At 38.2% G+C, this 126,943-nt stretch overlaps 2 protein-coding genes across 6 annotated transcripts; both read right to left on the reverse strand.

Annotated features, from left to right (window-relative positions):
• Positions 1-619: 619 nt before the first annotated feature.
• tpo (thyroid peroxidase) lies at positions 620-25,540 on the reverse strand. The gene is made up of 13 exons (XM_071471213.1): positions 25,141-25,540; positions 23,688-23,772; positions 23,429-23,589; positions 22,982-23,105; positions 21,253-21,382; positions 20,202-20,402; positions 19,099-19,590; positions 11,551-11,809; positions 7,670-7,840; positions 6,259-6,496; positions 5,937-6,145; positions 5,633-5,806; positions 620-3,769 (listed from the first exon to the last, which is right to left on the reverse strand). The coding sequence occupies exons 1-13, from the start codon at positions 25,229-25,231 to the stop codon at positions 3,756-3,758; spliced, it is 2,349 nt and encodes a 782-aa protein (XP_071327314.1). The 5' UTR covers positions 25,232-25,540; the 3' UTR covers positions 620-3,755.
• Positions 25,541-26,674: 1,134 nt separating this feature from the next.
• On the reverse strand, positions 26,675-120,827 carry sntg2 (syntrophin, gamma 2). Of its 5 annotated transcripts, none has more exons than XM_071471215.1 (17): positions 119,429-120,822; positions 94,250-94,387; positions 94,078-94,134; positions 93,865-93,922; positions 91,885-91,928; positions 90,289-90,330; positions 88,721-88,808; positions 85,091-85,179; positions 67,858-67,982; positions 58,585-58,714; positions 56,299-56,337; positions 55,220-55,336; positions 48,441-48,512; positions 47,947-48,156; positions 32,304-32,396; positions 31,702-31,812; positions 26,675-31,423 (listed from the first exon to the last, which is right to left on the reverse strand). In XM_071471215.1, exons 1-17 carry the CDS (start codon positions 119,495-119,497, stop codon positions 31,295-31,297), a joined length of 1,611 nt encoding a protein of 536 aa, XP_071327316.1. In that variant the 5' UTR covers positions 119,498-120,822; the 3' UTR covers positions 26,675-31,294. The 5 variants fall into 5 exon arrangements, with proteins under 5 accessions (XP_071327316.1, XP_071327318.1, XP_071327321.1 ...); XM_071471217.1 differs by having other exon boundaries at positions 93,869-93,922; positions 94,078-94,129; positions 119,429-120,820; XM_071471220.1 differs by lacking the exon at positions 55,220-55,336 and having other exon boundaries at positions 119,429-120,827.
• Positions 120,828-126,943: the final 6,116 nt, after the last annotated feature.

The following is a 126,943-nucleotide window of genomic DNA, read 5'->3' on the forward strand; positions in this document are numbered from 1 at the left end:
ATTGACCCTAGACATCAGAGTAAATGTGCAACAGAATGACTTCAGACAAAGAAAACTCACCTTTGGGTTTTTTTTCCCTTTGATTTTTAATATGTTGTTCATAATTGGGTCTAAATTAAAGTCCAAAGACAAGCATCTCCTGTAAACCTGGGGATAAAAGCAATTGGTCTGTCTATGTGTTAGCCCTGCAGTGGACTGATTTCCTGTTCAGAATGTTTGCCTGCTGTTTCCCAATGCATGATGTGAATGCAAATGTGAATATAGACGACTGCAAAATTGATACAGTCAGACACTGACACTGTCACTGAGGGGTTCAACAAGATGACTCATCGCCTGTTGAAATACAATCTCAGTTTAAATACCAAAAATTGGTGCACTCACAGAGAGTCATACAAATACAAATTTTCCAAACACAGACATCACACATGCACATGTACAAACATGTGCACATACACAATAAAACATAAGGTGGGAGGAGCACACATGTTTTCACCCTTAACAGCATTCCTGTGCAGGGATGTCCACACTTCTGGCCATTTTCCAAAACCGTGGATTTTCCAGAAACCCAGATATCTTCTTATCTTCTCCATAATGTAATGTGTTTCTTTATTTAACTTCTTGGCTGTAGAGCTTGTCCTATTAAAAAATAGGTTTTTCCAACGGCTGAAAAACTATCAGGGTTGGGTTTGCAGCCAGCACCAAGGTAGAACTACCTTGATCAGGCTAACTAAATTGTATGTGCAATTTAAATTCTATTTCAGATGCACTACTGTATCATCAATTACGTGAGAAAGTAGCGACTTTAAAATGAAATTTTACAACTTCAGAAGGTTCGCTTTTTTCTGGCATCATTGGCCATTCCATGTCATCTGGAGTCCCACAATGTCTTATGAATGAATTCCTTAAGTCCCATAGAAAATGAATGGGGACAAATTTCACTATTAGTCAGGTACAAATGAGCTGCTCCTCTACTCACTTTTAGATTAGATTACTAAAAAATATTGCTGCCATTGTCCTGTGTTTTGGCATCTGATAAGCATTTGAATACATTTATCTGTTACCAAACTGGACTTCCTAGAATTTTTTTTTTCTCATTGTACTTTTAGCAAAAAGCTGCCACCAATACAGCCCTCTGCACTGCTTTAATACAGGGCTGTTATCCATCTGAATTTACCCTTAGAATATGGGACATGGATCCTTGCAATGTCATCTAAGTTTAAACTATACAGACTCCTGGAAAGCAAGATAAAGAGACAGAGGGCCAACTATAGAGAAAAATGAAACTGAACTGCACCTTAAACAAAGCCATCGTTTTAAATCTTGTATCTAATTTTTACCTAGTCTGTAATTATTCCATGGAAATGCAAACAGGAATGCACAAAATGACTCTTTGTTAGAGAGTTAGTTCCTGAGTTTAGTTAACAGATCTTCAGTGTTCTGGTTTAATCTGAATAAGCATCCATCAAGTTTACTGTCTAAAAGGGGACATGCTGTGTTGCCTAGGTTAATTGACTCTCAGGTAACACTGCAAGGCAAACTGGTAAGTCAGTCATGTTCTCAGCAATGTAGATGTCTTTTATTGGGTGTATTCAGTAACAGGAGGCATGTATGACTCATTCTGAAAAGAAAGGCAGTTTATTGTTAGGGGTTAACCATCATGTCACACTGCTGGTACTTCGTTAAGAATACCTTTCTGAAGTACACAAAACTTACTGCACAATACTTGCTCACGTAAGAACTATCCAACTCTGTCTTCTAGCAATTACATTTTTGAGTAAATTGCACCATTTTCACTTAAGGTACTAATTAAATGTTTTATGTTTAGGTGTTCAAAGCACTTAGTTAAGACTAGGGAAATATTGTTGTCTGGTTGAATATAGGAAAGGTTCATAGTGACTTCAGACATAATATGTTTATTTACATTTAACCACAGTCTTTCCCTTATATTTACCAAGTGGTTTCATTGCCTAAACCTAAACACAGATGGGACTGTGGGTGTGAGCCCTGGTCTCTGACTTGACAACTGTGCACTTTATACACCTGCCATCCACCTTAACCACCACCTCACATGCTGTTAATAAATTTAGCACTTAATTAAAAAACATTGCCTCTGAATGTAATCCAGCCAGCAATAGCATTGCTACCATAATGTAAACAGTTTAGTATAATATGAATGTAATTTCTAAGACACTATCACAATATATTCGTGATTTATTAATTTGACAGATAGGAAATGGAATGAGAGAGGTGTATGATAAGCTAGAAAGGTCCCTGTACTGTACTACAAAGCAGGATTTGAGGTAACTTCAAGTGTAACCCTGGGATTTTTAAGTCCTTGGATGGTGGTTCACTTCTTACCGGGCTAAATCACCACAGTAACTAATCCTAACCTGCTGGACAGGTTAACTTCAGAGGATCAGCTCAAAACTTGTCAACAGCCCAAATACTGACCAATCAGATGTCTGAAAAAACTCCTCATTCCTACAAGATCCCGATGGGATGAAAAGAGTTTACAATTAAGTGACAAATAATACTGAGCAGTAGACATTTTTAGAAATCAGTCAAATAAATGATTTTGCTGTTCCAGTCCTTGCATGTGTCTACTCTGGTTTTAAACCAAAGCTTCTGACAAATGCATTCACAGTATATCACACTAAAATACATATGCAATACATAGTACATAAACTACTATGGCATCAGTTTAATTGAATATTTGAACAAAGATTATTTAATCCTGACAGAACTCCTGACAGTATTGATGCTTCTTCCATCACTGCAGCTCTGAATAACTTTATGACAGTAACTGGAAATAAAAATTAAACCCTCTGATGACTTTTATTAGAAAAATTATCCACACACTGTTTAATATTTCCCATGATTATGAATGAATATTTCAGTCAGATTGACATCAGCTACTTTTCTTCTCTTCTCTCCTATCTGCTTTGGCAGAAGCAACAGTCTGACATTACTAAACACATTAATTTTTATCTGCATCACATATTCATAATAGTTTGTTCATCATCAGACAAAAGAGCCAAAATACTCACTCAGCAAGAAACTTAATGATAATTCATGCAATTATTTACATTATATCCTCAGCCTGATTTTAGTAATAAAAAATATTTTTTGTATTTCTTTCATGTACGGTATTCATATTGTTTACATTTGACCCTTTATAACCTATAACCAAAATTGACAACAGGTATCACTGTTTCTTCTCATATCATATTAAGAGCTTTATTCATTGTTCTGATGATGTTGCTTATAATCTAAAAAAAAAAAAAATAGATATCCTAGCTATGTTGAACTTGCTTTGTAGTACAGGCTTAAGGAGTCCAACCGTATATATTGTGGCTCTATGGTATTGGTTTTAACCATGAGGCCGTGGTACAGGTTGTTCTTTGTTTTTGTTGTTGTTGTGTTTTCGGAAGCTAATGTCAGTGTTCCATCAAGAAGAATATTGACAAGTTCAGAGCGGTAAAAGCTGGACTGAAAAAACTATTTTTTCCTTTTTTTCAAATTTATTTCACCAGTTAGTGTGTATATTTTATTGAATAAAGTCTACCAAATTTTTAACGAATTACAGGATATTGGCAGTTATCATTACATTTCTTCACATTTAAAACATGTCTATATCCCATGTTTCTAAAAACACAACAAAATCATGAATTATTAGTAAACAGCAAGATAAAACAATGTTTGGTCACAAGTCTGGTCATAAAACTATGAAGCATTTCTGGATCCGCTGCAACGACTCAGTGATGATTCCCTGGAGAAAAAAACACAGTGCGGTTATTTAAATCTCACATGTCATACTAATGACAACAGTAGCAATCAACCAAGCCATACCATGAATATCTTCCTCACCTTACCATGCATACTTGTAACTAACAAAGTCTGACATGTGCCATTGTAGTGTTAATACCCAGCTTACATGAGTACACTGAAGAATACATGGTGTTCTCGTCCGCCTCTGAAACATACTGTATTTCTTAAGATTTCTGGACGTGCTCACTGACAAACTGTATTTAGAAGGTAGGCAAATTATGGCCTATTGATGACATACTGTACACACAAATCATAGGGGGGAGGTGGAGATCAACCATATAGAAAGATTACTGTTTGCTGATTTAGTATTGATTCGCGTAAACGTGCATGTGAGGAGATTCAGTAACAGTGGTTCCAATTCCCAAAATTAAATCTACTAGGTTGTACCAAATCAAATTGCCATTGTCATGGTCGTTACAGAAAACTGACTGGAGGGTTTATTCAAACATCTCAATGACAAGTAAAATTACCATCACATTTAAAGACCGAAGTGTGAGTTTAAAGGGGTATACTAATGAAATATACTGTATTGAAATTAAGCTATTCTTCATTTTAGTGGACCCAGTTTGGAACCACTTCAAATAAAGCAATAGTTTGACAGTTTGTAAAATATGGGAATTTGTTTTCCAACTGAGAGTCAGATGAGAAGCTTGATATCACTCTATAATCTGTCTGGTAAATATAAGGCTATGGCCAGCAGCTGGTTAACTGAGCACAAGGACAGCAAAACGCACGATACAGCTAGCCGGACTCTGTCCAAAGGTAACAAAATCCACCCATCAGCACTTCTAAACCTCACTAATTGACACATTATAGCTAGTTTATTAAATCTGTACAAAAAAAGTATAAAAATGAATTTTGTCCCATAAGTCTCCAGTTACTGCTCTTGGTCGAGACAAAACCTACAGCCAAAGCTGTTTACAGTCTTTGTAGCTAATCAGCTGCTCATTGTGGCTTTATACCTACCCAACAGACATGAGAGCAGTATCATTCCTCTGTTCTAACTCTTGGCAAGAAAGTAAATTTGTTGAGGCCTAATTCCCAAAATGTCACAATCGCTTTCTTCCACATTTAAAAGAATTAACTTGACATTTTTACTCTTCAAACCAGAAATCTTACTTAGAATTATGAGAGAGACTGAGATTGTCATAATAATGAGATGAACAACAACAGGAACTATACTAGGAGCTATTAATAGCTATTATTAGTATTTGTTGTGAAATGACTGCTAGAACAATCATAGTTAAATCAAAAGGAGCTTGTGTGCGTGCTTGAACAATTTGAATGACTGAAGATTAGCATCAATCATCAATGACAATGCCACAAGACAGATGTACAGGCCAATCAAATCAGGATTTGTGATCATAGTCAAAATCGGTTTAGGGTTTGGGTTGGCATCTAACTTTGTGCTTTTTGATGCAGGTGGGAACAGCATGCAAATTTACACACACAACTCTGCACAAAGGGCCCTATCCCCAATATATTTCCTATTGGAACATTTCCTTTACACCATTAGCACCAGCAGATAGCAGTAAAGCACCAGCCAGACGAGAGTACAGCAAACAGCATATACTTATAACTGTACAGTATGTGCTCAGGCATGTCTGTGGTGCTGAACCATATCTTACAGAGGATAACCTACAGTATGCAGCATAAATATGAAGCAGTTCATACAAGGAAGGCAGACTATTAACCAGCTAACAGTAGAACCCCCTTTTCTTGTTAAACTACTCAACATTGACAGCATGGCATCACTGCAAGCAAATGCTATCAAACAAAAACATGTCAAATAGAGTTCACATACCTGTGCATTGTGGAGGTTGATCACGCCACTGATTTCCTTCACAAAGTATTGCAGCGGCACCCTTTAATTTGAAACCATGGTAACAGGAGTACAGAGCAACCAGTTTGCCAGATGTAGAGGACAATATGAAATCCCCATTCTTTATCTTTGCTGGAGAGCCACACTGCTTTAAGTCTGGAATTAAGTGATAAAAGTTTTTCATGTTAATGTGCAGCAGAATGATAAAATTCAAAGGAATGTGTATGATTTTTTATTTTTTATTTTTTTTAGGACTAGGAATAGTACAACAGTCTCTCAAGCCCACCTTCACTCCTCTCTTCTCTCCAAGCTTCCAGATTCATCAGTGGTATATTATTGCAAGAGACATAATCAGAGGGATATTTCCCAAATCTGAAAGAATCATAGGGGACTTCCTTTATGTCGGAGTTGTCACAGATGACCCGAGACAGAGAACCTTTTAAAAGCTCAGTCCTCTGTTGCTGGGTGAACATGCCCTCAGCCTCCCACCAAAACCTGAAAAAGAAAAACGGTTGATCTCAGCATTTAATATTAAACTTGTCAGTAAATATGTTTAACTAAAGTCTTGATTTCTATTAATTTTTAAAATCAAGTAAATATTAATGTGCCTATCTCCATCGCGAAGCGCTTTCATCTGTTTTCCAATCAGGCAAGCAAAGAGGGGACCAGTTCTTGAGCCTGGCAACAAATCTTCAACAAGTCCTCCGAGCCATACATCGATATTGTCAGGATGTTTGTATAATTTCTGTATCTTCTCAGCAACCCTGTAGTTTCCCACAACCTCACTGAGCTCATCCAGTGTCTTAATGCGCTTCAGTCCACAGAATGCTCTCCAATCATTGTATCCTGAAAAGTAATTTCAGCACAATGTAAATAATAATAATAATAAACATATTTATTCATATCTTGCTTTCTTGTCAGGTGTTAGATGAGAAGACTAACCCCTCTCGTGTCTGTAAGATACATACAAAGCTAGAGCTAAGAGGTGGTTAGCTTAGCTTAGTTGGAAATGGCTGGAAGTAAGGAGCTAGCTGTCCATAGGTAACAAAATGCACCTACCAGCAGCTCTGAAAAGCTCTGAAACTGAAATGAACATGTTAAGTTTATAGTGTTTCACAGGGGGTTATGTGCAAGATAAGATATACCAGCTGTTTCCCACCTGTTTCCAGTTATTATGTAAAGAGTACTGTACTGACTCAGTATTGCACTCATTGTCGGACTCACATTGGACAGTTTTTCTTTAAATGTGCAATTCAGAAATAGGTAGCTTGACTGCTGATCAATTCAGGTGTTTTATGCTAGTAGCCTCCAATATAGCCACAAATTGCTTGCCTCAATTGTTTTTTTATTTTCCTTGTAGTCTTCAGCCCCAGTTGGGATTGCCCCATATGAGGCAGCTTATCAGATTTTGCATAGCTCCCTCTGGAGCCACCAAAAGCTTAATACAACTTTTAACACACATGAAGCTCTCGCTAACAACTGGGAGTTGACTTTGTTGCGAAAAACTGGTGGAGTTCCCCTCAAGCTAAGTTAGACTGAGCAGTTGCTGGCTATAGCTTCATATGAACACATGGAAGTGGTATTGAGCTTCTCTTGGACGTCTTTCAGCAAGCAAGTGAAAAACTGTATTTCCCTAAACACAAAACCATTCTTTAGAGCAGTATTGATAGCTTTACAGAGTCAGTAAAATGGTTTGTGGTAGTTGTGCACTTCTCGTGGTCATCACTGTGATGGACTAGGAAGCAACAAGTTTCAGAGACCAGCTAATAGGACTTGATGTTGTCTTCTCAATGGCTGTAAACATCACCTTTATTGTGAATGGTTTGACAGAGAGCTTATTGGAAACTTACTGACACAAAGTGCTTAAGTGTTTTGACAAAGGGTGTGACAAAGGAACTGGAGTGACAGGGAACTAGTTTTTAAGCTGACAAGGCATTGATTATTGGCTGTCACTCTGATTTGGCAAGCTAAGTGAATGCTGCTGAACCACTAAACAATGACTCTCAGTCCAGGTCTTACCTGGAAGAGCATGATCTCGCCCTCTCTGCAGGTTAATTGAAGCCAGGTCCATGTGCTGTTCTATATTAAGAATGACCAGCCTCTCTGTTGTCTCCTCTGCCATCAGCATGTTTGGGCTAACAGCAGTTGCTGCAGTTCCAATTGTACCTCTCAGGATTGGTTCAATTCCACCTAGAGAAAAAAAACAGTCTTGCTTAATTAATCAATTAATATAAAACATAGCTTTTTTTTCCTGTGCAATGCAATAATATTCTAAATGCACACATCAAAAATAATATGTTTTCTATTACCATTTATTTTGAAAGAATATGGACAGCAATCCAGTCTGTGTCTAATCAAAAATTAAATCAAAAAGATAAGATAAGAGTTTATGAGTAAATTTTTCTTTGGATGGAGCCCTCTCCCTGTGCTGTTCAGAAAACAGGTTTGTGTATCACTCCTAAGCTTGGATCTGGATCATTACAACACATAGTTTCATAACTTGTGCTGTGTATTAAAATCACTGACCACTGCATCACTGCAGTAAAATAAGACCTTTCAGCCACTGGAGGTCAGCAAAATGTGTTCAGTTACTATTTACAGTAAAGTAATAATAATCCACTCTAATGTTCAGAATTACAGGCATTTAGCTTTTTCTCTTCAGGGGCAGATAATGTTCACCTAGGATTTCTAAATCAGTGTTTGCCCTGGCCCTAACAATTATTTTATTTTTACACATTACACATTTTACAGTTAGTTTAGTTCAGCTGCTAGAGTTAATCTTTATAATTGGAAAGGCCAAGTCAGACCTGAATGTGCTGACTGGGTTAATGTAATGACAGAGAATGTATCATGCAAACTTGCATAACCGTAAAGAATAGTTTTTGTCTTTCATGAAAAAGGAATACATGTCTCTGGGGTTAAACATTACAGTCTTGACATTATTAAATTGCTTTTTTGACATTCCTTTCATTTAATTGCATTTATTTCTGTATGAATTAACATAACAACAGAATGAGAAGGCTCATGTATCTTTGATTGTACCACAGTTCTCTTCTCTGCATTTTTTTTTCTTTTTTCTGTTTGTTGTTTGTGGGTCACTTGTTAACTCAGTCACAGACTGGTGTTGTGCTAATAAACTTAACTGACATGGTTAATATGAAGCTGCCACTTTTTTGTGCTGTTTTTATGTTTATTTCTTGTGTTTTGTATCTGGTTAATTGTTTTTGAATATTAAAAAATATATAAATAAAAATATTAAAAACTTAAATAAATAAATTAATGTTTTATTCAGAGAGAGAGGAGTGAAATAGAAAGTAGGATCATTGTGTGTATGTGGTGACACCTTCAATCTGTCCTGTTCATAATCTCAAGAATATGTGACCTGAGTTACTGAAACTGTGTGATTGCACTGCATACACAAAGAGGCTCACTCTTATAGCATTGTGCTATGCAATGGAGCGTTTGGAGCATATTGTGCTTTTTGTGTAAACAGCGCTTCCATGAATTTCATCAGACTGTGACCTCTAATGTGCACAGAAGTGAAATGCAGCTGACACACACAGGATGAGAAGCTCCTCAAAGACCAGTGGCTCTCTCAGAGAAAAATGTGGATTGGTCCATGTGTGTTTAGATATTTGGCAGCTCCTTCATGTGTGATTGACTGTGGATTAGCAGGAGTGACTGTTGTAATGCAGAGGGACTGTGAAGTGATGAAGTAAGAGCTGAGCTGAGCAGGCTAGACTTTTCTATGGTCATGTGCTTATGGCAGTGAAAAGAACCTCTTAATTGGTGAGGTAATGATATTCTTCAATTTTCAGCTACACTAATTTAGACTGATAAAAATTATGGTATACAGCTTTCTAATGGTTTTATAAAATACGAGAAGGGCACTCAGAGAACACACACCTTCGCCAATGCAAATGTCAAACAAAATACTCAAAACTTCAGAGCAATACAAAAAAAAAAAAAAAATCATAGTAAATAATCTGGCTGTGCCCCAATATTTAATGGGATCTTCCAGACCCATGCCCCATCCTTCCACCAAGTTCTGTGAAAATTGGTCAAGTACTTTTTGTGTAATCCTGCAGACAAATAAACAGATATGAGTGAAAGCATGACCTCCTTGGCAAAGGTAAGGGTGCGTATTGAAGTTTTAAAGCAGCTATAATGAAATTTTTTTAATTACAATATGAAAACAATGTGATAAAGTCAGGAACATATAGATAATGGTAAAGATGGATATAACAGTGTCTAACAGCCTGGCTCCTAACTTTATTGTTTTGGTTCACTCTCACCAGTCTCAGGGTGATTTTAAGCAGCTGTTTTTAGAAAAAAAAGAAAAACCTACTGTGTACATCCTGCTTGGAAACAAAGAGCAGACAGACACATTTAGAGACTAGCTGGTAAACATAGTGGAGCATTTAGCAGCTAAAGACCCAAAAAGAGCTATAAGAGAGGAAATACTTTTTACAATACAATTTTATGGCCAAAAAATGACTCCAAATGAAAGATCATGTTGCTCTGTATCTGCTGGATATGTAAATGCAGATATGTAAACTGGGACTGTATGTCATACCCCTTTCTCTCTGCCTTTGTGTCCTGTCTTGCTGTAGACTGTAAACTGTTCAATGGATGCACCAATTATTGTCAATTATTTACATTTTTTAGCACTGACATATTTCTTCTTTTGAGCAGTTTAACAGTAAAGAAAAGATAAGAGGGATGAGGGAGAGATGTAAATGGGATGAGAAAAAGTTGTTCAGTTACCTATAAGTTTCCTGGAAGTAGATCTCTATCTTTTTTTCTGCAGTAGCTAATCTAGCACAATCATTTCTGCATTTTCTTTGTCTGATTCAGTGACAAAAATTTGAAATGGTTTATACAAAATTTAAAAACCCTCTGGACATGTTTTTAGACAGTTTTTTTTTAACCTTTTAAAAATGTCATCTGTTTCTTATATTTTTCATTTTAAACACTTAACTGAGGGACACTGGAGATTTCAGGTCTCCACATCACACTTATATCAGTTGCACAGTGAACCATGACTGACCTTCAAATTAGTTGCGATGTCACAAAATCCTGCTTGTAAGCTACCTTAAGTCAGATTTAAAGTGAGCACAAAGAAACTTTCCACTTCAATGGGGTGAATGTGAAAACGGCCTCCTAGTATTGAACTGCACATACATCATTCTGCACAGTGAAGGTGAAACATCCAAGTGAAGCAACAATAACCAAAACACACATGCTGAAAGGGGGGATTTTATTAGCAAGTGGAAGTTATTCCAAGAGCTTTAGGGCGTTCAAACTGCTTGCCATGATATACGCTGCTTTGCTGCAGTTCATTTTAACTGAATCACCACAAGAGAGGTGGGGAGTGCAAAGTTAGCGTGACCCATAATCGGAGTGGTCACAATGAGAATTAGACCCAGGTTGAAAAATATAAGAAATAGTTAGCTAGAAGTACACATTTAAGAGTGTGTTTCCTTCATATGATAGTTAAAGTATTATCCTATGCATAAGTAAGAAAATAATGTAGATATATAAATAAATAATGCAATGATAATTAGTTGAAAATGTTCCTACTGTGTAAAATGGATTCTTGCACCTTCTGAAATGAATATCCAGTAACTGGGACACTGTGTGGCTCATGTACTTGGTCTGATATATTGCTTGGTTTTCATAGTCAATGGATAAATATATGTCTATTCAGTGGTCTAATATATGTGAGTCAGTAGAATTCCATGTAACTAATTGTTACACAATGATAGACTTTGAATATTGCAGCTGACCTAAATAGGGTACTTTTTCATTCCTTCCACATTCCGTCTCTTTACGGTGTGTTTAGTGCGCTTGCAGGATATGTTATTAGTTCCAATAGGCAACTTCATAAGTGTACCGACCTTCTTTGACTATTCTCCATGGACTGAAGAAAGTGTCATGTAGTCTCAAGTGGCGTAAGTGCTCATGTTCCTGGAAGCTCTCGTTCAGTCTCCTGAGGATTGGAGAGATGGTAGCGTGGCCGAACCTGAATGCAGCTGTGGCAAACACATTGGAGGCTGAGGGGTTCGTAGCTGGATCATATCCCCCATAGGGTCCAATGTAATGTTCAAAAGACTCTGCGCCAATGATTTTTGGAACATAATCTCTCATGGTTATGATCTGGGAAAAAAGAGAGGGGTGGATCACAAAGAATTACAAAATAATCTCTTTCATAGCCATAAAAGAAAATCTAAAATCTAAGGACAGTGTGCATCACTTGCATGCTATAAAGCCACACATTGTACCTCATGGAGTTTAAATAAGAATATCACTTAACAGATAACCACAACATATCCACTTACAATATATAATATCTTGTGAATGTGTATACAGCTTGAACAAATGAATGCACATTTGTTCCCTTACAGGTTGCTGCAGAGAATTTAAGCTGTCCTCATCACTAATTATAAAGGCCTCGGTTGACCACCTGAATCTTAACACATACAGTACCACACATACACATATGCACACATGCACATGCACAGATTCAGATACATACACATTAATAGGAAGCATTTGGTGTCAGTTTTCAAGTTCTAAAACTAAGATCTAAAATCCAACAGAAATCACTTTTTGTTGCTCTAAAGATAACTTTGAACATATGAAACAGAGCTGCCTCTAATCTGGTGCCAAGGCAGTCTATTTAAGATTAACGTGGTAAGGTAAGAATGATGGCAAAGACTGGATAACTTAACTTCATTAGCTAAAATGACTCACTGACTAGTAAGTCTCAGACTGCAATCTGACTGATCTGAGTGGAGACTTACATCAATCAGCCAAAAAAAAAAAAAAAAAAATTGACAGCCGTACGAATTGGAACCTACGAAGAGAATTAAAATTAAGTGTTTTAGATGTGCTTATTATGTGTTAGTGATCTGTAAGCAGAAATCTGCACAAACTGAAACTGATGCAGACCATGTCAACTGTGACAGGAGAACACAGCTGAGACTGTATCATCTTTAGACAGTGCTGCTTCACATAGTTCTGGTCCCATATGGGGAGCAGTCACCAGACTGCAGTGTGAGGGTGGCAGTCGTGGAAAGAAACTAAGTACATTTACTCTAAAAAAAAAAAAAAAAGTGAAAAACCCTTTTGTCTCTGTTTTGGATTGTGTTAAAAATAAGGGGTGTTGAGTTTGAAAGATGTGGGCACATATCAGGCTGGGAGGGTTGAATGCAAAATATTATCCAGTTGCATCACTGGAAGTGTGGGATACAGAGTTTTGGGGGCATGATGTACACTACAAAAAGTTGAGCTATCTCAACCTCTGCTGCTTCAATTTAGATAATTTTTTTTAATTTTCACAAGCCCCCAAACTTAAGAAGAAGAGGTTCAATACCCAATTGCTGGAGTACCCCTTTACTACAAGAAATTAGCACATTCTTTTTTACAATGTCACAACATAAGGATATTGCCCCTCCACACTACATAGCAGAGGGGCAAGTAAAGTTCATCTTTAGTAGGCCTGTTATTTTTATTATTCCTGTCTTTATAACATACTAGTTATATTACTGCAATGCAGTCTATTCCACAGATATAGACAGTTAAAGCTGACATACACAGTAGCATGTGTATAGCAGGTGCACATCCCCTGGCATCCACCTCACAGCACCAACCTTAGAGCACTTTTAACTTGAATGGTTCATTTCCTGGCTAATTGCACACTACCCTTGGTCTGGAAGTGTTTTTCTTTTGGTTAGTATTTACTGCCACAGTTCCTATTTTAATGCATAAAAGTTGTGCTTTTACAGTGACTTGTCAAGAATAATGCAATATGAAAACAGCATCCTACATTACATTCGCTTTGTGTGAGCTTGTTTGCTGGGAACAGCTGCTGGAGGATTTAAATAGGGGGGCTTGGTGAGAGCTGTTGGGATTCAACCATATGGACTGACAAACCCCCACAATGAGCTGAAGGCTGCTGAAGGCTGCAAAGGGCAGCAGAGTTACATGCTTTTTTTCTCAGTAGGGTTGGATAACTAGCACAGTTTTTACATTATAGGCAGAAATTTCAATACTTATATAAAAAATTATATTCAGTAGCACTATTGCATTATACTGAGCATTAATTTATATCTTAATAGTTTGTTAGGTTTATAAATGAATAGTAGTTGAGAGTTTGTTTTGCTATGAATCACATTAGATGGAATGACTTAACTGTCTCTGGCCAAACCGCTGCAGTGCTGGACTCTAAACATAAACTTGCAACAACAAGTGCTTCAGCTTTAAAACTCAGATGCCACAACTAGCACCACTGCCTTACAAATGTTTTTTGTAACTGGAATTAAACATGAGATTGTTAATCAAGTAAAGCTCAAGATATGATGGAAACTGTAATGCCACCACCATCAAATGGTGATTAGACAACATTGGCTGTGCGGTTAGTATAAATATAATTTAGCTTTGTGGGTGACAACCACATGCTATTGAATCCTTAATGGCAACAGACCTTTTTCACAGCAGACATTTTGGTGAGCTAGTTTCAGAGCCATGGTAAGGTGCAGGCTGGCTCACTGTCATGGCTCACTGTGATACTTCATGGCAGCTTAATGGCAGACTCACTGGTGAGGGATCAAAGGATCTCTAACAAATGAAATTATGGTTGTGGCTCAGTGATTCTTTCGTTTTGCTTTCATTAATCTTTGTACAGCACATAAGCCTATGTCTAGGCTGCCGATCTGTTGTCTTTTGTTGCAGGAAGTCATGCTGAGCATGTGCTGACATGTATAACTAGTGTGATTGTTGACTATTTACTGTTATTTATATAAACTAGAGCTTGTCTGTAGTAATCATCTACTGGTAGCTGGGCAATAAAGTACAAATTTTTTGTAAAATTCTACATTATTTTCCTGAGAAACACAAACAGAGAGCTTTCTTTATTCTTCATCTCAGCTTTGAGATTTTTTTTCTGTAAAAAAATAGATATGGTTACAGTCTGTCGCTTTGCAGCCTGGTCAGACCAGATAGCCCCTCACTTTTCACTCCACTTCCAATACAAGGATTTTCCAAGCTGGTCATGGTTATAGCTACAGTATGTAAATCCCCTACAGCACCTGCCTTTTATGCTTATTTAAAGAACCCCTCCACCTTAGACCCATCTCTTTTTAATATTGTAAATCTCCTTCCTCGGGTATTGTCCCTGAGTCAACTGAAAATAGCAGTTGTTAATCCAGTGCTATAGTAAAATGTCAGCCACCTCAAAAATCTGAAAGATTACAGAATATTTTCCCTTTGCTCAAAAACGCTGTACAAACTTTAAAAGCCTAGAACCAGAGTGACTGGTCCCCTACAGAAGCAATGGATCATTTACATTAAAACATATTCTGTTCATTATATTTTATGAAGAATGTATGCATACAACATCATCATTAATAATGATCTCAGCCTGCAGGTAATAGAAATAGCTGCTGTCAACAATCAGTCCAGTCGGTCATTACTGCCTGTCATCCATCACTACTAAGACAACAAAGAAGGTAACAGCAGCAACAAAGCCTTGTTTTGCACATTCAAAAAAATACAGCCAGTAACAAAACAGACAGAGGAATCTATGTGTCTGCTAACTGGCATGAAGTGTGAGTGTTTTCTTTGCACAGAGACTGTTATATGATGAAGGATTATGACTTGTCAGTCTTTTCCACTTGGCTCTGAAGCCCGCCCTGCTATGAAGAGCCTTATGTCATATGAGCATACAGAAATCTGTCTAGGACTCGTGCTGAGCAAAGCCATATTAGCAGCTCTCTGGTTCAAACAGATATTAGCTAAGAAGAAGAGGCCATTCAAACTGATTAATATGAAACACAGAGGAAGTTGTTTCTGATCTTTTTTTAAAAAAAGAAAAGAATAAAAAAACAAAAAAACAAAAACAAGGTTAATATCTAAGTGATACAAACCATTGTTTGATACCCTTAAGCAAGAATCTATAGGGCAGGAATGAAATGTTGCCTAGCTTGTGGGAAAACTCTACACAATTTAAAATGCATGGTTTTGATAACTGCTATAGAATTCAGCGTTATAATTATTATCATTATTATTATAATTAGTAGTAGTAGTAGTAGTAGTAGTAGTGGTATTATAAAATATATTTTGATTAAACCTGCAGTTCTTCAGCCACTTGGGTGCAGAGGAAACAAGAAATAAACATAGCACTAACATACTTTTATCCTAAAAGTTGATGTGGACCAAGTGTTAGGATACAGATGCTTTTTTTTATATAACCAGTAGATATTTTATGGCCTAACATTCACATTCATTGAAAGTTGTGTTTCTCCAAACCTCCCATAGTCATTGTCCTTTAGTTCTACTTTTGGTCTTTACCAACTCCTGAGGGAAATATTTGGCTCTTTAGTTGCTAAATGCTACACCAGCTAAGGCTTTGTCTGTCTGCCATATGGTGAAGGGTAGTTGGTTTTTACAGCACTTTCACTGACTGCAGCAGCCTGCTAAGGCCAAAAACAAAGCTTTGAGCTTGAACCAAAACATTAAAGTTGCAATGAGCTGAAAAGATATTAAAAGATGGTGAAAGATGGGTAATCATTCTTTTTACCTTCATCAGAACAAGCAATATCTTTCACATATAAGTATTCATGTAATCAGTTGTTGGTATGAAAGCAGTGATTGTAGTTCTTTGAACACAGGCTTAGAGGGGTTGTTGGGAGCCAACTTTGACTCCAGTTTTGGGAACTGCACCATCACCATTTAGGTGATTTGTAAAAGATCCTTCTGCTGAGACTTTTGCAACGACAGCAAAGCAGAGGATTCCACGGCTGGTTGATTCTTACAGTCATCAGACTTAAAACAGCAGCTGTCAGGGTCATACAAGTTCTGAATCAATTAAATCAGAAGAAAACTTCCCATATAGAAGAAGTTTTTCACAATTTAGCTTTATCTTGTCTTGCCTGACTTACATTTCAGACATCACATAAATGCTACTTAAAGAAACAGTCATACCACACTGACTATAACCAGCATCTTTGTCAGTGTCAGTTCACTATGAGTGCATCTTTGTTACTCCTTTAACATCCAAACTATGCATCTTACATCACATGTTTTAAAATAACTGAGGTTCACTATAAGGTCCTGTTCTGCTTTTGATCATATGACATGATCTTCATCAGCAGATGGAGTTTGCACAGTTATTGTAGTAGCTGCTTAAATTTTCATTCAGTACTTCTTATCCGGGTCGGCTCAAAAGTTTAGATTCATATCTACTATTTCACGGCATGGAAGATCATATGACATCATCAAAAGCTATGGACCTTGTGGTGAGATTGTTTTCTCAACTGTTTTCTGATACATTATGCTTTGGCACTTTTCTATGTGAATATGTGAAATATTCATTTTGTGCTCATTTAATGGAGTCTAGCTGCTGTTATTCAAATTTGTTGAAATCACTGATGCCGTGTTTAATGATTCAATTATTCACTCAAAATGGTCTAAATTAGTTTTTATAAATACAAAAGCTAAACTGTCAAACAGAAGCAAAAATGCTGCTCTGAGTTAATGCATTGAGGCTAAAGCCTATACTTAGAATTGCATTATGTATTTTCATTTTTAAAAAGGGGAATCACAAAATGGTCAATATAACATTTTGGTGATGTAATATGTTAATTACCTGACCCCTATTCAAAACAAGTTGAATAGCCTTTATAAATTGAACAGATTGCTGCACAGTGTAACACAGTTTGTAAATCGAGTTTCAAAATTCTAATTGAATTTGTCTTGTTATTGATTTTGTAAAGCTCTACTGTATTTCTATCATTGCTATGCAGCACACAATTACCACAATAAATACAAGAATTCTATTTTCAAAGCTCCAGTCAAGGCTTATTTTTCTCTGTATTGTGAAAAACTGTGGTGACCCTGAGTCATAATTTGCTTCATAATAGAAAGAACCAACAATACATCAACAACACTCCTCCTTACTTCATATCAGTTTGCCCTTCCTTAATAACATGTCATTTTAAGTGACATATGTAGATTATAAAATCACCATAATCATGAAGGCTAGAATAGTTTGTTCCCCCTCAGGGCATCAGTTGTGTTCCTCTAAAGAAACTTTATAGCTTCATAGCGAGCAAGATTTATCTTCATCACATAGCTGTGTCTCTGGTACAAATATAAACAGTCCTCAACTTCTTCATGGGATTCACTCAAAATGTGAGTCTTGACCCACTGCCAAGCAGAGCATGACCTCCATTTGATTTCTCATCGTTGTCACTCTGACACTGTTGTAGTAAATGGTAAGTATGACCTGTTCTTATGTATGTAGTCCAACAAAATCTGTTCATGGTTAAACTCATTGCTGCATAGTGACTACAGACTGTAGAAAAAATATGTACCAGCAATGTCGTTGGTCAGTAATAACAGTGGTTGCAGCAGGAAGTATTGCTACAGCTGGCCACAGTAATATAACAATAATTAATTATTGATATGCCATCCCTATGAATATGACTATACAAGCAGGTTAAATAACAAACAAAAGTGTTCTGTGATAATTTGACGTGATTGTTTCTGGAAAGTCTGCAAGTTCATAATTTCATTCATTCAAAACATTCAGGGCACTCACCTGAAACCTGAAGAATTGAATTACAGTACAGAAGCTGTTCAGAAACAATTGGCTGAAGTAAATGCCACATTTTAACATTTTTGCACTTAATGTGAGACCTCAGTGAGGTTCTGACAAAGACGGATGAATATTTGATCTTACAGATGTTACAGATGTGACACTTTGCACCAGCTGTATAAGGTCAAACATTTTTGGCACGGGGCACAAGATGGAGAAGTGGTTGCTACTCTGCATGGCAGAAAACATGACTGGTTATTTTAAATTGTCAAACAGTGGGCTACAACATTTCTAGCACTGCTCAATGAACTGTTAAATAGAGCTGGAACAAGTTGCTGATTGACAGAATATTAATCAGCAACAATTTTCATACCCAATTATTAATTAAAGTCATTTTAAAGACAAAAAAGGTTACAGCTTATTTAATGTGAATATTAAGGGTTGGATGATAAATATCACTCTCACCAGAAATGTAAAAACAATGATTTGTTGATTTGAGTTACGTGCTTGATCTATTTAATTAAAAATATTTGGAGGTTTTGATGAGAGGATTTTTTTAAACTTTGGGACAGAGCCATGGTAACTCTTTTGCTCTGCTTCAGGTCTTTATGCTAAGCTAAGCTAACAATCTCCTGAACTTGTATTTAATGTACAGACGTGGGAGTTGTATTAATCTTCTCATATAAGTCTCAGCAAGAACACAAATGAGCTACTTGAAATGTAAATTTTTTCATTAAATGTTTCAACTGGGAAATGTTTGTGGCATGTCAGCCCAGTACAGTTTTCAGTCAGTTTAAACTGGTTTTAATTTTGGCATACTGAAACAATTTATTTACTAGTCACATACCTGGTGCAAAGCTCCAATGATCTTGCGGGTTTCTTGGTATATAGTCTCTGGGCTCCAGTGAAAATTAATGCGTTTCAATGCCTCTGCAATTCGATTGTGTTCCCTAAGCCACAATATATGCAAAGAGGTCAGGGGTACACCCTCATTGACCCGAGTGTCTCCAGCACTGAAACACTCCACTCTCTCCCCCTGTGGGTCCTGGAGGCACTCTGATGGCAGACTACCTATGAAAGGAAGGTAGGGTCTTCCTTTTGGATCCTTGAACTGTTTGTTGACAGCAAGTTTCCCATTATGGCCAGAGAGATCACGGAGGAAGCTCTCCATCTTTGGAGTGTGGCCATACACAACTGAAGCATCTATGAATGATGAGATGGCATTCATCTGTTGTCGCTGCAAGGCTTGGCCAATATCTGACACACAATTGACGAAGCAGACTGATGCGGAGCGATGAAAAGGCATGCAGCCTTGTGCAGTGGAGAGCATATCATGAGTCTGTAGAGAAGACAAAATAATTTGAAACAAGCTGCTTCAATAGCATTTAGAGCCATCTATCAGATTTATATGTTGTTGTGATCATGGAGTGCAAGGAATGGTTCAACATTTTTAGAATTTGCTTTCTTGCCTACTTAGATGAGAAGATTGACCAGTCAGATGTCTGACCCTAATGTCCCCCCTAGCTTAGCTTAGCATAAAGATTGTAAACAAGGGGACAGAGCCTGCCTGGCTTTGTGCAATGGTAACAGAACCTACTTACAAACACCTCTAATAAATGTATCATATTCCATTTGTTTTATCCATACAAAAACTAAAGTGCAGAAGCAATTTGTGGTTTTACAGACAGTTACCATGTGGGAGATCACAAAGTCCAGCAAATCAGTCTTGCACAATGCTAATCTAAGTTAACCAGTTGCTGGCTCTAGCTTTATATTGAATGGGCGGACATGAGAGTGGTATGAATCTTCTCATCTAACTCTCAACAAGAGAGGAAATAAGCAAACTTCTCAAAATGTGGAACAATTTCTTTCAAACACAGGACTGTGACAAGAGAGCAATCGAAATACAAGTAAGCAAAATGTAGAGAGACTGCTGTTCTTTCAGTTTACCTTAATGGGAAAGCATGGATGCACATTTTCACACGTGTTCAAACAGTCCGTGAAAGTCACAGAAGCAGCTCGGCTGGTGCTTTGAGGTGTAAAGGTTATGTCATGGTCAGCGTACTGCCCCCACTCCACCAGCAGTTGAGAATAGATGTCATCTCTACTTTTAGAAGTGCTCTTCATTATTTTCTTGCTGACTTCATATGGCTGTTGACACAGTAGGATTTGTTATTTTGGAAGACAGTGAGTACCACGTTTACACCATTTATCAGTCAGTGTCATTAATGAAGATGAACACATATTCTCGGGAAGGCCTTTTGTGTTCAGGTCAGGGGTTATGATGGATGATAGTGTTCTTGTTTGTGTGAACTAGTTCATTCTTTGATTCATTAACTTATGTTATAAATAGATAAATGACTTAAGCTCAGCAAACAGGCTGTGATATGGCAAGCTTCCTTTTTTTCATATCCTAATTTATCCAACTTTGGCAACTGATTAAAAAATGAGTTATTCAATACATTAAGCATCCAAGATATGATTTACTTGATCCCTCTTTATAAGAAATGGGAACGTTAGGATCAAAGATTATTAAATATCTAAAAGACTAGTAAATTACAGCTCTTATATGTGGAGGTAAACTGCACACTGGATACAACTAATGCATATTTCATGAGTTCTTCCACTAAAAGACCTCATTCTCACTGTGTAATGAGTGCATAAATTAAAACTGAAATTCAATGCAAATATCATCGTAACACTTTCATTTGCCTTTTGAGAGAATGTTTATCTACATGACTAGAAACCAACTCCTTTCAAGCTACTGGAATAGTGTCTTTTAAAGCACAGGCCATAACCTTCAAATACAGTTGTAATCTGTGTCATCTCATACACACTTCTGCTGTCCCTAAATTGCTATGGACTTTATCTGCTGTAAAACAGGTTAGAAAAATAAATGGAATGCAACATTAATGCCATGGGTTTGCAGGGTAAGCTTGCTTCATTTCTAATTTCTCCACCAAGACCTTTGTGTCCATCCGGCCAGCATTTTGTAGATTACCAGGGGAAGTTGGAATCCATTATGGAGCCGTCCTTGGTTCCAACCCTTGGGTTCACTCTCTCCGTCTTCATATTCAGCTGGAAGCCATCTGACCAAGGGAGTGTTGGCTGCTCCCCAGAGAGGATTTTGCCTGACAAAAAGAATCATGAAGCGTGTCCAAAAATGCAGTAGTGCAAAACAGTATATGCCATCACTGGATGCAACAGCATTTGTTCTCCTCCAAATAAACAGCAAGAGTGTGAAATACTACGTTTCTACCAACATCAAATCAATATCAACTTCTTATGCCAGGCTAGGTAATTGAGAGATTTGCTAAATATTAGTGATTTAAGTGTAGGTTCAGTCAGTGTTTTTGCTGTTGTGAATGTCCTTCAGCAAACCATTACTGTTTATGAAGCAACAGCAGTGGTTGACTGAAATAAATATAACAAAGAAGAAGCCACAGTCTGCATTGAAAAAGTACACAACTTGTTTAGCTCTGAGTTATATGACTATGGACAGTTACAAAAGAAAAAGGTCAGAAACACATTGTATTTTTTTTTTCCACACTTTCATTTTCCTTGTAAAAACAAGGTGACTACATTACCCACAATGCTAGTAGTGACTAACATAAACTTGCGCTGCTAGCCTCAAGCAGAGATGAGTAGAGGACTGGACTTCTTCAGAATTGTTGTCTTCAGCCCGAGCTGACACTGACTCCCCATTGGAGGCTTCTTACAGCTTTTAAAGTATATACAACAGTATTGCCCAACACCTATAAACGTACTTTGATGTATGAAATCATCAATTGTCATTATGAAAAGACTGAATTTGACTGCGTTTTGGTTGAAATAGACTGTGTTTTGGGTTGAATCTCAGTAAAGGAAACGTGGACTTTTTCAGTATTAAATCAAACCCATGGTCTTGTCCTTACTTTAACCTGTAGTTGCTAAGAGTGGGTATTAAAGGAAAACAAATGCTGTGAGTGAATATTTTATGAAGTACAGTATAAACATTTTCCAACTTGCCAGATACATTGATTAACAGCATTTCCTCATTATGTTGATTGGGAACAAGATGTTGGCGCCTTTATGTTTTCACCAAAACATACAGGAATTTTCTGTTGTAAATCTGTTCTGTATATATGTATTCTCTAAGATACAGGGCTGGGTAAAAACAGCATAGACTACAGTATACAAACAATATAATTTCAACTGCCAATCTTAAATGAAATCCTTCATTAAAATAATATTTTACTTGCTCTTTGTAATGAAAGGGCAAATAAAAGTGGAGCACAATCAAAATGTAATTTAAAAATACAAGTTTTATTTCTATTTTCAAGTTTGAAACTGCACCATTACTGCTCAAACTGAATTAAAAAGGAAACTCCAGTGACATATAATCTTTATTGTACACAAATGTAGCCCCATGCTATGATAAAAATGAAACTGAATGTGATATGGATGTCTCATTTTCAATTTGGTAGAAAATGTGCAACCTACGGTTTGAAATTTAAAAAGGGAAACTGGGTGTTTGCAATTCAATTTTTGAGCAGCATCAAGGTGTGGTGGTTGGGATTAACAAAACCATGAGAAGTGGCTTTTACCTCACTCACTTACCTAAACGTTCGACACCAGTTCTTATACCTTCTTATATTATAGTACCTTTTACTGTATAACAATATGGTTATGCTTCTTTGACTTTCTACTTCTTGAACTCTGACTCAATAAGTAAGAGATCCGTTAGCTACCTGTTATTGCAGATGCCAGATATGGAGCGATACTTTGAGTTGAAATGGCAGATGGATGGATGTGTTGGAGGAGGACACTGAGACAGCTCTGCGATCAGCTCCACATCGTCCCATGACAACAACTCTAGCATAGTGACAATGGAAAGGTTACACAAAAAAATAAAAAATAAAAAAATCAATGAAATTCAATCTTTTAATGCATTACAAGCATACAAAATCTGATAGACACTCCCTATCAAATGAGAAACAATAACAATAAATTGTCCTACTTTTGTCTTTTTAAATTTTCTTTATGAGTTCTTTAGTTATAGCCCATATCCAGTGGCAGTGGACCTGTTAGAAATTTTGTCTGTGTCAAACTTGCCTTGACCCCATGGTGTCCAACTGTCTCTTAAGTTTTGTGGGACATTGAGATCCTCTGGATTTAATAAAAGAAAGCCATTCTACCTGGAGCCGTGACATCCCTTTTGTATCTCTGTCTTGCACTTCTCTTTAGGACTTTCAGAGTTGTTTGAAAAACCTCTGCAGCTCGGGCAATCTCCAGGGTCTCAGGCTCAGTTTGCCGAAGGAATCTGAACATATGGGTGGAAGACGAGGGTGTGCTCCGTCTGTGCACAGAAATCAACAGGTTCTTTTTGTCCTTTTTTGGGAAGGTTGTTTTAGTTACAACAGAGACAGATGGTGAATATTAATTCATGTTTATTACCGTTGTCTAGAGTGGAGCAAGGCCTCATCTACAATTTGAAGGCTTTCTTGATATGATGAGATAAGCAGTTCTCTGACAGATGAGGCTGTAAGATACACGGTACATAACAAAAGAGCACAAAAATCTGTTAAAATGGCATGGAATGCTCTCAGTCTGTACCAAAATATAAACTATATACTGCAAGTGGCCGAAAGTAAAAAGTAACTAAGTTTTAAGTATTTACTACATTTCTTTAGTTTTGAAGTAATTGCGAAGAGCTAGTACTTTGAATATTCACATTTAATGCTATTTTCTACTCAACATTTTAGACAAAAACATTTTAGAGATTAAGATTTTATATCAAACCAGTTTTTGGCTCATGACCCATGACTTTTCGCTCTATGTCTTTTGCCACATGTTTCAGAAGTCTATCAAGTGTTAGCAGTTCCACTGCAGTGATTTCCACTTAAACCTCTCAGATGGTTTCATTCATTAAAAAACTGTGTGAGGCTGGGGTAGAGAGGTAAAACTGTCCAATATCATATAATATACAGTATATATAATACCTTTATATTATATAACTATAATATATCCAAAAAAAGATAGGACACATGAACACAAATTTGTGTAGCAGATTTATAATCAGACTACTAATCATTTCATGGCCCTTCATATCTACCTGGCGACCCTTTGGAGGGGGTAACTCCAAAGTAAAAATGTAACTTATCCATTAATGTATACGCAATGAAAATAATATCATATATAATGTGTCACACACGTGGAACATTTTTCTTCAGAACCAGTACTTCTACTTTGATATTTCAAGTACATTTGATTATAATTCTTATATGCTTTCACTTAAGCTGGGTTTTGAACAATGGATGTTTGCCTGTAAGAGGGCACATATATCTACACTGTGATATTAGTAGCTTTATTTACCATGATCTAAGCCTCTCTTTTACCACTGACTGTCATGTATCAAAGTGTTACAACAAGTGATACATGTAGCATTTTACTGTGAGTAAATAATTCGTATTCTAATGTAATTGAGGCATCATTACATCAATACACAAAGCCAAGAGTGAATGTTTCCCCCAACCTTGTATGCAGCATTTTCACTTCCATGTCAGTGTGTCAGTTTTGGTAGTAAATCTGCTGACTTGCTTTTAAACAGCAATACAAAATTTCAATACAAAACAAGAACAACATACCTTTTTTAAATGAGATATATAGAGACAAAAACTTCAAGGACACATAAAAAACATTGATGATCCTGCTATTTTTTCCATTAGTTTATCTCCTTTCTCCAGTTCCAGTACATATTTACCTTAGGAAAGAGTGTAAAGCTCATTATGTTTTAATAGTGGTTATTTATTATTAGTATAACTATATGCTCTGTCTTGCTACTCTGTCACCACACATTTTAGATTCAAGCAGATTTCAGCAAAAGTGTTTATAAAAAAGATTTACTTACAATTGAAATGCTTGACTTCATCAGTTGAAAAACTTGGGAGAACAAGGCAAACCAACATTGCCTGGAAAATTAAACTGAAAAAACAAACCATTTTGGTGGGCAGTTTGTAGAAGAGTCAAAGATTTTCACAGAAATAATGAAGAGTTATCCTAGTGCTGTGTGCCCTGTTGAACCTGTCCTTATATATTCAGATAAAACAGGGAGTCCATTGCCAAGGTTAAAGAAACCAGCCCTCACTGGCGTAACTCAGAGATTCAGTGTTTCTCTTGTCCTTGGTTGACTGATTCGAAAAAGTACTTTTTTTTCACTCCATTATCTCAGCCACTTGGATGTTTGGTCGGTCCTGAAACTGTTTAACTATTCCAGAGAAAACATGAGATAATACTGACGTAGTACATTGTTTGTCTTGCATATAGACTGATAGCTCATGTGGGCTTAATTCATCCATGTCTGTACGATGTAGGGGATTAAAAGGTGGCAAAGACATTTCCAGCAAAATTTTTACTCTATCACCTTCCTATCAATTGTTATAAGCGTTTAAAATCTGTCCAATCAGAATCAAGCAAATGGATGTCAGAAAGTGTTTAGGAGCACGTTTCAAGCCATTTGGAGTGGATTGGGATAGGTCTGAAAGTGTGTTTTTGTCAGGGTTACTTGCATGTCCTGTTGTCAGAAGTTGCTATAGTCTGCAGATTCCAGCAGGACCTGACAAGGTTAGGTGAGGTTTGGGGTTTGGCAGGTAGAGGTAGGTTACCTATTTACTGTTTAAATCTGTATATTCGCGGTATAGACTATGGCTCCTCAGTGAGTGGTCACATCTGCTGTCATCCAATCCCTCTATCATAGCTGTTTAATAATGACACCATTAATGAAAAAGTAACATGCATTCATATTATTGTAGCCCTTGATGAATACCGTAGTCCTTGCTTACATTGTCTTACACAGATATTGCTGTAAAAATGACACTTTGAAGCACAATTACTTACTGGATAGAACTTGTCACTGCCTTTCTATCAAACTTAACTTCAAGGACATACTTTGTGAAATAAAAGAACACAGGATCAGCAGCAGTCATTGCAGCCTTTAATGGGTTCATGGTACTGCTTGCTTCACTGTGCCTCCATCCCGCGCCAATTTTCTAAGTTTTAGATGGAGACTGTAGGGATTACTGACAGTGAGAAAGGCCACGTCAGCCATCCTGAAACTTCTCCTCATCACAAATACTTCAGTTAGCGTTCAGGGTCCAATGCCACCAGTGGAGTCAACTGTGAGAGTCACGGCCCATTGATAGTTGAGCAGTGTACTTGAAATTCATGCTTGACATGGTGCTGATGCAACTTCATGATGCTGTGTGTGTGGCAGCAGCCGGCAGCACCCTCAGCAGTGGGCTAAAGATCATCTCAGTTGTGACTGTCTGTGCTCTCTTGTTGTCACAGTGACTGCTTTAACTTCAACACAAAACTGTTTAAAGCCAAACTTCTCAACAAATGAAATCCCAGAGTTTGTTGAGAATGAAGCGAGTGACATCCAAAGAAATACTTGTGGCATATATCTGAATATTTTGTCCTCACTGTGGCGTCAGGCAGACCATTATGAGCTACTTTGACTATGTTTAATTATTGTTGTACACAGTTCAGGATAGACTAAATATCTGACACCTGTAAAATATAGTGCAATCCAAAACTACTATCCAAAACTAAGTGCAATAAATTCGACCTTTCTCAAGTTTAGTAATGCTCAGTTTTTCACTGTCAGCAGGTGTTGAATCCACTCCGTGGTAATTTCTGCCACTGTAGTCTGTTGTGTTGTTACTCAAATATCCCATTAAATATACGTCAGTCAGTTTTGGTGACAGTCTCTCTCTGATCGCTTTTAGCCAACACTTTTCCAATTTATAAAAATAATGGCCCAGCAATAAGCAACAGGTCTCCGGTCTCTTTTTATTTATTCATTAATTTTTTTCCCTCAAAGCTGCCTAAAAATGTGAAGAGATCACTTATAGAGGGTACCTCTCAAAGCTGAAACATGTGGTAATCAGTTGACAAAGCTAAGGGTTACTGATGGGCAGTGAAATTATGTTTTTCATGCAGGTCTGTCTAATAAGTGAACTCCTCTAATAACATCATCATAACCCAGAAAGAAATTAATCAATTTAATCTACTGTATAATCAATTTCAATTTTTATTTCTTATGCACAAAGAAATTTGATTTGTTAAATAACCTGCTTTACATGTTAAATAGAAAAAATGTCCCAATATATCCAAAAGTTCCTTAATTCTAAGATTATATCATATCATAGTCAGTGAGCTGCATAATCATATAATTTATCATAGTGATGAAGCTCAGTTGTAAAGTGATGTTTTACTGATCTAAAACAACATACACTTCAGAAAGGTAATTCAACCCTTCAGGAAAATGAAGGTACACTATTTAATACATGAGGGTATGACAGGTGTGGCATTTGCCCGACAGGGCAGTAGCTACCACTGAGGACACCAAGGTCATACACTCAGTATTGTTGCAACGGTTCAAAATGATTTGAAGGAGAGTTTACATTCTACACTAATAAGTAATTACATATGTTGATTCATCTATATATTTTTTAGATATTCTTAGATTTGACTGTCTTTAGGCAGAAAAATGTAGTTACAATACAGGCATTTACATTGTGAAAATGGCTTTAAAAACCATACACAATCATGAGGAAGAAGTCAGAGAAAATATATCTTAACAACTATATGTAAATGAAAATATAAAATGTGGAAAAACATTACAAACTTCAGATTTCATTGGTGTAGTGCACTAGAAAAACTTTGACATCCAAGTTAAGAGGTTCTTGGCCACAAAACCAGGTGATATTCTAAACTCTGCAGGTAGATCTCACTCAATGTGTCTCCTGCATCATAGAACATGAGGCATCCAAATACTCCATTTTAAAATCAGAAAACAATGACGTCAAGTCATATCACATCAACTACATCTCTGTGATACTCAGTGATCACAGATTAAGGTCTTAACCTTGTATCCTCTGATGCTCACTGATGTAAAGTAAACTTGAATGGCGCTCAGTAGGGCCAAACAATCCTAAACAAGTCTTTGAGATCCAGATTATTATCTGGATCTGCATTAAATTTACAAAGTCAGAGAGCCATACATTTTTTCCTGAGAAATGTATAGGAATCTCACAATGTATAGGAAAGTGATTTGACAAATTCCTGAATCCACCCTTTCAACCAGATAGACACCAAAATTTTATGTGTCTGTCCCTGGCCCACGCCCAATTGCTCACACAGGTTTGGTGCAATTCCTTACTTTTTTGTGTAATCCTGCTGACAAACAAACAAACCAACAAACACACAGGTGAAAACATAACCAACTTGATGGAGGTAATTACTTTAGTCATCTTAATGTATTGACAACCAAAGATATTGAAGGTTCCCAGGCTGGCCAAGCCCAGTGTTACTGGATAGGGCAGGTACCTCTAATGATAACTGACAACCATTGTCCTGTTGTTATTGGATTAAACAACACACCAGATATAGAACAGATTTTTATAACCACTTGGTTGCTATGCTAATGCAATCAACAAACCACAACAATCTAAAACCAGCTATGTTTTGTTAGGAGGTGAGTAATGTCATCTATCGGGCAGGTTTGTCTAGGACTGATCCAGTATCATGAACAATCTTTTGAGCTAACTCATCTTTCATAATAATGTATGACCTCCGGGCTCATGTGTTTTGTTGCTGCTATTATTACTATTACTCCATATTAGGGCATTTATGCAATTTGAGAGCAATAATTCGGCAGTCTCACTGAAAAATTGCTGCTTCTGACACTCATTGAATATTTTTACAGTCTTATTCCTATCACACTCTGCTCACTTTATACTTTATGCTTTTATTCATATATATTTATTCTCATTTTTATTTTTAATGGTGTTTTACTGTGTGCTTTCTTCTTGATTTTATGGGTGCTATTACCTGAATCAGGACCTGAGTACGTCATTTCGTTCCCTCTCATGTAGAACTCTGGAATGATAAAAAACATCCTTGATCTTGTCCTTATCCTTGTGTGACAAAAGACAATGAAACAGCACTGACAGTGCGATTGTCTTGAATGTTTCTCAACTATGTATCGCTAATTTAACATAATGTGTTACATGGTACTGCATTTTAAATTGACTATTTGATACGGTCTCTTCCTGATATTTGAGCCAATGGTTTTTCCAGTATTCATTGCTGGTGGTTATTTGTGCCCAATATTCAAATATACTGAAACATTTATGCATGAAATGCAAAAATCACTACAGAAAACCAGGGTTCAGTTTCCTGCAGCAATGCCTCGAGCTTGGCTGGGTGCCCATCAGACAAAACATGTCATCACTCACCGGTAGGAAACCAGTGAGGGATCATGTCCTTCATGGTGCACTAGCAACACATACTAATGGATTAGTCTGTTTGTTTGGAGCGGAGTCCTTTTCCAGTCAAACCGGTTGAGAGCATGTGCGGCAAAACCAGCCGACTACCTGTTGGCTCCTTGCACAAATAAATTGGGATAAAAATAATTTAATCCTTTCACATCCCAGCTCCCTTCCTGTGGGCTTTGGTTTATTCTGGGTTATTTGTAGTTTCTGCTAGTTGCCCGGCAACATCAAGAAAACTGGACGTCGAGAAAGTTATTTTACTCATCTAAGAAATAGTCCAGCACATAAATATTCCCTTAGAATAATCTTCTGTTTACTTTAATATCATATGCTGAATCTCATGATATCATGTGGATGACAGAACCAATTAGCTGAATGAGTGCTATGCAGCCTAGCCCATTTATACCAAATTACACATGATGGCTGGGGCAGCCTCATCCAGCAAAAACAGACAATCTCTTGCAAACATATCCCTTTTAGAAAAGAAAGTCATCATATATTTTGCCTTCCTCCCCCAATGTCAGCTGGGATTGGCTCCAGCTCCCCGTGACCCTTAAAGGATAAGCGGTACAGCAAATGGATGGATAGCCAAACAGGCTACTGAGATAAAGCTAAGCAGAAGATAAGCAGTTTAGTGCCTGGGTTAGCAGATACTAAAGTTACATCCACTGCCACCCTGTCACTTTCAAAGTTGACATACAAACCCACAGGGAGCTGCAACATGTCTCGTATAATAGGCAGTTGTGCTTTATGAGCAGTTTATTGAAAAGACAGCAAATATGTATATTAACAATGAAACCATTACATAAAGCAACTCAAGACATAGTTTTCTTACTGAATTAAAATGAGAGCTGATAAAAGTGGGTCTTTAACATACTTTGAAGCTGCAATGCCACATTTCATTAGAATGTCCTCATTAGCCAGAGAGACTTGGAACTCAGGTATTTTGGCTTTATTAGATACAAAAGATGGGCACAATAGCACAAACATCATACAATTTAACCCAGGCCAATGAAGTATCCCTACAGTAAATCCTGCTTGTGTGAAGCTTCTTATATTTTATTTTAGTTGGAACCATATCAGGGGTGTTGATTCAGTTCAGTGGTTATTTGGAGGCTCACTGGACTGCATCGTATTGTAGGATGTTTGAGTTATTTTTCTCTCCCTCTTCACAGACATGACAAAAGAAAACTGCAGTGCTCAAATGTGAACCTAAATGAATAAGTCTGTGGCAAATGTGAATACTTTCCATGATAGTAAGTAAGCCAGCATCAGATGTACTTCCTCACTAGATCAAAATTCTTCATTGACTTTCTATTAAACACAGTGGCAGTTTCTATATTTGGCAATCTGTGTCATATTGTCAAATTTATGGCAGTCATACACCATATGGTCACATGGATGCTACCTTTCAAAGTGACAGATTAGACAAGTAACCTGCTATCAGGATCACTGTTCATAATGTACGGTAATGAAAGGAAAAACTGAAATAAATGGAAGAACTGAGAATCTGTTTAGATTGGGTTTTTTCCACTTTGTCAAAATTTAAATAACATCTTCTTTCCACCATTAATTTCTACATTATCTACATCTACTGTCTTTTACAAATATTTCTTTTTCAGTAGTTCATACAAAAATAGCAAGAACAAGATATACATATCAATTGGCTCTGTGCATAAAATACTGCTGATTTGCCTCAGGTGCACATGACGATGAGGACGTGTCTTCTTAACTGTTCATGTAATTTCCAGGGAAACTTTGACTGCACATAAAGAGAGGGTCCATGGAGGCCACTTTAGCAGCAATAAAAGAATGTATGCAGTGGAGAACGGCTGTCAGATTAGCAAACTCTAGTTCCTGTGGGGAGAGGAAGTCAGAGACAGAGAGAAGTCAGTCTTTGTAAGATGTTCATATTGACAATACAATATTTTCAAACTTGAGATCTCTGAAAAACTGAAATTCAGTGAGCTGTGCTAATTCAAAAGACGCTTGTCGGAAAAGGTTCCTAACAAGTTATTCAATAAATTTACCTGCTAGTTCGCTGGTACCAGTGAGTAATAACCAGTGTAAAATAACCCAACAAAAATTCCGCATGTAACTGTATATCTTAATTTTGATGAAAAAAATGACATCACCTTCATTTCTATTTGCTTGCTTTCAGCATTCTTGAAAAGGAGTTTTACCCTGGTTTTTCCATCATCAGAGGAGCCTTTAAGTTGAGAGAACTTATATCGCCACAGTATGGTCTACAAGGGAAGGGATTATAAAACACAGCAGCATAGGGATTTCAGTAATGAGCACAGCATTTAAATACCATGTCTTACTACAGAGAGACCTGCATGATCAATAACTGACATTTTAATGTGCAATAGTACTTTGAGGAAACATATAATTTTTTAACAAAGAACGTTAGTACTTTGGAACTGGGTGCTGTACCATTCAATGAGCATAAAATTTACCCACTGCAGGGCTGACTCAACACTTAGCAATGCTGCCAAAATAATCTCACAATGTACCTTTCATAACAATAGCATACCATCTGGGGAGTCCATTGTACAAAACTAATGACATTTGAAAGACTATGTTTATGCTGTTTTCAAATATGATAGAAATGAGAACGAGAACATGGTGTATAAAAACAGGAAATAATGACGTCAAACTGCAGTCTCAAGAGCAAGGTAAGAGCAGCACACGAGTGAGGATGTCAGTGACAATTGTGAACTCAGTGACACTTTACCTTTGAAGTGCCTTCAGAGCAGATGAAGCCCAATCCAAAATCTATGGTGAAGCACAGTACATTCCCTTGGCTGCTGCACATGTAGCTTTTGGACTGTTGAGAGAGAATTGACACCCATGATTTTGTTGCTTTACTATCTTTGTAATGACACACTGTGCAAATAGTGGTGTGGTATATTTTTTTTTTGTATGAGCATCCATGAACACAGCAATTCATAAAGACCACAGAAACATGTTACATTATAGTTTATACTTATGGCCGTACTATATATTTTCCCCCAGATTTCTGACAGGTAATGCAGCCCACCACTACCAGGAGATGTATAAATGACTCACTTAGTATTCATCATACATCATCACTGTCTTCTTTAAGATCGGATAAACAGGCTTTTACCCAGCAATATTTGAGATGTAATAGTTCAAAAACCACAGGTGTCACTAATGTAATTAACAATGGCTCTGGTCTATTTAGGTATGTTAATAAAAAATGTCAGTGAATTCACAACAGAAGAACCTAGAACTGGCACACTTGTCGGGAATGCAGCCATTTTTATTGCAATTAGTTGAACCTGTATTAAACTGGTCAGAATGTCCATGGTAAGAAAGGATATATTTCACTATATATCACTGAGTAATCAGCCTGTGACCACTCAGGTCTAATATAATGACACTTGGTGTAATTGAGGTTTAAATCACCGATTTAACCACCATCCAAATTTCTTTGTGAAATCAACTCATTTAAATGAAATCAACTTGCAGACAAATTTGCGCAATTGCTATCAAACGATCTTAACAGTCCTGACCTTACAGGGAAGTTGGACAGTCCAAAACAGGTTAAGATATTGTATCTTATAAGCTGTGTTGCTCCAGTCACTTGTATTTGACCTCGTCTGTCAGTGTAAAGTTCTCCACAAGAGAGACTAAGTAAATTATGTGAACTTATTTTACCTTAAAACGTATTTAGTTGTGCTTATGAGCTTGGTAGCTGAACCTGCTGACAGTTAGCTTGTTAGTAGAGTCTAATTCTTCTGTCAGTGTTGAATATTCTTTTCCCACAGAAAATGAGGAGCTGTGTGTAAATATGCTCAAAGCTACAGGAAATCAGAGTCAAGCTCTTTGAATGCTTAAACATACTTGGCCAGCAGTGGTAATTCAGATAATTTCTTCTCTTGTCCTTTTGGTGTACTGCAATTATGACTCATCATAAACATGACAGGTTGGCACCCATGAAGCAGCAAGTAATAGGATCAATCCAAGTTATAAGAGTTTTTATTATTGATGTTTGACATTTTTAATACTTTCCTCTTACTGCTATACATTATTTGATCGTTACAATGATAAAAACATGTTTTGCTATACAGATGTGTTTTACCCAGCTCTCAGCTTGCTATATGCTTTGTGCTTTTTTCTTACGTTTTCTAATTTCCTAAATATTCTCCAGACAGCTATTACTAGTTACATTGGCACAAACAACAACATCTATAGTTGAACTTTTGGCACATGGGACAGTTACAGAGCCTTGACTTGGTTGTTTATCTAGTCTACCATACAAAGCTTCTTTGACCGTCCAAAGGCAACATAAAAAGCTATGTCTCAAAACCCAGCAAAAATGGTGAGCTGCACCTAACTGTCAATAATAGAGAGAATGCAGTAAGAAGATTGAAACACTGCATCAAATATGAGTGATTGGGCAATTCACTGACTCTGTAGCAGCTACTTTATGATGGACCGAGCCACCAAATGCTAATGGACAGGCACAGATTTTTATATACGGGATGGCATCAAATGTACAGCATCCCGTCATGAACTCGGCTGACACAGTCCCCTGGATGTGTCCGAACGCCTCAGGATTAGCTGTGGAGGCTCCCAAACCAAGCCTTCCCTAATGAATCTTCTTACTGCCACAGCACCGGCACTAGACTAAACACATCAGCTCTTGACAGGACTTGGTCTGAAGTCATCTGCCAAAGCAGCAAATCCAGCAAGAAATCAAATAAAAGAACAACAAACTGGCTCTGAGATCTTGAAAAAAAAAAAAAAAAATTTCTCATTATCACAGCATGTATTCATGGCTGACATTGGCATGGGATAAAAGTTGTTGTTGTTGACAATTTCAATATCTTTTGGAACAGTAAAAACCACTTTAAACCAGATAGGATTCATCCAAACATCACTGGATCCAGACTGTTTGGTGCCAACCTGGGTCATGATCTTGAGTTGCCTTGTGTGTAGATAAGCATGACAGACAGCGCACACAGACAGATAGCCAGTATCACTTTCCTTTCACCTGAACCTCTGCTCCACACCCCTCACCAATCAAGGAGTTAGTTGAAACTGCAAAACTGAAGCTCAATCAAATTGATGAACTATAAAACAGCAATAACCACAGACATCATCCCTCAGGTGTCTAGCAGAGATGAGACACACCCTATGCTGCTTCTTTATACATAGCAGTGATATCAAACAGCCACTGGCATGGTCAAACACATTGTAGCAATCACAGACCATCTGGTACTTGTCTAAATAATCTTACATTTTTAAGTGCTCAGTCTCCTTTGCTGTCACAGAATCCCTAGAGCTGAAGTGATCTTTTTAATGTCAGATCCTTGGCTTGCAGATCCTTTTTGGTTAAAGATCTGATAACTGAAAATAATTTGCATTGTATGTTTTTAGTTGAGGCTTGGCGCACCACTGACGTAGGCAACACTGATAGAGGCCTGTCCTCTAAATTTTATCAGTCAGTCAGACAAAATAGGAAAGGAGGAGGTATTACAGCCATTTTCTCAACACAGTTTGTGTGTAATGACATTGAGCTGGGTGAATTCACATCATTTGAATATCTTGCTCTTGAGCTCAAAGCAGTATTATCTGTGCTCATCATTACATTATATGGCCACCAAGATATTCATCAGGAATTCTCAGAGCTGATTTCACTTGGTATGATATGATACATTAATCCTGAATGAAGACCTGAGTACTCATATTCAGCAGAGGTTGCTGACAGTGATCGACCTTTGTTGTCATACCCATACAGAATGACTCCAGCCATGGATCATGTGAATTTACTGGCCAGCTTTGAACTCATCCAATGTGTAAATGAGGCCACTTATCAGCGTGGTAACTCTCTAGACTACAGGGTTAAACACTGATAATGTTTCAGTCTTTGAATTACCTATTTCTGACCATTACTATGTGATTTTTGATGCCAACCTAATCTTCACAAAGATTAAATTGGAATTTTTGGTTCAAAAATGATTCCTGATGATGAGGCAGAGGCAAAAGTTCTCTGATATTTTGAGCTGATTTGAACCATACAGCTATAAACAACATGGTTGAAAATTCTAACAATACCCTGTCACTTGCTTTAAATACTGCTGCTTTTAAAGTGGGTGTTTGACAGCGTTTTAAGTTTCCTATAGATTTCTCTTCAAACAGGCATCTTCCCCAATGCCTTCGAAACGGCTGTTGTAAAACGCTTCCTAAAGAAACCCAACCTTGATGGTAATGCACTGACCAGCTATAGGCTGATATGCCACCTTCCATTTATTAGTAAGATACTTGAAAAGATCTCAGGTGCAAACAAATCCTTAAAGAAAACAGTATGTAAGTATAATTTCCAAATCACATTTTGATAAAGGAAAAATGTGTCACAACATTGTTGTGCATTGTTAATACCATAAGTGTTGTGGTGCTACAGAGATGCCCTGCCCTACAAATCATATTCTGCTTGTTTGGTACAAGCCCCAACAAAAATCACATCATCATAATTTAAAAAAAAAAAAAAAAATTCAGAGAAAATGAAATGCAAAAAATGATTACTCCAACTGAAATTGTGACTTATATCACACTTGCAATGTCATGTTTTTTTGCATATAGTTCAGCCCAACCTGGAGGATTTGGAACATACCACAGGACTGAAACTGCTCCTACCAAAATAATCAGTGACCTCAAATTAAGCTCTGATGAAAATATGTTCTTAGTACTTCTCCTTAGCGATTGATATGATTGACCATCATATCCTAACCAATTGTCTTGATTGGCCTTTACATCAAAGGGATAAAGTTTTACATCAGTCTTTGAGATCATATGTAAGAGAAACATTACATCTGCACTGGGGTTGCACAAAGGAGCTGCCTAGGTCCAACATTATTATGACTGATTATATATGCTGCCACTTGTTGACTTTGAAAGAGAGCACCATGTATGTTTCCATAGTTATGTAGATGACATACAACTACTGACACACAACTAAAACTGCAACTACATCTCTGATGAATCAAATGATGATGCTCATTTGGCAATAAATAAATGGATCAAAAATTATTTCTTAGAGTTAAATGAGGACAAAACTGAAATCCTGCTGGTCAGCCCCAAAATAAAAAGAGAGATACTGTTTAATAATCTGGGGAAATTAACTCCCTGGATTGAATCAGATTTTACAAGTCTTGCTGTTATCTTAAATTCACATCTAAGATTCAGGTCCCACATCAACCTTTCGATGAAAGAATCAATTTTACACCTTAGAAGGAAAGAAGAACCCTTTATAGATCAAAAGGATGGTAAGAAACTGAGTCGACTCAATTGCTATGATGCACTTTTCACTGGCAGACTATGAACTAAAACCAAGAGGTGAGAGCACATTAGTCCAGTTTTAGCTGCTGTGCACTGGCTTCCTGTTACATTTAGAATTGATTTTAAGGTCCTTCTCCTTATATACAAATGGCCTGGACCAAGAGGTGGGTGGCATACTGAGTCAGGTAAGGCCTGATTGTCTTTATGATGTATAAAGCAAAGCGTTACGATTGAAATACGAGCGGATAATTGCACTAAAGGAGGTGGTGTATATAGCAAAGGGGAGGGGTCCCAGAACCAATCCTTGGGGCACTCCTATTGGGAGGCGATAGGCTAAGGACACTTTCCCTTGCCATGTCACAGTGAAGGAGTGCCCAGAAAGACAGGATTCAAACCAAGAAAGGGCTTTACCCATGATACCCATATTGGAGAGTATGGATAGCAATATGCGGTGGTTCAATGTATGGAAGGCTGCTGAGAGACCAGCAAGATAAGAACTGAGGATTGACCTGCCGCTATGGCTGCCCTTTGGGCTTCTGTCACAGAAAACAAGGCCATTTCAGTGGAGTGGCCACTTTTAGAGCCAGATTGGTTTGGCAAACACAACTATTTGCCTTCAAGAACACTGGAAATCTGCTGTTGGTCAACAGCCGTTAGAAAATCTGCAGTCTTTGTCTATTATGCCCTAAAGCTATGGAACACACTACCTATAGATATCAAGGAAGTTAGCTCGCTAAATATTTTTAAAGGAAAGCGAAAAATATACCCCCTAACTTTAGCCTTTAACTAGCTATGGCTTTTCTGATGCAGGCCTGACATTATTTTCTGCAGTTTGCTTTGCACTTATGTACTGCCTCATTGCTTTATATATTATATGTATTCTATTTTTAACTTTATTTTTTATTTTATTATTTTCATTAGACAGTGTGTTTTATTTTCCACCTTATGTTACATTAATAATGGCATTCCTGTTTTTATGTCCATTCTGTCTATTTTAATGTGAAGCACTTTTAGCAGCATTTCTGTGAAAAATGTGCTACATAAATTAAGTGTATTATTATTTTTACTCTGTTTATACTCGCAATGTTACTTTTTTAATACCCTATATTTCACATATTGACAGCTCTCGTTAAAGTGCCAGTCTGACACATCAGGTTTGGACGATCTGATAACAAGAGCAAATTAGATTTCTTTCTTTTTTTTTTTTTCTTTTTTGTCCTGCATGAGTTATTGGCAAAAAGCAGCATCCTGTGTAGCTTCCTGATAGTGTCAGGACACATGACAGAGGAAATCCATTTTGGATGCCATAAATATTTAATGTTCATTTTGCCACTGCAACACAAACAAGCACCTGTCTCAATTCTTTTCACAGGTGAGGTCACAGATTTTGAAAGCACTGATGAGTAAGCGTTCTGCTCTCCATGGAATTACATCCTCTGAAGGCTATTATTGCTACATCACTTCATTTTTTTGTGTTTTCCATTCAACAGCAATACCATGAAAGAAGTGTATTCCGATTTTCTGTTTGCTATATTTACCTTTATTTCCACTCCTTTTTGTTCTTTCAGTTGAAAATACTGTGGGGACATGATGATTTTAATTATAGAGTGCAGTGTGCAGTGAATATGGCATGGGACTATACAGTCCTTTTACTTATACCTCAAACCGCCTGTCTTTAGTGGTGTTGTGAATTCAGCTGTGACGCAGATTTTAAAAAAACAAAACAGAGGCACGCCAGCTGCTAAGTTTTTGCTGTCACCACATTTAAGACTGTGTTGTGACATAGTGAGCAGTGACTACACTTTACTAATTGGAAAGGATTTTTCTGTGGGAATTAGCAACATGTAATGCAACATGAAATATTTTTTAAAAGAAAATCTCCTTAGCCAAGTCTGACAGAAAACCGCATATGTGAGGGATTTAATAAAAGAGAGGACAGGTGTGAGAGAAATACTAGCAAGAGTGTGTAGTGTTACACTTAAAGAATGAGACAAGATGAGGAGAAGGTTTGAGTCCGGGATGTGGGACATACAGTCATATCCTTTGAAATTAGCAATGAATTCAATAGAACAACAACAGAGTAAGCTGAAAGGCAACGTCTCCCTGACCTCTACTGGTTAAAACTATTCAGTCCCTTGCACCTCTGATAACACCTGCTGGGTGCGGTTTTGCATGTCAAAAGTTCTGTCAAAGAGTGCCACACCTGTTAACCACACCCAACAGTGATGTAAATATGTACTGAGCACACTCTGTACACATCACAGCAACAAGATAAAAATTTCAACAATTCAACTTCAACAATTCAACTCCTCCTAAAAGGTCAGAGAGCCTATTTTTGCACTGTTTAAAACTAAACAGGTTGGACTGGTGTGAACACCCATGACTTTTTATCTAGTGCCATCAAAAGGTAATATTTTCAGATTGCCCATTATTTGGTTCATGACCAAAAACCTCAAAAACAAATGCGTTCACATTAGCCTCAGTTTTAATTTGTTAAGCGCTAATTAGCAAATATCATCATGCAAACATGCTAAACTATAATGGTAAACATGGTAAAAACAACTGTGGTATGTTAGCATGCTAACATTAGCATTTAACTAAAGATACTGCTATACCCCATACACATTAAAGAGATCAAACAAAGCTCTGACACAGTATTTAATCATTGTATGCAAATATTGAAGCAAGAGATCACTCAAACTCTGTTTTTGTAACAAAAGTGGTGACGGCATGTGCTTATATATGTTTTTCTTGTGAATATGAAGCCATTTTGTTGCTGTACACTGACGGAAATTCATGGTGAAATGTGAGCACAAGCTGTTTTTTTTCTGATCACGTAAATGCGGCTTTAGTCTTGTATATCTTAAAGAAGCTCTTACAGTGAAATATAAACTACAAGTAATATTTAATAATAAAAATGCAATGCAAATTACTGAAGAAATTATATAAAGTATAGCTGTTTAAAAAATGTAACTGATGCAAAGTGCCTGAAACCAGGACCAGCCATTATCATCCAACTGCAAGTAAGTAACAACAGCAGATGGAATTTAAACAGATGTATAAATATGTCGAGGTGTCCCATTTAGAGGTAAAAAAAAAGTAGCAGCTTCTGCTACGGTTTTTCATTTGGTACAGACTTTTTTTTTTTTTTGGTACAGACTTTGTCTGTTTTATGCATGTGTATGTTTGTAGTTAATCTTAAACTGGCAAAATTATGAGAATGTTTATTCCTATAGCTCAGAGCGCCCTCTGTCCAGCAGGACTGGTTACTTTGAGGATAAAAGGAAAAGAAAAAAGAGAACAAGCAAGCTGAATAAGTTGTGTCTTTGATACTGAATATTATGACTTTGACCTTAGGTGTTATTGAAGGAGAATATCACAAACTCGCATAGCATGTTTGTTTGCCATTAATGCCAAAAGTGAAATATGATACAACTTGATGTCTTGCTGTGAGCTAAAAGACCTCATCAATGCCATGTTGGGTTTCATCATCTTCAAAAAAGGAAAAAAATAGACAGAGGGAAATGCAACCTGGACAATTTTGTCTGTTATACCCCCTACATCTAACCCATCAGCAATGCTTATGTAATGCACACATCCAGTCAGTCTGCAGGCTACATCGGACTCTGCTGGGTGCTACTGAGAAAACACAGGAGGCTGGCCTAATTGGCTGGAGAACAGAGAATCACAAGCAAATTGAAATCCTTCATCACTTTCATTGGTTTCCCAAAGGACGCTGTCCCACATTTGCATCATTAAAGACTGAAAAAATGCTACATTATCATTCATCCTGTTTGCTTTTATACTGATATTGGGGAAAACTGCCCATGCAGCCCTGACTTCAAACTCCAGAGTCACTTAGAGAATTCTCTCATTAAATATCCACTTCACTGTTGTTATCGTAGGTGTTGGTCTATCTTGAATGCTGTCTTTATCTACATATATACATCATTCAGTCCATCCAGACGAAGATTACACAGTTTAAGATGTGTGTCAGTCAAACTGGATTTCAAACTGTCCTTAATGTCACTTGCAAGTCGACAGTTGACACTGATGTCACATCCAGAGTGGATCCAGCCCAATTAGCTGGCTAAGAGCTAACTGTGTGGCTGCAGCATCAAACACCCCTGCAAATGATCATTCCCCTTTGAAGCTAATGTTGCCTAGTGCAGCAGAGGAGTTCTGCATTAGGACTTGATATTGTTACAGCAAAAAGAAAAAGGGTAACATGTCCATTCTTCATTAACCCTGCAGATGATTTTTGCTTTTGTGCTGAAAAAAGCACCTATAGTTAATGTACTATATGTCCACACCTTTGTTGTTGGCAGCAAGTGACCCAAGTACATTAACATCAACTTAACACACATGATCCAAACACTTCACCTGGACTTTCTTACTGCCGTTCTGCTTTCACACAGGATTCTTGGTGAGTGCTGAAACCATTGCTCCTGTACCTCTTTATTATCTTACTGAACTGGTTGCATCTATCAGATAGCAAGGTGAATAGAAGAGACTAATTCTGGACAATCTAAGTAATGTTCAGTTTCTTCAGAAAGCTGCCAATATGTAATCTTAATATGGCACTACTGAAAATGATACATTTCACCGACAAACCCTGTGTCTTTAATAATTTTCATTATTCTCATTAATGATAACATACTATTATTTCTGTTATTCTATGGGAACTTGAATAGTGTCTGACCGTCAAGTTACTGTGTGGTCACCACCCAACCCCAACTTAGCACATGCTTCTTTGTACAAATTCTTTCTATCTTTTTAAAATAATGGTTTCCAGATTCAGAGAAAGGAAGACAAAGCAGGGTTCTCCTTTCTAGTCATAAACTGTCAATTTTGCCAGCTGAAATTACCTCTGTGGCTGGCAGATTTTATCTTGCCAGTTATAACATAAGCTCCTTTAGTCATTTAAAAACTACATCTCCCACTGATGTTTTACTGTTTCTAGCTGACTTTTACTAGAATGAGACCAAACAGGCTATTGTGATAAAAGGGTTAGCATCCTCACCATTAGGTGATCCATGAAATGAAAGCGCTACAGGGCGCAAGAGCTAATAACAGCTAATGTTATCCTACACTCTGCAGCCAAAAGCTGCAGAGGCAGGACTGAAATGTGAGAAATTTCTGTTCATAGCAAGTAATTACTTTATTTGTGTTTTTAGTTTTGGAAGAGCTAAAAACGAAAGAAGGACACCACTCTTTAAAAGTAATGCTGTGTTGCTCTTCTTAGACCTGTTGCATCTGATATGATCACAGTTGCTTCATAAACCGTTTTTTAGGAGTTTTACAGAACCTGTAACAGAACCCTTCCAAAAATGTGGAACAGCTCTTGAATACCTAATCGCTTGGAGATTCTTTGCTAACAAAAATGTATAATAGCTGTCACCATCTCACATTATTTCTGTATATTTTCACTGTTTAATTACTTTTAATGTGACAGAGTGCTGCACTGCCTTTGAAGCATCTGAAAACATAATGTTACAAATAGACAATCAGCAAAGTGGGATGCTTTAATTTCACCACATCAAAATGCTTTTGAACACTATCATAAGTGTACAGAAAAATATACATTCTGAGCATAAAAGACATGTTGAAGGCCTCTAATGGTTACTGTCATGAGTGAAATCATGTGACATGATTTATTCAAACATTAAGCGCATATGGAGTTATTACCAAAGCTTTATGAAATGTCTTACATATAAAATCTGAATTTAAAGCCATAGAGGAGCCAGTCTGTGCTCCTTCCTTGGTTGGTTTATTCTTTTTCTCGATGCACAGTGTTTAGGGAAATTACAGTATGCACTGCTTGGATAGTGCAGTGCTCACATAGCCTTGCATGAAGGAATTACAATATGTTCTGATTTTCTTTCTGTAGGTGTTAAGTGAACACATGGATTAACTATTTTGTTCACTGAGTCTCATTGTTGCAATGACAGTGTGCTACCACATCATGTTGATGGTCACAGGTGGAGTGTTTTAAGTCAAAATGTGTTGTCACTCATTCCAGTCATGTACATGTGCGCACTTTAATGATAATATTGATCCTGCTGATTTTGAGCAGTTAATTGTTAACTGGATAATTATTTGCTGAAGGCATGAGGCCAATGTGAGGACAATATATTTAGTCCTGTTATTATCCTTTCTTTGTGAGTCATTACACTACATTTAGGGTGTTTACCTCTATGGGCATTACACTGGATCTTCCTTAGCCTTGTTTGGGATTGTCTCATCCATTGTACTGAAGACAGATCTGGTTGTTTCCCTTTGAAAAGCTTAGGGAAGCAGCTTTATGTGCTGTTCAGAGATGGGGATGCTAACCCTACATGCATGTGCAACCATTTTGTCCTCATCCTTTAAGTTCATCTCCTGTAAAGCTGAAATATCTTATTTTAACATGAGCATAATCCCTCTTTTATGTGGCTTGTCCAAGGCCAGTTTCAGACCATCATGCAAGAAGTAATAGCTTGCTTAAGGCTGTGCAAAGAATGAAGAGCATCACATAACCAAGATGATATGGACTACATTATAATGTACATGTAAATAATGAAAATATTCATTTTCTATCACGGCACTCCTCTCTTCTGCCAGCTTTTAAAGGGAATGGGAGATGGCGCTCTGATGGTTTAATGTATGTATGTATGTATGTCATGAATAATTATTAAGTACACCCGGTGCCGTGACCATTTCTTCAACTGTTAAAATAGCAAAAGTGAAATGGACATGCCCTAAATGCCCTTGTGCCATGCGCTGGACCATTAAAATACAGGCCATTGTGTTTTGGTAAGGTTGGTATTGCCACTGTGTGTCTGGTTAACTTTCCCACTCTGAAAAAGAGCAACATACAGCTTCTTCTCTAGTCTTTTTTAGTGGAAAGCAATCAGTAAAGTCCACCACACTGCATGAGACAAAGAGGACTAGTCTACCTTAAATTTTAATATTGTACTTATCTATTTATTTTTTTCATAATTTCTTATTTATTTTGCACTCAATATTGTACTTGCTAGTGGCTTTCTCATTCTAAAGGGTACCACTTCCATCAATAATGAATGCATCATGGGATGCAGTTGGTCCAATCACACGTCCAATCAAGGAGCCCCACAGAGATATTTGTAATTTCATCTACATGTGTTTAGTTTCACTTGTGCACTAATATAAATGTCATGTTGTTGTATATAAAACATACATATCCCCTCTGCATTTAATCTTTAGGAATAAGAACATGCAGAATTAACTGGAGAACATAATTGAGTGTGGTGAAATTACGACTCTAAACTCTGAGTGACCACATGAGCCCTGCGAACATAAAGGGATTATACATGGTCCCTAAGACTTTTACATTGATGGTTTTAGCTTAAGAGCCAGGGTCCCGTGCCAGAGTCAGCCATGCTGCTTGCTGGTGTAATACCCACATCTTCTGCCCTAAAGGACAACTGGTGAAGTAGGGAGCCATTTAATTATATCTGGTTCCCATGCTGACCCGGAAAGGATTTCAGTTTGCTAGTGATTCAAATATCATCTGACAGGTGCTCTGCTTTGTAATATTTATAAATGTCCCTACTTAAGGGTCCTGGGCACCAAAGCCCTCCGGCTTCGTAGCGTTTTTAGCCTTTATCTTTGGCTGGCTGCACTTGAGGGGTGAAAGGGTGGGAATGGGGTAAAATTATAAAAGGCACCAATGGCCATTTCATGAAGAGTCTGACCTGACATGTGGCATACTTTCTTAATTCCTGAATACACTGTGTGATTATGGCTATGTGGAGGCTTTAAAAGCTCAATGAGAAAATGATGATACTACAGACTCAGATAGAAGACCCATGAATGATTACAGTAGTGCTTTAAGCAAGGAACCTAATATCTGTGCTTATAATTAACTTTACTTATCAAAGGAGACTCTTGATTCAAAAAGTAAGAGTCCTGCTCTTTTCATCTTTGTCTCAGTTCATTAATACTGGTTAGATGGAAAAAGAATTAAGGAAAGAATGAGGCAGTGCTGGCCAAACAGAGGTGTGTGTTGAATTGTCTGTTATCTGATGTCTCAGACTTGGTGTCTCTTAAAGATACTTTGCTCTCATCTGACAATGCTACTTCAAATTATTCAGTTGTGCATTAATGTGACATGAATGCATGTATGAACACATGCTACATGTTACAGTTAAGTTTTTTTCATTTAGGCCATTTTATTCTGCTTCTGTATTGAAAATGAATAACTGGCCTGATACGACTTCTATTTCTGTGGTGCAAGGAATGTTTTAAGAACTGTTGAGCACTTCACCATGAAAATCTGTTTATGAAATTTGTTATAGTGTTTCCAGGTTTTGTGAAATACATGCTCAATATTGGATTTATATGATGTAATACCTTGTCATTTTAATAATTCAGGTAATTCAATAGTGCAGAAAATATTAAATGTGTGACACGCAGAGAGGAGAAAAGAGTTTTCTTCTGGATTTTTTTATTGATCGTGTACTACACATATTAATCAGCCTCTATTTGGCCAGAACCTGCAAATTTTTCTGCTCACAGTGTACAGATCAATTAACCATGGACAGGATGGAGCTCACACAGAATGTAAGCATAGTAAATTATATATATGTTAGATCATATATTATATATATGTTAGATATACATATACATACATAAAGTAGAGTCAAGTCACACATCCTTGCCTTAGGTCATTCATGGGGACGCATCATTGACATTACGTATTCCCTAGCTCCGACTGTAAACTTAGCTGTCACAAATGAATGCCTAACCCTAACCCAATTCTAACCCTAACCCAAGCGAGGTACAGCATTGTGGTCCCTAAAAAGCTGTCAAACCAAACAAGTGTGGTAAATCAAGGTCACACATGTTTCTGTAATTTACCCTACCCTCTGATGTAAACGGGCTGGACCAAACAATAAAAACATACAGTATGTGTGTATGACAGGTGAAAATTTCAACATAAAAAGCAATTGAAACACGAGGACACACAGACCACAGTGAAACATTTTCTTGATACCTGTGGCTGAATGGTTCCCACCACGTCAGTTATAATGCACAGTTAAGTATTTCTATCTCCCTCATTCTTACTTGCTGTCAGTTTTCTGCTGTATTCAGGTGTGAAAATATACAAACACATAGCTCAGCAGTTATTTCTTGCTCATCTCGCGCACAACTGATTATGTTATTGTGACTTAATATTTAATACATCGTCTTGTCGCTGGATTCCCTACTGTGTTTACACTTGTGTTAACATACCTCCTCAATTAATAATGCCTGGTGAGCACAGTGGAGACTTAAAGAAAACAAAACAAACAAACAAACAAACAAAAAAACACACTGCACATGGGTAGCAAGCAATCATGTCATCAAGTTGTATGTAGCCGTATTGAGCAGCAGGGAAAAGTGTTGTGTTTTTCGGATCCAGCTGGCCCTGCATGTGTGTGCATGCATGTGTTCTGGACAGTAAGTGGAAGTATAGTGAAGTAAGTAATAAAAGTTTAAACACAAATGGAACATGAAGACGGCAAAAACTGGAAAAATAAGAGCTGGACTCATCCTCTGTCTGTAAATTTTCCAAGAATGTTAAGGTTAGAGCCTCCTGACAGACATGAGACACCAGCTACTGAGAATTGCTGAACAATGCACTCTCCGCAAGAGCTGATCGCCTTTACACTTGACACATATTTGCTTAAGAAGCAATTTAATGGCTCATTGAGGTGAGGACTAATTCTTTAGGTTACTCACACTAAATGCATTTAAAGTAACAATAACATTTATGGAAAAACAGAGTGGTGCCCAAATTCCAATTTTAAATTCAATTAATTTCTTAATAAGAGAAATTCAAAAAGAGCCCATGACCCACATTGTGTCAACAGAAAACACTTTCCATCACGTGCAATCGTTTGTCACTGCTGAAGCATTAAATTAGTGGACAGCAGGGATTAAAAAACAATGTGAGCAGTTCACCAAATTTAATATCAAAGTCTTTTACGCTAATGTAGTGCCTGGCAGTGCCACTGACTAAAGTGAGAGTGAATCATCAGCATTTCAGGGACAGCCCTGCTGACATGGGAGAGGGTCGTGCTGTAATCAACAGGTGATCGAACATTTGACAGAAGTTAAGAGTTTAATAATTGTCTCAGTTGTTGGTTTTATGCCATCTTAATTACTGCCAAGATGAACGGTGGAGTGCTCCAGACAGAACAAAGCAGCCTGTATGGTGCTTTAGTGCATTAAGATCAAATGTAATGGAGTTGCATGAAAATCTGACTTAATGTTGAAAGCAGGTTACTGTATTCTTTACTTGTTTTTCAGAAATATCATAATCACAAGACCCCACACATTTAGTATAAAAATATAACTTTTTGTAATGACACTATTTCACTCTTCTGCAGGAGGTCAGGTTATATTGACCAAAACTAGAACAAACTTGTACATGCACATATCAGATAATGTATGAATGGAATTAACTCCCTCAAGAAATATTTATACAAATCTTTCGAAAACATAACTTAAATCTTCACCTTTACTCTCTTTAATTATTATAGTTCTGATTATTATAGTGCAGAAAATTTTCTGTCTCTTATGTTGTCTCTAATATATATAATGTGATATCATGTATATATTACAAATATGTAATTCTGTTTTGTTAAGTTAATGTTTATATGAGTGTAGCTGATGTGCATTGTAATGTCATGATAATTAAATAGATTTGACACAATATGGAAACACTTACAGCACAGCTAAATGCAATTCAATACAATAGCTCTGGCATAAATAGCTTTTAATGTTCCGTGTCGAGACCTCACACTTGGTTTTCCACAGAATACACATTGTTGCTGTAATCTACGGCTGTTGATGTCACTTATCTGCCTTCTGGCTCTAAAAACCAAACTAAAGGCACACAAAGCACTGTGGTCTTAATTTCAACATCAAATACTTCATGCTGTCCTTTGAGGTTGGGAAAAGGTGTTGTGAGAGGCTTTGAGAACTCCTTTAATCCAAGCAGCATTCGGGAAATTTTAGGCGCTTTAGTAACAGAAAAAAAAATTGTCATATGTGGAAATACTCACTCGTATTCGCTGCACTTCCAAGAAGACAGCTCTTTGGAAGGACTTCTCCCAGATAGCAAGGTCGGTGGCCAGCTCTACCCTGAAGGTGTGGCTCTGGCCATGGCCGACCAGAATGCTGAAGCACAGGGACTCATTGTCCTGCTGCTCAGGTGAATGCTCCAACCCTAAGTAGAGCCTCGCCTGGAGCCAGCAGTCCTCCGCCATCCACAGCTGTAACACAAAGCCTTCATTATTACATGCTTAGAAAAAAGGCTTTGCTGAAAAGAAATGGTAAATGACTTAATTCTCACTTTAAATGAAAAACGTTTTACATATCTTGGTGTCCGGATCAGAAATATCACCAGATCAAGAGAGCCTTGTTTAGCTTGCTTCCTAAGACACTTTTCTATCAGCTCAGAAAGAATAAAACAGCCAATCTATACTGAGATGAGAACTGCAGTGATCAAACTCTGAACTGCCCTGATGCACATCACAGCACCTTGCTCTTTACATACCTTGTGAACCTTGAAAAGAACCTCATAGAGGTTATATGTTGTTTCAGCTTGTCCCCAGTCAGCGGCACTGATCTGAGAAATAAACATCAAAGAGTGTGAGATGAAGAAGTGGCATATCAAGAAGAAAAGCCAGTTAAAGTAAGGCAGGTAGCTTAGTTGTATGAATGCTTGGATGACTGCCACTGTCAGGGAACAAAATGGATTCATCCTGCTGTACTCAGCACATATACAAAATAAGCACTACGACTACAGTATCCCAGTGGTATAACAAGTACTGAAATACACAGACCGGCAGCACAAATACTACTGTAGTGACACAAAAATCAGGCTGGGCAGGAGAGCAGCTCAAGGGAAAAAAATCTGAAGATCCCCAATCACATATTTATAACATATATATATATTTTAACTTTACAGAGCCAATTTCCAGGTTTTGTTCCAGAAGTAAAAAAAAAAAAAAATCAGTCAAACTTACAATGACATTTGTAATTACACAGTTTTTGAAGAATCTATTGGTGTAACATGATCTTAATAGTCAAGTCATTCACATTTTGTGCAAGTTAGGGATGTTTATGTTCCATGCTTTATGTCCTGATTTATTTGCTTTCAAGTGAATTTCCATCATAGTTTACCTTATTTTGATTTTATCAATACATCATCTCTTCCACCTCAACCAGGTGCCAAAATTTTCTGCTTTTCCACTCAGGTTTTTTAATGTGCAAACCGAAAAAGTCCATAAAGACAGCTGGATTGACTGGACTATGTACAGTATGCCAAGCAGTTAATTTGTGCAGGGATGGTGAGTGTATTAAAAACTGTTTGTTTTTAATTGTTTATTTAAAACTTCTGCTGTCAGCAGCCTTTAATGGACACTGTTACTAGCTCTAGGCCCCTACAGATTTAGCCAGCAGAACAGAAGAGATCTTTTTCAAAGAAGACGATGTCACAGTAGCAAAAGCACAAGCAGAAATAACCAAATTAATGATGGCTGTATTCCATTTACAGTATAAAGGTCCTTGGATTGTGCATGCTGGCTCACTATCATGGTTTACCAGGGTACTTGAATAGAACAGTGACACTGTTAATGTTATTAATAATTACAAAAAGTTGAGCAGCTGAAGCTGGTTCCAGCACTGAAGATGTTTTTGAATAGACAACAGATAACCGCTAATCAGTTTGTAAAATTTTAGGTCAACAATGGCTGATATTATGGATGTCATGAATATGGAAGAAAGCAAGTTGCAATGACTTAAGTACATGTGCTTCAAAGCTGGTAAATTGTAATGGGAGCTGTAGTTCTTTTTAATCCTAACTATTAATATTTATTGATATTAATATGCTAACAAAATTATTTTTGTTTTACTTTGCAAAGATCAGAAAGGTTCAACTCCTAATATAAGTGCTGTAGTAGATACTCATATTGTAGAATACGACTGGAAACATATTTAACATTTTCAGAAAGGACAATGAAAGAAATGCTCAGCAAGAGATAATAATAATAACAATAATAATAATAGTGATAATAAACCTTATTTGTATATCACTTTTCTTGAAGTTACAAAGTGCTTAACAGAAACAAAAGGGGACATCAAAAAACATGAATTAAAAACAAAAGAAAAGCAAAAACATCATGAAACAGAGGTAAGAAATATAAATATAGTCTACATAGTGGGAAAATAAAACACAACAACATATGAAATATTCAGCTTTCCGATAAAAGAATGTTTTAAGAAGAGTCTTAAAAGACACTAATGATGCTGCCTGTCTGATCTCAATACACCAACTGCTGCACAGTTTGGGGGCTTTGACAGCCTGTATCTATGGAGGGATGCTGAGAACACAGCTCAACAACGGTTGCACATGTAATGGCTTAGTCCTTATTAACCACTATGAGCAGCAGTCACTGTTTTCATATGCATATCAACAAGACCAGAGTCTATGGTAACTCTGTAGGAATGTTTGTAAAGTAAAAATCTGAACATAACTCTCTGGCTCGATTTAGCCAGTTGTTAACATCCATTAAGTGATGACACCTCACACAAGCGGCTGATTACACTGTGGTTCACATTGACGTCAACATCAAATACTATCTGAAACCAAATATGACTACAATCTTGACAATAATATGATAGCAACAAGGTTTCACTTATTGGTCTCTGTGGTAGCCAACACAAAGCCTGATGAGGATTATTTGATACTGTTTATCACCAAAACCATGATCGGGTTTTATGTAGGTAGGAGTTTGGTAACTTTATCATTACATAACCCAGTTTTCATATCTAAACCTCCACCCTGACATTCTCTCCACATCTTGTTGGGTCATCAAAACAATTTCCCTCTAATGGAAGCATGGAGTCGATGATGTTCCTTATTTCTTATATTAAACAAATCCTATTAAAAAACAAAGTACTCCTAACAGCTTGTGATGCTAAGACAATAATAATAATAATAATAACAACAACAACAACAACAACAACAACAACAACAATAATAATAATAATAATAATAATAATAATAATAATAATAATAATAATACAAATCTCATCACTGACACTGTTGGTGACACAGTGCAATGTTCATTCATTACAATGAACACACAGACTGTAGTTTATTTTGAATCAATCCCACATAAATTGTCCTGATGATGTACATACTCACTTAATGTGGCGGCAAATGTTTATTAATCCGCAGCTCAAAATAGTCCCCCGACAAACACCACTATCTGCTCCTGTTTATATAATGTTTGCTAAAAACTATAATGCGCAGATGATGATGAATTATTTTTTAAATATGAAAATATTTATTCATGACCTATTTATAAAGATTTATGAATGGTCTTGAAAGGCTGGGGAAGTTACAAAGTTTTGGGAAGTGCATTGTTAGTTTGGGTCTTTTCATAGGATTTGCAGATATTAGAATATCACCAGCTTTATCCTTTATGTATTTGCTGTCTTTGGAAACCTTTGCATGTGGAATAAAGTAATGTGGGTGTTGAAGGGGTGACCACAGCTTACTATAGTAACCATTTTGAAAACAAGGTCTTGAGCAGGGTTGTATATCTGGGTCAGATAACTCATCTTGACTCTTTCACACCACTAGCAGACACGGGTTTTCTCCCTATGTCATTATTTGAGTTATCAGATTGGTGCTTCAAATATCCCTTGGTTAAATGAATGGCTATGGAAACAGTGTGCAACATGCTACACTGTGCACTGAGCACATTTTTTACATGCCATGCACACTAACTGAGACTGACATGGAGCTTCTCAGTAAATTAGTTTCATTAAAGCACATGCATTAATTCTATCCTAATGCAATCCAGGACATACCTTATTCAAACCCTCGACCTCAGGGATATTGGCTACAGCAATATTTCTACAAAAGCCAGAGGGCAGATCTGGCATTTCACAACCCACCAGCTGCATACAGTAATTTCAAAGCCTCACCTATAAATCCATTATGTTTAAAGCAATCTGTAAAAATCATGGTTTACGTCTCTCACTAACACCTCGTCTACATGATTTGTTGGTCCAAATTGATCAACGTAAAAAATAATTTTTATATATGCATTCAGGTAACAGTTAATGTAGGTGTCACCTGCTCCCACACTGCAGTTATTTTCATTTTCTTTTTTTTCTTAAAATGTATTTTTTTGTTCACCTGAACTTCAGACAGACCTTTGACTCTGCATTAGAAAAACCCTTGCATTCTTTGCCTATGGCAAGTTCTGTGTAAAGGAAATATCAGTGACATTTCCTGCAGCATTTAGACAACTTTTGGACCATGTATGGTTCATTAAAGGCCATTCCCTTGCGTTAATGAGTCTCTCTGCAGAGGTTCGATGAGAATGAGGAACATTATATAAGTAAATTACTTCCAGCTGACAACATTACTAATCTTTGTGAACCAGTGACCTTTTAAATGTAACAAGAGTCTGGAAACTTTTGTACAGAACATTGGTAAGTGAGATCCCCAGAGAAAATTCAGACATCACCCACAGTGATAGTTCTCTTGCTGTGGTGATACCCCTAGCAGAACGAAAGAGTGTCCAACCCCACACAGGCCTGTTTGATGGTATCAACAAGCCCAGTTTGAGAGTCTCAGATTAAACAAGGACAGACTCTTGTCCCTGCCATGGAAACAAGCAGCTGGAGTGACCATCTCTAATCTTACACACGACATCAATGCAGAGAGGGAATTGCCAATATGTGCCGTTCAGACAGGCGTGTAATATGCTACAGAAAGGGGGTCTTCTGTGGGGCTGTGGTGGAGACTGGTGCAGACTGGAGTGGACAGACCTTGAGATGAAATGCACTGGTCTCCAGCAGGCACGTAATCCACGGTGACCTACATTACGCATAGATACGCCAGTGGAATAAAGCATCCACATTATCCTGGCCACATGAAGCACTTCATTTCCACCAAATGAAATGAAAGTGTCAGCGGCATGTCAAAGGGCAGGGTTGGCAGAATCCTCAAGAGGGAACTGGTTGAGAAACAGCTAGCCAACCCTCTGAGCACTTTGTCACAATGTTCATGGAGAAAGGCTGTGTCTCATCTTAAAAGCAATAGTTTGCCTATTTGCTTTTCATGCTGAGAGTGAAATAAAAAGATTGACACTGGACGACCCAGTGGCTGAATGGTTGGGGCGCAAATGCTGCTGAGTGGTGAGTCCCCAGTTCGACTCCTGGCCGGCCTGACTTTTTGCTGCATGTCATTCCCCACTCTCTTTGTCCCATTTCCTGTCGCTCTCCACTGTCCTATAAATAAAGGCTTACAAATGCCCCAAAAAATATGATACCACCCTTGTGTCTGTACAGTAAATATGAAGCTACAGACAGCAGCTGCTTTGCTTAGCTTAAAATCAATTAATTTTTAAGTATAAAAACGGCAAGTTGTGGCTTTTATGGAAGGTCATGTGCTGGACTGTTTTTTTGGCTAGGTGGCTTCCTGTCACTGTGCCTGGCTAGCAGTTCCCCCCTGTTTTCAGTCTTAATCCAAAGATTAATGTAAAGATATACTAAAGTTAAGCTAACTGTTGTGAGGTCCTTCATGAGAGGTCCTCAAAATGTAACATTTTATACAACTACACAAAGTGTGATAGGAAACACTTGGGTATTTAAAAAGGCCACAAAGGCCACAAAAACAGGGCTGAAGTTTGTCCTCAGTGTGCAGCTTAGAACATGATTGAAAACCTGTCACAGCTGGTTAAATTTAGAAGAGAAAAACACAAACACCAGCGTCTTCCTGGAAATCTTCTACGCAGAGAAGGTGAGCCACAATAGCTTGTCAAACAGTGTTAACGGGTGATGAAAGCTCTCTCAACCTTACAGACGACAGGCCAAGAGAGACTGAACAACTCATAAATGTGCACACACTCCGCCTTGGCACCACGAATCACAGAGTCCAGAGAGTAACTGCGATTAACCTGCTGAAACTCTTGCCAAATGAAGTAAGAAGATGAAAGAGGCACATTTTGGGCAACAGTGGTTTTTATACTAATGGGAGAACAGAGCATTTGTCATATCGCAAACAAACAGAGCGCAAAGGGATACATCCTGTTCACTGCTCCTGGCAGCCACGGGGACATTTTAAGTTACTAGTAGACCAAATGAATTACGGGGAGTTTTTCTGACAGTGAATATATACATTTGACAAGATTAGAATAATATTGAGGTAATTAATGACTGTCACTATGGCTACTCTGATAATGCTGATGAGCTGCATCCAGTGCCTGTGAAGTCTTTAATTGCATTACTCTGTTAATCAGACTAAACTTGATTTTATTTCATTGTCTCACCAGCACCTTAAACAACACAACCTTACCAACAAAGCAGTTGTTAGAGTGCAAATGGCCACTAAGGGTAGAATTCGTATCAATGGTGAATGGCTACATTTTTACCTTAAGTGTCTCATTTACATTTACACACTTACACACTAATGGCAGCCATACAAGGCGCTGGCCTGACCTCCTGGAGCAGTCTGTGGTTCAGTGTCTTGCCCAAACACACTTAAACATGTGGGCTGGGGATCAAAGCACTAACTGTGATTGGTGAACGACCTGCACTACCTGAGCTGCAGTTTGGCTTTAAATTTCTAACTCCATAATGCACTTTATATGGCAGTCAAAATGTAAGACAATGTTATTTCAGTTTTAGTCTGTGACTGAATGAAGGTGTGCTTAACACTTGTGGAAGAATTGGCAGGTAGCAGGCAGATTTCCAGTTAACCAAACCAAACAAACAATAAGAGTCCTAAAATCCCTAATGTGGATAACCAATACATTAGGGGCCATACATAAAAATGAAAATAACCAATAATCATTAAAATAATCATTTTGTAGTATGTATTAATCTCTTGTTTTGCTGCCGCCTAAAATTGAGCCATAGCAACAACAAATATAAATTCATCAGCAGTTTCTGCAGGCCTGTCTCCTCTTATTCAATTATAACTGAAGCATACAGTATTTTGCAGATGCTGCCAACTTGTTTCAAAACAGAAAACAACAGAAAGCACAGTGGGGGGGCAATCGCAGGTCAGTGAGCGGCAGCAGGAAATCATCACATTTCTTAAACAACACATCAGAACAAATTCCAATGTTGAGCCAAATCAGTGGAAGTAATGAATTATTTGTACCTGACTGTAAGTCATGTGGGCCAGTGTGCTCTGCGTCAGACATGCTTTTGGACAAAACCATTTCAAATGAGCTTAAAATGAAACCATGCTGTTTCTTTTGAAGTGAAAAGTGAACAACACAGGAACAACGATGAAAGACTAATTACCGGAGGACTTCTGAAGATATAAAAATATGGTCCTCTCAGTGCCAGGAACTTGAATGATGCAGTTCGACCAGCAGAGCTGCCCTCGGAGCTTTCACATGCCCAGCCCATGTAAACAATCTGAGAAGATGGAGAGGATGACATGTAAACAATTTCACCATTTGATTGAAAAAAAAAAAAAAAGTGCACTCTCAAAGCAAATGAATTAAACAAGATCTACAGTGATGCAGCTTTTAAATTAAAAAAGACTCCCCTCTGTACAGTAGTACTGCAGTCTGCAGCTGCACTGCAACATTTTACTTTTGCTCTACAGCAAATTGACTTGGGATGTTTCTCTGCTCTCCTTTAAGCAGCATATCTGCACTGTATGTACTGTACTGCTTCATCTGCTACACTCCTTCCACAAAATACCATCTCACTTATGATCTGCTGTTTTGCTTAAAGTGATGAACTGTGTGACACAGTTATGCCTGTGGATGCGTCACTGATGAAGATGTGTGTACTGGCTTGAATAATTGTATTTATTTGGCACATTACCTCATAGATTCAGAGCCCCTACAAGAGCTACACTTGTATGCAGAGGGCAAACATTTCCTGCAGAGAGGGGTTGCCTAAACAGGCATCACCACTAACTAGACATCTGAGGAGACAAATGGAAACCCTCAAACTGTAAGACCATGATATTCTCAAGGATCTGCACTTCAGTGGTCACCAGATAGCGTCTACTAAAGACCTCAACGTCTGTCAATTAACAAAACTGTCATTATCTCCATCAGGACAGGTCATCAAGAGCTGAACCACATTCTATCAGTCCTAGGTCTACAGTGTCACAGAGTATAATACCAAACTAGATGAGTGCTCCACCTTTATACCAACCATACCCTTTCCTAACTCTTACAGTAAAGATGCACACTCACAGACGTGACCTAGTGGTTTAACAGGATATAAAACCCTGACATTTTCACTATCAGTTAAAGGTGCACTTATAACTGTCAGTGCTGTGATGAGATTTGACAAATATCAGTCTGTTTCCAAAGAGATGTGTTGGACTGGTGTGTTGCATCAGGCCTGTGTCAGCATACCTGATCATCTGAGGCGCAGTACTTGTTGATGATCTTTATCTACAGAAGAAATACAAATTAAACAACAATCAGTGACATATATCTAACTACTAAAAACAGGGAAATATATTTTTATTCATAAAGGTACCCTGAGCCCTGAAAACAAATGCGAATGAAAATATGAAGCAGAGCAGATATGACAGTTTTAAGTTTTCTTTTGAATTTCCAGAGGTTGTGTACATTCTGTGTATCCAGTTCATTTAGCTTTGAGTTTTAGATAACTTGTTCAAGTTACTATCATTATTTTTATTTCAGTTTCTTTTTTTTTTCTCCAAAAAAGGGGCTATTTGTAAGTTTTCTCTGCCACTGAACGTAGTTGCTGGGAGGTGGCAATTGTCACTTGGCCCTTTGTTGTGTTGTTGCTATTGGAAAGTGACGAGACTAATTGGTTAGCTTGCTAACTTCAGTAGAAGAAAAGATGTGACAGAGAGGAAGAGTCAACATTGGCGTGTCTCTCTACCACTGAAGACAACTTACAACTAGTCTTCTAGACTGGTAAATAAACAGCTGTTAATGCTAACTTTAGCGATGTAGAAATAGCAAAACTTACAAATACCACCTTAAAATATAATTTATTTGTTTTCTCAAGTAAACAATTGTCTCAAGTAATAAATTGTATTTGATAACATTTCACAACTTAGACCACAGATGTTAAGAGTCATCTATCTACACAGTAGCTGCTGTTAAATTTCCTCACTTACAGCCTAATATTGGACATGCACAAATAATAGCTAAATATATATAGTATATATCACTTTATAAATTTAAAGGCTTAAAGTTAACAGCAAGCTAAAAAAAGCCCGGGAGATAGTTTGCAATATCCTGTCAGATTCCAGCCAGGATGTCCAACATAATAATGTAATGTAGCGTTAGACATCAGGTTGTCCTAGCTAGCTATCAAGCAGAACTCAACAGTGTTGAGGATATCGTAAGGTGCTTTATGATACAGGACCATTAAAGGTTACATAGAATCTGAAAGGAAATATTAAGTTCAATTCTCAATAACCTCTCCTGATGTGTGCCTTGTAGGTGATTTTTTTTGTTCCATCAAAAGTTTATATAAAGGCCTAAAATAGGGGCATGACACACCCACTAAGGAACATCTCTCAAATACTGTTTTGGAATGTACTTTTCCTTTGAAGGAAACATTATCAGAAAAATGCTGCAAACCAATGCTAAACATTTTCATGTTGAATGCATCCCTGGTGTGTCAGCATATCACACTCAGCATGTCAGTTGCTCCTGTTTGTCTCACCCCAGTTACAAACAGAAGGTACACTGTCACTCGAAATCCCTATATTATTATTAGGCACTAACAAGCTGCCCAATTCTTTCTGTTTTAGTGCCTCTAAAAGAACATCAAACAAACAACATCAAATAATCCTCCGCCGAGCCAGATGACACATCCACATGAAAAACACATGAGGGACCCCAAGGGTGTCAGAGTCTATTTAAAGGTTGTAGGTCATTAAAACAAAAGTTCCGCTCTCTCCAAAGCAGGCACACAATTACATCCTGATTGGCCATTTAGCAATCACACCCCACGTCCGTAATTAGGTGATGCAGGCATGAATTAATCACACTTTTTTTTTTTTTAAAAAAGGCAGCTGCGCAATCGACAAGCACGGGCGTACAGTACGTCTGCATCCTCACCAAAAATGCTTCGCATCATCAGTGTGATAATCAAAGTGAAATAGGAGGAAATGAGAGAGAGACAAGTGCACATGCTGAATGTCTACTTAGCAGTCATTAATTAGGTATGAGAGAGCCTCAGAGAGGGAGAGGTGATACTACGACTCAATGAGCGCTTGTCAGGGAAGGTCTATTAAAACCATGCTACACTGTAGTCTGTGTTTGGGGGGAAAAACATAACAAAAATGGGCAAAACATATTCATTACTTGTTACAATGTTTTCTTTATAAAGATGGTGTTATCTTCTAAGTGGATGATAAAAATTTCTCTGGCTGAAATTTTGTGATTCCATAAACCACATAAATTTAATGAGATGATATGAAATACCAGATTCTTAGCATGAAAAATAAAAACTGATAAATCTGACAAAAATCTACTGCATTAGATGATGTCATGCCAAGAAACATACTCAGATGTAAGAGTTCATTCACGTCTTCACATATTTTAAATGATCACAAACACCCCATAATCACTGGTTTTCTTTTCACCTTCAGTTTCAATAAAGACTCACAGAAAGATCCAACCAGAGCCTCGAATGTTTAGAGATGGACTTACGTTCTCCTGCGTCAAGTCATTGATATTTGTAGATATTGCTTGGAGCCAGTCTGTGCTTTCTGCTGCAGTGCAAAATTGAAGAATATTGGTGCTGACTCCATCCACGGCGAAGACTTCAAAACAGTTGGACCTGGAGAAACGCAGAGGTCAAAATTAGAGGAACTGCAGACAACTGAAGGAAAAGTCGGAGCAGTCCGTGATTTCTGCTATACTTAAGCTGTGAGACTTGCTTTATTCATTATATACAGTAGAGCTTCTTTCATGAGCCTGATGGGCTATTGACACCTAATTATAAAAAATTTCTCCACAACAGATGCTCTGGAGAGGCACTTCATGAGTCCTTACATATCTTGTGCAATGCTGGTCGTATTTGTGACAATATTTCTCTAATTACATGTGGTAGGGTTATAAATTTTCTTTTAATTAAATTAAATGCCTCTACAAGATAAAAAGCAGAGCCCAGCTAATGGCCCTAATTAAAAATGAGACATGGACTGAAGTCCTAAGTGTTTCGCAGTGTTTGAGTGCACATGAATATAAGTTGTGGTTGAAATACAATGTTTAAAGGAATAGTTTGATATTTTTGGAAATACAAATTAAAATTAAATAACTGATACCACCCACGCCAGCAGCACGTTAGCTTACTTTAGCATAAACACTGGAATCAGAGGGAAATAGCTAGAGACAACGTACCTCATTTGTTTAATCTGTCCAAGAATCAAAGTGTAAAAAAAAATTCAACCTTTTATAGGGAGTTACGTGCCAATCTATTTCTTGGCTTGCAGCTGTAACTTTGTTTGGAGGGGGCCAGGTTACCTGCTTCCCCTTTTCTTCAGGCGTTATGCTAAGCTAAGCTAACAGGTTGCTAGCTGTACACCTTTATATTTATACCAATCTTCTCATCTAACTTTCCTCCAGAAAGAAAATTTCCCAACATGTCAAACTCCTCCTTTTACAGGAAAACCCATTAACTCGCATTTCAGGAAGTGCCCCAAAAAAATTAGCCAGCGGTGAAATATTTTTAAAAATATTTTGATGAAAATTTGTGTTATAGAAGAAAAAAGGAAAAAAAAAAAAAGAAAACAAAAAACAACAAATAAGTAACACAATTATGGAGAGCCCTCTGCATGATGTCCCCAGCCTGGCTTAGATGTGACAAAATAATACACCTTACACATCAGAATGGAAATTATCCATCAAAAAGCATTTACAGGGAGAAATGAGGATGAAATTTTTTTAACAGCACAAAGTTATTTTCTATTTTGCATCTTTTGGTAACATCATCCTCTTAGAGTGCCTTGAGGTTAAACACACTGCTTTACTAACACAATTACATTTTTCTGTTGATGGGGTGTTGATGTGGTCATGAAAGAGAGATCGCACTCATCAGCAAAATGTGATACTTTCTGACATTTAATTTCACCGCAGTCTCACGCTGCTGACACGTTTATCCTCAGAGACAGTTGTCACGAAACATGGAAGCAGTTTTGTGTGATGGTTAAGCAGTTTCCACATTGTAAAGGCTTGAACAAAAACGTTGCATGAGAAGCGTTGAGATGTTGTGGAGCTACGTGAGTTGAAGCCTGATAACCACAGAGAAACAATAGAAAGGTGTTGGATGCACAGTATGAAGAGAGAAATCTTCTAAGACAGCTCCTAAGCCAAAGAGTTCTCCCTAACTCATACACACAGCAGTTCCTCGAGGTTAGATGTTACAAAGTCAGCATTCCTAACAAATCCTCTGGTGAGCATGACTTCTGCTATAAGCTTGTTAAAATCTTATGTTCCGCTGCCTGTGTACTGACCCAGTGACTCTCCAGTGGTGATTTTCACTGGACTTAAATGTTTTTTTTGTTTTTCAAACAAGGGTGCAAACTCTTTGTCTCAGTGTGCCTGACTCCAATTAGCTTCATTCTATGATTTGGACAAATGCTTTGTCTTGCAAACCTAGTTACAGCTAAATATTTAAAAAGTGAGTAACTGATGGTACAGAGTCTACAGTATATCGGTTAGATGCCTTTCAATTTATGCAGAACCTTTGAGACTGTGCAGTAATGGGGGAAATGCAAGAAGGGATGAAAGTGCAATGAATGAAGAGCTCCAAACCAAGAGATTAATCAAAGGAACGGACAGCTGGCGGATCAATGTCAGGAGAACACAACCCTGTCAGGAGGAGCTGCTAAAACCCGTCCACCTCCACTGAGCAGGACAGAAATCCTCACAGACAGATCGGATCTAGGGAGCGTGATTCTTTCATACATCTGCTACATTCCCAACGGCACAAATTATTGTGCCTTGCCTGCTGACTAGGCAGTAATAAATCCACTGAGACAAAGCAGAGCCATGGCACCCAGTCAACATGCAGGATGATACATGAAGAATATATGGTGGGGGGAGAGTGTTTCTGAGAGGACTCCAGCTGTTAGTTATGATACAAATGGCAACAAGGAGGAAAGTGTCCACCAATTAGTGAGTGAAACAGGCTGGATTTGAGGCATTTCGTTTCCAGCCTAATTAATGAAAGAAATATATTTGCGTTTGATTTTCTCCCAAGAAATGCATAGATGTAAGTTCCACTTTGAATCTGTCACACTGATCAAACCAGCAACATACAGCTGAAATAAAAACATGAGACTAGATCAAGTGTAATATTATTCCTGTCATGAGAATTATATTCCTTAAGATTTCATGAAATCAAACCCTATTTCTGATACTACTTGTGCTGAGTATTTTTTCTGCAACAGCCATTCAATGTATACTGAAAAAATACTGAAACGCAACACTTTTGTTTTTTCTCCAATTTTTCTCCTTACACCATATCAGAGCTCTATTAAGTCTCTGAGAATGTTTCACATCTCAACAAGGCTTTTATTGTGAAGCAGTTACAGGAAAACCAGGAAAAGAGGAAAATTTGTTTGGCTGTACTGTAAACAGATACACCACTTGCTTCTTTTGCATTCCTGACAAATTAGCTGCTTATGATGAGTTTGTCCAAGTCTGAAAGTTATTTTGCTTTGGGCTTTTCATGTCTTAATTAGATATTGACAGTTGAGATAGACAGGAAATGCAGGGAGAGAGTAGGGGAGTAACACGCCCAGAGTCGAACCAAGGACTTGCTGAGCCTATGGGGTAGGCACCCTACCCATTCGGCTATCAGCTCACCCCTAGACTAAAGTCGTAAAGACTTTTAGTGATTTATATACAACTGATAGCTAACACTGTATGCAAAGGACTGCTCGCTTTCTAATAAGAAACCAACCAGTAACACAGAGTGTGACAGACAAAGCCCTGTTAATTTGCAAGGTTCCTTCCCTTTTAAATATATCTGTTTTGACAGCTTCAACAAAAGGCTAAGAATACCTCAGTAGCTGCTCTGGCACCTTAGTTTATTGAATAAAATCTGTACAAAGGAAAGAAACAAGGCCTGCTCTCTGCTTCTTCACTGTCAGCTATCCACCTGGCCTTGGTTTCAGACTCCATTTTTTAACACAAGAATAATTCCCCAGTTTCCCTCAAGGAGTGGATTTCAATTGGGTAATTGACAGAAAAACTTTGAGAAAATATTTCTGTCACACCAACTGGGAGTATATGTACTAGCAAGGAACATTCCAGATACTACAACAACACAAGTCCACATCAACATTAGACGAGAACATGAGAGTCAACAACACCTTCTCTTCAACACTAATGGGAACTCTTCCTGCTGAAACAAGGAGTGAAGGCACTGGCCAACCTCAACACCTTTAACAGGGAATGGATTTATAGGTGGTGTGCTTCCTGTTTGTCAGTACCCCAGTGACTAATATGTTCAGAAAGTTTTTTGAATGATTTAATCTTCTGACATTCCAGAAATCAATAAACAAAAAAGAAAAATACAGACACACAAAGCTTCTCTGGCCTATCCAAACCCCAGCCCCATATCAGCTACTGTGGCTGCTACTGTGAAAAAACTTAAATGAAAATTATTTTCAAATACTGACTGCAGTTGATGATGTGAAGTATAATCACTGTTGTCCTTCATAATGCTTATTGGAAATAGTTGGCACCACAGTTTAAAGATTCCCTCCAGACATGTTTAAAGCTAAATATAAAAATACCATAGTTGTAATAATTTGTTGTGTTGCGTAGGGATTTTTACAAAAAGGTTTCTGCACACAGTTATACTTGACCATGATTTTCTCCAAACTAGCTGTAGTGTCACAAAATCATGCTTGAAGCGTGAGCACAGAGAAACTTTCCCTCCTTCAGCAGATGACTGTGAAAACAGCCTTTGAGTTTCAAACTCTACACACATTCTGCACAGTCAAGCTCAAACATCACAGCGAAGAAACAACAAAGAAAACACATTTTTCAGTTTTCCAGGGGGACTTTAAGTTGAGGTCTAGGTAACAGATTCTAACAGGAGCACAAGATGTTCTGACTTTCTTTGAGGTTTCTTATGAACCAATTTGAGATAAACTATTTGATAATATTAGCACATTTAATTGTGTATACCATTCTGATATCAATTTTGGATAAACAATCTAAATCCGTTATCAAAGATCTTGCGTATGGTCGGAGATCTTTCTTGAATTCTACTGACTAACATCACTGATGTTTAAGTATAACCACTGGTTACGTTTCAGCAGCCTTGAAAAGAACAATCGAAACAAAGGTAAGCAGCAGTCTCAGGTTCCAACCCTTCCCCAACACCTCGTATCCTCAGTATAGGATCCATGAAACACTTTAAATGTGAAAATGCTTTATTCAGTGTTTTTACCGATTATAATCACAAGGTGTGTTTGATATGGAGAGGAGGAGGAGACCTCTGTAGATAATTTGGCTCCCTGTAAAAACCTCCTTCAGGATTGTCACTGAAGGAATCCAAACCAGGAGAAGCTGATGCCAATGGTGGGGAAGACAACAACTGCCATGATCCCACACTATTTCACCATGTCACCCAATGCTGCCATTTGTTATTGTTTTGATTGAGACACACAGCGACATACTGTGCATAACTTTCATAACCATAACGGGTCGCAGGGGGCTAGAGCCAAACCTGGAGCCATTGGACGAGGGTGGGGTACAACCTGGACAGGTCGCCAGTCTGTCATAGGGCTGACACATAGACATACTCTCATTCATACCTATAGGCAATTTAGCGTGCATTTCTTTGGACTGTGGTAGGAAGCCAAATACAAGCCAGAGTACCCAGAGGGAACCCACGGAGAGAACATGCAAGGAGAACATGCAAACTCCACACATAAATGTCCCAGTCTGGGACCCCAGGCCCAGGGTTCAAACCTAGAACCTTCTTGCTGTGAGGAGACAGCACTAACCACTGCACCACCATGCCGCCCGCATAACTTTCAGTATTGATATATTTAAATCCAAACTTTCATGGTAAAGTTGGATTACCAGGTTATATAATAGTTAGAAACCAGGGTACAGATGGTTAATGGTGTGGTGATGGAATAACAGGATGTGATTCAGACTTGTGTATTACTTGTGTGTGTCAGTTAATACCCAATTAATCTGGTTTTTATTTACAATGGAAATCAGACCAGAAAAAAGTTGTTCTGGATGAACTTCAAAATTGTAGTTTGTAGTTTGTAACTCTTCTAATAAAGCGACAAATTACAGATCGTAAGATTAGAACGGTAGTCACAGATCATAACAGTAATAGTTTAAATTCAGAAAAGGATTACTGTAAATTATCTAACCTAACAAATGTAAGTCTGACCATATACCTTTGAGATCAAGTCAGAGATTCTCAGCTGTTTACTCCTGTTACCATCCACATTGATCCGCTCAGCCATGTTTTGCAGAGTAAACTCTGATATTGACATGCTCTCTGCCTGCACGGCTCCTTATTGACTGAACCATGCTATTCCTGATTCAGCACTGGGTTATTATGTTTAGTGTGACTAAGCTCCAAATCTCCTCAATATACTTCTTCAATATTTCACTCACATTTAGCAGTCATTAAACTGGTGATTGGTCTAAACCTCTGACAGAATTTGTATTGCAGGATTGTTGCTTCATCCAAATAAAGCCATGAGGTGAAGAGCAATTCCTTACTGAGGTACAGTATGTGAACACTCAGCAGACTCTGGATAGGTGAGGATGCATTAGTAGACAAATAAGTATATTTACTTATATTATCTTAAAGATAAATATTTCATTTCTACTTCATGTTGAGATATTTTTTATGATTATTCAACAATATGTAAGATTGTTATGAATCCATGTGCATTCATATTAGAGATAGAGATGTTGTGAAAAACCGCATTTTTGATGGTTTAAAAAAAATACATGTATATAGATTTTGAGACTGTGACATTGGGCTCTTCTTCATTCATTTATTTATGCATATGTAATTGTGTTAATGACTGAATGATAAAAGTCCTTTTATTTAGCACTACATATACATACATATACTACATACATACACTACACACACACACACATATATATATATATATATATATATATATATATATATATATGTGTGGACTCATCATTGGACTCATCTCTGATGGCGATGAGTCTGCCTACAGGTGGGAGACTGAGCGTCTGGTGACCTGGTGCAGGCAGAACAACCTAGAGCTAAACGCTCTGAAGACAGTGGAAATGATAGTGGACTTCAGGAAGAGCCCAGCCCCACCCACCCCCATCTCCCTGTGTGACTCCCCCGTGGCTACCGTGGAGCATTTTCGCTTCTTGGGAACCACCATCACACAGGATCTCAAATGGGAGCTAAACATCAGCTCCCTCATCAAAAAATCTCAGCAGAGGATGTATTTCCTGAGGCAATTGAAGAAGTTCAACTTGCCAAGGACTATGATGGTGAACTTCTGCACCTCCATCATTGAGTCCATCCTCACCTCCTCCATCACCATCTGGTACGCTGCTGCCACGGAGAGGGACAATAACAGACTGCAGCGTATCATCCACTCTGCTGAGAAGGTGATTGGCTGCAATCTTCCGTCCCTCCAGGACCTGTATGCCTCAAGGACTCTGAGGCGTGCAGGGAAGATTGTAGCTGACTCCTCCCACCCTGGACACAAACTCTTTGTGACACTCCCCTCTGGCAGGAGGCTGCGGTCCTTCAGGACCAAAACCTCTCGCCACAAAAATAGCTTCTTCCCATCTGCTATTAGCCTTATCAACAAGGCTAGAGAGCCCCACTGTTGCTGATCAATTGCACCAATCACCAGAAAAAATTCCTTGTATGTGAAAACATACTTGGCAATAAAACTGATTCTGATATATATATATATATATATATATATATATATATATATGTATATATGTGTATGTGTGTGTGTGTGTGTGTGTGTGTGTGTGTGTGTGTGTGTGTGTGTGTGTATGTATGTATGTATGTATGTATGTATGTATGTATGTATGTATGTATGTATATACACCTCTGTGGTTACACTGGATGTTTGAAATGAATTATTTTTGAATTATTTATTATATTTGAATTATTATTATTATTGTTGTTGTTATTGTTATTGTTATTATTGTTGTTATATTTGATCTCAATATCATATTACATAGAGTAGAAAGTGTTGGACCTTATCAAACCACAGTATTTTACTGTATTGTTTTTTTTTTTTGGTGGAAGAAGTATTCAAATCATTTACTTAAGTAAAAGTAGCAATTTGTTCAGTACAAGTCCTTTACATGTAAAAAGTCCTACATTCAGTTTCATTTACATAATTATTAGACTCATAAAATAAAAGTACTAATACAGAGAATGACTATTTATATCATTATGTTATTGGATCATTATTATAAATGTATTCATCAGTTCTGTAATGTTGTCATTGTTCATCATTAATCTTTAAAATGTCTTAGAATATGATCACATTACATGGATATAAAATATTAGCCTGAAAAGTAACTAGTAAGTGTCAACAAATTGGTGCAGTAAAAAAATAAAATGTGCTATATTTCCTTCTGAAATGTAGTGGAGTGAAACAATAAAGTAGCATAATGAAAATACTCAGGTAAAGTATGAGTTTGTCAAAATTAAAAGTTAACTTATCTGAACATAGGTGACTGTTTGAAAAGTTAAATACAAGTTACAAAACCACAATTACAATTACTTATTTTGTGCTGGATAAAATGATGATGAAGAAAAATATTATTACAAATTATTACCATTCTCTCTTGTATTCTACAGATTAACTTGGTGATTGGAAAAAATAAGTTTTAGTTTTAGTATAAGTTTTGTATTGGAGAAATCAACCCAACTCAAGTGTTGCTGAACTACAGATGCTGTGTTGTAACTGACCACCACCTTCAACCTCTGTGGATTCATCATCCAAATGATTAGAGCATCTTTATACAAGTTTCTTATCTTTGGCAGCTGCCCAGGGCCTGAAATTGGAGAATACTCAATAATGTGTCCAATAAACAAGTTAAACAAACATATTTAATTAACTGTAGAGAGCAGACTTCCATTATTTATCGATCATTATAGACTTGCATTTTCTGAATTATGCAACAAGACATGACATAAGTAAGGAGCTTCTGCTTTGACTATAGCAGAGTGCAAGAAATGATTCAAATTTGGAATTTGAATGAAAGGGACTTAGAAAAGATTACATTAGATGTTTCATTAAGCTCCTTGTTTGCAAAATCAGCAACTAAAATCCTTTTACTTTAACTAAAACCAAAATTATATTATATGATCAAATTATATACATACATACATACATACATATATACATATACACACACACACACACACACACACATATATATATACACACATACATACAGACACATACATACATGATAATTATGTAAAGATATTAACACTCTCTTCTTGTCAAACTTGATAAAAAATTCTCAAAAACATTCAAACCTAAATGGTTGACGATGTGATGATGGAATACCTGAATATGATTCAGACCTGTGTATTAGCATTCTGTGTGTCAGATATGACTGACAAATGTTAGACAATGTTAAACAAACCCCTTTTTATTAGTGAGAGAGTGAAAAAGAAAAAGAATTGTGAAACCACTGTACACATGAAATCAATACAAAAAAGGACAAGGCATAATAATCAAATGCATTTAAATTTCGACCAGTGTTCTCACAGTCACACCTCCTGAGCCACAGCCTCACAGCTGCAGTGACCTTTTAAGCCGTTTATGCCTGTGCATAGATATTGGCATTAACATCCTCCCGCCTTAATGAAAAGTGCTTGCTAAGCCAACAACTGTGCTCAGTGAACTGTGCACCTTAGAGGTGAATTATATCATGCTGGATTACCCTTACCTTAATTTATCTGTGCCAGCTTTGTATCTGGAGACTCTGGCCATCAACAAGGGCAGGGAGACAGCATCCAGCCAGCGCTTCTCATACTTTGGTTCATTAGCTGAGGGCGAAGGGGGTGATGGAGCCTGCATGGAATACATGAACAATGCAATGAGCTTCCCTCGCCAAGTTCTCTTAATCATTGAGGATGTGGCCTGGATGCAACAGTTGCATCATATCAATGCACACAGAATTCCTTTCTTAACCTGGGATAATCAACTGTACAGTAGGTAAACATCAAATAATGTATTCTCACACTGAGAACTCCCACACCTTTAACCACCACTGCCCAATTCAAGTCCTGACCTGCTACTGTACACACTTACTGTCTGGTCACTGCAGGCTTGTCTAGATTGATTTATTTTATTTATTATTTATTTTAAACTTTATTCATCCCCGAAGGGAAATTAGGTTGTTACAGCAGTCCAGTGTATTAGAATACAAAAATACAATAGAACAGAATACTGAGGTAGACAGAATAGAAATAAAAATACAGAATGGCAAGATATAAATACCATAAATAATAACATACTATGAATATGCATATGTAAATAGAAAGTGCAAAAAAAAGGATACAAATATTGTATGAATATGATATATAATATCAATACGGTTAGTATTTGGAGTGGAGTGTTGTGATGATTCAGAGTCTACAACTGATTTCCAAATACAAAACAAACAGCAGCACTCATTTTTTCCCCATGTGTCAAACTATCAAATATCAAATGTAATCAAGTATTTTAAAATCTTATTTTTTTCTGCACTGAAACGTAAAGGCCAAAGTTCATGACCTCAGCAAGGATCTTAGTGTCATTTGGTAATGGAACAGACACAGCAGAGGAGTGACAGCTACACTGTGTTTTCTATTCAGTGTCCAGATATTAGTTCTGGAAATTAGCTCTGAATTAAAATAATTTAATTGTTTAACTTTTTTCCCCTCACTTCAAGGATGAAACTGAGTTCTGATTATAAGAAGTTACATTATACATTATATATTATTTAGTGCTGAAACAAGTCAGTTATTTAGACGGCAGGAAAAAAAAAAAATTATCAACAACTCTTATAAACAGTCAATAATTTTGGTCTTGGACCCTGACGGGTAATCCCAGGCAATTCTGGGATGCTCTGGGCCCTACCCGAAAATTTGGGGGATTGGGTTTAGGGCAGCTATTCTCTATCCCCCCTAGGCTGGAGGGGGGTTAGGGTTAGGGTTAGGGTTGTTGTTTTTCTCAGTCTCTCCACACCCTTTTTTTCTTTTTCCTGTATTCTCTCTGTTTTCCTCTTCCCGTCCACTCTCATTCCTGATGCAGTCCGGTTGTCTTAATAAAGTTAAAATATGCAGCAGGAAGAGTATCCCATACTCCTCCTTCACAGAGTAAATCTGCCCCAACAAAACAGGGCATCCAGATCACTCATACTGCTTGTCTCTGGTACTGGGACAGGACACACAAAAATAAATAAATAAATAAATTAAAAAATAATAATAATTTGGGATATTTTTTAAGCAAATATACCAAAAATTTATAGATTTTAACCCCACCACACACACACACACACACACACACACACACACACACACACACACACAAAAGACAATAGACACTACAATTTACAGAGGTTTAATGAACACCTTACATGGAGGCAATCAGTAGACGCTAGTCAGGTCAGGTTTGGGGGGAGTGCACTGTATAGTGTCTTTATAGAGGGTTTAAGGGGGCATATAGTTGTTATCGCAAAGTGTGTCAATGTGAAGGCCCATTAGGGGCTTCTTTACCCGATTGCCTGGTTTGCGTCTACTGACGGTGTGCTTCTGTTCAGAGTATCTTCAGAAAATGAATGCAAATGAACCAATTTTGTGAACAGAATATTTTAATAACCTGTCCAAGGTTACTGGACAAGAGACAAAAAACTTGCATAGTAGTGAAATACTATAAAACACAAAATGTACCCTGGAATATTTGGTTGCAAAACCTTTGGCAACAATGACCAAGCCTGTAAGCATTTCATGTAGCCATCTAGAAGCTTCTTGCACCTGTCTGCGGGTAGTAAGTGCCACTGTTCCAACACTATGCATTCAAGCTCAAGTTTGCAGGAGCCATCTTTGCAGTGGCAGATTTCAGCTCTCTCCAAATGTTTTCAGTGCAATTTAGGTCAGGACTCATTGGTGGGCAATTTAAAAGAGTCTTTTCAACCATTTTTTACGCTGCTGGAAGAGGGCTTGTTCTGCTGAAAGGCTCAAAACCTTCACCTCAAACCTAGTTTTTTTGACACTGTATAACACATTTCGCTATAAAATGCCTTGGTAATCCTCTGAATTATCATTCCCTTGATGCATTTATTGCCCCCAGCACCAGAGGCTGCAAAGCAGCCTCGCAGCATGATAGATCCTCCACCATGTTTAACTGTAGGGTGGGTGTTTGGTGGGTTTACGGTCGGGTGTTCCTTTTCCATTTGGGATCCTTATTGGGTTTCTGAAAGTTTCTCCACACAGGATCTCTGGAGCTCAGACAGAGTGACCATCAGGTTCTTGGTCACTGCTCTTACAAAGATCCTTCTCCCCTGACTGCTCAGTGCCGAGCATCCAGTTCTAGGACAAGTCCTGGTTGCTCCACACGTCTGCCATTTAAGAATTATGTGGCCCATAGGGTTGTGAACGATAAACCGATGCGACCTGATATTCGGTTCAACAAGTGAGAGATACGGCTGCATCGGTAGCAGCTTCCTTAATCGATACAAATTATCAATGAATTCCTAGATGAATCGGTGATAGAGTCATGGATCGGGTATCGCGAGACTTTGAATCGGTTGGCGGCATTACACACGCACCAGGTCTCTAAAACAACGCGAGAGCTGAGGCTGCCCGCGAAACGCCGTAGCGGCCTAGCTGGTATTAGCATGAGTGATAAACAAGGGACCACCATGGATGTATTATAAGACCTGGATACGGCGTCGCCGCTCAGCCTTGCAGCCAATTTTTTCTAGTGGCCACTCGTGGTATTGCAGCGAAAAATCCCCCTGCAGCCCAAAAAGCATTTTTCTCATAGACCGCAATCGTATAAAAGAGGCCTGTAAAACTTTTAACAGGACACCTCAGGCTGTGCACACAGCCAAATATCAATCTTTCTAATGTATATTTTTAAGGCATGGGGTTTTAATCTGTGTAAAGGTTTTTCAAAGCTCAGAAAAAGCCCAGAAAAGTCTTTTTTCTCTGAGTGACGTCACTACTGTGTACGTGCACTCTATCCGTGGTCCCGCTGTGTCTCGGGAACGAGCATGGTTGCCAGGTTACTGCTAGCGTCGTCAGGACGAGAACAAGTTAGTGTGAAAAGTGAATAAACGGCACAAAGGCGAGTTTTCTTCGACACACATCAAGGTTCATTGATTTTGTGGGGGGTTTTTTGCTGCATTTATTCGTCACTTCTTACACTTTTTTCAGGAATGTAACTGTTTTTAATCGATATATTCACCGCATAAGTGGGTTCACTAAGACGCCGATATGATTTTTCATAACTTCCTCCGTAACAGTTTTCTTCAGGTATTTTAATTTAAGTCATTTAGCTTCTTTGTGATAGTTTCTGTGATCTGTGTGCCAGCAGTGTCTCATCCTGACTGCAGTTCACCAGCCTGTCATCTACTCACAACAACCGCCTTATTATTTTATAGATTAATGGCCTTCACTGTGTCAGCGGGTTCAAACTATAACTGACTCCGGCCTGTAACCCGGTTATCATTCTTACACTGTATGGAATCGATTCGTATCGAATCGGTCTGTAATAAAAGGATATCGTTTTTGAATCGAATCGTAACCTGTGTATCTAGATTCATATCGAATCGTTTATCACAGAGAGATGTGCAACCCTAGTGGCCCACTGTGCCACAACACAATCCTGTCTCTGAGCTCTGAAGGCAGTTCCTTCCACCTCACCGCTTGGTTTCTGCTCTGATCTGCATTGTCAGCTGTGAGACCTTATATTGACAGGTGTGTGCCTTTCCAAATTATGTCCTATAAATTAAATTTACCACACGTGGACTCCAAATCAAGGTATTGAAACCTCTGAAAGATGATGATGAAGATAAATGGGAGGCAAACATTCCTAAAATTCTGTTTTCACTTTGTCATTATGGGATACTGAGTGTAAATTGGTGAGGGGAAAAAAACATAAAATGTTAAAATAAAAATAAAAAAAATTGAAGGGGTCTTAACAGTTTCTGATTGCACTGTATCTTTATTGCATACAGATACATCCACAAGTAAACAACAGCAGGCTATATTTCAACACTTTGCTCACACACAAGTGGATCCAGAGAAAATGGAGCCAAAGTGGATAAAAACAGACCGACAGACGATGCCTCTTGACATTCATTAATGACAGAACGAAACTGGCCCTGATACAATCTCAGCTGCAAGTGTTGTTGCGTTATGAAGTCAAATTTAGGAAAAATACTGTTTAAATTGATGGATTATATTCATGTTGGCAGCAGTGAGTCTCTGTGAGCTATTTTAATGGAACGAGTGAAACTGCAGTATGAGCTTCTGACTGAGGCAAATACATAGGTGCATTTAGGCTTTTCTTGAGTAGTAATGAGCATTAGAAAAAGCTCAAATTGCAGCTTAAAGATGCCTGGTTTATAGCAATAATAAAGGTGTTAATGTGACAGGGAAACAGGTTTTGTTTTTGAAACTGGATTATGGGTGCTTTCTGCTGGTGGCAATACACAGGAAGGCAGGAAGAGAGACTTTATATTGCTTTAGAAGGCACTTCACAGCAATTCACTATCAGTATAATGGTCAACTCCTCTTTCTTTATGTTATAATATATTAGAATGGGTGGGAAAAGCTGCAAGTGCAATAGTTAGGTCTCTTTTTGCTGGTAAATACTGCCTCATATTCATCCTCTGTGTTAAGGTTTTCTTTTTGACAATAGCCTCAAGACTAAACTAAATTTATGGGTGATTGCTATATAATAGTGAGGACATACAATGGCAAGTGAATCCTTTGGAATTATCTCCATTTATGTACAGATAAGGTCAAAATTATTAGCCCCCAGTGAACTATGGAACATTTCCCTAAAGGTGTGCCCAATGTTTGCATCATTCATAAAACTGTGCATAGTCAAACATTCATCAATGTGAAGGCCTCTATTTGGTAGATTTGGGAGTGTAAAATACATCTTTAGGTTTGCTTTATACCAAATGTAGTGAAAATTGAGGGGGTCCAAATTATTAGCCCCCATGTGATTTTTTGCTTTCAAACCACACTTGAGCAATCAATCAGCTTTCAAACAACACCTGAGAAATCAATCAGCACTGAACTCTACTTAAGGGACTCCAGTGAACAGGGCTAGTGGCATTTGAACACTTGATTGAGAGGGACTACTCCTGGTAAGAAGTAAGAAATAATTTCAATTTGGAACTCATAAAGAAGATAGGGGATGCTCATCTCAAGGGGGAAGGGAATTCTGCCATCTCCAAGCGTTTTGCAGTGTCTAGAACAGCTGTGCATTGAATCATTGCAAAGCACAAGGAGACAAAGCTCAAGATCTCCAAAACTTTGGGGAGGAAAATAGTAAGAGACATCAACGAGAATCCCCAGATCTCAGCTAAGATGATAGTTGCTGAATTGGCCTCTTCTGGACTTGATGTTTCAAGGAAGACTGTTGTGAAGGCTCTTCATCGTTGTGGGCTTCGAGGTCATCGACCCAGAAAAACTCCATTGCTCACAAGAGGCACACCAAAGCCAGACTGAAGCTTGCCCACGAACATTTGAAACATGGGGATGAGCACATGGATGCTGCATTTGTTTGGCGAAGGAAGGGAGAGACCTTCAACCTTAAAAACACAGTTCCCACAGTAAAACATGGTGGGAGCATAATGCTGTGGGGCTGTTTCCCCTATGCCTCAGGCACAGGAAACCTTGAGATCTGCTGCCTCTCTTGCTTTAGGTCACCGCTGGGTCTTCCAGCAAGACAATAACCCAAAACATACATCTAAGGTGGTCCAAACCTTTTTGAAGGACAACAAAATCAAGGTCCTGGAGTGGCCCTCTCAGAGCCCAGATCTCAATCCTATTGAGAACCTGTGGCAGGAGCTCAAGGTTCATGTCCATGCTCGAAAACCACACAATTTGGATGAACTGGAACAATTTGCTAAGGAAGAATGGGCTAAGATCCTTCACGAGACATGTGCCAACCTAGTTAAGAACTACCATAAGAGATTGTTTTCAGTTGTTAGTCAAAAAGGTTATACCATTGACTATTAATTGTCAGAGGCCTAATAATTTTGGCCTTGTCATTTTTGTTTTTTCTTGTTTCAATTCAGCTCAGCAGTAAAACATCTTAATCAAGCTTAGTGGAGATTTTGTCATTGTTCTTTTGGAAGCAATTAAACTATAAACACTTTTGGTTATGGTCATTTCCATGGAAAGGTTCAGGGTTTTGTTTGATTTCATGAAGGGGGCTAATAGTTTTGACCTTAAGTGTATTAATGTCCAAAAATATGATCAAGTCCTCATCCATGTAACAATTATTAACAAACACATTCTATTTTTACCAAGTTTATCAAGGTATCGTACAGGATAATGTCAGGACAGCTGTCTGTCAGTTGAAGCTCAGTAGCAGCTGGTTGATGCAGCAGGACAATGACCCTAAACATCAAACGGAATGACTTCACACAAAGGAAATCCACCTGTTGGAGTGACCCAGTCAGAGCCCAGACCTTAATCTAGTAGAGATGCTGTGGAATGACCTGAGAGCTGTTCACACCAGACATCATCAGAATATGGCTGAGCTGAAGCAGCTCTATAAGAAAGAATAGGACAAAATTCTTCCTGATGAATGTGGAGGTCTGATCAGCAGCTACTGCAAGAGCTTTTTTGAGATTATTGGTACTTACGAGCTATTTAATCCAAAGGGTCACTTATTTTTTCCATCAGCACAGTGAATGTTAAAGGCAGTGTTTGGTAAAGACAGAAAGATGATAACTGTTTGTGTGATATTAGGTTAAGCACATGTGTTTGTCTATACATGTAACTTAGATGAAGATCACATTTTAGGAGCAATCAATGCAGAAAACCAGGTGATTCCAAGGGGCTCACATGCTTTTTCTTGCCACTGTACTTTACAAAGAATGTCTTGTCCCAGTGGCTAAAAATGTCAATACTGCTTTAATATTGTTGCAAAAACAGAATTCTTTCTCATAAATGTTCAATTCCATCACCTAATGTTTTTCTGCAAAGTGAAATTCTATTAGGGCTCTTCCTCTGTGGGTTTGAGAGAATAGGGTGCAGTCTAGTTGTAGACAGAGGACTGTAGCAAAAAGCTGAAAGAAACTACAGCATCTAACAATTTTGTGTGTTTCAAAATGGGTTGATCTGGATTTCAGTTGGTTGAACTGGTGGACTAAACTGGTGCCAGAAACCAGCTTCACAGATGACAATATCAAAGTAAAAACAAGACTGACGTCAAGAGAAAAAAAAGACAAAAGGAAGAGGTTCATACAGGAACAGTAACAGAATTGAGGTAAATAGTTATGAAAGTAGAGACAGTTAATAAATTCGAAACTGGAAAGGCCCTAGCATAGGGGAGACGGGTAGGTTTTATGCTTACACTTGAAAATCTTCACGGAGCCTGCTTCTCAAACTTGCACAGAGACCATTTTTCAAAAATAAGACTCACTCCAGTAAGATTTCCTCTTACACCTAGGAACACTTAGACAACCAGTATGAGGAGAGCATCATATATTACATGATGGAGTACATCAAGTGATAAGACTGGAGATGTACTGTAGAAAGGGGCCGGCCCATTTAAAGCCTTGTAAACTTCATGACAAGTGTAACAAGATAAAACTTCTAAGATATTGTATAGACTGGCAGCTGCATTTTGGACCAACTGTTACTGTAATAGGTAGGCCAGAGAAAAGCTCATTGCAGGAGTCGATAGTGGTTGTTATAAAAGCATGAAAAGTGGCTGAATGGGATAAAATGGGACATATCTTGGCTGTCACAGCAGGTGAAAGTGACTCAAAAGTAAAAGAAATATAAAGACCTATTCCCAAATTCTTGACTGTATGGCTCTGCCTCTGGCAGCCCTTATGGATTTATGGTAGAATCAATGCAAACTGATCCATGTCTGGTTGTACTGACAAGCAATATTTGAGTCTTTATCATGTCCAGATGAATAAGTTATAACTATCTCTGGTTTTACAAGCTGAGAGGGGTCATTGGCTGGCACAAGGAGACAGATTTGTTTGCCGTGCCTTCAGAGGTGATAATTTGTTTTATTTTTGTTAAGATGTGCCTGAGCATCATCAGAATGTAGAGGCAGAATAAAAGAGGTCCAAATACAGATCCCTGTAGAACATCATATTTGACCTTAGCCTGCAAAGATACAGAATTACTGTGTACAATACTTCTGTACTGTTACTTAGATATGAGCTGAACCAGGTAAGAGCCAGCTCTCTAGAGACCAATGAAGTTCTTGTGATAATTTTAAATGGTGTCATGGTCTGCAGCGTGAAAGGCAACCGTTTGACGGGCTGTGAGTTGACAAGGAACCACCTTTTCTAACAGTTTGGATGTGAAGGGGAGGTTTGAAATTGGTCTGTGATTCCGTAGAGTTTTAGGATTGAGGTTAGGTCTTTGCAGAAAATTCATTTTAAAAGTGTGGGGTACAGAGCAGGGATTTCTCTTTTTTTTTTTGATGATCCTGAGAAGAGGGCACCCTTGCATATTGAATAGTTCTTTTGTGAGGTTGTCCGAAGTTTAATCTACTGTAGAGCACAATAAATTAATTTCTAAACCAACCTCAATGCCACTTAACTGTTTTTTATCATTACTTTTTTATTAATACTATTAGTTATTGGTATCATGGTATGACATATTTGTGCCATCATAATACAGAACAAAAGATTGTGCCTTGTTTCAGATGCCTCTACAATCATTAAAAATTCAAAGGTTTTATGAAGTCCCTCAGAGGCTGATGCTAACACATCAAAAATTCTAAAGATCCTGAAGCAAAATATGTTGACAAAAGCTTTGACAGGTGGAAGAGCGCCACATTTAAATGCAAATCACACTGCATTTAATGAAGAACAGATGCATTACACATTATCAAATGAGATAGAAGCTTGGGGATCAAATAAGTGAAACTTTAGCAACAATAAGCAGTGAGTCATTCCTGCAGCTAGAGATTATCTGTCAGCACAAAATAAACAATAAACAAGCAAACAACACAGCGAAGCCCCCGTGTCATTATACACACAGCACAGGTACGGTACTGGATGACATTGACAAGACACCTGCCTCTATGAATTGTACATGAACCAAATCAACTGCCTTCCCCCAAGTTCAAAATGGCTGAACATATTACCAGAACATTTGATAGCCTCTGGGTGGAACATAGTCAGGAGTTGAACAACAGAAAAAAAAAACTGCCTACCTTTGCAAAGTGAGTTACACACCATTGCTGAACCACATCATGTCCCATGCAGACCCCTGTCAGCTACTCACCAGTAATTACTACATTTCTAAAGAAATTATCTTTGTTTTCCCCATTTCATGTCAACCCAGAACAAAATGTTTTAGTGAACTCTCAGGGGGAGCTCTGCTCTGCTCAGAGTAGTTGAGGTAGTAGGAAATAGAAAACTATCAGGCTGTCAGAGTGGTTTACACTGACAAAGCACCTGCCTCTCCTGAAGAGCTGGAAAAAAGGAAATGAAGTCGCAGCGTTGTTCTCCACATCAGCCAGCCACTCCTTCATATATACTGGTACCTCAGACATGACATGAACAAAGCGTAATCATTTGAAGGCATCTAAATGAATCAAGAGGTAAATGGCCCAAGGTGAAGTGGAAAGGAAAATTTCATTCAATCATTTGCCCTCTTGTCATTTCAATGTCAAGAGGGCAAACTGAAGAGAAGCTTAGTGATTAGTAATCACCTCCAGAAAATATGTGTGTGACTGCTTGGATAGTGAAAAACTCAACCAAAAACGTGATCGTACTTTTGTCAACCCTAATATTCTCTCATATTGTCACCAGGGGACAATGTGGTCAGGCAGAAAAAGTCACGGTGGAAATGTGAAGACTCAACAAGACTAAGAGTTTACAGCCATGCTAGAAGATCTGTGAGGTTGTACTTAAGCACAATGATAACATCTGTACGCTAACATGGTGATGTTTGCTATTGCCACCATTGTAGTTTAGCATGTTCTCATGCTAATATGTGGCAGTTACTGTTTAATATTTAGTACCTAATCTGATGATGCCACCAGATGTAAAATCAGAGGTTCGCCAAAGTTATTACAGGTCATCCTGAGAGGGACAGGAACGTCTCTACCCAATTTAAGGGCAGTGTGTCCAATAATTGTTGAGACACTTAAGCAAAATAGATAAATGTCAATCTCATGGTGACGCTACAGGAAAAGCCAGGAGATAAGCAAAGGTAGGTAAGTTTTATCCTCTGATGATCGTGAATGTCTGTTCAGTATTTCAAGGCAATGCATCAAATATTGGGACTTAATATCAGTGACTTTTGGATTAACAGTTCTGGGTCTAAACACAAACAATCTGACAGAAGGCAGTGGAGAAGGTACGAGACTCAACAGGCCTCTCACTATACAGCCATTTAATGTACAGGTATTGAGAGCGATATGAACCTCAAAAAAGGCAATGTCTTGTCTGTCAAGAAAATGAGAGCATCATGCACTTCATCCCACCGTGCCCCTCGTGGCAGCCCTCCATTCGGGTTTATTGGGTCTGGTGTCAGTGGAGAAATTACTGTATATTACTCTCTACCATTTCTCCCTGTGTGAAGGTTGAGCGTTAATAAGAAATGGTGAGTCTAGAAAGAAGTCTTTCGGTTCTGAGGAACTCTTATCGGAAACATTTACTGCTAATGCTTTAGGCTGTTTTATCCTGTTTACCTTCAGGCACTAATATGATATGACACACACACACAAGAAAAAAAACACAACATCAACTTGTTGTGACATTTGGTCTGTTAGAAACAAGGGTCAGATTGTTTAGAGTATCTTTAAAAAGGAAATTGCTATTCTTGTAGATGCTGAAATTTCTCCATAAAATCGTAGTGACTTTCTGACATAGCAAACTGTGAGCGGCAGATTATAAAAGATGCAACAGTGATTAAAGCAGCATTAACTGATGTTTTTGCCAATTGAGGGCAGCAAATGAAAAACACAACACTCTTTATCAGTTATATCTCTTCTTATAAACCTAACATCGCTAACACATTAAAAGTTGCCCGTTTACACATTCAGCAAATTCACAGCGCAACATTACCATTAATGTGGAAACGTGTTTCTGGACACCTTGTTTAAAGTCAGTCCAAATTTCTCAGTTTTGGTTTCTACCAACTACTCAGCCAAATTTCTGGCTCTTAAGCAGCTAATTTCTCCACTATGAACTAGTGGAACTAGATGGTTGCTAAATATCTTGCTAACCGTGGGCAGTTAGCGTACAGTTAGTAGCACTTTTTCACTGTAATCAGCTGCCTACTGTGGTTAGAAACAACACTGACGACAGTAGTCACATTTAACCAAAACAAAACATTTCAGTCAATGAAACCAAAACAATGAGCTGAAAGACAATAAAATGCCTCAGAGGTCCTGCAGAAATTAGGTGATAATTCTCATTGTATTTGATAGAAAAGGTGACCTCTTCCATGTAACTCTGTCCCCCCATTGTCTCTACAAAAATATTGATTAGTGCAGCTTCAAATGTGTCTAATGAATTCTTATTGGTTAGAAATCTAAATAGTGCTACGCTTTTCTGAGCAATATCCACACATGAGAAAATCATTACCTTTGGTCAAAAGTGAGATTCAAAAGCAGAAAAAAGAATAAAAAATATCCACTTCATCTCTTTTAATTTACAGAATGTGCAGAAGTTGTATAGCACATGAGTTCAATTATCCTTTCAACCCCTGCCCAACCTCAGGCTTAATGACCCTGTCCATTACAGACTATTTCATATGGTGCAGAGTTGCTTAACGGCACGCAATGTCATTTTTTTCTTTTGGGAAAAGTTATGGGCTGCCCTACTTTTCTGCAAATTTCTATCTAGAGGCTTCCTATTATACTCGGAACATTAAAGCAAATTATACTGCACTGAAAACAAAAAAACAACAACAACACAACAACCAATTACTCAAAGAACAAAAACAACCACTCACATAATTTTGCCTTTTTTGCAAGGCAAGATGATTCATGAGTAAAAACTAAATGGAGGCTCTTCTTGCTATTTGTGTTTTTCACTTCTTAAATGCTATTTCTGGGGTTAGGAAACCACCTGGCTGATTGTGTTTGGCAGCCACCTAGTTTTCAATGAGAGAATAAAATGTAAATATCCCCGTTAGAGCCAGCTGACCTATATTATTTGTTTTTTGCATAGGTAAGCATTTGTCAGGGTCTGTCCTTTCCTCAGATAAACCATGTGCACATACTGGGAAGTCAAAAAAATGCAGACCATGCACAGGCCCAGTGCACCAAGATGTTTTGCCTTCTCCAGCTCCTGCTAGGGATTTAAATGGAAACACTTTAGATCTAGATTATCTATGAAAGGTTAAAGTGGCCACCTGCTGTCCTTCATGCTTTCTCTGAATAATTCATGTAAAATGACGAGCCAAAGATGCAGTCTTTACAGCTACGCTTTTCATTATAGATTACCATATTAATATGCAATTTTCTGAAGCCTTACCAATAAAATTGTGAAATAGTGGCTTTTGGGGAAAAATTATTACCCCTCATCATGCTTAGTATGTAATGTTTTGCTCTCCAGCAACATCAAGCCTAATTTGCTTGATATTTCTGCAGCTACTGCAACACTGTTCATACCTATGCGCTAACATGCTGTATCTATTTGGTCATTATGGGATTAAACAGACATTCGGCTCAGCAATGAAGGCCATTTACTGTATGTTTTTTAGAAGCCAGTGCTGAATTTGTCCTGTTAATGCAGAAGATGAACAGACTGTATCACATTGTGCTTTGGTGAGATTGAAATATCCCTCTGTGAAATCAATCTGCTACTACAGTGAAACTACTCCCACCTATCATGCCTGCAGTATACACTGTAATCACAGCCATCACTTCTCTAAGATCAAGCGAGCTCAAGGAGCTAATAGCAGCTTTGTGGGATAACACAGAACCAAATGAATGATTTTGACTGTTTTCTCTTCCTTTTGACCCTTGCCTCCCTATGAAACCACAGCCGTAGATTGAACTCTTGTGCGGTTTTACACAGGAGATCAAAGAGGTACTGGAGTTGCTTTTTTTTTGCAGCAATGTGCAGAGATCCCACATCAATATGTGGTTTTAGACATGGAATAATAATGAATAGATGTGGTGTAATTCTCTGCATTCAACTTTTAGTAATTAATGCAACTTACTGGTGAACACTTGGTAAATGTTTTCAGATTTTGTGGAGAGAGAAAAGGACCAGTTTGAGGTTAACATGACTAACTTATATATCAAAAAATTTTAACTGTGTGTATGTCACTGAATAATTTTGTAAAAAATGGTGAAACGGTGAGTGAAATTATTTCTCCAATACTTGTATGTATGCAGATGTATGCAAAATCATATAAAAAATAATCATATTAAAAGAACACTGTATTAGACCCAGTGTTGAGGAAGTGTAGCTTTGCAAGCTACCAATTACTTGTGGAAAAAGTTGAACTACAGTAAAGCTACCCTACGAAGAGATCTAGTTTTGTTAACTAAAGCTGCTTAGAAAAAGTAGTTCAAACTACTTAGCATTTATCCATGATGACCGTGTGAGCACTGAGCAACACCAGCTCTTGGCTTTTGCACATGCCCTATAAAAAGGCCACGTGTGTGGTGTGGACTGCCTGATAAACGCATTGCCTGGACATGTCTTCACAGTGGTCAAATGGGGTTCAACTACAGTAGCAAAGCAATCGCAAAATAAAAAAATTTAAAAATCATTCCTTTCCCTTTATGACCTAAAATTGTAGGTTTGGTAGTTAACTACATAAAAACGAGAAAAAGTAATTTTTCTACTGGAATCACTTTACACATATGAATGTAGCTGAACTACCGGCAAGTAGTAAATATAGTTAAACTTCTAGTTTAATTATATGTACTTCACTACTCCCCAACACTGATTAGACCTTATAAATTGAGGATCATTTTGATTTGATTTTAACACTTCTTTCAATCATACGAGTTATATACAAAGGGGGCTCATGATATCCACAAAACAAGTTAATATTCTCTGTATCAATGTAGCTGACACCCTAGTTTACTCCCATCACCCTCTGACCTATTTTAAAATCAGTGAAGGGTGGAAGAACAACAGGGAGAGTTTGGCTGAGATAATTTTAATTTTCCTCCCTCTGCCAGGGGAACAACTCCCCAGTAGTCAGCTATCGGGGTCGGGACCCACATTTTGGACAGCCAAACACTGTCCTAGCATATATGCGTAGAGGGCATTATGGATTATTTCACATTTAATAACATGTCAAAGTCAAAGCAGATTTGTATGAGCCACAGTCCACCAAGCAAGACAGAGGCTCAGGCTGCTGCTGATAGTGATGCTGCTGCTGGCACGTGGCTAGTGGTCAGCCCTGCTGAGCTAGCTAGAATGATAAAGCCAAAGGGGCTCTATAGACGATGATTGAGGGAGTGGATTGGTAGTATATATGCTCCTAATGCCCTCCTATCCTAAGTGAAATTTGGTTGCTAATGCATTTTTCCGATTCTACTGCCAACATTTCACAGCCCCATATTATTAAGTTTTGCATTAATGCCTGATGCTGTTGTCCACCCCGGAAAGTATTCACAGCGCTTTACTTTTTCCACATTTTGTTATGTTACAGCCTTATTCCAAAATAGATGAAATTCATTTTCTACCTCAAAATTCTACACACAATACCCCATAATGACAAAGTAAAAAAAGTGTGCTTGAAAGTTTTGCAAATATATTAAAAATAAAAAACAAAAATAATCACATGTACATAAGTATTCACAGCCTTTGCCATGACACTCAAAATTGAGCTCAGGTGCTTCCTGTTTCCACTGATTATCCTTCAGATGTTTCTACAACTTGATTGGAGTCCACCTGTGGTAAATTCAGTTGATTGGACATGATTTGGAAAGGCACACACCCGTCTATATAAGGTCCCATAGTCGACAGTGCATGTCAGAGCACAAACCAAGCCATGAAGTCCAAGGAATTGTCTGTAGACCTCCAAGACAGGATTGTATGTAGGCACAGATCTGGGGAAGGGTACAGAAAAATTTCTGCAGCATTGAAGGTCCCAATGAGCACAGTGGCCTCCATCATCCGTAAATGGAAGAAGTTTGGAACCACCAGGACTCTTCCTAGAGCTGGCCGCCCGGCCAATCTGAGTAATCAAGGCAGAAGGGCCTTAGTTAGGGAGGTGACCAAGAACCCAATGGTCACTCTGACAGTGCTCCAGTATTGCTCTGAACCTTCCAGAAGGACAACCATTTCTGCAGCACTCCACCAATCAGGCCTGTATAGTAGAGTGGCCAGACGGAAGCCACTCCTCAGTAAAAGGCACATGACAGCCCGTCTGGAGTTTGCCAAGAGGCACCTGAAGGCCTCTCAGACCATGGGAAACAAAATTCTCTGGTCTGATGGAACAAAGATTGAACTCTTTGGCCTGAATGCCAAGCATCATGTCTGGAGGAAGCCAGGCACCGCTCATCACCTGGCCAGTACCATCCACAGTGAAGCATGGTGGTGGCAGCATCATGCTGTGGGGATGTTTTTCGGCAGCAGGAACTGGGAGACTAGTCAGGGTCGAGGGAAAGATGAATGCAGCAATGTACAGAGACATCCTTGATGATAACCTGCTCCAGAGCGCTCTGGACCTCGGACTGGGGCGAAGGTTCATCTTCCAACAGGATAACGACCCTAAGCACACAGCCAAGATAACAAAGGAGTGGCTTAAGGACAACTCTGTGAATGTCCTTGAGAGGCCCAGCCAGAGCTCAGACTTGAACCCGATTGAACATCTCTGGAGAGATCTGAAAATGGCTGTGCACCGACACTCCCCATCCAAACTGATGGAGCTTGAGAGGTTCTGCAAAGAAGAATAGGAGAAACTGCCCAAAAATAGGTGTGCCAAGCTTGTAGCATCATACTCAAAAAGACTTGAGGTTGTAATTGCTGGCAAAGGTGCTTCAACAAAGCATTGAGTAAAGGCTGTGAATACTTATGTATGTGTTATATTTTAGTTTTTTATTTTCAATAAATTTGCAAAAATTTCAAGAAAACTTTTTTCACTTTGTCATTATGGGGTATTGTTTGTAGAATGTTGAGGTAGAAAATGAATTCAATCCATTTTGGCATTTCAGCACCTCAGCCAGAAAACACCTGCGTGGGTGTGCAGGGTTTTCATCATTTGATATTGTCATTACTTCCTCCTTAAGAATTGCACTAACTGGAATTAGAAAAGGCACATTCATCCTGTGATTGTCAACCACTTAGTGTATTGTGATGCAGATCTAACATTTCCATTTTCTATCTGAATTTAGATGACATTGCAGCCTTGGCTGAGGGACATGTACAGCTGCTAACCATTCATGGTTAGTGGAACCAGATGAAGTTTCTGACTGCTCCACCTGAGCCTTTGAACCCACACAATCATAGATCAGCTTTTATGTTGTCTTGTAGTGTATTGTTGTTGCCACTGTACAGATATGATAATGAGATTAATTGCTGGTGCAATAAATATACACACACTCACTCTAGTCTGAGGGTTCACTAGTGAAAGCCTCACACACCTTGCATTCTGGTACATATAGGCACCAGGCACCTCTCTGAGCACTAAGATCTGAGCAGAATTTGTCTAGATGAATGGCACTAATAGTTTTAATGGACTCCTAATGGAGGTCTATAAGATTACAAGCCAAATACATCCTCATTTGATATTATCAAATGATGTAGGTCATGTCTAAATGATCAGTTATATGGTTTTCTAAATGTTAAAAGAACTGCAGATTCAAAAGCTAATGGTAATGATTGTAGATAAACATCTTTATGTTGTAAATACTGCACAATTTTAGTATTGTTCTGACCCTATACAAACTTATGGAAGCATCAGTTACTTGCAAAAACTAAAAAGATCAAAGTACCAAACACAATCCAATCAACATTACACATGAAATATCAAATTGATCTTTCTTACTGTGTTGTTTCCGTTCCCATTTAAATGTAAGCCGCTGTCAAAGAGAGGAGAGGACACTCTGCTGTGATCCGTGGACAGCCCAGGAGAACCTGAGAAAACAGTGAAGAATCACTTTTCGAACATTTAGTCAAACTTCACATTGTGTCTTATTTCAATTTTTAAGAAACAAAGAAAATAAGCCTCATACACCGTTTTTCAGTTTATTTTAAGGTTTATTATTGACTGCTGTCCTGCCTTGAAAGCGTACAGTGTAGCTTGCAGACAGCATCCAAAAGAGATAAATGCTGCTCTTTGATTTGATATTAGCTTGGCGTTAGAGGACCTGATTACTGATTCGGTCACACTCAGTAAAGTGAGGCAAACAGCTCCTGGCCTCTCCTGCTTGTCATTCGTGCCATGGTAAAACAATGCCTTACAGAGAAATCGACTTGAGCCATTTCTTTCTCAGGCAACAAAACACGATTCACTGGCCAAACACCCTACAGCAAAACCTGAGCATGTCCTCACTGACACCTTCCTATGAATGTTAACTTTCCCACAAGATATGAGGGTTAGATTTCACATCTCACTCTGAATTTGAGAGAATATGGTGGTTTATCAACTGAGCTATAAATATTCATAAACTTCTATTAGTATTGATTATTTTTCTACATCTGTTTCATCATTACGTCTCCATAATTAAGTTAATTGTACAAAATGATCATTATGTTTGCCAGTAGAGACTAAAGTCATTTGTATCACAGGACATTCATTCATTTTTTTGCTTACAGCTAATTCCTAAGACAACAGTTATTGGTGGTTCAGCAGTCTGGATGTTGTCATACACAACTGTGAACATCTGAAGCCCCAGATGTAATGTTTAGTTCCCATGTGCTACAGACTTTGATGATGCTCCCGTCACATTGGTGTTGGCTGAAAGCTTAAATGTACAGTTCAACATTTTGGGAAATACACTGTCAGTTAAAAATAGAGCTTGAGCCAGGTGATGGTTAGCTTAGCATTAAGACTTGAACCAGGGGTAAACACATAGCCTGGCTTTGTCCCAAGGTAACAAAATTTGCCAAGCAGCACCTTTAAATCTTGTATCATATTTGTTTGTTCTGTACAAAAAATAGAAAATTACAAGTTGTTCTAGCCAGGCTAGCTGTTCGCCCCTGCTTTCAGTCTCTATTCTAAAATAAGTTAAAGTTACATCCAAAAAACATCCTCTAGCTTTTTCCTGAGCCTTCAACCACATTTCATGTTCTTCATGAGTCTCCCCTGTAGTGAAGATTTAATGTTGGTCAACATATCTGTTAAATGATTGGATCATACTTTACATACTCCAAGGCCCTGAAATCCTGTTTATCTGTCTGATGTCACATTTTCTGCCACTGTTGGGCTCAGTTAAAAAAGGCGACTTCACATCTGTCTGAGCACCAATCAGAATTTACCAATATTTTAATTGAAATCTGATGACAGTCCTTGGGTTGTTCGCGTTTGTTCAGTCAGTAAACAAACAATCAAACAGAGTTGCAACTAATGATAATTTTCATAATCTAATAATTTGCCTTATTTTTTTTTAATTAATCATTTGGCCAAGTGTAAAAAAAGTTAACCAACCTACAGTCCAAAACACAAAAATACTCTAGTTATAAATAATATGTAGAGATATGCCACTTGATCAAACCACCCACAATAAATGTTTCTCCACTCCAATAAGTAAGGAAGTATGTAATTAAAACCTTTCAAATCACAGTAAGTAGTAAAGTACAGTGACAAGAAAAAGTATGTGAACTCTTTGGAATCACCTGGTTTTCTTTATTAACTGCTCATAAAATGTAATTTGATTTTCATCGAAGTTGCAAGATAAACACAGTGTCACTGAGTTAATGTCACATAAGCAATTATAATATTTGTTTCTTTATTTAACACAGACAGTAAACAGCTGGTGGAAAAAAAGTAAGTGAACCCTGGTTAAACCTCCTTTTGCACCAATAACTAGCTCTTGCAGTAGCAGCTGATCGGACCTGTACAATGTTCAGGAGGAATTCTGGACCGTTCTTCCTACAGAGCAGCTGCAGCTCAGGTATATTCTGAGGATGTCTGGTGTGAGTGGCTCTCTACAGGTCATTTCACAGCATCTCTACTGGATTAAGGTCTGGGCTCTGGCTGGGACACTCCAAAAAGTGGATTTTCTTTGTTTGAAGTCATTCTGTTGTAGATTTACTTTGATGTTTAGGGTCATTGTCCTTTTAGGGAGAGTAGCCACAGTACTATATCATCTCCATTTATAGAATGTGGACTGAAGAATATCTAAAGTCTTTGAGATGACTTTGTAACCCTTTCCAACTTCATGCAAATCAATAATTCTTGATCCTTAGTCTTGTGAGATCTTTTTTGCAGTTCATATCAGCAGATGCTTCTTATGCATAGCAAACTCTGACTGTTTTTCAGTCAAGTCAAAGTAGCTCTAACCCAAACGTCCAATCTTGTTTCATTGATTGGACTCCAGGTTTGATAACTCATGACTCCAATTAGCTTTTCTTAATGCCATTAGGCGAGGGGTTCACATACTTTTTCCAGCCTACACTCAATGTTTAAATTATGTCTTTAATATGGAAAAGAACAATACAATGATGTGAGTGTTATTAGTTCCCCTCTGCACGGTTTAAAGTATGTAAAAATACTCTGCTACGATTAATTTTTTGTTTAACATGGTTTTCGGAAAAAAACTCATCCACATTTACTTCTTTATTAAGAAACTGTGTCCACCACTGCAGCTTGTGCTAAGTTCACCATTGAAAGAACAGTGTGCATCAAGTTTAACATTACAGGAAACATTGGAGAGACTCTGCCACATGTTTAAGCCTCAGACGGACCCAGGCTCAGATGAGGAGTCAGTATCAGAATAACTCTTACTCTCTATACTGACAAGCTTTTGGGTTTCTTTTGCCCCCTTTTGAAAGTTGACAGGTGTGCAGTTCCAAGGTGGAAATACTCAGCGATGACTGTTTATTTCTCTCATGATATGTCTTGTATCATAAAAAAGTGTGGACATGTTAACAAGGTTAACAAGGTCATTGGAGGGGGTCTTTAAATGGATTAAATGATTTACTCATGATCATAACTTGGATGAAGATCTGACCATAATTTAGGACAAATTTATACATAAATGAAGATAACTCTGAAGGGGTCCCTTACTTTTTCTTGCCACTGTTGTCCCATTTACTTTAAAACCATAAAATTGACAAACTTTTCACAATTTGCCATTTTTGTCTTTTGAACCGCTTCAATTTCTCACCTCCCTCACCAGCATACCTTATTTCTCACCTCTTATCGGCGCCACATGAATGATTTTAGTTTCACTGTTTTCATCTTTTCAAGATGCTGAAGGTAAGTACAGGAGCAGGGGGCTTCAGCTCTGGGTGTTGCTGCAATCACTGCTCAGGCCACTGAGCATGACAATTTTTTACTTTGAAATAAAATCTCATCAACTGAACAGCTTTAAAGCGTTAAGCTGAGTAAAAAGGCAATCTCCTACAAATATTTATACAGTTTAAGAAATAGATTATTGCTTTATTGCTAAAATGCTCAATGAATCAAAGTTTATTGTGAACTTACATGGCATCAAAATGACTTGACTCTTACCTAAAGGCAGTTTTAGAAATGATGGAACTTCTCGCAGGTACCGAACAGTGATGGTGACCTCATCTCCTGCGGTACGCAAGAGGTGAACCTGACAAGAGCGAGAGAAGGAGAGAGAGGCTGTGATGGAGATATATAGCCAGCAAAAGAGAGAACGATTGTGAGTGATGCAGTGAAATAAAATGTAATCTCACATAAATGAAACAAGCCACGTTCATGTCAAACTGTACACAGCGCGGAGCAAACAAAATGTAACAGGAGATGAGTGAAGAATATGTAATCATAAGTTCAAGCCTGACTCAAGAGGCTTCACTTAAATCATCAAAAGTGGAACTTCAAGGCCGGCGTCTCTCTTTTCTGACACGCGATGGCAAAGTGACAGCTGACAACACAAAGTAATTACACTCTGATTATCTGAAGTCTAAGTGATACAGAATATGTCCTCGAAGATGTTGAGTCATAGTTTCAGACAGGCATTCAAGTAAGCTTAGGTTAAAAGGAAGAAATATCAAATCTGTCTTCCATGCATCTTGGAAAGGAGAGAAAACTAGAATTACTGCCTTGTGGTTGTACAATTACATCCCTGTTTAGACAGAGTCGTATGGCTAAAAAGTGTTTTGTGAGGTCACAATGACCTTGACCTTTGACCACCAAAATCTAATAAATTCGTCCTTGTGTCCAAGTAAATGTTTGTACCAAATTTGAAGAAATTCCAGATTACATTCAAAAGGCCAAAACCACATTTTGTGAGGTCACTGTGACCTTGACCTTTGACCACCAAAGAGTAATCAACTCAATCGTCCTTGAGTCCAAGTGAATGTTTGTGCTTAATTTGAGGAAGTTCCATCAAGGCGTTACTGAGATATCGTGTCCACGAGAATGCTTCCGGACCTGGCTGTCGCTGGTGTGGAGGTATAATAAACTAGGAAATGAGATGCTTGTATGTAAAATGTAATGTGTAAAGTCATTTTTACATCTCCACTACCCTAAATGCACATCTGTTACCAGGTTTCTTGCTATCCTCTCCTACAATGTGCGGTTCATGGTTCTTGTTGCTTCATCCTGTGCATCTGTCAGTGCTGGGAGTGTGAACGCCTGCCGTTAAAAGCCCTGGATTTGCTTCTTAAGAGAAACTCCTCATTAAATGTTTTGATGCTCTGCAGGTGAATATAGTGAACAGCTGTTTGGGGGAGAGACAGGAGTTGACAGACATGGGGGGCAGGGTGTGTGTGGGAGATGGGGGATGGTGGCAGAGAATAAGGGTAATATTTAACAAAGCGAGAAGCTAAATTGGAGGGAGAAATTGAGCATGTGTAAAAAGTCTGCCAAATATTACCACCCTCAATTCCTGTGCAGCTTTTGATACGGATCTACTGCTTTTCAATCTTTTCAATTTGTCACAGCGTGAACCAAAAGAAAAACAGCTTCCTGCCAAGATGACAACTCAGATTGTTGAGGCGCACCTCTGTGTTGATAACCACTGGGATTAGGTGTTAAACCTGGGAGACGGATGGAACAGCAAAGGATGGATGGAGCAGAGTATTAGCTTTTTTTATTACAAATATACTCACAACTTCCTCATGAGTACAGTGTTCTACATTTATGCCGTTGACCTAAAGAAACCAACAGAGAATGGAGAAGCAAATAAGTAAATATATAATGGAGAAAGTGTGTAATTTAGTAACTCTGTGCTCATTTGGTACAGGGTTGAGGCCAGAGGCTTGGCCACGGTTGGCACAGGATGTGATGGGCATCCCTGTTGCTTCCCAACCAGAGTCAGAAGGTGATAGGTAGTTGGCTTGTTAGTATGATGGACAGATTACTGAACAGGCATACCGGGTTCAGGCCCTGGGCCCTTGGAGTGCGCCTGTGTTAACCTAACTGTTTGACTTTCTATCAGGAAATCTTGTCAAACCACCAGAAAACAAGACACAGATGACCTCAAAGAGACACAAAATAACCAGAAACAGCCACAAAGAGATGCACAGAAACACAAAACAATCGCTAATAGTCACAAAGTGATAAAAAAGAAACAGAAAACAATCACAAAGAGATATAAAATGACTAAAAGCAAAAATGGTCACACAACAACCAAAAAGAAAAAAATGGCCACAGAGATGCAGAACCATGAATAGGCATAACTTGATCTCAAAGAGAAGCAAAACAACTACAGAGATGCAACAAGGAGACCCGAAATGACCAACAACTAAAGGACACAAAACAACTGCAAACAATGCTTTCAGTTTGCTCTTATGAGGGAGCAGCAGGAGCCTGCTGTCTCATCGTCCATGCTTTGCTGTACAATATTTACATTGACATATTTAGTTTTTTTTATTTGGTGGACATTGATTATACTGAATCAAATGTAACCATTAATAATGTCAAGAATATTACTGTCAATTTAAATTTTGAGTCTTAACATTTATATATATATATATATATATATATATATATATATATATATATATATATATATATATATATATTTTATTTTATTTTTTTTTACAAATAAGTAAAAATTTCAAAATTTTATCTAAAAATCAGTGAACCTGCCCTCTCATAGCTTACTCTGCAGTTTGACAATTCGGATAAGTCATTTTGCAAATAAACACTGTATGAAATAGTGGTGATCCAAAGGTGGAAGCAATTGCAAATTAATTCATAATAACTTCCAGTATGAATCTTAATATTGTTATGCTGTCCAATGAATCTACTTGATATTCTAGATAAACAGCACTCCCAGTAAACCTGCCAGACAGATTTAAATGAACTTTTTTAAAGATAACATGAATCTCATTAGTAAATACTAGACACTTTTTGTGTTTTGATGATTAGAATGAACAAAAGCTATAATTTATCAATGACCTCATGATTAATACACCACAGCGTCTATGACAGTGAGATGTTTATTTAGTTAAACTGAAATAGCAATAGTGATAGTGATGATCTGATCACAGTGTTATCTTTTCAAAAGAGCAAAAATATTAAAAGACACATTTGATTAAAATCATGCATTTCAAAAAAAATAATTACATTCCTATTCCTTCAATGAAATTACATTCTGTCAAAATAAAAGAGGGTCGAAATTAAGGTGCAACAAGTTGCCACTCTTGGCTGTGACCCAAATCAACCTCGGAGCAAAACAAGTCACAAACTGGTGTACCAACCTGCAGCACAGCATCCCCGACGAATAGCTTCCCCGACTGATCGGCTGCAGGCGTCAATTGTCAAGTGTCAGAGGTTAATGAAAACATTAGAAAATAATTGCTCATTTCATACATGGTAATGTGGTGGAAATAGCAATCAATGTCTCTGTCTAACTAATCTCAGGCAACATCCTACAGCTCAGAGAAAGAACACAGGAAAGCATGAAATTTGAAACTAATCAGGATATAAACTCATTTGCGGCGGCATGGGAGGAAACAATGAAAGCTCTGTTGTGAAAAGATTTGTAAAGCTCTGAGAAGAGGGCTCTTAGCATCCTCTGGGATATGAAGACATGATTCACTCGTATCCAAAAAGGCATTAAGAGGGATGTGGGCAAAAAGACAAATTACAGGAAAATGATTCACATGATGCTTTGATTTTGCATCCCAGCAGGATACTGAGAGGTCATCGGTTCTTCCAATTTAACTGACAAACATGATTAAAGTATTTTCTTGTCCATCTAACAAACAGCATGGTCACATTTGCTCTTCCACACTGGCTACTGTTTAGTCTTCATACTGTTTCTCTTTGCATAGTAATTTGTAGGCAGGCATGCTGATCGTGAATAACTGCCCCAGTGGAAACACAATACAAAATGAATAATAAATGCAAAACACACACACAACTTTCCCTTTTCTTTGAAAGATCTCATTATACAGTCATCACCCCACTGAACAGAGCTTATGCTTAGTTTGATTACTCTACCAGTAGGTGTACATGAAGAGCCCAACCTCTAAAACAAATTTTAAAAAAGCAGTTCCACGTTTTGGCAAATATGCTTAGTCGCTTTAGAGTTAGACTGGAAAATTGATACCAATCTCATGTCTGTGCTTTAAGTAAACTGAACTTGTGTAGCGTACATCTCTAACACTGACTTGTTTGACAGCGTCTCTTGCTTGTATAACCCATACCTGAACAGAAAGGTATAAACTAGGTTGTAAAGGAAGTTACATACTGAAGGGAACAATACCTCCAGAGGCCGTGTCCTCACAGTGAGGTTGCCTGTCAGTAAATGTGTTCACTGACTGTATCTGGCAACCTGAGTTATAGAAAAACTAAGACTGTAGGTGGAAGTTAACAAGACTCTATTACTGCGGTGGTCTTACAAACCTAAAACTCAAGTAAAGGATTTTACTTGCTTATACTGCTTTTCCAAAGAAAAATGTCCGAGACATCCTGTTGAACCTATTACAATGTCACTTAAGTCCCTTTGAAATATAGGTTATGATCCAAAAGACTTAATTGACACTTAGTAAATTTGTTCTGTCTCCTCCAAGGATAAACTTAAAAACAGAAAAGCAAAAATTACCAAGCCAGACCAATGACCTCAAAAGTTGGTGTCACTGTGACGGCTGCCTGTTATATGTTGCTGATGGCCTAAAATGTTTTGGCTAGCTGGGGACACTATAAATTTATGCTTCAGATTATATTGATCTGCATGATACAATGATACAATGCAAGAAATCCTGGGTTTTAAGTTTTTTTAAATAAGTAGTGCCAGCTGGGTTTCATTAACCTATTACACAAACTGCCAAACGCACAACAGGGTTCGGCAGGATTTGTGCTAAGCTAGGCTAAACACATCCTCCAGCCACATACTTAACACACAGACTCATTTCAATCTTGGAAATAAAACAAATATGAGTATTTCCCAAAATGTTGAACTTCCTTTACACAGATACCTCTCCCTCCACTGATGACCCAATCCTTTGACCCTGTCTCCTCTTTGATCATGTCCTAAACTGTTACATATTTCTGCCAGGGGTGTGAAAATCAATAATGCTCTCAAAATGCTCAGCATTTCATTTTGACTTTAAATGTCACCTGTAAAATCTGTTTCTAATTTCAATAACATTTCTGTGATCTATGTGACATTTAACACTCCACTGAAAACCATTCCAAAGGACACATTACAGTAGTGACATGAAATACTTTCTTACCTACTTGATCTTTGAAAATCTTTGATATAACCACAGGCACGTTGTGCTCTGCACCTCCCTGAGAAAGCAGGAGAGAAAGATGAGAATAGTTATTGAGTTTCGGTTGTGAAATTTGCTGCCAAAACTGCTTTCTCAGACAAACAGCCATCTCTGCATCCCAAAGCCTTTTCATTTCTACTTTAGTCTCTCTATAATCAAAACTTATCTGCTTACTTTGATGCTTAAGCCGAGACCGCCAGTCGCTTGTCTCCGCAGTACAACAGTTCTGTGCTTTAGAAAGTGGGAGTTTCTTATTGGCAAAAGGATATTTTGAACATTGAAATAGTATTCAGGAGTTATGCAGCAGGAATTACAATGCAAGTCTCGAGCCCTCAGGCGCACTTACATTTACTTGGGATTCACTGCCACTTGTGCAAACCACATCCAGCTTCTGTATGGTTAATACCTCTTTGGTCAATTTCAGGCAGACATCATAGGTATTGTTGGTCTCCTCATTGTACAGCAAAGCAATTCCAGATTTTGTCTGTTGGAATTGAGAAGAGCATTGACATTTTGCCAAGCAGAGCAATTATGTACACAATGAACATTTTAATCCTCTTTTCTCAATGTGTCATTTGTGTACCCTATTCTGCCGGTCTATTTTTGGGTTAATTGGTTTTCCTTGACGATGTGAAAGAGTGAACCTTTGTGTAAGAGGAAAAAAAAAGAATTGCACACTTTGAATTTCACATCTTTACCTTGCAAAAAAAGTTCAGGCAGTTGTTAGACAATTCGACTTTGACGACAGAAATGACGACAATAGCCAATTCAGATAAAGGAACACAGCTCAGATGTCCCACTTCACATTATGATGATCTCTGTGTAGGTGAAGATTTCACAATTGCCAGTAAACATAACACTTTGCAGCTCAATCCCACTCTTGAATTTAATGCATTTTCTCTGATCTTTCACTGCTCAGTACTATCTGCAAATACCAAACGAAAAACAGCCAAACCCTTGAGCTGCTCTAATGAATTAGAAACAGCCTGAACTTTTTTTGTCTACAGATTAAGTGAATGACTGCCAGATAGAGTTTTACAAAGCTGTGAGTCATATTTCAGATAGTACAGCTCAGTGGCTCATAAATCTGACATGCCAAACACTCATTTAAAATGAGCTTAAGCACCGCTTTATTTCAAATGTGTTGTTTTAAATTGAAATTAAAAATTGGATGCTGGGGATATTGTTACTTTTTTTTTTTTTCATCTGAGACTTAACGATGCTATAACTGTTGACATTTGGGATTTGTTTCTTCCGTATTTTTACTATTACCAATTAGAACTACATGTCACATTTCAGCCCTTTTCCCTGTAGCATCATCATCTGTTTTCACTGCTTTTCACACATTCTCAGGAACAGCATGTGCTGTTCAGGTGTTTCATCTTACTCAGGTTATTAGGAGGCCTGTCTTGTGCTTGTTGTCAGTTTATTGGTCATTATGACTATAAGCAGCAATTTGTATAAGTGTTGTGTGTTTATTGACCTCCGAAGCACAAACATATTTAGGCAAGGCATCTTTATTTACATAGCACATTTCATACCAAGGCAACTCAATGTGCTTTACATAAAGACAAAAAAGAACAGCATAAAACAGCATCAAAACAAAAGAAAACACAGAGTTAAAAGCAGGGGCAAAAAAGTAAAATAAAAGAAAATAGAGTTTTAAGTTCTTAAAAAGAGCTCAGCTATAAGCACATGAAAAGAGAAATGTTTTTAACCTGGATTTAAAAACCAAATCAGCATTCCATTTTTTTTTTTTTTTGGGGGGGGGGGGGGTATAGTTTGATAGGACAGTAGAGAGTGACAGGAAAGGGACAGAGAGAGGGGGAATGACATGCAGGAAATTGTCATGCCATTCGGGAGTGGAACCGGCGACTTGCCTGCTAAGAGCATGTGCGCCCATGTGGTATGTGCCCTAACCACTCGGCTATCAGGTCACACCAGAATTACTATCTTTAATCATGCTGGCAGCATGGCAGTCCACCACTTTGGTTACCTGTACTTTTAGTTTATTTATTAATTAATTTAATTAGAACAGCATAAGCATTTTAGCATAACACATTAAACTATGACGGTGAACAAAGTAAACACCATCTGCTAAACACCAACATGTTAATGTTAAACTTTAGCCATAGATGGTGTTAGAACCTGGGCATGTTTGAGGAATGACCCTGGATCTCAAAGATTTAAAAAAAAAAAAAAAAAGTCTATTCATTAGGCATTCCAATAGTGCATTAAAATTCTTGAAAATAATTATAATATTGATCCAAAACCAAATACATTTTGCCTTTGTAGAACCTAGTTGCAAAGTCTTCAAGCCATAATTCATTTCCTCTGAAGCACCTGTATCAAGCATCTCTGCAGCTGATCTGCAGATGTATTCTAGCCTATTTCACTTTCAATAGCAAGTAGAAATGTCAAGCTAGCAAAAGGTCATTACAGCAACAACACAGGCGGCTAATCAGTTACTATTATCGTTCCCTTATCCTACAGAAAAAAGGATACTCAGTCAGTTTCAGTGCTAAGTTAAGTATTTAGTGGACACTAAACATCAGTGTGCCATTCTAAGATGTGTATGTGTATTCAAAGTATGCCACTGAGTAAATGACATATTCAAGAGGTTAAAATAACATGTTTTGTTCCTTCTTTCAGTGTGTATTAATGACAAGTGGACATTAAATAGAAGGTGTAGAAGACAAGGTAATGATTAAATTAGACCCATGGCATAAATAAAGTACATAAATCACATGTAAATTAATGTAGGACAATAAAACAGTTTTTTAAAAAAAACAAAACAACAAAAAAATATGTTAACTAGGTAAAGAGTTTCTGTGAGGTTAGTACTGGGTAACCACCCATACAGTCTACAAGCTGTAGACTCCACAATCTTTAGCTAAGTCTTCTGGGGTACGTTGGGTTGTTGGGTTCTCTGTGTTATATATATTACTTGGCAAACTGACCCTGGTTAAACCTACTGGAAGTGCATGTTAAATAAAGTCAATAGTAAACTAGGCACCACATTCAATAAAGCCTGATATGGCATTTTTTTCTAATCTTTAGGCAGTAGCTGCTCCAGGCTATATCCTTTTGAAAATGACAGAACACAACAGTGAGATGCATAATTTCCTCAAGTTTTGTCGTGATCCTATCTGTGATGTCTAATACATCACATCAACAAACAATTATGTTCCCCACCCCACTGCCTCCCCTTTTATATTGGTCAATGTTTGACGATGCTATATTGAAGTGATGAGTTACATTGTTTGCACAAGCTTCATCAACATCCAGCCACATGAGTAATTGGGATTGATGGATGATATGACATAACCATATGAAAACACAACAGCCCTTATTTGATGGAAAAACAAAAGACACACACAAAAAAACAACTAAATATGCAAGGAGGGGATAAAATAACTGGAATACAAAAACAATGTAGTCCACACCAGCACCTGCAAAGGCCTCATAGATTACTATAGAGTAGGATCAGGATGTTTTAAACACAGTCTCACCAGGTATTAAGCATTATAGGCTTCACAAAGATGTGATTTATTGTAGTATGTCTGTTTGTATTTCAGTTATTGTGTCCACCCCCACTTTCATTTGATACTGTAGCAGGTTTAACCCACTAGGTTTTCCCTTTGGGCTGAAGTATTATCAAATGCCTCCTACAACACTGTTGATAATAAGTAGTGCACTGTGTAGAGTACCTTACAATTTTAACCCTTTTATTGGTGCTTTACACCATGCGTTTCCATGGTGTTTCAAAAAGAAAAAAAGAAATAAAAATTGTAAAAAAGTCAATGAGGACTTATTACTACTGATCCTTGGCTTGGATATTTATATTGCTAACACTCATCTCACATGGGCAAATTATTTTTCATATGTATAAGTGAATACTGAAGGTTATTTTAATATTGTTGTATTTTTGGCATGGCGGTAAAAGTAGGAACAGGAGGAGGAGAAAAATACAAATGTAGGTCGTTTGTTGTCCTGCAGTTGTTTTGAAGACAATATCTAGATTTCAGTAGAATAGCAGATGACTAACCATTTCATAGACAATGTATTCTTCAGAGGTCAGAGTGGGTGAATAAGGTTACAATCAGTATGTGAGTGAGGTCAACCAATTCTTTTTTTAAGAGACTTTGAAATGAAGGTCGTGCTCTGTTCCCACCACAGACGACAATTTTCATCCCAAGACCTTGTGGAAATATATAGTGGATGCATTCAAGATACACAAAAACAAGTGTAAAAGTTTGATGGCAGCCTACGTCAGTGACTTCACTGTCACAGTAGCTTCACTGTCAGGCAATGGCAAGACAAAAGTCTTTGGTCTTGTCACCAACAGATCACATATGACATTCACGTATACGTAAACAATCCCACAGCTAGAAACTTAACATAATTCTGTTGAGGAGGTTGACTGCACCACAGACAAAAAGACACATTTTATTTGGCTACTGACATTTTGAGGCAATAGCTACAAAGAGAATGAGAAACTAGTTTATTTGTGAACTTCACATCAAAAGCAAGAACACTTTCTAACAAACTGACAAACTCTTGACTAACTCAACTCAACTTTCATTTCCTAAAGAAAATCAGCCTTCTTAAAAATCTAACTTAAATTAAAATTCATTTTTGCTGAGAAATCAGGAAATAGCTTTATCCTCCTGCAATTATCACCCTTATGTATGTGTTTTCTTGAGGGGGCGTTCATTTTTGGTAACAAATGATGGTCAGGATTCAAATAACACAATAATGAGGTTACAGGACTACCTGCAGTTGGAAGTTATGTCAGTCTGGTCATTTTCCATGACCCTTGAAAGACTGGCAGCTAACACCAGTTAGACCCCCTGCTTCCAATAAAGTAATGTCCAGTGGGATACAGTGCTAATGTTAGCAAGCCCAGCTAATTAGCTGCTTCTTTCCAAGGGGAATACAAACGTACAACAATGCTAAGGGTCCTCCATACTTGTAAAGGGATCAACATTTTATCAACATTCAGAGAACAAAGTCTAAGAAGGCACCATAGACCACAAGGGTCAAACCGAAATGAGACGGTTGAGCCTACGGAGGATTTCTGTTTAGCGTTACCAGCTGCTAGGCTACCAGCCTAGCAACCTGGGTTATGGATCCACCAGTTGGAGCCTTCGCTGCCCAGGAAAAGAAGGCTGCATTTCTCAGTTGCATTTGAAGGAAACTTTGAAAGGGGGCAGCCTAGTCACGCAACGCAACTACAAATGCAGCCCCTGAACGATGCATGCCCTGAATTGGGCCAGAGCCATAAGACTATATAACATATGCTCCAGTCCAGTCGGTAGTACATTACAGAAGGTGTTGGCACATCTCCAAGCAAAGCTGGCTCTCAGATGTCAGTGACCTACGGGATGGAAAACGCCACCAACTGGCCTGAAACCTCTACATTTTTTTTTTTTTTTTATGAGAAAAACATGCACAACAGCTTTTGCATCATTACAGTTTACATTTCCTCAAAAAGTCTGGATAATTCACATTTCAGCTGGGTCATTGTTTCTTAATTGTTCCTTTCTTTGGTGCTAAAATAATGGTGTGAATTCTGACATCTGCATGAAAATGTTGCTTAGCTCAATGAATGACTTACAATACTGATTGACTGGCAGGTCTTAAGGGGGGTGCCTCATTTAAAAGACTCAAAACTATTCATTACCCATTAGTTGACTTTTAGTCTGATTTTAATGCAATAGTGGGGTTTTCGGATTCCTATGGTGAATATGGATTAGTTTTATATTTTCATTAGTGATGGGGCCCTCAAAGAAATCTATAGTGTGAGAAAATGTGTGGGAAGTGAGAACTGATGTCCCCAAATAAAGAACTAGCATTTTTTCAGCCCAGTGCTTCTGCCAGCTTGTTCATGTGTGACTGTGTAACTATGGTGCCATCTTGCAGCCTCATCTCATTTGTATAGACCGAAAACAATAGAAGGGATAAAAGCAGCCTTGTGGGACACCCGTACACAAAACAATCTCGTTAGACACCACACACTAGTCTCATATTCTCTCTAGGCAGTCTGTCAGAAAGTCTTTAGTCCAGTGGGGAAAAAAAAAAACACCTTCAGCATTCACATCACAGAGCTACTGCAGACGCACATGTATTTGCAATATATTCAAAGCTGAATTGATGTAAGATCTTGTGACAGCATATCATATTCATCGTGCTGACTGTGGTCAAAATGTGTCCTCTTTTCCCTTTAAAACCTTATGGCGACACTGTGGGGGGTGAAGCAGAAAACCTAATGCAGTCCGGGACAATAGCCAGGCAAGATATCCTCTTTGTGAAGCTTAGAATGCAAAAATAAAAACAACAGTGGAAATTAGAGTAATTCTACTGTGTCATTCAGTGAATATGGCAGATTTGCTTGCACCTCATGTTACCTAAAGGTGAAATCATTGTTGCACTGCTTTCAGAGAATAAGGTGAAACACCAGCGGCTGTGGCTGAGCAGTCGTCATTTTGAAGTCATCAAAAATGCCAAGTTCTTACTTGTATTTAAGCAGGCACATGTCATTCCCCCCTCAGTGCTAACGGTTGTTAAGAAAACTGACTGACTAAACATGGTGTTCTGCCTTAACCTCAGAGAAGTCAATGAAACAGCTGTGAAATGCAGTATTTGCATTTCCCATCACTTTTTTGTTCTTTGCAGATGTCCGTAGTGTTACAAAGAGGCAAAAGAGACCATAGACATCACAATTTAAAGATTCAATAAAAGATTAATTGGCCATAGAGTTTAACTAAGTCAGGTATTGTAATAACTTGGAACCTGATCCAAAATGTAACCAGATATGAACCCATCTCTCGTCTAGACTAATCGATTCTGGTGGGATCCTGCCAATATGTCCAATACCTGAGGGGATTCATGGTCAGCTCTGATCAGGTGGTGCCAGGAAGAAATGTGCCTTTTCCTTTTGGATAAAAACTTGGAACATGTGAAGATGTCTACATCACATTCCCACTAAGTGTAAGTTTTAAAAGTTCAAACAGATATCCTCGGAACTTGATGATCAAATCAATTTGAAGGTGTTGAGGAAAGAAATGCAAAAATCTGCCAAGTTGCTTAGATAAATAAAGATTTGCAGAAAGATATACGTCAACGATTCCTCAGTAGTATAGAGAGGAATTTATGTACAGTGTTGAAGGATAATCTCATACAGTTATGTGTATACATTATAGATGAAAGTCCAAATAGGTGCCAGAGGATGAACATGTATAGTTACTTAGTTTAGTTACCCCAACCCTAACCCTGTCACACACAGTAGGTGAGTGAACTCAGAGATCACAACATTAGTCAGACACATGGCAAAAGGTCTCACAAGGTACAACTTTTCAAAGACGATCTCAACTTCATTAAATGCAAAATTCATGTAAAAAACATGTACTGTATATTGTCATGACATCAAAATTATGTCTTCGATACAATACCTGACTAAATATATTGATACCAATACTAAAACGATACCACAAGCCTGATCTCATTAACTGTCTTTTTTAAATCTAATTTGACCAAACACAAAACTGGAAAATGTGTTCAGTAGAGCACAGACATCTGCCAAGCAGGTGCACTGTGTTCAGTGAGCCACTAACAATCCTAAGATTCATCACCATGAAGTGCCAGACTTTCAGTCAATATCATTTGTTTATTATTTTCACACTCAATAAAATTGTAGTTTATGTGCTGTTAAGTGTATTTCAGACAATGAATTAGTACATTTGTAACATTAATAACTTGAATATTGTAAATAATTAGATCAAGGTCATAGTGTTATTAAAGCTTCTACATGGTATGCATGATCTGATGTCCCATATACTCGAGTTTGGTCTAACCTCTACTTAGTACATTTTCTAGTAATAGAAATAAATATTGACAAAAATGTTCTTGCCATGATTACCATCACCAGGATTGATTGACTATAAATTGACCATTCATAACTGGTGTTGTTGATCTGCATACATGTTGTTGTCAGCCACATTGATAAGTTAGCTAAAAAGATAAAGCCATATTAAACAGTTATTATTGCTCTTCAGTGCTTTGTCAAACTACAATGGTGTGAATAGTTTGCTTGTCACAAAATAAATGGCACTTGTTTAACTTATGTTTGAGAGCATGGGCATGATGTAATTATTAGGTCTATCACATTCGCTAACCTGTTGCTCTTTGATTCTTTCAACAGGTAAGCAGGTCAGTCAGTGAGATGCTTTGCTAAGTTGGATGTGTTGGCTCCCTTCGTCAATGTAGGTTTAAAACATCTCTTACAGACAGAGCTTTGTGGTATCCTTGGGATCACCCTGACTGTAGGCCATGTAAAAATAAATAAATAAAATAAAAATAGTGCCATATTTTGCTTTGTGTGTCTGCTTTGTCAACAAGCCATGAATGGTCGGTAAGAGTACTTGTATTTGCAGCCACGGTGCTCTTTTTGTAAGTATCGGTACTGATAAAATGGGGTATGGGGACGTTTTTAACATTGGGGTATTGTGATACCTTTCTAGTATCAGCAAACTATTACAATAAATAATCCCGATGTTTGCATGATCAATTTAGAGGCATCCATCTCACCATTTAAGACTGATGTATAATAAGACTTATAAATCTCAGCAGGGCTTGCTGAATGAGTTAAAGAACAGACAGACCTCACGGCCTACTCCCTGTAGAGATTCCTGAAATCAAAAAGACAGGGGCTGAGGCTGTGTTTTTGTTGATGTTTGAAGCTCCTTCCTGTGTACATGGCTCACACTCTCAGTCCTCCAAGAATTGGAGTGCAATTTGACCCGACAGTTGGTGATTAGACAGATTGGTCACACTTGGTTGAGGAGTGCTTATGAACATGTCACTGGTGGAAATCATATTGGTGCTGTGCTTGAGAGGGACATAGTGTGTGTCTTTTTGTTGATTTGATGATTTGATTTCCATTACAGAGAGCCCAGGCACAGTAAAGATAAATTAAATAAATTGTCTGCACCCACAAAAGGTCAGCACTGCACGGATCAAAGTACAACAAATTTGAGCTTTCGACACACCCCTGTTCTGCTCATAGTCACACGGAAATCCACACAGAGCCACTGAATGCACCACAGACAATAAAGAGATAAAATTGATGATAAAGGATGAAATGAGTGAGCTGGTTAAATGAAGAGCTGCAAATGACAGCTGTTTGTGGTCAGTGAAGGCTCAACAATCCCAGCGTGGGAAGGGAGATAAAAGTTTCAATATTGTGACTTCTAATGAAAACCAGTGACAGTGTTCTTGAGCAGAAAAAGACATAAAGCAATGAAGAGTTTGAGAGTTTCTAGGGACCATGGTTGATAATTAATTATTAAACTAGTCCCCTTCCTGGAATAATAATTAACACAGACTGTTGGCCCCCAAAATGTAATGTAATTCACATTGTGTGTAGCTGACCAGATTTCACGGGATATCTAAAGTCTTATCTGCCAGAGCAAACAGCACAAGCACCAACAGTCTTTTTACAACAAGAGGAAAAAAGGAAACAAGGTTCAAGAGAAATGTCATGATTTTTAGAAACAGGGGCACCTCTAAATTGTTTGAGGCAGCGGCTGCAAAATGTCTCAACCATCCCATCATCTCAACTGTTTATAGTGTTTGTACCAAGGTATTGCAGTTCCAGTGGGAGGGGGTAAAGTACACTTTTCAGAGTTGAAAGAAATGAATCAGAGAGAGATCTTACTTGGTACAACTGAAGTGGAAAAAACATTGTATATGCTCAGTGGATCATGAGCACCAGGATGTGTATTTTTTTCTAGCTTGAAATTGCTGGTAAGAGTGATTCTTATCGACTATTTCAGTAAGTGCCACATTCCAAGTTCACTGGAAATGAAGCACTGCTGTTAAGACCACAGCGCCGTATGAGTGCACTGAGGTTCAGCCCACAGCATATTTTCCCTGTAGAGCTCAAACATTTCCACAGTTGAAACATACAGACACTTTTACCAGGTCATGCTCCATTACCTAATCTTGAGGCCTGTTATAAAGAAGTAAGGCCGGGCTGTACAGTATTTCATCATATCTAAATCCTTTTGAATCCTAATTAGGATTTTCACTTTTTTCATAGGTAACTAAAGTTATGAATAACGGAACCTAAAAGATTCATTTTAGATCTGAATTCACCTTTTCTTGTCTGAGAAGGCAGAAACTGGTTTAATTGGCAGCCTAATTAATGTTAAATATACAGCTACAATCTGTAAATTAGAAAAGCTGATGACAGCAGGTGCAGCTTTATTACTATGCTAACAGGATATTTCACTTGCTCTTTACAGTGGAAATACCAGATCATAAATATGGATGTGTTATGTGTCTAAGTTTAACTTCAGAATCTGATGTGACACGATCAGCCACCATCTTCATTTCTTGTCTCTTTCTTATATGTCATGGAAGCAGTGTCTTCTAAGCAAGCAATGTGTATCTTTGTATATTACTTGAATAAAAACTATTCATTCATTCAGTCATCACCACTCTGTCAGGCTTGTTGAACTACAAAAACCACACTCCTGTTTCCACTCTTGGTCGTAATGTTAAAAGGTGTTTCTTTTCACTTAACTGTGGTCAAGGACAGAAACATGTCTTGAAAGAATATGTTAACCAGACAAAGTTCCTTATTTTAGTCATTTAGTCGTTTTTAGATATTTTGTACAGCTGATCATATCTACCAACTTTTGAAGAGTCACCAGCAGATAAAAATGATAATAGCATTATTTGAATGTTTTCTACATTCCAATTTGAAGAAAATTTGTTGAGCTGTTCCTTTGTATCGGAACTTAACAAATCTGACCAGAAACTAGATCCAAAGTAGAACCACTTAACTCAAGCCTAAGTAGAAGCCTTGAGGTAAAAAGCTACTTTTAACATTTTACTTGTTTACATTTATACTCCTTTATTCCCTGGATCTGTTCAGTTTGTTGCTTCAGGTGTCAGGATACAAACAGCACACAATGCTCACAGAGACAATGGAGGTTTTGCAGGGTGCTGACAGGGGCCCATACATCATTTTTGCCCTTTGGTCCTCCAGGTGAGTTTATCTGGTCATGTATTAACTAATGAAGTCACACATCAAGGGCACACTGATTAATATTTTTCACTTGCGCTATTGCTCCTGGATATTATTCAAAATCGCTGGTGACATTTTACTAATGTGTTGATTTCAGTGACAGTTCGGATATGGCCATAGGTGTAGATTTTGGGGGGGACACAAGGGATACATCACCCTCAATATTTAGGACATAAAATTTACAGCCACAGGCAGGTTGATAACCATGAAGGAGCCAGAAGGGAAGAGGAGGAGGAGGTGGAGGGCCAATAATAGGGCATTTTTTTCCTCAAAGAGTCTTAAAACCAAGCAGGCTGGGAGAGGTAATGCTTTTCAAGTTTACTTTCAGTTTGCTAGTTTGCTAACTAATCTTAAAGCGATGTTGCCTGTCCGTAAAAGCTTGCCAGCCAGCTAAGATTACAGCAACTTGGGACATTCAATTTTCAACTGGGCTTTATTTAGCTATCACAAATTTACATGACAGTGTTAAATATTAGATGTTTTACACATGAGCATGAGGCATTTTGGTGCAATTTGAGATTAGAAAACATTGTTAGGCTATTAACCCTTTAAGACCAGATGCAACGTGTAAGTGTTTCTCCCATAAGACCCAACGAGACGTACACGTGTACCATATAATTTCGCCGTTTTTAAGAGATGTGACAGTTGAAAAGCATGCAAATTCAATGCATGTTGAAATGTATGTCAGGAAGGCTAAATCCATTATGGAGAATGTATTTCATTTGTTTTTTCTGTGATTTTAGCCCTCAAAAAAGTTTTTAAAGTCACGGCTGCCGACTTGAGCGAGGTGAGCGATACTGAGGCAAAGTACAGAAGTTACTGAAAATAACAATGACAAGGACTGAAAAGATTCAGACACAGAGTGCTAACCAGCTAGTCAAGGTTCAGGGTGAGAGACATGACGGAGGAGGCTTTTGGTGAGCAAGAGCCAGTATCACCAGCCAGAAGTGAAGATTCACCTGATACAACGCTGTCACTAAAACCATTATTTCTCAGCCCCTGAAATAGATAGAAACATGAAATAAAAACCACTTGAGACCATAAACCTTTGACTTTTATTGTAAATCACTGACTTTGCCCCAATGTCCATCAACAATAAATGTTTCTATCTGCTTCAAAGGCTGAGTAATAGTAGTTTTACTGAATATCAATTTTTTCAGAAAGCCTTCAGGTTTTAGGAGATTGTTTCAAAAGATGCTTAGGTTTTAAAAGGTTTTTTTTTCAGGCATTAATGGTTAAAGAAGGTTTAAGAGTCAGGTTGGCAACTGTGGATTGCATTCATTTCAATTTGGTCTGACCACAAGCAGTAATCAAACAATAGTCAACTAATTGTAGCTGTTTTTTTGGGTAGTTCATACTTCCTTCACAGGAGGCAGAGAGAGTGCAGCTGAAGTGAGTTATGCAGCAATTCTCTCTTGTTTGATTTGTGTATGGTTTACATGAAACTACTCAGGGATAAAATTGACATATGAATAATGGCAGAGTAAATCTTTCTAAAATGTAAACTTCATGATGGAAGAACCAGTTATTGGGGCAGAGAGGTAGAGAGAGTCAGTAAGAGTTTGTATGGGCCTACTATTGTTAGGATTCTCATGGTCATGGAAATAGCTTGAGCTTTTAAAGTGTTTTCCAGGCCTGGGAATGATATAGATGGAAAAAGGCATACATGTCTAAAGTGGGTGAAGTCAGAATAAAAAAGTTATTTTCTTCTATATTGCACATTTGATATGTTTAGTGTCAGTTCACAGGAGAATCCAATACTTCTTCAGCCAGGAAGGTGAAAGGTGAAGATGTCCAGGCAGCAAGATGCAGAGGTACTTTCAGCACAGGAAACAGGACAGGCAGCACAAAAGACAGAGACAGAGCAGACCCTGAGTTTAAGAGAGATTGTCAGGTTTGTTTTATCGTGGTCCATATTTTTGTCGTTGGTGTAGTTGAATTGCGCACTGATAAGGTGTTAAATATCAATTTAGATGTGGCCAAAGATGTCGATTTTTGGGGGGACAGGACTACACGGATCTTTGTGTTTTCCTTTACATTAATAAAAACATTTCCACCATTAATTGATGCAGAAAAGACGCTCAGAATTTTCTGGGCGAGGACCCTGAGACCGCCCACTTAATGTTCAAATTAAATCTGCATGCATGGATGTGGCTTCTTTCCCTTCGCTACAGAGAAATCAGGTTGTCTGAATTATTAGTGCACTGTCTGCTATAAGCTTTCTCTGGCATAGTACATTGGTTTTTACTGTACATTAGCCATTTATTGACTTCAGATGGCCTGGACACACCAGGATTTAAAACAACAAAAATCTGTTCATTCCAAAGGAATTACTGTACTCAGAGGGGGCGAAATAATCTTGTACCTTTGAGGGGACGCAGAGGCAGAGTTTTCAAAACAGAGGAAGCTACTGTGGCTTATTTGCTGTGCTGCATAATACACTTAATTCACCTCTGCTGTTGAAGCTGCTTCATAAAAGCTGGTTTGCAGATGGCGTTATGAGGCGAGAGTCATTGATACAACTAACTGACACGTGAGCAACCAAGCTAAGCTAACATGCTAATGGATGGTTAGCAAGCTCATTAGCTTGGAGAGCTTTAATTTCTCTCTTTAATAACGTTATATTGAACGGAACAGTGTGAAATGGTGAACTGTAGTAAACAGAACAGTTCAGAGAAAACAGAGGGCCCAGAGCTATTGAGACTAAAGATCTAGAGCTAACGGTTAGCACGGCAACCACGTAGTTCACCAACTCGCCTTCTGAGTAGTCACTACGTCACCAATCTTCTGCACTCACCAGTTTCACATCAGACAAGCAAATGTCACTTTATAGGGTGACTGCAGCTTTGTTCTGCAAATGGTTGTTTGAATTAATAGAAAAAACTACAAGTGAAACCTGCATCCTGTTCCAGAAGTAGCAAAACCTGATTCAAAATCCAACTGACATTTGAAACAGCATTTGTAAAACCAGCCTTGGAACAGATCCCCTATCTCAATAGTATGCCGTTTTGTTACTCACTTCTTAAGATAAGGATGCTAGTTTCTTGAAAAACAGTCTTAATATTGTTGCTCATTCAATTTTCATGTTCTTTTTGGGTGCCTTTAGCGAACACCATTTCCCAAAAGCCCTGAATTCATGGGCCAAACATTACAGTTCAACTCAAGAGGCAAGTTCATGAGCGAGTTGAGGAGTCAAGGGAACATGGTTAGCTCAGACATGTCTGTAATGAGAGCATGAAAGAGAGCACAAATTCTTAGACAACGGAGATTCAACCTAGAACTCACAAAGGTTTCAATTTCTTGTAACAACTGCTGCAGTGGAGCTGGTTTGTCTTCAAGTGTGGAAAGTAAACCCCAGGAACACACTTGTCTTGTTTTCAGAAAGACAATTGAAAGACATGTTGAATGACAAATTGTACTGAGTTACAGAATCTACTCGCTAGCTTCGTCATGACTTCAATTCTCTATTCAATACAATGATTTAATAAACCATGCTTCTCCTGCATATCTTAATAGCCCTGACTTTTCTGCTGCCTCCATCTCTCCTTTCTGATGTGGAGATAGTTGACATTTGACTTCACTTTGGCTGCAGCAGAATAAAACTTTTCAGACACCGATAACCTTAAAAAGCAACATAAGTGTCATGTGAAACGCATACACAGGCACACTGGTGATACGCAGACACAGCCAGCAGCCTGAGCTCAGTGCAGCACTCTCCAGATGCTCACATTTTTTTTTGTCCAGATCAATCACACAACGTCAATAATAACTGGAACGTGAAAAGAGCCACATAATCCACATGCAGTGCATTTAGAAAGTATTCAGACCCCTCCAGTTTTTCATATTTTATTATGTTGCAGCCTAAAAAAATATCTCACCAGTTTGTATTTAATATCGAATAATGGCAAAGTGAAAACAGAATTTTGGCCTTGGTAAATTTATTAAAAAGAAAAACTATTACATTGACATAAGTATTCAGACCCTTTACTATGATGATTGAAATTTAGCTCAGGTGCCGCTCATTTCACGTTACCATTTTTGTGGTAAATTAAATCAAACATGATTAAACATGAAAGACACACACCTGTCAATATAAGGTCTCACAGCTAACGTGTGAGACAGATCAGAGCAGAAACCCAACCATGAAGAGGAAGGAGCTGCCTGCAGAGCTCAGACAGGATTGTGTTGAGGCACAGAGAAGGGTCTTGGTAAGTGAGGTGATCAAGAACCCGTTGGCTGAGCTCCAGAGATCCTGCATGGACATGAGAGAAACTATCCGTCTATCTAAACTATCACATCTGGTTTCCTCCAAACATGATGTTTAGAATTGAGGCCAAAACAGTTAAATCTTTGTTCCATCAGCCCAGAGAATCTTGTTTCTGACAGTCTGAGAGTCTTTTAGGTGATTTTTTTTTTTTTTTTGCACACTTTCACTGAGGAGAGGCTTCTCTCTGGCCAGCTCGGTGGAGTGGTGCAGTGATGGTTGTTAAATGCAGCAGAATTTTTTTTGTAGCCTTCCCCAGATCTGTGCCTCAACACAATCCTGTCTCTGAGCTCTGCAGGCAGCTCCCTCCACCTCCTGGCTTGGTTTTTGCTCTCATATGCATTGCAAACTGTTAGACCTTATAAGTGTGTGTCTTTCCAAATCATGTCCAATCAGTTGAATTTACCATAGGTAGAGTCCAATCAAGGTGCAGACACATCTCAAAGATGATCAAGAAATGAGGCACCTGAGGCAAATTTCAAGTATCACAGCAAAGGTTCTGAATACTTAAGTCACTGTGATATTTCTGTTTTCACATTACGGTGCATTGAGTGAAGATTGATGAGGGAAAATTAGTTTTTTGGTTTTAGCAAAAGGCTACAACATAACAAAATGTGAAAAAATGGAGTGAGCACTTTCTGAATGCCCTGCCCCTGTGAATCAGACTTCAGTTCCATCAGGTCAGTTTAACATTAACAAAACCCTCATCATGTATTTCATACAGTTTCAGCCATGATTCATGAGTTTAGATCAGGGGAACTGTCTCTGGGTCATAACCACACATCACTAACAATTTTCTTTCTCTGACTACAGGCCAGGCACAATAAAATCACATCCATGTGAACCTAGAGGTTGATAATGAGTATGAAATATTGACTGGGCTGAAAAAAATTAAAAAAATCAAACCCTCGCCCACACCCTGAACAGTCTAAATCAGTTAACTATGCACCGACAAGAAAAACTGTGCCAATTAATTACTCATAGTTTTAGATACTCATGGTCTCATTGTGGTCAACTAGTAAGCTCAGACATTTAGATATACAGCATTAGCAGCACCACCACATGTTTTTTTCAAAAAGGAAACAGGCTGAGCAGTGTGTATGACAAGTACTGGATAACGTTTGCAGGCAGGTGTCACAATTACAGCTTTTGTCAAGCAGAGCGCTCTCATCTGGATCCTTTAAAAGATATTCACACTTAGAAATCAGACTGAGACTGAGAGGAGAGGATATATGTAACTAGAATTACTGCCTCATGGTTGTGTGCCTCCACCTGTCCAATGTAGTTCACATGCATGTTTGTTCAGACTTATACAAAGCGCACACACATCTTCAACCCAGCAGCACAAACGATATATAATATCCAATCTCCGCAGTTACACGAGGGTTTGCGCAGTCTTGTCCATAGTCCCACCAACCTTTCGTCACCCTGTGAAATTGCCAGTAGCCGATATGATCATAAAGGAGGCCGCTATGGCTTCTCTCTCTCTCTCTCTCTCTCTCTCTCTCTCTCTCTCTAAGTTCTTTTTACAACTATGACAAACAGCAGCTAAAAAACCAAACTAGTGACTGTCTATCGATCTCCTCTGCTCTGTTAAATCACAGCGCAGCAACTACACACGACAACAACTTAACAAAGTCAGCTGGTAAAAGTGTGTGCATGTGTGTGTGCGCGCACTTCGGTGTTGCAAGCATTGGTTATACGTGGTTATATACGTTAAACTATGGCAGGGCAAATGAAATTCAACTTTAGTTTAATACTATGAATGGTGACTATGAGTGAATACATTAATCGGAAAACAAGCCAAATATCGTCTTAACATTGGTTGAGACACAAGCTATCAACAATCCCTCTGATGATCCCTCTTGACCTTTGACCATCAAACTCTAATCAGTTCATCCATGAGTCCAAGTGAGCGTTTGATCACCTAACCCTAACACCCTGATAACATAATGCCCCTGGCTACGGCTGTTGCCTGAGCGGAGGAATAAAAACCAGCACTGAATTCAGCTTGTCCTCTTCTTTGAGCAACTTAAAACTACCCTGGGGTTATCCAAGGATTGTGCCAGCACTGAAATAGCTATGGATGTACAGTGTTAAAGTTACACGGGAATGTCAGTTTATTGTCTGAATGTACCTGGGATTTTTTTAAAGAAGTATTTTTCATCCCTAATTATCTAAAAAAAACTCAAGCTCAAGCATTTGCTGTATTTGAAACAACTATAAGAAATAGATGCAAAAGGGGCATATTCTCATTTATTTGCAATAGCTGATATGCAGACAGGTCCACAGCAAAAGTGCAAGCACATATTTTACAAATTGTGAGCTTGCATTTTTTGCCAACATTTCATAAATTGCAAACACGCAGGTTTGACAAATTATGCCCAACTGTGGCAAGGTTACCTCTGGTTTGAAAATACCAACACACAAAGCTGCATGGCAACTTTAGAGTAAAAAAGGTTCATAATTAATAATAGATTTTCCAAAAATCTGTTAAAAAACAGCCCAGAGATACAGCTCCACTTCTTCTACAACTCCTTTTAAATGAGACAACTTTGGTCAGTTCTCCTAACATGGCTTTACCACACTGCTAATTAACATATTTACTGGAACTGAACTTCTTTCAGTCAGGACACACTCTTACCCAGGAGTGGTAACAACAAAGAGGTAAAACTAAATATGAAAAACTGTCTTCACATTCAGACACCACAGATCAGACCCACTTTAAATGCCACTACAATGATTGTGCCCTTTTATAAGGTTGTATAAGAAAAAGTCACCAGTCATCTCATTTACATTGATGGATTATGTTCATCAATGCAGCAGCATGTCGCCGCAATCTGTCTCTAATGTATTTCTGAAAACAGCAGGAGCTTATGACTCAGGCATGCTGGGTAAACCTGCAGCAGTTTCAGAGTGTGGTACAGTAAATACACAGTGCGTGACTCTTCACAGAATTACACTGGTTACACTGGAGTTATTATAAAGCAGCACAAATAGGTTCTGTAGCTATTTCTGTTTTATATATAATGTGAAGAATATAAACCTTTTTAATGTTCTTATGGATCAAATGGTTACTTTTTTCACAACCCTGATTTGCCATTTTCTGTTTGTTCTTCCATATAAAATCTAAAAAAATAGTGTTGGTAAAACAATGACTAGTTTTGGGAAATATTCTTACCTGCTTTGTTGCAGAGACTTAAATGAGAAGATTGATAGTCTGGCTCCATTCTAACTCCCTAATTGACATGTTTTAAAGAATCTTGTTTATCTAATTTGTGCATTAAACCAAAGTGTAAAAATGACAAGTGGTTATGGAGTGCATGCGCCAGACTGTTTCTTGGCTGGGCACAGTGACTGCTCATAAAACCACACATTGCCATTTTTACACTTTGGTCTTTGTACAGATTGAACAAAAGATACAAAGTATAATATGTTCATTTGTGAGCTTTAGAGCTGCTGGGAGGTGTGTTTTATCATATTTGGACAGAGCCATTCACCCTGTTTCCAATCTTGTGCTAAGATAAGTTAGCCAGCTGCTGGCAGTAGCTTCATAAGAGTATCATCTTGTCATCTAACTCTTGGCAAGAGAGCAAATTAGAGTCTTTCCTAATATGTCAAACTGTGACTTCAAAGTGAATCGTTCTTAAAAAATAACATCAAGTTTCTCATGTAAAAATGTGGCTACTGAGAATTAGATAAAGCTTTTCTATATGTTCATCAACAATTGAGAAATACATAGGCTATTTGTCTGAACGGATGCACTAGAAATGTACAGAAGAGATTTGAAGGAAAGCAACCAGGTGTGCAGTGATGTGGGAGTTGTGTTCTTCATGGAAAATGTGGTTGTTTGATGTTTCTATGTCACAAATCCTGCTTTAAATCACTTGTAGGTAAATTTCCTTATGTGCATTAGGTAGATAATTTCCCTATGCATCAGTGAATCCTCTGTATGCAGCACCACGCTGTATGTCAATATCTTGCAAGGTCAATAAACCGTAGCCAGGATGGAGCTCTCCCCATGTGCACCAAACTCACTGAAATGTGGTATTATACATCTTTCGCATTCATCCTTGTTCAATCTTCCACTCAGAGTGGTTCCGTGGGAAATCCAAACCACTTGATGTATTTCCTCTCCATTGTATATTCAATGTTTGAATAGGCTTGTCTCACAGAGCTTTACTGCTCAAACACCAGCATGGTCGACTGTGTGATAATCTTCATTTCCCAAATCCACCCAACATGTGTGAGATTATCACATGTGGCTCGGTAAGTATGAGATATAACTACTACTCTGATTTTCTAAAAATGTACCTTTTATTTTTGATATTAGAATGTAATGCATATGTTGTTTTGTCTCTCACTTTTTCATGATTGAAAAATGCAGTAAAAGTTAGGAGTGTGGTTTGAGTGGGGGGTTGAGTGTTCTTACAGTGACACTACGGGAGGAGTAATTTGAGGTGAATGCTGACTTTAGGAACTAATGCTTGACTGTTTATAGTTCTAAAATTATTTTATTCCCATTTCAAGCACGCATCCTCAGACACCAAACAACTGCTTTTAGTGCATTTTTTAAGTGCAGTTGTCTGTCTGAAGTGGTGAGAAAAGGGTCCACAACAATCCACTATCAGCTGGTAGAAGGGACAAGGCAGATTTCTTTATATCTCACTTGGAAATGAATGGGGACATTAAAATGCATAAGTTTCCTGCCTTGAATCTAAATAAAAATGCTAATGAAACGCTGTGGGTATTAATAATGCAGAGGACGAGTTTCCTTTTATTTGCTAAGGAAACATTTCAAGAAAGGTTCTTAACAGTGACAGCACAACTTGTTTTGATGTATCAGGATTTATGACACCACATATCCTCTTGATATTTTAAAAATTAAAATGCCACCTAATTAAGACTTTAATTACAGCCTGGTTTTGTAGTTAGCTGAATAATGGAATATGACCGTGCATAATACTGTATTATATATGTATCTTTGCACTTCCTACAGAGACTAATTATAAGCTTTAAAAAAAAAAAAGACTAATTTATGATATAACACTGGAGCCTGCCCTTTGGCCCATTTCACCACTCTCATGGGCTCCTCCTGCCATTAGTTCATATGCCATAAGGAGATTAAAGTAAAAGTGTGGAGCCATCTGACAGGAAATTATATCTAGATATAATGATTTGTACTGTACAGTTTTGTACAGTATTATTACACATTTAACACAGCATGAAGAAGAAATTCTTGAAAGGGTCAAGCAGTATGTGCCACGTGTTTGCATTCTTACTCCAGGGTCATTAAATTACACTATTCACTTTGAGGAGCCTGACTCCAGTGACAGGAGGAAAATTGAATATTGCTCAGGCAACGAAAGAGACTAAATATAACCTTTTTTTAAAGAAACTGAAATTCACTTTTATAATATAAAGGCTGACTGTTTAGTGTCCCCTCCAATTACCTGAGAATCTCCAGGAAAATGAAAAGCTAAAGAGAATACATGTTCATGCTCCAACAGGAGTGATTTGGTTAAAATATGATTGACTTACTGAATACAAAAGCATCAACTTTCACACTCCACTGGGGTTTAATTATGCTTCTGCAGCTCCTGCCAAGACAAACCCTGAGGCGTGTGACCACAGGGGGCTGGAAATTTTATATGACATGCATGTCACTTTTTTTTTTGATGCTTTTAAAAGGGGCCGAGCCAAAGTTTGATTGTCTGACAATCATACTGAATCCCCTTCTATTTAATCCCATTTGTAGTGATCAGAGTTTTGGGTCATCTTTGCTGCTTGTTCCTTCTGTAAATGTTATGTTGACCAACAAGTCGATATCACCAACAGTCAGCGCAGTCCTGTAAGGCTGAGTGTGAATAATGATTGAACCTTTCTAAATATTTTAGTGACAGTATTGTTCAACATATTTTCTCACATTGCGTTGACAGAGGAAGCTGTCATGCTTACTTCTCAGGAGCTCTGTGAAACTGTAACATAGTCAACACATGGTTCATTTAAGTGCAAGTTACATCCTGGAATTAAATTTGCAACAAGCAAGTTGCACCAGCTCTTTGTAAGTTTAGCCTAAGTGGACATTTATGCATAATAAATCAAAATATGCTGCATGACATAAACTAGTTCTTACTTTGAGATTTGTGGTTAATAAATATTTACACCCATTAACTTCCAAGTGAAACAGTTGCATAGCTACTGAACCAAGTGACGTATGACCTGTTTAGACTTAAGAGAAAAAGAGGTTCTGTGACCGATGAAATGCATGGTGATTTGCTGAAATTCATCATGGGAAGTGGGTTTCATTTTTTTTTCCTGCGTTTTCAGCGCGAAAAAGGTTTTTAAACTCTCGGCTCAGAGAATGGCTAACGACCTGAGCGAGGGGAGCAACACTGAAGCAGATAACAGCTGTAAGATTCACCTGATGCAACACTGTCACTAAAACCTTTGGCTTTTATTTTAATCACTGCTTTTACCCTTATGTTCATGAATGTTTAATAAACAAATAAACATTTGAAAAAAAAGTTGAACTGAACTGAGAATATTCACAAATGTGCTTGTTTTTCCAGCCATATACAATTTCCAAGGCAAAGCCAATGATTTACAATAAAAACCAGAAGTTTAAGCTCTCAAATGGCTTTCATTTCATGTTCCTATCTGCTTCAGAGACTGAGAAATAAAGCTTATAGTGAACATAAAGTTTTTCAGAAAACCCAAAAGGTTTTATGAAGTTGTTTTCAAACAGTATTTAGGTTTTAGAATCTTTTAGAAACCTTTTTTAGAGGACGCTTTAGGTCTGAATAGGTTAAAAATGATAAAAGCTTAAATTATCATTCTTAAAAATGACATAACACAACTCTAATTTAACAACACAATGCTAATAATGTTAAGCTAAATGACCTGATAGCATCTGCCAGGTATGCATAGTCAAATATTTCCCAATCGTTCTAAACTGTGTGAATACTACTAACTCTAATATCCATATTTCTCCATGTCTCCAAATAATACAAATTAATACCAATAAAAGATTTAATGTGTAGTTATACAGTCATCCATATATTATTTACCATCTTAAACTGTACACGTGGACGTTATTGTACAGCTTGTAATGCTAATGTTACAGTGACATGTTTGCATACTTAAAAAAGTAATCAAGTAAACTAAATTAAGTCTTTACTAGCTAACACATTCCACCTTTGTGTTGCTTATTCAACTAAGTTTGTCTTCTTTGTGCACTAAGCCGTCATTGCCTCAAAACTGCCCCCTGAGGCCGGAGGGCACCCACTGGCATTTGACAGGTGGTGAGGACCACAGTAGCAGTGGGTGGTTTTCTTCATCAGCGGCCACAAGGGGCAACAATGAGTCAACTCCACACTCAAAAACCTAACTTTGACAAGCGACACAACTCAAACTCTGTTTTGTATGTTTTTTTCAAAAGAAAACACTTCTAAATATTTGTTGGTTGGTTTTGCAAATGTGCACCATGTAAATCACCTCACCACCATTACAAGCAACACACAACCGCTCCCCTGAGGTTTTTTAATTTGAAACTAGCTAGTAGTTACCAAGATCCTAAAGGAATTTACATTTAGGCTTATATAATAGATTTTGAATTAGCTGATGCAACTGAAGAACCTCTGTAGCATTTTAATGATAATCATGTCTCCAGAAACTTACATTGTTCATTTTCAAGTTTTCACATAACAAATAAGAACGGGCTTTAGTTTCTCCCAGCATAGGGAGACAGGAAAACACTGCAACCCTGCCTGTCCATCACAGCACTAATATACCATGACATACAATTCATGCACACAACCAGACCGATGCACACATACACTGCAGGCACAGACCTGTTTGGATTGGAGGAACCAGTCTACTGTATCTTAACAAATGTTGAAACGCATAAACAGCAAGCTGCCTTTGATTTACCTCTTGGTTAACTTCTTCTGTGCCCTGGAATACTGAGAATCTTCACACTAATCAGGATTCAGAAACTTCATCATTAGAGGACAACTAATATGCACTGAGTGTGCAATAGTGACAATAAAAATAGAGGAGTGCCTCTCCAGCCCTTTCATCTTATTTATCAGTGATTGCCAATCACTGAAGTGGAGTCAGTGTATCTGCTTGTCGCAGAAAGCAAAATGAAAGCTTTTTAAAAGACCTTTTCTAGAAGCTGAAGGTCATTTCCAAAAATAAGTAATTAAGAGACGAGGCTGACATGACCTGTTTATGAGGGTTGATGTAAATTGGTAGGAACTGGGTCCCAGGAAATAAATTGTGCTGGGATATGAAGCCCGATAGTATTTGGCAAAGCACTATAAATGCATTTTGTATTACAAAACGTGGGTCTGGAATATTCAAGAATGTCAGGGATGCAGTGATAAGATAAAATAGGACACTACATGTGAAAAAAAACAATTATGTTTCACAAATTTTATCATTAATTCAGCCCTAAAGCTTAAACCATCATAGCCTTCCTGTTTAAAATTGTTTAAGGACCTGCAAAATCCCGAGTTTAATTACTGTGGAGGCACAATCAAGCCTGTGCCGAACACCCTGAGATTGCACACCAGGTGATCATAAATGTGCACGATGGAGTGAAAGCCTGACAGACGTAACAGTGTTTGTGGGAGAGTCCGTTGCAACAAGAAAACTCTGCTTACTGTGTAATTTCAACCATCAGTCAGTGGTAAATGCAGAGTGGGATATGTGTGAAAACTGAACACACTCTAAGCAGAATTAAGCTGCAGACTAATGTCCCTTGAGGCTCAGGTATCCAGTTTTAAAAGCAAATGCTTTGTGAAGAGAAAGTGCCCACAAAGCAGGACTCCAGGGGCCGCTGAAGTTAAAGGTGCTATGTGTCCAGTGGAGGCAATAACAGGCCGACCGTTGAAATGCATGCAGCAAATGATGGGTTATATTTAGCCCAAGATGATCTGTTAACTGATTAAAAACTTAAAAACTACATAGAAACATATGAGTTAAGGGTACAAGGAAACAATGGACGGTGCCCATGGAAAGACATATACGAACAAATAAAACAAATCGTCATCATCAAGTGTAATGTATATGTAATTTTCTGCCTTTCTGGTTAGACTGTGTCTTGTTAAATTTTAGGCAACATATGATGTCATATGCGTTGGATTTTCCTTTAAGCTGCCTACGTGGAAGATATGAAAGGCTGTTAAAAAGGTCAAAATCATTTGTTTTCCTGTTCAAGTAGCCTAACTACAACACCCAATTAGGTATGAAGCCCTGAAGAGAGCTAATCTCTGTACATAAACGTCTGTGTCTGACAGGAGAAAATAATGGCACAGACATAACATAACTGAGGAACAGGAATTATAGCTGAGAACCTGGCAATACATTAATCTGGCACTCACACTGTTTTATATTTTAATCACAGACACACACACAGAGAGAGAGAGAGAGAGAGAGAGAGAGAGAGAGAGAGAGGTTACTGGTCAATCAAATCTCTTGGAAACTATGGCAAATCTAGTGTTTGAGTGTCTGTATGGCATAACTGCTATACCCTGTCAAACTACAGTCATCCAAAACCCGCCGTTTCACCACAATGAAGGAACGTCCCACCAGCCTCCAGTCACACATCTAGTAATTCAATGTGTACTTGATTATTTATCACATTACATGAATTTTACAAAAAGGATAAATAGGCTTTAGGAAATTGGCATAGTCTTCTGGTGGTTTCGGCACACACATAACGATGAATCATACACGATGCACTGCCGTGTTTCAACCAAATTTGTTCTAAACTTGTAGCCTGACATCAGTTGAACCTGCCCTGGCACATGTACCGTTATTTGCATTGAAGATGGACACAACTTATTTCTGGATGCTATTTATAAAGTTTTCAGTTTGTTCACGTGAGAGCGCCACATTTTATCAAATGTAAGCCGAACAATGCAGATGTTGCTACTGATGTGGAAACGATTTGCACGTCAAAGCCAGCTGAGATTTGGCACATGTTTATAAATAAGGATCACTAAACAGCCGTCTTTTCGAAGGAAGTCTGGAGTTCAGGCTGCACATTAAAGAACAGACCGGTGTGTAACTGCCCCTGAACATCTCAGGGGAATAGGACAAACTGATCAGTGATTTAAGTTCATGCAAATCCATCTGAAATGCACAGGTTTACTTGCCGAAGTTGGGACCAGAAGGCAGGCGGGTCGCTCGATCAGCTCAGGGTGCTGTTTCCCGGTCACATTCATCTCCCATAAAACCGCTTTCCCTGTCGCTGACTTCGACGAGAGTTTTTCAAGTCATTTATCCGGCAGTTGCACGCAAGTGTTATTCACCGGCGTCCCGTTCAACGACGCGGTCAGACGGGGAAACCATGCCTGGACGCTCTGTCGGGCGGAAAAACTGCCTGGATCCCGCTGCAGAGACTAAGGAGCGGCGGCGGTCGCTGCGTGTTTCTGCGGCTCAGCCCTCACCGTCAGCACACGGCGGCTCCTCACCCCGCATGTCTCTCCACCTGCCGCCTGTCCTCCCATTAACCATTCCTGCGTCAAACCACGGGACATTAACCCCTTCACTGATATTTCTACTCTGGGTGCATCGTGGCGTTTAATCGGCGCAAATCGTGGCTATGTATCATTTGCGTGTCTTTAATTAGCGCCAGAGGTGGCGGCGGGTGCATAGTAGTGGTGGGGTACATGGCAATCAGTGAATTACAAAACGACAACAGTGCAGAGCTAACTAGAGCTCCTAGATCTGTGGTCGGGTTAAGCTTGCCAGCTTCCCTGAGCATGTTCAATCTTAATGGCTGCTGGCACGCGTTAGTTTCTGTGGACATTTGGGAACACTTCAAGGCACAGCTCGAGGGGAGCGGGCCTTGCTCATTTTTCTGGTGGAGGGGAGATGGGTCAGAGATGATTATTTGAGCCAGTCTTAACACTGACTTCTTATCACAGGCCTGAGGGGAACCGATGCTCCTGTCTGACTCCTACAACCTTCAGATTTAACTTTGGATTTTAGGGGTATAGAAATGTCTGTGCAAAGCATATGGCACAACTTCCCATTACCACCACTCTATCAGGAGTTATAGAGGTTGTAAATAGAGACTCTCAAACACCTAAGTGCATGAAGTGCCTGAGAGATGGTTTCACTTTGTATGACTACAAGTCTATAATTAGTGACAGGCTTTTCCTTTGTATTTTTTATGTTAAGGATTAGAGGTTTATGTATATCTGGCGGTTACAATAATGGGTCGCTACAGCGCACTACATTACAGCAAAGCACTATCATCAGAGAGTATGAAAAGGTATGATCAAAGGATTGGAAAAGGTTTGATTGTTACGAAACCCACTTCATAGCTTCATACTTCAGGGACACACATCCACTCCTGGAATTATATTTTTCCTGCAAAATCTGACGAGATGATGTCCTAGCACTGGTTATGGATCTCAGCAAAATCTCCCTCGACCTTTTTTTGGCTACTCTGAATTCAGTATGTGTCCTTGGGTGTTACTTAAACATTTCTACAGGCAGAGCAGAGGTTAAAAAAAAAAAAAAAAAAAACCTTTAATGTTTAAAAGAAATCTCAAAAGTCAGAGACTTTCAGCCAGCTCTGGGAATAGTTCTGGTTGCTCAACGCTTCTTCTGTTTAAGTATTATGGAGGCCACTGTGCTCTTGGGAGCAGCAGATTTTTTTTTTTGTGGCCTTCCCCAGATTTGGGCCTTGACACAATCCTGTCTCTGAGCTCTGCAGGTAGTTTCTTCCATCACATGTCTTGGTTTTTGCTCTGATATGCATTGCCAGCTGTGAGATCTTGTATAGACAGGTGTGTGTGTTTCCAAATCATGTCCAGTCAATTGAATATACCATGGCTGGACTCCAGTCAAGGTGTTTTTATTATTCTATTTTATTACAAGGCTGCAACATAACAAAATGTGAAAAAATGAACAGTCATGCATCTCTCTGAATGCACTGTATGTAACACACTTTATAAACTTCTTAAATAAAGCCCCCCCCCCCTCGGTGATTTTGTTTTGCAACAGGATCGTTAAAAATGTCTCATCCAGTGGTGCCAGAAGTCATTTGAATGCATTCAGTTTGGTTGCTTCTTTGACCCAGTGATTTTGTTTGCTCCCTCTGACCTGGCCATTTTCTGCTTGATTTAAGGACTTTAGGACAAAAATAATGGCAGCTTTACTCTGAGCCCTCCTCAAAACAAGAAGAAATAAGGCCATGAATTTTTTACTTTGGGAAAAACCTTCAACACAGCACATTAAGCTAACCAGCCACTAAGGTAACAAAATCTACCCACCAAGAACTTCACAGCTCACCAAATATTATATTTCATGAATTGAAGTGTAAAAATGACAATTAGTGGTCTTTAGCGTGACCCCTTCAGTGCCCCGAGTCACTGTAGTGCCCAGTCTGGCCTCAGTTGATCATGAGAGGATGGAGTTATAGTTAAAGGGAGTAGGCTCCTCTCCCCTCCTCTCCTGGCAACAGTGCTCCACTCTTTCCTCACATTCAGCCACTGGCAGTTTCTACACATTACCCCTTTAGATCTTCTTGTGTCATGAGAGGTTTCTAATATTCTGATATTTATATTGTTGTTGCCCTAACATCTGCTCCTGCATCTGAGTTGAGTCTTGTTAAATCTGATCCCCAAACCTTCATAAGGTGGTAAGATGTTTTATATCCCCCCCCCCCCCCCCAGCATTTCAGCAGTTGTAACTTCTTGATATGAAATCAAACTTGCAGAATTCCCTTATCATGAAGGGAAATGATATTCCTGTATGATGTACTTCTAGCGTCTGGTCTTACTTTGTGAAAAAAAAAAAATAGACTTCCGTATGTCCGACCATCAATCAGTTATTTTTAAAGCTCTGTCAGCCCCTCTCTCAGCTGCGAGCGTATTGCTCTAGATCTTTCTCTTGCATCTTTAACTTCAGTGGAGCTTTGAAAACCTTTTGTCAAAGCATCAAAGTGACTGTCTTTCTCTCATAATATATCTAAAAATGTTCAGGTTTTTGGGGTTGTGTTTTACATAGCATACTCTGTTTCTAGGAATCTTCCAGCTATTCAAAATAGTACTCCACCGAAAATATTGACAAGTAGTTTTCTTAGGATCTTTACCTCATTCAAAAATCATTGCTGATGGGCCAGTTTCTGCTGAATTTGTCATTTTGACCTTTATTTGTCTCTGTGACTGACACTAGTGATGCACATGTTTCCTTGGTGTTGTTTTTGTTCCCACTAAATTCTGAAACAGGTGGTTGTGAGGGTGAACTGGGAATATCTTGCAGGAGCCAATTTTAACTTTCAACTTTAAGACTTCCTCCAGAGGACGCAGGTGGGAAGAACTTGTAATTCTGACAAGTCATGCATTTCTAAAACTTTTCAGTTGGGTTTTTGGACAATACCCAGAGTTGGGCGCTGCCCTGATTATAGAGTCTGGTACTGTAAGTGAAATCTTTTTAGTACTGCCTTTGAGTGGCTGAATTCCTTACTTGGCATTAAGGACATTGCTGTAAATTGGTTTAGTTCTAGTGCTGTGCAACCCTTTTCTGTTCAAATTGGAAACTCATCAGACAACAGACAGACAAGCACCAACAGGGGCAGGGTTCCTAGAAGTTCAGCGAAAGGTTTTATACTTTATTGCATTTTCTTACAAGTTGCCATATTTTATATATTTTATCTGAAAGTGGACACACTGTTTACAATACTTTAAAAAATCATATGGTCATTTCAGAGTATGTTTTGGTCTTTCATATGAGCAACAATACAGACCTTTAAAGAATTTTCCTAATGCTCATGGACGAAACTTGTTTCTCCAAATGTATGTTTTGAAATGTAACATTTAATCCTTGAAGTGCATCATCTTGTTTGACCAAGCCTGACTGTTTACAGGCATAAGGGGCTTAGGCGCATGAGTAAATTATCATTTCAGTCCAGATTTCACAAGAGTGTGCAGGAGTAGTGGTGCTTAAAGAGGTAAATGCTAACTTTTGCAATATGCTCAGACTGAATATACTTACATGCTGATGTTTAGCAGGGGGGATGTTTACCATGTTCATCATAATAGTTCAGTGCGTCAGCATGCTAAAATTTGCTAATTATTAAAAGAGCAGCTAAGGTTTAGAGGCAGAGTGCGAATTATACAGTGACAATTGATGGGGGTCAAAAACTGCAGGACAGTGCAAGCACGTGCTTCAGTGAACTGAAGTGTTACAGTGCTTACAATATTTTGCTTGTTTAGCTAAAGCTGTCAAATAAATGTAGTGGAGTAGAAAGTCCAGCATTTCTCACTGAAGTGGACTCGAATTATAAAGAAGCATAAAATGGAAATATTCAAAGTAAAGTACAAGTACCTCAAAATTATACTTCAATACAGTACTTAGAGTAAATGTCTTAATCAGGGGGGTCAGACACACTCAAGCTAAGATAAGTTAGTAGGTCTCAGTACTTGCCATCTGATTTGTTGAATATACTGAATGAGATTTGTTGTGGCTATATCACACATTTAAATGTATTAAATTGTAAATGTATTTATATCAATTTCAGTATGAATATTAATAGCACTTTGACAGATAGAAACTGAGCCAATCACAGAAACACTAAATCATATAAGCTATGGACTGTAAATAATAAACTAAAGTTAAACAAACTAGTTACAATGGATAAGAAAGCTGAGAGAACACAGTTTGTCGGTAGACTGCATTTAATTGGTATTATGTGGTTTTTGGGTAAAATAATCAGCCTAACAAAACCCAAATGAAAGCATGACAACCATTCCATCTGTTTTACATTTTGCTGTCCTGCCTAAAAACCTGAAACCCTTTTGTCTTAGCTTCGCTGCTTCTGTAGTTGAGGCTCTGTCTTTGTAGGGCAGCATATTTGAATTAAAAATCAACTGAAACCTGCATTACCAATCAACTGAAACATTTTCATTGTTCAGAGACAACTGTAACTCTCTAGTCTGTTTAAGTCAAATGCCTTTCCAACATCTGGCAGCTGACAGGGTTTTAACTGACGCTAACAGAAGAAATCATCTCTCTATTTCCCATTAGCTTCATTATTGATAGGTGTTTGGCAGCACAGATGGATTGAGTAGCTTCCTGCTGAGCTAAGACGCAACTATGAACTCATGTTGCTCTTTATTCATAACCGCTTTGGGATCTCTGTCATGTGTCATCCTCCCGCTCTGTCCTGTCTTTTCTCCTTTCAATCAAAACTGTTCAATTACACACACTTGCCTCACCAGCCCTGATAAGCTGATGAAATCCCTCAGCAGGAACTTCTGACAAGTAATAAACTAAACTTTAGACTCAAAGTGTACATGATTTTCATCACCAGGACACATACTGTTTGAAGAAATTACAAAGGAAGCTTTCTCTATGGATGTTAAGTAATGAATGACTCTTCTGTTTTGCACTTTTTTCCCAGTGTAATGGTATTTTCTACATCTTTTGTCAAGATGTTTGTTTTCTACCCTGACTTGTGCTGTCCAAATTAAGTTATGACAGACAAATAATGTATAACCTCAGGGATCCAATGCCTTAATAAAGACTGCTGTTGTTCAATAAATGTAGAATGGAAATCAGCCATTGGTAAAAATAAAAGTGTTATGAAAATGTTTGCCTCCAAAAATAACACAGATTTATCATTACTATGGCAATAAGTTGCCAATACATTCTACCCTGACTACCCTGTAAAGACTTTTTTTTTTTTTGGAGAGTGAGCGTTATTCAAAAATAGACCCTACAACCACATATATTACAGAGGCCCTTTAAACCACCAATTACAAGGTAAACAAAAAAGGTCAAAATAAAAGGTCAATTTTTTTTTTCATCATTTTTTTCTTTTTTAAGACATCTAATAGCTACTCTTACTAAGTTTTCACAGCTTGTATAAACTGCTGTTTTCTATGAATGGAGAGAAATGCAGATTTATTTAGTTATTTCCAAGTGGGAGCTTGTACTGTACGGGAACAAACAGACGGGACCTGCAACTGAGCTTTGTGGGACTTTTCGGGGAGCTTTGTGCCTCTGAGAGATGAATTGTCTAACAGACGAAGGTCTATTAGAAAGATGGGATCTAAGACAGCTCAGTGCTGAGCCAGATACCCACCTTAGTGCTTAAGTGAGTCGATTAAAATTTCATGATCAAATCTCAAATGCTGCACTGAGGTCTAAAAGAATTAAGACTGAGTAATTTCCTGGCTGCATCCATTCCATTTTTTTTTTCAGTTAGGCAGGGACAGTGTGTGCGCTCCAGGGTCGTCAGAAAATCTGAGGAGAATTCTCTCTTTAAAAGCTTAATGTGGGTTCTTGTTGACCCGCAGTCTGTACTTATTGCCATTATATGTATTCTCAGAATGATCCTATTTCAAAGTAACACTGTGTTCCCGCACATTTAATATTGATCCTGACTGACTCTGAAGGCATTAGTCTGAATTTCTTGATTGAAAAGACACAATAAAGGAGCTTAAACAGTAACGGCCAAAAGGTGAACATCAGCATCTGCATTATTAATCAGGTATATTCATGTATACTGCATTTGTATCACCCTAGTGATTATATAGTCCTAAGATAAAACACCTTATATCCTTGTTTACATAAATCTGAATAATTGTGGGTCACTGAACAAGCTGTGAGATAGCAGACATATCTAAAGTTCATGTTGTGCCTGGAGAAATGTTTAACTAAAACACCAGTCTGGGTGAATTAATCAAAAAACAAAAGCTAAAAGGCTCGGGGAGGTTAAAACCACAGCTAATGTGTGAAGATGTGAAGTAATGTTGGTTCATTTTATTAATGCTGTAAACGAAAGAAGAGAACTGACTCTCTACATGCCATTTGCTTATAAAAAGTCATGCATCGGGCTTCATAGCACCTTGGCTGAAATTGGCTTTTGCAGAATACAGTGCAAACCTGTTTACGTGTGGTTGTGTGTGTGCTTTTGTGTGTGCTCGTGCGTTTCTCCGGTGATGAAGCTGTGTGAGCGCCAGCTGTGGTTTGTTTGGGTGAACCCACAGACTTTATCTCTCGCTGGCAGAGATAAGTCTGACAAGTGCCACAGGTGAGAGTGGTCAGTGGTGTGGCATGTCTTCTAGTCCTGAAGACGTGTAATTTTCTCAGAGAACAGGCTGGTTTAAAAGAGTCTCTGCCAATCTGAGTGTGGGCAGATGCAGAACAACGGTGCTCGGCTTACTAGAAAGTAGACTGGGTGGGCTGGATATCATTCTCGGCTGTTGTCGGCTGTTTCACAGAGTCCTCTGAGCATTTCTTTTTTTTTTTTTTATTATTATTTTTTGGGGCTTTTAATGCCTTTATTATAGACAAGTGGAGACTGACAGGAAAGGGGGTAAAGAGAGGGGAATGACATGCAGGAAAGAGTCGGACCAGTCAGGAGTCGAACCAGCGACCACCTGCCAAGAGCGTCTTACACTCAACATGGTACGCGCCCTAACCACTCGACTACCGGGCCGCCCCCAACATTTCTGATATTAATTTAGGTGTGCCATTATCAAATAGTTAAAAACCTAGTTTCACAGACAGTTCTTTGCTTCTAGCCAGGTGGCATATCGTGACATCTATCAGACACAGAGCAACATTAGAGTTCGCAATAATGTGTTTAAAGGAAGCACACAGACCAAAAAAAAAAAAACAAAAACAATGAGCTGAAAGACACTAGAATG

Source organism: Trachinotus anak, unplaced genomic scaffold, assembly GCF_046630095.1.
Source record: "Trachinotus anak isolate AG129_WGS33_773 ecotype Australia unplaced genomic scaffold, CSIRO_AGI_Tana_v1 ptg000033l, whole genome shotgun sequence".
Lineage (NCBI taxonomy): Eukaryota > Metazoa > Chordata > Actinopteri > Carangiformes > Carangidae > Trachinotus > Trachinotus anak.

Coding starts and splice junctions, on each gene's coding strand:
- sntg2 (XM_071471215.1), bottom strand. CDS start 119,497: ATGAATGTGACCGGGAAACAGCACCCTGAGCTGATCGAGCGACCCGCC. Junction 94,388..119,428: donor GCCTTCTGGTCCCAACTTCG/GCAAGTAAACCT, acceptor CAATTCCAACAG/ACAAAATCTGGAATTGCTTT. Junction 85,180..88,720: donor ATTTCTAAAACTGCCTTTAG/GTAAGAGTCAAG, acceptor CTGTTTTCTCAG/GTTCTCCTGGGCTGTCCACG.
- tpo (XM_071471213.1), bottom strand. CDS start 25,231: ATGGTTTGTTTTTTCAGTTTAATTTTCCAGGCAATGTTGGTTTGCCTT. Junction 20,403..21,252: donor ATGGATTCCAACTTCCCCTG/GTAATCTACAAA, acceptor CTGTGTCAACAG/CCATATGAAGTCAGCAAGAA. Junction 5,807..5,936: donor GAGAGAAGAGAGGAGTGAAG/GTGGGCTTGAGA, acceptor ACTTAATTCCAG/ACTTAAAGCAGTGTGGCTCT.